At 40.8% G+C, this 114,100-nt stretch overlaps 2 protein-coding genes across 6 annotated transcripts; one reads left to right on the top strand and one right to left on the bottom strand.

The window, feature by feature from the left end:
• Positions 1-18,355: 18,355 nt before the first annotated feature.
• dhrs7cb (dehydrogenase/reductase (SDR family) member 7Cb) lies at positions 18,356-42,885 on the bottom strand. 3 transcript variants are annotated; one of them, XM_034194615.1, is made up of 7 exons: positions 42,716-42,885; positions 38,959-39,115; positions 37,043-37,155; positions 29,020-29,230; positions 28,819-28,911; positions 24,092-24,277; positions 19,001-19,209 (listed from the first exon to the last, which is right to left on the bottom strand). In XM_034194615.1, the coding sequence occupies exons 2-7, from the start codon at positions 39,110-39,112 to the stop codon at positions 19,001-19,003; spliced, it is 966 nt and encodes a 321-aa protein (XP_034050506.1). In that variant the 5' UTR covers positions 39,113-39,115; positions 42,716-42,885. The 3 variants fall into 3 exon arrangements, with proteins under 3 accessions (XP_034050507.1, XP_034050506.1, XP_034050505.1); XM_034194614.1 differs by having other exon boundaries at positions 42,747-42,885; XM_034194616.1 differs by lacking the exon at positions 42,716-42,885 and having other exon boundaries at positions 18,356-19,209; positions 38,959-39,112.
• A 1,897-nt stretch (positions 42,886-44,782) lies between these two features.
• Positions 44,783-112,755, top strand: mprip (myosin phosphatase Rho interacting protein). Of its 3 annotated transcripts, none has more exons than XM_034193250.1 (24): positions 44,783-45,673; positions 53,921-53,998; positions 61,755-61,820; positions 68,177-68,328; positions 68,404-68,488; positions 69,071-69,242; positions 69,482-69,926; positions 75,659-75,785; positions 76,427-76,522; positions 80,882-80,938; positions 81,451-81,519; positions 81,611-81,700; positions 83,089-83,198; positions 89,540-90,113; positions 96,406-96,543; positions 98,585-98,644; positions 106,688-106,835; positions 106,936-107,053; positions 108,182-108,341; positions 108,458-108,568; positions 108,660-108,746; positions 108,825-108,987; positions 109,090-109,175; positions 111,808-112,755. In XM_034193250.1, exons 1-24 carry the CDS (start codon positions 45,551-45,553, stop codon positions 111,877-111,879), a joined length of 3,387 nt encoding a protein of 1,128 aa, XP_034049141.1. In that variant the 5' UTR covers positions 44,783-45,550; the 3' UTR covers positions 111,880-112,755. The 3 variants fall into 3 exon arrangements, with proteins under 3 accessions (XP_034049141.1, XP_034049140.1, XP_034049142.1); XM_034193249.1 differs by having other exon boundaries at positions 76,424-76,522; XM_034193251.1 differs by lacking the exon at positions 98,585-98,644 and having other exon boundaries at positions 76,424-76,522.
• The last annotated feature ends 1,345 nt before the right edge of the window (positions 112,756-114,100 follow it).

Below are 114,100 nucleotides of genomic sequence, written 5' to 3'. Positions count from 1 at the left end.
GTTTGTGCAGGATCCTGCCGGTGCTGCAGGACTCTGCAGTGTTTTGTGTGAAAACTAATGGAATAATAATGAATTGTAATTTCAAAGTGCACCCTTATCCTTGCATTTATTGTCCAGTCTACAGTCAGATGAAGTATGAATACTTCAAATTTGATATTGATTTGGCTTCTGCATGGAGAAGCAGAGCTATTATTCATGTTTTTCTACAACTCCTTTTTGCTGTCATTAAAATGCATTGTTACGCACCACACGAAAGCAGCTGCGTGCACATGCAAGATTACAGAGAAAAGCAACTAATACAAAAAAAAAAAAACCTAAGCGGGTCTTAGAATTAAACCGTTGGAGAGAACAGGTTAATGTCCCAGCACTCGGAAAGAGATGGATGAGGGGGGAAAGAGATTAAGACTACCTGCTGGAAAGCCCGCCCTCATTTCCATGGAATTCCAGACACATCTGTTCAGTGCTTAACATCAGAGCTGCAAAGAGAGGTGGATTATTGCCCCCTGGCCTCCTAGAAGAGGAGGACTACATAACAACATGGACATTATCCCAGATAAATCTGTTATCCAGGGTTTGGAAATTCTTTGCAAGAGGATTAAGAGAGTATAACAATGTGGGAGTAATCCCATCCCATCCTACCTCACCTTTCATAACCCTCGAGTCACAGCAAGAATGACTGTCCTCATCAAAGCATGTGCATAACTAATGCAACAAGAATTTTACAAATAAATACAGTAGTGTTCAGAATAATAGTAGTGCTATGTGACTAAAAAGATTAATCCAGGTTTTGAGTATATTTCGTATTGTTACATGGGAAACAAGGTACCAGTAGATTCTCACAAATCCAACAAGACCAAGCATTCATGATATTCACACTCTTAAGGCTATGAAATTGGGCTATTAGTAAAGAAAGTAGAAAAGGTGGTGTTCACGATAATAGTAGTGTGGCATTCAGTCAGTGAGTTCATCAATTTTGTGGAACAAACAGGTGTGAATCAGGTGTCCCCTATTTAAGGATGAAGCCAGCACCTGTTGAACATGCTTTTCTCTTTGAAAGCCTGAGGAAAATGGGACGTTCAAGACATTGTTCAGAAGAACAGCGTAGTTTGATTAAAAAGTTGATTAGAGAGGGGAAAACTTATACGCAGGTGCAAAAAATTATAGACTGTTCATCTACAATGATCTCCAATGCTTTAAAATGGACAAAAAAACAGACGCGTGGAAGAAAATGAAAAACAACCATCAAAATGGATAGAAGAATAACCAGAATAGCAAAGGCTCACCCAATGATCAGCTCCAGGATGATCAAAGACAGTCTGGAGTTACCTGTAAGTGCTGTGACAGAAGACGCCTGTGTGAAGCTAATTTATTTGCAAGAATCCCCCGCAAAGTCCCTCTGTTAAATAAAAGACGTGCAGAAGAGGTTACAATTTGCCAGAGAACACATCAACTGGCCTAAAGAGAAATGGAGGAATATTTTGTGGACTGATGAGAGTAAAATTGTTCTTTTTGGGTCCAAGGGCCGCAGACAGTTTGTGAGACGATCCCCAAACTCTGAATTCAAGCCACAGTTCACAGTGAAGACAGTGAAGCATGGTGGTGCAAGCATCATGATATGGGCATGTTTCTCCTACTATGGTGTTGGGCCTATATATCACATACCAGGTATCATGGATCAGTTTGGATATATCAAAATACTTGAGGTCATGTTGCCTTATGCTGAAGAGGACATGCCCTTGAAATGGGTGTTTCAACAAGACAATGACCCCAAGCACACTAGTAAACCAGCAAAATCTTGGTTCCAAACCAACAAAATTAATACCCCGCAGATGTAAAGAAATCATGAAAAACTGTGGTTATACAACTAAATGCTAGTTTAGTGATTCACAGGATTGCTAAAAAAGCTGTTTGAACATAATAGTTTTGAGTGTGTAGCGTCAACAGCAGATGCTACTATTATTGTGAACACCCCCTTTTCTACTTTTTTTTACTAATAGCCCAATTTCATAGCCTTAAGAGTGTGAATATCATGAATGCTTGGTCTTGTTGGATTTGTGAGAATCTACTGGTACCTTGTTTCCCATGTAACAATAAGAAATATACTCAAAACCTGGATTAATCTTTTTAGACACATAGCACTACTATTATTCTGAACACTACTGTAAAAGATTCAATCCCTTCACTGAGCAGGTCCCGTTAACTTTCTCAGTTTTGTTTGATTTTATATATATGTTTAAAAGTTTGTATGGATTTGTTGTAATAGTTGTGGGTTCTGTCCATCTTCAAGCTTTAATCTGGTTACAGTGACATAATAAGTTTGACAAATAATGCAAAATGTATATATTAAATATAGAACACCAGGAGCATAGCCAGGAATTTTATTTATTTATGGGGGGGGGGGGGGGTCACCCCGTCCACCAGATGACACTATCCTAATATTTTGAGTATTTTGAAAAGGAGTTATTTTCTTAACCAAGTTTCATTTAGCTTTCAAACATTTAAACTGATTTTCCAGAAGAGATTTCCACTGTCCACTCATCTGTTTTTTTAAACAACTAGCTCACACAATTTCCCTTTAAAAAAAAATGTGTGGGGGAGGAGCAAGGAAGAAAAAGAAGAGATAATACAGATCATTATAAAGTCCAAAACATACAATGACGAGCTGAACATTACTGTTGTAACAATCTAAAAGAGAACTGAGGGAATCTTTGAGCATTTATACGCGGAGTCCTTGATTGGAAGATGAAACACAGATGTGGTTAATTTCAGTCCACAGAATAAGCTGAGGAGCTAAAAGGTGTGGCAGGCAGAAAATGTCCAAAGCAAACAGTGGCGCTTCAACAAACAATTGTTTTCCAGATCTTTTCATTGGGAAAATATTTGGCCGATTAATTGATTATTTGTTAGGTTGATAACATGTCAATGCCCAAGATGATGCCTTCAAATGACTTGTTCTGTTCTCAACAAAAACACAGTCAGCTTACTGCCAGAGAGGAGTTAACAAAATAAATTCTAAATAAAATAAACCAGAAAATATCTCAGCACAATTAATCGCTTTGCAAAATAGTTGTCGATTAATTTAACTGCCAAATAATAATCAATCAATCGTTGCAGATCAAGCAAACATGAGCAGCTTGAAATCATGACACAGTAATGTTCTTCTACATCTTTAAAAACTCATCACCTGAAACAGACAAATTAAACATTAAACAGCAGAAAAGGGGACGTGTGAGATGTTGCACTGCGATAACGTGTAAAATTTGTCCCATGACCTTTGTGATCGTGCACAGCCATTGGCTGAGTGCTGACTGTCGAAAAGGAATTTGAAATGTAACATCTGTATATCTGAAACACTAACATTAGTCTTTAAAACCACTCGACTATAATTATACTTTTGATGGATGTTGCAAAATGACACGTACTAGTTGAAGACAGTTTTTGGATCTCCAGGAATGAAGCAGGTCAGAACATTAATCAGCTAATTAATGTGTAATCTCAAACCGAATGTGACAACGTGTACATGTGCATTTGTGCCTACAGATCTTTTTATGAACATCTAAATATTCATAAGACACAATTTACACCAGAAACGGCCCGACTGAAGCCACAGTTTGACCTGCATTGACCTGTATAGTAGACACGCTTGATTATAAGACCCTTTATATGTTTAGATGCGTTAATAAGCGGGAGGAAACATGCTGTCTTATACTGAGGATATCTACAGCAAACAGAAAAAAAACATCTGTTGAACAGACAGGAATAATGAAAACCAAAACAAAAAAAATCTGGAAAAATGGCAAACCCTGAAATCCATTTCCAACTGTAAAAACTCAACATCCAGAAGCTGCCGTCTAAAACCTTTGAGTAGACGTGTTCAGTTTTGCAAAAGAAGAAAAAAACTTGTGCATTTTAACTCTGACAGAGTCAGATATCAGCTTCAGAGAGACTCTAAAGTCAAATCCACTCCTTAAATCTGAAAACGTACAACAGGTAAAACAGGATGCATTTTCTATTTATTTCCTTATTTTTCTTCATGTGTCAGTATGTGTAAATATAAAATGCTAAATGTTGTTTTGAAAAGTTGTGATGGGGATGACAGATTTTCTGCACCTGTGATGGGACGAGCTCGTGCACGTGTAGGCTGGTTTCCAATTAACCATGTGCTTTTATGAGTGCAGGAGTTAAATTAGAGGCACATCACTAAAAAAAAATGAGGTAGTGCACACTCCATCTGTGTTTTATTTTTATTTTTTTGCACTATAATATGAACAAAACAGAAGCCAACATTTTAGATGTATTGAAAATTCTCAATAGTGTTAAAAGGTGGAAGTGTGGCTGAAACAGACCTCATGCTGTGTGACACGCCCCACAGCAGTCTCACACATTTTTATTTTAGTTTTTTTGTGAAATCATTACAAAAATGTCATTATTTTTAACTTTAACCATACCGCCAATGTGTCCCCGCCCCATGTCACCCCAAATTTTGTGATACCGTCATAAAATAATTTTGTGATAGTGTCACAAAAATGTAATAGGAAAGATTTTTGAATGTGAACTTTAATTGCTTTTGTTTTAAGCAATGTTTTACTGAAAAGGTTTGCTACATAACCTGTTTAACACACAACATGTACAAATTCTGTTCATTTTAGTGGCATCTGCATTTGTTCAATTTAAAATAAAATAATGTCTTTTGACACGTGAACAGGACTTTAAGATTTGGGGGTTTAATGGGGATCTGGTGAGTTTGTCTCTTGGCTGCAGCAAGCAGCCTGTGAATGATGACCTGGTTCACTTAGCTGGTCCCAGGGGCCTTCAGCTCATTGGCCCTTAATAGGACACGTGCATATGGAGGCACAAAAGTGCACGCAAGACAACATATCCAGAGTCATGCATTTGAGCCCTGAAGAGCTGTTCTGTTATTTAAAAGTGCGCAGGCAATGTTTTCACATGGTTGTTTTGTGCAATGTTCTTTTTTAATCTACATTTTAGTTAAATATGGAGTTTCATATTAATCATTCTCAAAGTAACACATGACTGATTTCATACAAAACTGATGCTACTACAAGTACAAGTGAAATTCAGGCCTGAAAAACGGGTCATTGTAGACTTGTGACATATGTCACAAAAGTCCATATTTGGAGTCTTGCATGCTGTGTGACACGCCCACACAGCAGTCTCACACATTTTTATTTTAGTTTTTTTGTGAAATCATTACAAAAATGTCATTATTTTTAACTTTAACCATACCGCCAATGTGTCCCCGCCCCATGTCACCCCAAATTTTGTGATACCGTCATAAAATAATTTTGTGATAGTGTCACAAAAATGTAATAGGAAAGATTTTTGAATGTGAACTTTAATTGCTTTTGTTTTAAGCAATGTTTTACTGAAAAGGTTTGCTACATAACCTGTTTAACACACATGTACAAATTCTGTTCATTTTAGTGGCATCTGCATTTGTTCAATTTACTAAAATATTAGTCTATAAATTCTTCCTGTAACACACTATTACATTGTTGCACAAATGCATTAAACATACAAGAAACTCTTGGTTTTATTACTGCTAAAGTGAATAAAATTAAGTGTTAAATATATTTTTGAGGTTGCACTGAAATGCATGAACATGATGAGAAAACTTTTGGTCTGGCAAACACCCAGTCCCCCCCCCCCAAAAAAAACCCAAAGCTAATTATACGTCACAAATAATCCCATCTTGTAAAGAGGCTCAGCATGAAGGACGGCTCTACATGGGTTTGTGGCAGCTGAAGGCAGTGAATTCCCACCGAGACTTCAGCCATCTGACTGAGCCGTGACATATGCTGCTGTCCCCTGATGGACTCACATGTGTCACCACACAATAAACACACACACACACACACACGGCTTTACTGCTTTTCAGTGTTTTTTCTTCTCTTGCTTGCACGGAGCGCTGCGATAACTTTGTTACCTCCGTTGACTTCCTGCGTGGCTAATTTTGTCAAGAAATTCCGAGGCTTTCAAAAAGGCCCAGGCCTGCATCCTGAGAGTTCCCAACCCTCCAGGTTTTAACACATTAACTCACAAACAATAAATGCTATCTTTTCATATCTCCAAAAGTTTTTTTTTATATACGAGGCATAACAAGGAGGAACCGGAATGTTGCTGCACAGAAAGCAACTTTGTCTTACTTATATGAATCCCCCTGAACACTGCCATCTGCTGGACATGTCTTGGTTTGTTGCAGGGAATCTTATCATGCATGATGATGAGATTAGGAGCAGGTGAGGATGATGCTACATTACACGTTGCTTGAAATGAGCCTGGATGCCGGATGTCTTGTAAACATTTAGTTCTGGTGGCCACCACGGCAAATCTGGAGATGTTGGGATTGCACGGAAAATGCAAATGTTTAAAAAAGAAGAAAAAAGCAGTAGAGCAGGTTGCTGAGCGGATAAAGAAGTCGGCCTGACCCAGGTTCGAATCCCTCTCATGCTACCCATCTGTGTCTTTGGATAAGACACTTAGTCTGCATGTCTCGGTCCACCCAGCAGTGACTGGTGTCCCATCCAGGGGGAGTCGTAGAGTCTCATCCGCTTGATGCTACGGAATTCGGAGGTAAATCCAAACGCGAACGAGCCTCAGAACTGATAGAGGATTTACAGTATGAGCCCAAAGTTTTTCTTTTTTTTTCTTTTTGTGGTAAACTTCATTTCATTTGTTAAAATACATGAATCCCTGCAACACACTCTAAAAAAAAAAGGATGCTAAAGCATTACTCTGTAATCTTGCTGTTTCTCACAACACTTAAAACAATGTCTGGTTTGCAAAAAATTTATTTTGTATTTTATATCTGTATGACATTTATGCCATGTTGTAGAAATTTGCTCTCACTTTGAGATAAAATAGCATAAATAATGTTGTTTGATGTGACCACAAAGTATTTTTGCTCAAGAGCTAAGACTTACATTTAGTACAAGGAGCGATTGAGAAGTTTTGAGCCTGACCCAAAAAAGTAGGATGTGGCTCTCCATCTTTTACATTCTGACAAACCAACATTTCTCATGAATGTGTGATGTTTTGACTCACTGGGTGAAATATTGTAGAAATGTCAGTTTCTTGGAATGCAAAAGATGGAGAAATGCACCCCACTTTTTCTGGGTCAGGCTCAAAACTTCTCAGTCAGTCCTCGTATCTCAATTACAACAGAAATGGTCCTTGAAGACCTTGAAGAGATTTGTAATCCTAAAGGTTAGCATGGAAACTACCGAAAATCAGTTTTTCAATTGAAAATCATTTCTAAATATGAAATAATTCCATAGGAAAGTGTCTGTTTTCTGCTCTTTGTTCATGTGTTTTAAGCACAGAAGCTTCTCAAAGCCGTCTTTGCCATTATCTGCATACCGTAATACTCCCAGAGAGACCAAAGCGGTTTGCCGTTATTTGACTGGAGCAGATCATAGCCTGCAGGCGTTCCATCGATCCCAGAGTCCCCGGAGCCCAACATGGCTTCTAGCAGCGTCCCCGTGGTAACCGCGAGCTGGGCCTCTATCAGGACTGATAACAATCCCAAATTTATCAAACGGTAACAGGCAGATCCTGTAACATCAGCTCTCAGAGCTAAAACATCGACGGGAAACAGATACATTATTTAAGAAAAGACGTCTGAATTGTCTTTTTTTTAAGTCGATTTACTTGAGTTGATAAACGTTCCAGTTTTTGACACAAAACATAATTACATTAAGAAAAAAATGAATAAAAATCGAATTATGCAAATTAGTGTTTTTTCCTTGAATTAACTGTCAAATATCCAGTTTTGTTAAAATTCCATTATTGTCTCCTTTTCAATATTACTTTTGTATATTCATTAGTTTTATTTCCTGTTTGCTTTTTGTTTGTCTTATGTTGAATTATCTGTTTATCGTTACACATATAGTTCCATTCTGGTCTGGTCTTAGTCTTTATTTTCTTGTTTAGCTCTTTTCAGTTCTTACATTTGTTTCATGGTTTAATTCTTTGTTCCTTCATGTCGGGTTTTCTTTCTTTTCTTTGTTGCTTATTAGGACTTGGGTTTTGTTCATCTTTTGTGTTGATGTTTTATTTTGATCACTGTTAGGTTAGGTTCACCATCTTGACAGGTCCTGTTCACTTTGCATTTGTCTTACTGCACTATCTTGCACCAGCTTCTCTCACCTTCATTGTAATTCTGTCTGCTCTGTCTTCCTGCACTCTCTTGATTCCTGTCTCACCTCTGTCTCATCTCACCACACCCCTTCCAGAACCTTCCCTGACACCTGTGCCTTGTTTCCCTAATTACTGCACCCCTTATTTAAGTCCCTCAATTTCTCCACTCCCTGCCAGTTTGTTGTGATTTCTTGTCCACGTTCCAGCCTTTGTTTTTTGCTCTGTATTTGCCTTGCTATTTTTGACCGTGCTTTGTTTTTTGACCTTGCTCCTGCCTCAGCCCATGTATTGTGTCTCCTGGTATTTTGGAACTGTGCTTGTTGTTGACTACGCCTCTGCCTGACCCCTGCCTGTACCGTTGCTTCTCAGACTGCCTTCCTGTGTACTGAACCCCAGCCTGATTTCTGAGATAAAGCATTTCATGTATACCTCAGTATTTTGAGTCTGCATTTGTGTTCAACTTCCTTCTGTGCCACACCTACCCAGCCCTTGACACATATTAACAATTTCAACAAGCTAATGCAGCATCCAAAGTGTCTTAAGTAAAAAATAATCATTTGCTTTGGTGCCTGTTTCTTTAAAAGGAAATGAACTGCTGCTGGCCACACCCCCTCTCACTTTGAAGAATGGGGGTCATCACTCGGTTTGTCCCACCGAAGCACTCTCATGAAAGACAACCTGCAGAACAGCCTGTGCAGTTTACAGAACAAGGTTGAAAATGGTCCATTTCATGTGGACATGATCATTTCTTCAAACTCGGTGGGAAAATTATTTGGACAGATACGTAGAGGTGATTAGACTTTGCAGTAATTTGATCACAACCTGAAAAACATCTCATCTAAAGCATATATTGAATGAACATCAAAATATTTGTGATGGATTGATTTGGTATGAATGACTTAATAATGAAGTCAGAAACATTGTTACAGACAGATGTATTTGTCCATTTTTCTGTGTAGAGCGTTCAGGCGACTCAGCTGTCTTTCATTGTACTTTTGGGTGATCTTAAATGTTGTACCATGGAAGAAATAAACAGTCCTGTGCACCAGCAACATTTCCTGTATGTTCGTTTTATGAATTGTTCTGTAATTTGTGTCTGTATCATGGCCCAAGCAGAGGGTCACCCCATTGAGTCTGGTCTGCTTGAGGTTTCTTCCTCAGAGGGAGTTTTTCCTTACCACTATTGCTCTGGGGGTTGGTAAGGTTAGACCTTACTCTGTTGTGATTTGGCGCTATATAAATGAAAATAAATTGAAACTGAAACTAAGGAGCTTAGTAATACTGAAGCAGTCATCAATATTCAGAATTAATTTTGCTTTAAAGTCCTCTTCTTTTGTAGACTAGGCAATAGCACCCAGTCTGGGCCGACAATCACTACGAACCCTTGGGCGAGGTCCTTAATCCAGACGTTGCTCCCGGTATGTAGTGAGCGCCTTGCATGGCAACATCTTGACATCAGTGTCTGTGTGTAAGTGAGTGTGAATGGATGAATGTGAGGCATCATTGCAAAGTGCTTTGAGCTTCTGATCTAGATGGAAACGTGCTAAATAAATGCAGTCCATTTACCATAGTACTACCCAGAGGTGGGACGAACTCACTGTCAAGTCATTCTCAAGTCATCAATCAGTAAGTCTCAAGTCAGCTTGTGAACAATTGGTGGTCATTATGACTTGAGACTTGACTTGGGACTTGCTGATTGATGACTTGAAGTGACTTGGTGAGTTTGTCTCACCTCTGGTACTACCCTAGGTCGGGGTAGTACAGCGTCAGTAAGGATGCCTTCACCTGGTTCAGGAGAGAATTTGCTGCAGTCGGATGACCCCAGTGACCTGGACCTTCTTCCAAATGACTGATCTTTGGCTGGCCTTGGCAGGACAAACCTGGAATCCACCTACATGTGTATGCAAAGTCTGGTCTGCATAGGGTTGAATCAAACTTCTAGATCTTGACACTGATGACTTTGGCAGAATAAAGCCAATTCTGGGATCAACCTTCATCCACATGTACAAATCAGCTGCAGGACCTGGGGGGGGGGGGGGGGGGGGACGCCCCAAGACGATTACATCTGAACAAGATTTGACAAAAACTGTATTATCCAAGATGACCTTCACTGAAATCAGTAAGGAGGAATAGCCTGATGGTGATGTCAGAGATCAGGCTCAGCAGATTCAGCTAATGGCTGCGGCATAAATTACCTTCAGTAAGCTCCAGATCTCACATGTTGATGCGTCTGCTGATTTTTGGACGTCCCTTCACTTTACTGCCTCAAAGCCATTTCCCCGAACATCTTGACTCGGTGTACCGGTGACGTTTTCCGTACTGCCTCCGTGTTTCTCCTGGTGACATTGATTTGGTATGTTTTCTGAGGCACAGTGATTAATGACCGGCTGCTCAGAAACTCTTGTTTTCCTTTTTTTTTTCTTTTTTTTTTTGTATTTATTGTTTTTTTTTCTTTGTCCTTCCCCAAAGGTACTGCACATTGCAAGTACCCATAATAGTGTTTCATTCAGCTGAAACATTTTACACAGGCTTGGACTGCACCACAGCTGGACTCTCCTCCAGATCCGGGTCGAGCCGTAAACGCGTACCGGCCTCAGTTGGGGAAGTAGCCTGTGACGAGCTGGCGTCCTGTCCAGGGTGAACCCCGCCTCATGCCTTCTGACTGCTGGGATTGGCTCCAGAACCACCCCCACCCCCCGTCCCTGACCCTTAATTTGAAGATAAATGGGTGTGAGTAGTTTTTAATTTGAAGTTAATATTGCATTGAATACTATTATTGTGTCAGTAGATACAATTACAACCTGTTTTCTAATACAGTTCTCTCCAATAATCAAATTTTAAGAAAATTTCTGTAAAGTCAGATTTTATTTTATGATCCCTTATTTATTTTTTACATTTAATATTCTCATTTGCACCTGTACTATTGCTGAAGTCAGTCCTAATGGCCCCAATATGACCACAATGATTTTTTCTTTCAGAATAGAACGGATCTGGTGGTCAGTGTGGTGACCAAGAGGCTAATGCACTTGCTTCCAGAGTAAAAAGGTTGTGGGTTCAAAGCCACCCCTGTCCCATTCTCCATGTGGAGTTGCTTCAGGAAGGACAGCCGGTATAAAACCTGTGTCAAATCAACATACAAACCCATGTTGGATCTGCTGTGGTGATCCCGAGTGAACGGATCTGTTCTAGCCTGCAAAGTCAGATTACGTCATAAAACAAGTAACTAAAAAGGGTTCTGGTGTCATAAAGAAAGCTAATGAGGCACAAACCAGCCTTCACCACCATTTTAACACTGGTAGCCATTTGGATTTATGCAAATTAGGTACAAAAACATTAAAATACACCTCTGTATAGCAGTGAAAAATACACTAACTGGTTAATATTGCGTTTTTGTTGTTGTTGTTGTTGTTGTTGTTTTGAAGTAGTAATGATTTGTTTCTTGCAATCCAGTGGCCATTTTTGATTCATACTAACTAGGAGCTGTTCTTCTGTTTGAAATTTGTAAAGTTTTTTCCACATCTTTCTGCACATTTTGATGTATGTATGATTTCTGCTGTTGTTCATGGCAGCTTAAATCCAGTGTTGTATAGTAACGAAGTAAAAATACTTAACTACTGTACTTAAGTATGTTTTGGGAGACTTTGTATACTTTGCTTGAGTTTTTTATTCAGCTTACTTTCACTTTTACTTCACTACATTTCCGATCTTAATTGCATACTTCTACTCCGATACATTTTCTATGCGCCATGCCGTTACAAACACACACACACACACACACACACACACACACAAAAAGTCGTGTTTTCACCCAGAGACACCACTGATTACTAGTGACTGCAACGAAGTCAGGCCGATTTGTTACGGGTCTGTAATCAGCTTTTCTGCAGCGTTGCTTTGCTTTGAACCTTGAACCAATCGAAGCAGTGATTCGCAGGTCGAAGCAGTGCTTCGATCTACGATTCGTGGATTTTATTTCACTTTATCCTAATTTTTTTTCCCGCTAAAACCCTGAAGAGCATATGTCTGTGAGTAATATTTTTATGTTAAACCGACCTGTTATGGTCTTCTGAAATAGTTCATAGATGTATTTTATACATAATTTTTTACTTAAAAATGCGAGCATGTCTATGGCGTTTTCAATGTTAAAGTTAGCATTAAGCTGTTCGCATCAGCATGTTTGATTTGTTTTCTTATAATTTAATGGCTCAACGTTCATTGTTGTAAGAGTAATTTTTTTTTTTTTATTCATATATTATAGCAACAACAATAATAGTATACATAATAGACAGTAATAGTCAATAATAATAGACTAATAATGTTACAATACAATTTTAGAGAAAGAGACAAAAAGAACCTAATGAAACAAAACACAACAGAAAAGATAAAACCATGTAACAATGAAAATAAATAAATACATATAGAAATAAATAACTGTTTCCTGTGAACACCTAGTGAGTAGCCTACTCTTGTTTAGGTTTTGAAACCTTGTTTCTGAAGTGTTTTTGTGTGATGTGCACAATTTTCAGTATTTTGACTAATACTACCAGTAATTTACAAGCCTAGATAAACTTTTATTTTAAAAAAATCAGTCCGTTTTTGATTATTAACATTTAACTTGTACTTTTACTTTCAATACTTGAGTACATTTAGTTGTTCATTACTTGTCGTACTTAAGTACAATAAATACTAGATACTTTAAGACTTTTACTTGAGTAGCATTTCAATTGGTGACTTGAACTTCTACCGAAGTCATTTTTTTTAATGGGTATCTGTACTTTTACTTAAGTGTGATTTTCCGGTACTTTATACAACACTGCTTAAATCATAAAGCTACTGGAACAGAGGAGGCGACTTATGATGTTTATAGTCATTCTCTGGCACATTTTAATAGCAATATTGCAGACTTCTTATTGAATGGCAAATTTAAATGAGCAAAACTTCCTAATTCCTCCTCGTGTCTCAATGTATAAAAACAAACAAACATTATTTTGTCAGATTTTAAACTTGTGCCTAAAATGTTTGATGAAGCGCTGTGTATTTTGCACATGGTGGCGCCCCCCCGGTTTGTCTTCAGTAAGGTCATTCTTGGTCAAACCAGAGCCACCCAGATGTAGTCCTCCAGAGGCTGAAAGCTTCACCGAAGCACGGGCACCGGGTGGCACCTTTCACTGCTTTTAGGGATTTTTTCTTTCAAAGAAAAATCCAATCATATCCTCTGAAAGGCCTCGTGTCTCTGTGGGTCAGACTACAGTGGCCCAAAGAGGCCAAGAAGGTGAGGAACTGAGCTGAGGTCAAGGAATCCAGTAACGAGAGGCCTTAGAAATCCAGGCTCACCCAGTGCCCCTTCTGTTTCATTATCTGCCCCCCTCCCATTACCGGCCCCTTTAATTTAGACGTGTGTGTGTGTGTGTGTTCTGTCTCCCAGCCAGGCGGATTTTTAGTGACGCATCTCCAGCTCTTCTTTCTCCAAAATAACAGCAGACCTACCGACCTGCTCTAATTGCACACTGTCAATATTGTTGCGTGTGTATTCCCAAAGCTCTCATAGAAGCAGGGCGGCTCGTCACGGCCCGACACGCCGAAGCAGCTCGGCCCAGTTCATCAACACCAACATCACTCTTTCTGCTGTGAGCTTAACATTTGTGCACATGTGCTGTGTTGATTAAAATCTCTTTCACCTTTGCTATTTTTTTTTTTCTTTTTATTCCCACTGATGATCATAACATGCATAAAATTAATGGAATCAGTCAGTGAGTGGATCTGCAAAATTGTTCTTCTTCCTTCTTCTAGTATGGGCATGTACCAACACAGAACTGTCAGGGCAAACGGCCACGTAAGCTTGTCATAATGTTCGTCTGGATGATGATGCGTGAAGCAAAAACATATTTAGGAGGAAGCAGAGAGTAACAGAGAGGATGGAGAGATTGTGGTTTCACCACAAAGCTGGAGGGAGTGACGAACTCTCGCTGTTAATCACTAAAATTATTACTATTGATTTTATGACTCAAACCCCAATATCTATTGTGAATTACACAAAAACTATGTATATTGTAAATATACACAAAGGAAACAGTAAATCAATACACAACACAAACCATTTCAGATCAGATCCACGTGTTACTTTGTCTGCAAATTGCTGAAAGTTGTTTATGATGATGTAAGTGAAATAAGAGCGTAATCAGACTTCAGTTCTCTGGCTGACACTGAACATTGAGTTGGGAGCCGATATATAGACTGATAAGAGGCAGACGATCAATGAAGAGACTCGAACTTTATTAATGACTCCAGTTAGACCCACATGGATCAATAAGGGGCCTGACATTTGAACAAAGAGATGCTATCAATAAATATTAAAAAAAAAAAATAGTTCAAAATTAATTCCAGTCTGTTTTCAGTAGAAAGGCAACGTTTCAGGCTTCAGTTCATCTTTTTGTTTCTTCCACATAGAGCTGTTTCCTTTACCAACTGTTTCTCCCTTTTTGATTTAAACATCGTGGTAACAGAATTATATCCATGGCCCCCTTTGACTTGAGGGACATGAGAAACATGATTTTTTTTTTTTTTTTTTTTTTTTTTGTGCAAAAGCAATAAAATCGCAGAATTATGGTATCAAACATTAAAACTCTAATCTAACAGTTGTCAGTGCTGCAGACTGTTGAGGGATACGAGAAGCGGCGTGCACTGGGATTTATGAGCGATTACGGAAAATCTTTCCTTCAAATATGTGTAATCTTTATATCAAACAGGATTGAGGGATTAGGAAGACATCCATCTCAGTATGATACGTGATGTGAAGATTATACATTGAAACAGTAATTTAATCCTGTCAGCTGTTTGGATCAGTCCAAACTGTCTGGAATCAGAGTGAGTGTGCAGTGCATTATGATTCTAAAGGATTTTTTTTTTTTCTTTGTGTGCTAGATGATAGAATGTGTGGCTGGGGATGACACCAAAACTTGTTGTCGGTACTGCTAATTAGTGATGGCCCTGATCCGGAACCTTTTGAAAGCTTTGCAACACACATTTCAGAATGGAAGATATCACATCCTGTTTTTCAATATGTAGCGGGATGAAGGTCCTGGGTCCTAATTGAAAAGACGTTCCCACTAGCTTGGCTAGGTGAGGAATTCCCCTTTGGCTGACCTGGTAGAGGAATGGTCTTTAGTGCGAGCCGTCCGGGTTTGATCCCACCGCCGTCCCGGCCACAAAGGTCCTACGGTTACAATCTGGCATCACAAACAGGATGTGGGTAGTCACAGAACATGCTTAAATGCACCTGTGACTTTGGGACAAAGTCAAAAATGGTGGGGAGATATGTAGTGGGTTGAAGGTCCCAGGTCCTGATTGAAAAGACATTCCTGCTAGCTTGGCTAGGGGAGGAATTCCCCTTTGGCTGACCTGGTAGAGGAATGGTCTTTAGTGCGAGCCGTCCAGGTTCGATCCCACTGCCGTCCCGGCCACGAAGGTCCTACGGTCACAAATACTTCACAAACCATTTTAAGAAGCTCCGTAACAGCTGTATACAAAGAGGTCTTTTTTGTATGGACTTTACGGGAACCATTTCTGGAGCTCGAGCCGATATTTCAGTACCCGCCCTCCTAGTGTAGTATGTGAAAGCTCGGGAATCATTACCATGGACTCTGCATAACCTCCATAAGTCACGTTAGTGTCAATAGCCGAGGCTTTAAAAATTGATAAGGGCGATCACCTCTCTTATGGAAAGCCCATTTCTGGGCAGGAGACGTCCCTGCGAGGTGATTCTCATACATAAGTCATGCACTGCATTCAGAATATGTCACGGCAAATATGGCTTCAGGACATGGCAGTTTTGCTCACATCAACATAGACCTCTCCAGCGAGCACAGACAGATGACTGAGAGAAACTATTAGGCTGAGATCACTCAAAGATATTGCTTCACAGCTCGACAAATTTCTCTTTAATTTACCTTTAAAGCAGAGATACATCTGACAAAGTCGCAGCTGATAAAACGTCTGAGCGCTAGCTGACCCCAACCGGCTGCTGTGACACACGCGTGTGATCTGGCGGTTCTGCGCAACGTATGCTAATGTGTCAGATCAAAATGCCAATTTGGAGAGACCAGCTGAGTGCTCCAAAGAAATCCTTCTTGTTAAACACGGCGAAATGTCGCAGGACTGCGTTTATTCATGTGAACCTAAGAGGCAAATTCCTGTCCAGCCGCCCAGGAGACAAAAGATGTGGAACTCCCCAGAGGAGAATGGCCTGGAGGACACGTTCACGCATACCAGCTGGACCTGGTGACAATAGTGTTTTCTCTCTCTCACACACACACACACACACACACGTCTGTTCCTCATTTAAATGTGACAAAATGGGTTTTCTATCAAAAACCTGCATCTCCTGTGTCCTGTTTGGTTCCACAAATTTGAAAATTTAGTGTTCTCCTCAAAGTGGCATTAATTATTATACAAAATCAGCACATTCTGCTTGAAATTTTTCGCAGAAAAGCACAAAACTGGCGGTGCTCAACGCTCATCCGTCTGGTCTATGTCAACATGTGATATGAACCTTTAAATTTTAAACCTTTTTACAAGATGTTTCTTGATGAACGATGAGCCACACAGCGTTCCCTGAGTCAGCCACAATTTCCCTTTGGACAGAATTTAAATGATCTTTTTTATTTTAAAGCTGTAGTTTTTAGGATTTAGGGGCATTTATGAGTAGTAATGGAATATGGTGTTGATTGCATCTGTTCATTCTGGTACCGTTCACTGAGCTCCTACAAACGCCAATCATCTCTGTCCAGCCACATGTTCCCCTCTCCGATTGACTTGGAAAGAAAAAAAAACAAAAGCTGAATATTCAAAAGATCAAATTTAAGCTGTTGATTCAGAAAAAGATCAATTTTTTTTTATGTTTGAAACACAGGTGCCATCTAGTGGACAAAATGCTTATTTCCTTTGCATTGAATTAATAAAAACGGATGTGAAGTTCAAACATTCTCTTTGATCTGGTGTGTAATTCTGTGATTAATATTGCATATCTTGTATGATAATTATTCTATGAAGAGAGATTTTGTGCACATTGAGTAATCATATTTAAGGGTTTTGTTTTTATTCTAAAGAGAATCTGTTTGAACAGGACTAAGACCCCACTTATATAAAATTTGTATTTGCTTTGTAAACTTTTCAGCCACCGTTACATTGACTCGTGTGTCTGTGGACAAGAACTCAAAAAGGGCTGGATGGATTTCCTTCCATTGTATTTAGCGTACAGCAGCATGGTGGATTAGTGGATCGCACTGTTGTCTCACAGCAAAAAAGGTCATGGGATTGATTCCCACCTGTGGTCTTTCTGTGTGGAGTTTGCATGTCCTTCCTGTGTTTGCGTGGTGCTCCGGCTTCCTCCCACATCCAAAGATGTGGAGCTGGGTCAAAGGTAAATGGTAAATGGACTGCATTTATATAGTGCTTTTCCATCTGCATCAGGTGCTCAAAGTGCTTTACAATAATGCCTCACATTCACCCCGATGTCAGGGTGCTGCCACACAAGGCGTGCACTACACACTGGGAGCAACAGAGGATTAAAGACCTTGATTTTCCAGTCAGGCAGGGATTTGAATCCAGGATCTTCTGGCCTCAAGCCCAACACCTTAACCACGAGACCATCACCTCCCCCGTCAAGGAGCATATGGTCCATAAGCCCTGACTTTGTAACCATCTGGATCAACAGATAATGCAGCTTTTACTCAATCTTGGATTGTTAATTATGCATTGTTTGTGAATCCAAACGGTGCGATCCTGCTTCATTTGCTTGTGTTTTATGTTTCCACACCACACCAGGATGAATCAATTGCAACTTTGCAGAACAGTTAGAATGTTGGAGCATCTGGTGATCACCAGATGCTTCAACATTAGAGCAGCACAGGCGCCCTCCTTCTTATTTTGATGCTACCAAGTCTCAAATCAAAGGTTTCAGAACAGTTTCGATTTTGCCATCACAAGTAGTTAATGTGAAACAGTAGGAGAGTCCACTGTGGGTCACATCCGGCCCCCAGGCTGCCACTTTGACACCTCTAGCTGCTGATGTCCACCAGTGATGTGCGTTGATCCCACTCAGAGAATCCTTGCACTGACTGAGTGACATCATTCCACTGAACAGAAAGAAGTCACTGTTGGACTGTGACTTAACAGCATTTGCTTAGTCGGCAATGAATCATAGAAATGTTTATTTCAACATCAAATTCCAAAGAAAAGAGAAAATCTGTTCATTGTTACTGTGCAGCTTTGTAACACAAAATATCATAAAACAATCAAACTGATCAGACTGTTTTCTCAAGATCACACAAATAAATACTTTACCCCACATGAACTGACTGAAAGAGGATCTGCAGCATGAACAACTATATGTTACTGCCACCTAGAGGTCATATGTCGAACGACATTTCCTTTGCTATGATGATTTTCTCCACAGCATCTCAAATCTCTAAATATCTCCAAATTTCTGCTCTTTATATATAGATATGCAATGCTGGTGGTAATTTTAAAACTAACATTGCATTTATAAATCTGCATATTCCAGCTTTCAGAATGAATGTAAAACAGGTCGCAGCACAATGAACTTTAATTCTACTACAGAATGCACATTTTTTTATTCTTGCATTTTGCATTTACGTCTCATCATCATGTTCAATACATGTCAAACTTTTCGAGCCTTTCCTATTAATCTCCACTACTTTCTAATGGCCTCTCTTTTAAGTAGAACTTATTCTTTCTCTTCATGTAGTAGCAAATATGAAATGATTATTCTTATTATTTGGCCTTGTAATATATTTGCATTTCTTTGGTTTCATCATTTCTCCTACTGCATCTGCTCAACAAAAACTGCATCCTTGGTTCCAGCCGCCAGCACTGCAAAGAGGAAGGAGGGAAGCAGGGAGCGGAGGTAGAGGGCCACTCTGGGGATGGGGTGGACCAGCATCACCTCCTTCTTCTTCCTGTTCACTGTCTGCATGATCTCATTGGCCAGAACAGCAGGACGCACGCCATGAGTCAGCTGGCCAGCAATAACTGTGGAGAATAATAGCAAAAGATGAATGAATGAATGAATACATTAAGGAAGATTTAAAAGGTTGTGCAGCTCTGAGGGCATTCCTGTGCCACCTAGACTGTTCTGGAGTAGAGGTGGGCAGATCAATCCTAATATCGATAATATCGATACCAACGCTAGTATTGATATTGAACGAACCTCGTGTAAAAAGATCAATACTCAAGCTTTTTTCTCTCCCGCACGCACTGTCTGCTGCGCATGCAGATTCATCAAAGTCTACTCTCTGTCTGCAAGAGCAGCGCTGCGCTGTGTCACACAGTACGGAGCAGCACACCCTTGTATTGTGGTTTGTCAGCCCTCTACCTCATGAGATTTTGTTTTAAGTTGTGTTGAGTGATATTTTTTAAACAAAAATGTTGATTATGATAAAGTATTTTGTTGTCACGTACAATGTTTGGCGAAATTCTATCCTAGGTCTTTTGGATCCTTTGGATCTATGAAGCTTAAATATGAAAAAGTATCGATATCGGTATTGATATCGGCGATACTGGGCCTGTATTTACTTGGTATTGGATCAATACCAAAATTCCCGGTATCGCCCACCTCTATTCTGGAGGATGATGCTCAATTTGGAGCCGAGCTCTGCACTTTTAAATATTTTTCTCTAATTGAACTTTCCAGGATTTAGAGAACAAATTGATGGACATCTTTGGGGGATTTTTGGGGGGGCGGGGGGGTGGTACTCTACCTACCCACCAACCCACAGATTAAACCTGAACTGCTTTACTTCTGTTTTATTTATCTTACTAGATCTTATTGTACTTCTTCCTTTATTCTTATGTATTTTAATACACTGAAAAAAGTGAAACACAGTGCACTTCATTCAAAGTACTTATTTACACTGGTCTAATGGAAAATTGTGGTTTCCAGTTTAAATCTCCATGAATCACTTTACAAAATCATAAATATACATTATTGTGTCTATTATATGTTTTTAGGTATGACAATGTTTGTATTTTACTGTTGTCTTTTTTGTGCTGGTGAGCCAAAGACAATTTTCCACCTCCGTGGACAATAAAGAACTATTCTATTCTATTCTATTCTACTCTAAACTTCCAGGACCAGAGACTGAGATTCATGCATTAGTTCAAAGTTCAATCATACACTGACATTAAAACTAGAGAGGTACTCAGTAAAGTGCACAAAGAGTAACAGACCTTTGATCTGTATTTTTTTTTTTTGGGGGGGGGGGGGACATGGGTCCATGCATTATAACAAAGTCAAATCATGAGCTGACAACAAAAATAAACAGTAGAGGCACTCAGTGAAGTGTTTGAGGTGCAACAGGCACATAAACTGTCAAAATCTTGTCAAAAATTTTAAAGAAAATTGTAGCAGAGAAGCTCACTTATTTTTTTATAGACAAATGCCAGTTAGGTTTCAAAAATGCATTCAACACTGCAGCTGGACTACTTAGGGTTTGAAGTGACATCGTGATGGCAGCCGACTCTGGACAATACACAGGTGTGCTTTTATCGGCTCTCTCAACCGCTTTGACGCTGTTGCTCATAAGATTCTAATTAATAGACTTCAAGATGTCTTTGCGCACTCAGGACCAGTTTTACAATGGTTTGCCTCATACTTCTCTGACTGAAATTTTAGTATTTTTATAAATCAGTTTCTGTCTTAATTGAAATAGCTTACCTCTGGGGTACCTCAGGGTTCTTTTTTGGGCCCAGTACTCTTATACTATCCTATTAACCCTCTGAGGCTGACTCCGTCATATACAATGGCTGGGAACAAGCTTTACTAAATTATAAATAACTTTTTAATGATATGAGATATGGTATACTTTTTAATGATATGGTTCTCAACCGGAAAAAGGTGCTTTGCCCTCTTCAGGTCGGTGGAGTGTCCTTGCCTCAAGTGGAGGAGTTTAAGTATCTCGGGGTCTTGTTCACGAGTGAGGGACGGATGGAGCGTGAGACCGATAGACGGATCGGTGCAGCATCTGCAGTGATGCGGTCGCTGTATCGGACCGTCGTGGTGAAGAGAGAGCTGAGTAGGGGGGCAAAGCTCTTGATTTACCGATCGATCTACGTTCCGATCCTCACCTATGGTCATGAGATTTGGCTCATGACTGAAAGAACGAGATCGCGAGTACAAGCAGGCGAGATGAGTTTCCTCCGCAGGGTGGCTGGGCGCTCCATTAGAGATAGGGTGAGGAGCTCGGTCACTTGGGAGGAGCTCGGAGTCGAGCCGCTGCTCCTCCACATCGAAAGGAGTCAGTTGAGGTGGCTCGGGCATCTTTTCCGGATGCCCCCTGGACGCCTCGCTGGAGAGGTGTTCCGGGCACGTCCCACTGGGAGGAGGCCCCGGGGAAGACCCAGGACACGCTGGAGGGACTACATCTCTCGGCTGGCTTGGGAACGCTTTGGGGTTCCCCTGGAGGAGCTGAGGGAGGTGTGTGTGGATCGGGAGGTCTGGGCGGCTTTGCTTGAGCTGCTGCCCCCGCGACCCGACTCCGGATAAAGCGGAAGAAAATGGATGGATGGATGGATGATATGAGATAGAAACTTACTTTTTGTTTTGCTGAAACGTTAACTCAGCGGACTTTCGATCCACCGTCGGCCATCTTTGTACTTCTCATAGAAGCTGTGTGATGACGTGCACAATGTGAGTGTCCAATCGGAATTGCTTCACCGTCACATGGTTTTCCAAAATCCAATCGTAGGGGAGATTTACCTCACGTGATAAACCAAAAATCATTTTCAGGAGTGATATCTTACTAGTTGGCCCATTTGAATAGCCCCCTAACTCCTCCAATGCGCCCTGTGCCATTACACACAGCGAAAGTGAAAGCAGATGGAGAGCCTTGCATGACAATCTCATGTGCTCAAACAAAGAGTGTGTAACTATCAGGATTACTCCACTAGTTTGCATTTGAATGTTACTGGATTACTCTGTAGCTCTCTCCCTCTGGCGTAAAGCACTGTTTGCTATATCAATGAGGTGAGGGAGAGGGGCCGCTCGTCAGACTGGAGCATAAACGCATAGACCATTTTGTATATATTGTTCAAAATGTGCATTTGTGTTTATTGTTTGAACTTTTTTGTTGCACAGTCTTTCACACAACACCTCAAATTACCTTTATAAAGTGTCAAAACAGTTGTTTATTATAGTTTGCTGTGTGTTTTGAATAAATGTGTGTGGAAAATGATTTTTAGCTTTATTTTTTCCTTTGTTATTTTTGATTGTAATCCTTTATTACACTTATAAAACACAACAAAAGCATATATATTATGAAAGAACAGGTTGTCCTGAAATAAAGAGACATAAAACTTGATTGTGGGATGCAGGGAGAGCTGTTAACAGCAATAATAAAACATTTATGCCAGGCGAGTGAACTGTCCAAAAAAATGTCCTTGGACCCCCTGAGGGTTAAACAGATAATTAGCAAGTACAGTGAAGTGTCCAAGGTTGAATTGAAGATTATTCACACTTTTACATCCTCCCGTCTGGACTATTGTAAGAGTCCTTTTGCCTGTCTAAATAAGAAGGCACTTGACTGAATTCAGATCATCCAGAACTCTGCTGCAAGGCTTTTAACTGAAACACACAAACCGGCCCATATCATGCCTGTTTTAGCCTCCCTTCACTGGTTACCTGTGAAGTTTAGAATACATTTAAAATTTTTGACCCTAACTTTTAAAGCCTTTGCATGGCCGTGCTCCCCCTTACATCTCTGACCTGCTCCAGCTGCACACTCCGACCCGCACTCTGAGATCAGCAGGACAGATGTTACTTATGAGCCCAAAAAAACAAATTTTAGGTGATCCTTCTTTTGAATCAGTTGCACCTATAGGCTGTGGAACGCTTTGCCTCTTTCCCTTCACTGTCTAGATGCCGTTGATGTATTTTTAAAAAGCAGTTTTCTTTTTAAACAGCCTTGTAGTTAGACAAGAGTTTTTTTTTTTTTATTGTTTTCTTGTTTTAAATGTACCTTCTCTGCAGTTTGCTTTGTGAAGAATTTTGAGATGTCTAATCTGTGAAAGTGCTATAGAAATCAAATTTATTTACTTATACTACTTTTGGGGTGTGACTGAGGCTAATCCAATGCATTATGTGAAAGTTTAACTTAAGACCAATAACTAGAAGGGTGCTAAATAAAGTGCATACACTGTAAAAAACAAAAAAAGCAAACTCCGTTGTTTTTACAGACAAATTCTGGCAGCTGTGGTTACTAGGACAATTCTGTAAAAATTATGCTGAATATGTACAGAATTATTTACGGGAAAAATTCTGGCAGCTGTGGTGTAAAAATTATGGTAAATATGTAAATGCTTTTACATAAAATAAGTAAATTTTACAGTGTAAACCTGTTGTAATTTTATTGTCTATTTAGAAGTAAAAATCTCTGCAAAACACTCACCTTATGTTTAATTATCATCAAAATGTATAGCTGAAACAGACACATCACCTCTTTTTTTCAAACCATTAATTATCACTACTTTACTGTATTTGCGAAAATTCTCATCTGTAAATTCTAACTGTATTGTATAGTTTTTGGTATTACATTTTTTTCTGTGTTTAAACTACAGTCATTTGTAAATTCTACAATGTATGATTATTTTAATATATTTGTACTGTAAAATTCACAGTTCAGTTTCATTCCACGTTACACATTATTGCTGCAAATTACACATTATGCCATTGTTTTTCTTTTTAGAGTTTTTTTATGTCGTGATTTCACTGTTAATTTCACAGACTTTTTTTTTTACAGTGCACCTCAGCCAGGGTGCAGCAGGCCTTTTGTCCGTATGGATGGAGGAGGATGTATTAGTTTAGTTATTTTTCATTTATGGTTATTCTGTGCAGCAACATTCCAGTTCTTTTACTCACAGGCAGCCAAGCTGTTTGGTTTGGGTTTAGGTTTGAGGCCGGACTCCTCAGAGGCCGGCGGCGGTGGCGGCAGCGGGGAGGCGTTTATGAAGGTGTGACTGATGGTGCTGATGACAATCCCATACTCCTCCACCTCTGCCCTCAGGGACTCAAAGAAGGCCTGAGTTGCGTGCTTCGACGCTGCATCTAGCAGTTGTGGACACAAACAAACCTTCATTCTGTCATGTGCACAAAACCGGTGTGACCATCACGTAAATGAGCCACACTCCAAACAGTGCAGATGACGACATGTTTCTGTCTAATGGTTTTCTGCTGTCACACTGAGAGAACAGAGACACAAAACAGGCTGTTTTTACCATTTATCTGCACAGAGAAGAACAAAGAACAAAGATCAGCGGCTGCATTTCTGTATTTATTTCTCATCACATTGTGTCATGAAAGATCTTCATGGCTTCATACCTCCACCATCAAAACAAAATGTCAACATTAAACTGAAATGTAAATTTAAAATCAGTTTCAAAGTAAAACACACTATTGTGCAGTCTGTTAATGCATTTAACTTTTTTCACCAAACCTGTTTAGGATATCAAGGGTCACATAAATAAATAAATTAAATTAAACAGGTATTAAAGTGTGTAAGCAAAAATATATCACTCAGATCGATTTTTTTTTTTATCCCAAAAGTCTCAAAACACCTCATCAGATTTTGTTGTTGTTTTTGTTGCTGAGGAGTTTCTACATGCACAACTAGAGAATTGAACTGGACTTTAACATGAAACCACTAAAAATATTTAACTCTCAAACACTAAAAGGCAGATTAAAACAATTAATGTCTTTATAATAAAAAATAAAATAATAATAAAACTCTGGCTTCAAAATGAAATATTTCAATGATCAAATATATTGCTAACCCCCCCCCCCCCCCCCCCAAAAAAAAAGAATAAATAAAAAAAATTGACTCCACCACTTAATTAATTCAATATATGTGAAATTTAAGCAAACTGGCCCAAACTAAAATATTTGGGCCATGTTTATTGACAAGTAAATCAAATAAAATCAAATCAATTTTATTTATATAGCGCCAAATCACAACAAACAGTTCCCCCCAAGGCGATTTATATTGTAAGGCAAGGCCATACAATAATTATGGAAAAACCCCAACGGTCAAAACGACCCCCTGTGAGCAAGCACTTGGCGACAGTGGGAAGGAAAAACTCCCTTTTAACAGGAAGAAACCTCCAGCAGAACCAGGCTCAGGGAGGGGCAGTCTTCTGCTGGGACTGGTTGGGGCTGAGGGGAGAGAACCAGGAAAAAGACATGCTGTGGAAGAGAGCAGAGATCAATCACTAATGATTAAATGTAGAGTGGTGCATACAGAGCAAAAAGAGAAAGAAACACTCAGTGCATCATGGGAACCCCCCAGCAGTCTAAGTCTATAGCAGCATAACTAAGGGATGGTTCAGGGTCACCTGATCCAGCCCTAACTATAAGATTTAGCAAAAAGGAAAGTTTTAAGCCTAATCTTAAAAGTAGAGAGGGTGTCTGTCTCCCTGATCTGAATTGGGAGCTGGTTCCACAGGAGAGGAGCCTGAAAGCTGAAGGCTCTGCCTCCCATTCTACTCTTACAAACCCTAGGAACTACAAGTAAGCCTGCAGTCTGAGAGCGAAGCGCTCTATTGGGGTGATGTGGTACTATGAGGTCCCTAAGATAAGATGGGACCTGATTATTCAAAACCTTATAAGTAAGAAGAATTTTAAATTCTATTCTATTAACAGGAAGCCAATGAAGAGAGGCCAATATGGGTGAGATATGCTCTCCTTCTAGTCCCCGTCAGTACTCTAGCTGCAGCATTTTGAATTAACTGAAGGCTTTTCAGGGAACTTTTAGGACAACCTGATAATAATGAATTACAATAGTCCAGCCTAGAGGAAATAAATGCATGAATTAGTTTTTCAGCATCACTCTGAGACAAGACCTTTCTAATTTTAGAGATATTGCGTAAATGCAAAAAAGCAGTCCTACATATTTATTTAATATGCGCATTGAATGACATATCCTGATCAAAAATGACTCCAAGATTTCTCACAGTATTACTAGAGGTCAGGGTAATGCCATCCAGAGTAAGGATCTGGTTAGACACCATGTTTCTAAGATTTGTGGGGCCAAGTACAATAACTTCAGTTTTATCTGAGTTTAAAAGCAGGAAATTAGAGGTCATCCATGTCTTTATGTCTGTAAGACAATCCTGCAGTTTAGCTAATTGGTGCGTGTCCTCTGGCTTCATGGATAGATAAAGCTGGGTATCATCTGCATAACAATGAAAATTTAAGCAATGCTGTCTAATAATACTGCCTAAGGGAAACGTATAAAGTGAATAAAATTGGTCCTAGCACAGAACCTTGTGGAACTCCATAATTAACCTTAGTCTGTGAAGAAGATTCCCCATTTACATGAACAAATTGTAATCTATTAGATTAATATGATTCAAACCACCGCAGCGCAGTGCCTTTAATACCTATGGCATGCTCTAATCTCTGTAATTAAATTTTATGGTCAACAGTATGAAAAACAGCACTGAGGTCTAACAGAACAAGCACAGAGATGAGTCCACGGTCTGAGGCCATAAGAAGATCATTTGTAACCTTCACTAATGCTGTTTCTGTACTATGATGGATTCTAAAACCTGACTGAAACTCTTCAAATAGACCATTCCTCTGCAGATGATCAGTTAGCTGTTTTACAACTACCCTTTCAAGAATTTCTGAGACAAAAGGAAGGTTGGAGATTGGCCTATAATTACCTAAGATAGCTGGGTCAAGTGATGGCTTTTTAAGTAATGGTTTAATTACTGCCACCTTAAAAGCCTGTGGTACATAGCCAACTAATAAAGATAGATTGATCATATTTAAGATCAAAGCATTAATTAATGGTAGGGCTTCCTTGAGCAGCCTGGTAGGAATGGGGTCTAATAGACATGTTGATGGTTCGGAGGAAGTAACTAATGAAAATAACTCAGACAGAACAATCGGAGAGAAAGAGTCTAACCAAATACCGGCATCACTGAAAGCAGCCAAAGATAATGATATGTCTTTGGGATGGTTATGAGTAATTTTTTCTCTAATAGTTAGAATTTTATTAGCAAAGAAAGTCATGAAGTCATTACTAGTTAAAGGTAAAGAAATACTCGGCTCAATAGAGCTCTGACTCTTTGTCAGCCTGGCTACAGTGCTGAAAAGAAACCTGGGGTTGTTCTTATTTTCTTCAATTAGTGATGAGTAGTAAGATGTCCTAGCTTTACGGAGGGCTTTTTATAGAGCAACAGACTCTTTTTCCAGGCTAAGTGAAGATCTTCTAAATTAGTGAGACGCCATTTCCTCTCCAACTTACGGGTTATCTGCTTTAAGCTGCGTGTTTGTGAGTTATACCACAGAGTCAGGCACTTCTGATTTAAAGCTCTCTTTTTCAGAGGAGCTACAGCATCCAAAGTTGTCTTCAATGAGGATGTAAAACTATTGATGAGATTCTCTATCTCACTTACAGAGTTTAGGTAGCTACTCTGCACTGTGTTGTATATGGCATTAGAGAACATAAAGACGGAATCATATCCTTAAACCGAGTTACAGCGCTTTCTGAAAGACTTCTAGTGTAATGAAACTTATTCCCCACTGCTGGGTAGTCCATCAGAGTAAATGTAAATATTATTAAGAAATGATCAGACAGAAGGGAGTTTTCAGGGAATACTGTTAAGTCTTCAATTTCCATACCATAAGTCAGAACAAGATCTAAGATATGATTAAAGTGGTGGGTGGACTCATTTACATTTTGAGCAAAGCCAATTGAGTCTAATAATAGATTAAATGCAGTGTTGAGGCTGTCATTCTCAGCATCTGTGTGGATGTTAAAATCGCCCACTATAATTATCTTATCTGAGCTAAGCACTAAGTCAGACAAAAGGTCTGAAAAGTAGTTCAAAATAGCTCACAACTAATGCAAAAATAACTTCCTGGCTCCACTTTTTTTTTTCCAGGCCAAATACAAACTTTTCACCAGGTGTGTGTTTGTCATTTCGGCTGCTCCCGACTCAGGGTCACCACCGCGGATACAGCCAGATCTCTAAGGGTAACTGGCACAAGTTGTACGCTGGATGCCCTTCCTGACGCAACTCCAGTTTCACCCGGAGAAACACACACACACACAGCCGCTGGTGTTCCGAAGAGGTCTCCCATCCAAGTCCTAACCAGAGATGTGATGGGATCAGAATGACACAGAGCAGACTTTTCACCAGGGAATATTTTTAAAACAAAATTATTTCATTTATTGTTGCAGTTACATTTCAGATTACTTTAGTGGAAGTTTGCTGTAGTTTAATTTTTTTTTTTTTTTTTAAGAGTGCCATAAATGTACTTCACGTTGTGTTGATCTTCAGATGTTATCGTTACGTGTTAGCTCGGACAGTCTGCTCATCCACAGACCGGGTGCTTCTCAGCTCACAAGGTAAAGTGATGAAAACTGTTTTGTATGACACACATGTGCCCCCTTGTGGGCAAATAAGTAATTAACTAAGCAAAACTTGGCAAAACCTTCTCACTGTGAGGCAACAAAGCTAACCACTCATCCACCGTGCCACCCATAACAATAATAAATAAGAACATTTGAAAATATGATGAGCACATTATTTGTGTTGGAAAATCTTTTTACAGACATTTGCTTACGTATGGAGACTCACATGAGCTCCTGAAGGGGACGGCCAGTCTGCCCTGGATGCTGTTGACCAGCACAATGTGCCCCGATCTTCTTGAGATCATCATCGGAAGTACACCTGCAGTAATTGTTTGCACACAAACGTACTAGCAGTTACTTAAAGGTTAGACTCAAACTGTACCACGAGCACATCTGGAGCTGATTTTCTCAGGCACGTCCATCCTACCTTTGACCAGAGTGCTCGGTCCAAAGTAGTTGATATCCATGACGTCTCTTTCCAGTTCCAGAGAGACCGTCTGAACAGCAGCTCTGAGTTTCACGCTGCTGTTACAGATCAGCACGTCCACACAGCTGTAACAGTCCACCACCTCAGACACAACGTCCTCCATGCTGTCCATATCACTGAAGTCCAGAATCACCAGCTTTGGGGCAAATGTCTGGGAAAACATAAGTATTTGGACAGTGATGTGATGTTTGTCATTTCATACGATACAATAGTACACGTGCCCATGAAGATACTCAGATCTGTGACAGAAACTGTATGAAGGATGACCACAACATCAATAATGATGTGGTCGTCTTGATTCAGATAGGATTTCACAGTAAACAATACGATTCAATATGTGGTGGAGATCTGACCTTTGACCATAACGACCTCAGAATTCCCCTGAATGATTTCCCTTTGGGTGACCTTGAAACATCAATTTCAGTATCTAACTACACATTTGGCCCAAATCTAATTGAAAATTCAAATTCCTTCATTTTTGCACCTCACGCTTTTCCTCCTAAGTGCTTCACTTCCATCCGCATGATGCTGGTTCCCATCTTGTGTTTCTATGAGCCTGGGAGCTATACTGCACAAGGACTTTCATCACCTGAATCATGATTTCTTGCAAAAAAAATTGCATCATTTTGTGACTTCTCTGTGGTGCAACAGCTGATTCAACACTCCTAATCATTTGCTGCTGGTTGGTTTGAAACAGTTTGAAACATCATCCTGGTCTGGAACGTAGCCTCTCCTTTTTTTTTTTTTACACCAGCGAGTTCTAATAACTGAATTAAAGCATCAGGTGAACCACATTTTACAGGTGTGTTGGGGAAAATGCCCCAAATGGTTGGAATTGGTTGCCTTCACTCTTTCAAATGTGCATAACAGTGCCTCCTACTGGCACAAAATGGTATAAGCATTCACATCAGAATGAGATTAGAAATTATGAAAAGTCTTCACTGGTTCTTACCCAAATAAGTGTCGTCTGAAAAGTAATCTGTAACCACGAGCTGTGAATTAATGATTTCTAACTGAATGATGCTGGTACGTCATGGCTTTGATGTTGGATTCCTAAAAAGACATAAAATGGCTCTAGTACATCCAGTTACGCATTTAATAAATTTGTCAGTTGAGCATTCCATTGTAAATGGTAAAATGGTAAATGGACTGCATTTATATAGCGCTTTTCCATCTGCATCAGATGCTCAAAGCGCTTTACAATTATGCCTCACATTCACCCCGATGTCAGGGTGCTGCCATACAAGGCGCTCACTACACACCGGGAGCAATAGGGGATTAGTGAGCCCTTAGTGATTTTCCAGTCAGGCGGGGATTTGAACCCATGATCTTCTGGACTCAAGCCCAACACCTTAACCATTAGACCATCACCTCCCCTCCCCATTGTACCACAGATATGGAAGATGGCCACAGTTACCCCAATTTTTAAGGGGGGTGACAAAAATAATATTAATAACTACAGACCAATTAGCATACTGTCAGTCTTTTCTAAAGTCCTTGAAAAGTGGGTTGCCAAGCAACTGATTCAACATCTACAAAGTGGCCAAACTACTGTGCATCCCATGCAATTTGGTTTTCGTACCTACCATTCAACTGAGACTGCCATAACAATGTTCATGGAAAAAGTGAAAAGTCTTTTGGATAAAAACAATTGTGTAGGAGCAGTTTTCTTAGATTTGCGTAAAGCATTTGATCTAGTGAATCATAATATTTTATTATTAAAGTTGCAATCTTTTAATTTTTCTGAGCATGCCATAAAATGGATGTCATCTTATTTATCAAATAGAAAACAAGCCACCATGGTAAATGGTATTAAATCCCCCTACTGTGCACTAGGAGTCCCCCAAGGATCTATCTTGGGGCCCATTTTATTTTCATTATTCATTAATGACCTACCAAGTGTTTGTGAAGATGTGGACATACAACTTTACTCTGATGATGCGGTAATCTACACAAGTACAAGATCACCTGAGGCAGCAGCTCAAACTCTTACATCAGCCCTAAAGTATATTTCAAATTGGCTTAACGGATCATGTCTGAAATTAAACATACAGAAAACTGTCTGTATGTATTTTTCAAAAAAGGCTTCCAATATAGAGCGCTCCAACGTGTACATCGGAGATGATGAACTGCAGTTAGTTAAAGAATTCAAATATTTGGGAGTGTTGCTGGACTCGACACTCTCCTTTAAAAATCATATTAAAATGATAACTAAAATAATCAAATACAATGTGTTTAACTTCAACCAAATAAGGAGGTCAATGACAGATCAAGCGGCTATGATGTTCTTGCACTGTATGATTTTTTCTCATGTAGGTTACTGCATAACCAGCTGGTCTCTCACAGGTGTGACAATTTTAAAACCAATTGAAAGGCTTTATAAAAGCGCACTGAAAATTTTAGATAAAAGACCATTTTCATATCATCAGTGCAAAATTTTAACAAAGTACGTGTATAACTTATTTAGTTTTGAAATTTTTATAAAATTTAAAATTGCTTGTCTAATATATAAAATTTTACTTGGGTTGGCTCATCCACCTCTTACAAACTATATTAAATATACAAGTAGAACAGTTGGTTCGAGGGTCACCGGGGCTATGGGTAGAGGGGACTGTGAAGTGTCTGTGCGAAAAACAGCTTTTGCACAAAATGTTCTGTCCTACAAAGGCAGTGCCCAATGGAACGCTTTGCCAACTACAGTGAGAGGCTCCAAGCTTTAAAGCCTTTAAAAGTCACTTAAAGGAGGGGCTCAGATCAAATAAAAAATGTGAGCATTATGAACTCAATTGTAGAAACTAAGAACTGTAGGGAATGTGCAATGCACTACAGCACTTTATAAATTATTGTTTTTAAAGTTATGTTTTTTAAAATATATAAATGTATGAAATTAGACTTGCAGTTTTAATTAACTTATTCTAATTGAATTGTACATATAGTTTTGTTTTTTTTTTCAACTGTGTGTCCTCCTTTGACCGAGCATGTGTAAGATAACCTTCATGCTCAGATCATGTCAGTGTCCTTTTGTTTCCTGTTTTTTGTCTAGTCAGTGTCTTGTTGTAGTAGTTAGTGACCCCTATGTAATGTAGTCAGTTGTTGTATTGTAAGCTCCTGTGATGTTTGTGTGTTTTTTACTGTAAATTGTTTCATTCTTATAGTCTGTCAGGGACTACAGATGGAAATTAGCCCATGGCTATAATCTAACATATTTACACTTTATGTGTTCATTAATATGTGTTGTCCCTTTTAAATAAATAAATGAAATGAAATGAAAATGAAACGTGTCGAATCCCACACGGAGCACTGTGTTGCGGTTTGTATCCCACACGGAGAACAGTATTAGGGGTCGTATCCCACACAGAGCACAGTGTTGCAGTTCGTATCCCACACTGAGCACAGTGTTAGGGGTCGTATCCCACACGGAGCACAGTGTTGCGGTTCGTATCCCACACAGAGCACAGTGTTGCAGCTCGTATCCCACACGGAGGACAGTGTTAGGGGTCGTATCCCACACAGAGCACAGTGTTGCGGTTCGTATCCCACACAGAGCACAGTGTTGCAGTTCGTATCCCACACGGAGGACAGTGTTAGGGGTCGTATCACACACGGAGCACAGTGTTGCGGTTCGTATCCCACACTGAGCACAGTGTTAGGGGTCGTATCCCACACGGAGGACAGTGTTGCGGTTCATATCCCACAGGGAGCACAGTGTTGCTGGTCGTATCCCACAGGGAGCACAGTGTTAGGGGTCATATCCCACACGTAGCACAGTGTTGCGGGTCGTATCCCACAAGGAGCACAGTGTTAGGGGTCGTATCCCACAAGGAGCACAGTGTTGCGGGTCGTATCCCACACGGAGCACAGTGTTAGGGGTCGTATCCCACATGGAGCACAGTGTTGCGAGTCATATACCACATGGAGGACAGTGTTAGGGGTCATATCCACATGGAGCACAGTGTTAGGGGTTGTATCCCACACGGAGGACAGTGTTGCGGTTCGTATCCCACAGGGAGCACAGTGTTGTGGGTCATATCCCACACGGAGCACAGTGTTAGGGGTCGTATCCCGCACGGAGCACAGTGTTGCGGGTCATATCCCACACGGAGTACAGTGTTAGGGGTCGTATCCCACAAGGAGCACAGTGTTAGGAGTCGTATACCAGACAGAGGACAGTGTTGCGGGTCGTATCCCACATGGAGCCCAGTGTTAGGGGTCGTATCCCACACGGAGGACAGTGTTAGGGGTCGTATCCCACACGGAGCACAGTGTTAGGGGTTGTATCCCACACATAGGACACTGTTGCGGTTCGTATCCCACAGGGAGCACAGTGTTAGGGTTCATATCCCGCACGGAGCAAGGTGTTGTGGGTCGTATCCCACACAGAGCACAGTGGTAGGAGTCATATGCCACACGGAGGACAGTGTTGCGGGTCATATCCCACATGGAGCCCAGTGTTAGGGGTCATATCCCACACGGAGCACAGTGTTGCAAGTCGTATCCCACACGGAGGACAGTGTTAGGGGTCGTATCCCACACGGAGCACAGTGTTAGGGGTTGTATCCCACACGGAGGACAGTGTTGTGGGTTGTATCCCACATGTACGACAGTACTGCGGGTTTTATCCCACATGGAGGACAGTGTTAGGGGTCGTATCCCACACGGGGGACAGCGTTAGGGGTTGTATCCCACACGGAGTACAGTGTTATGGGTTATATCCCACACCGAGCACAGTGTTAGGGGTCGTATCCCACACGGAGGACAGCGTTAGGGTTTTTATCCCACATGGAGGACAACGTTAGGGGTCGTATCCCACACGGAGGACAGTGTTAGGGGTTGTATCCCACATGGAGCACAGTGTTGTGGTTCATATCCCACAGGGAGCACAGTGTTGCTGGTCGTATCCCACAGGGAGCACAGTGTTAGGGGTCATATCCCACACGTAGCACAGTGTTGCGGGTCGTATCCCACAAGGAGCACAGTGTTAGGGGTCGTATCCCACAAGGAGCACAGTGTTGCGGGTCGTATCCCACACGGAGCACAGTGTTAGGGGTCGTATCCCACATGGAGCACAGTGTTGCGAGTCATATACCACACGGAGGACAGTGTTAGGGGTCATATCCACATGGGGCACAGTGTTAGGGGTTGTATCCCACACGGAGAACAGTGTTGCTATTTGTATCCCACAGGGAGCACAGTGTTGTGGGTCATATCCCACATGGAGCCCAGTGTTAGGGGTCGTATCCCACACGGAGGACAGTGTTAGGGGTCGTATCCCACACGGAGCACAGTGTTAGGGGTTGTATCCCACACATAGGACAGTGTTGCGGTTCGTATCCCACAGGGAGCACAGTGTTAGGGTTCATATCCCGCACGGAGCACAGTGTTGTGGGTCGTATCCCACACGGAGCACAGTGTTAGGAGTCATATGCCACACGGAGGACAGTGTTGCAGGTCATATCCCACATGGAGCCCAGTGTTAGGGGTCATATCCCACATGGAGCACAGTGTTGCGAGTCGTATCCCACATGGAGGACAGTGTTAGGGGTCGTATCCCACACGGAGCACAGTGTTAGGGGTTGTATCCCACACGGAGGACAGTGTTGTGGGTTGTATCCCACATGGACGACAGTACTGCGGGTTTTATCCCACATGGAGGACAGTGTTAGGGGTCGTATCCCACACGGAGGACAGCGTTAGGGGTTGTATCCCACATGGAGGACAGTGTTATGGGTTATATCCCACACGGAGCACAGTGTTAGGGGTCGTATCCCACACGGAGGACAGCGTTAGGGTTTTTATCCCACATGGAGGACAACGTTAGGGGTCGTAATCCACACGGAGGACAGTGTTAGGGGTTGTATCCCACACGGAGGACAGTGTTATGGGTTATATCCCACAGGGAGCACAGTGTTAGGGGTCATATCCCACACGGAGGACAGCGTTAGGGTTTTTATCCCACATGGAGGACAGTGTTAGGGATCGTATCCCACACGGAGGACAGTGTTAGGGGTTGTATCCCACATGGAGGACAGTGTTAGGGATCGTATCCCACACGGAGGACAGTGTTAGGGGTTGTATTCCACACGGAGGACAGTGTTATGGGTTATATCCCACAGGGAGCACAGTGTTAGGGGTCATATCCCACACGGAGGACAGCGTTGCGGGTCGTATCCCACAAGGAGCACAGTGTTACGGGTCGTATCCCACAAGGAGCACAGTGTTGCGGGTCGTATCCCACACGGAGCACAGTGTTAGGGGTCGTATCCCACATGGAGCACAGTGTTGCGAGTCATATGTCACACGGAGGACAGTGTTAGGGGTCATATCCACATGGGGCACAGTGTTAGGGGTTGTATCCCACACGGAGGACAGTGTTGCGGTTTGTATCCCACAGGGAGCACAGTGTTGTGGGTCATATCCCACATGGAGCCCAGTGTTAGGGGTCGTATCCCACATGGAGCCCAGTGTTAGGGGTCGTATCCCACACGGAGGACAGTGTTAGGGGTCGTATCCCACACGGAACACAGTGTTAGGGGTTGTATCCCACACATAGGACAGTGTTGCGGTTCGTATCCCACAGGGAGCACAGTGTTAGGGTTCATATCCCGCATGGAGCACAGTGTTGTGGGTCGTATCCCACACGGAGCACAGTGTTAGGAGTCATATGCCACACGGAGGACAGTGTTGCAGGTCATATCCCACATGGAGCCCAGTGTTAGGGGTCATATCCCACACGGAGCACAGTGTTGCGAGTCGTATCCCACATGGAGGACAGTGTTAGGGGTCGTATCCCACACGGAGCACAGTGTTAGGGGTTGTATCCCACACGGAGGACAGTGTTGTGGGTTGTATCCCACATGGACGACAGTACTGCAGGTTTTATCCCACATGGAGGATAGTGTTAGGGGTCGTATCCCACACGGAGGACAGCGTTAGGGGTTGTATCCCACACGGAGGACAGTGTTATGGGTTATATCCCACACGGAACACAGTGTTAGGGGTCGTATCCCACACGGAGGACAGCGTTAGGGTTTTTATCCCACATGGAGGACAACGTTAGGGGTCGTATCCCACACGGAGGACAGTGTTAGGGGTTGTATCCCACACGGAGGACAGTGTTATGGGTTATATCCCACACGGAACACAGTGTTAGGGGTCGTATCCCACACGGAGGACAGCGTTAGGGTTTTTATCCCACATGGAGGACAACGTTAGGGGTCGTATCCCACACGGAGGACAGTGTTAGGGGTTGTATCCCACACGGAGGACAGTGTTATGGGTTATATCCCACAGGGAGCACAGTGTTAGGGGTCATATCCCACACGGAGGACAGCGTTAGGGTTTTTATCCCACATGGAGGACAGTGTTAGGGATCGTATCCCACACGGAGGACAGTGTTAGGGGTTGTATCCCACATGGAGGACAGTGTTAGGGATCGTATCCCACACGGAGGACAGTGTTAGGGGTTGTATTCCACACGGAGGACAGTGTTATGGGTTATATCCCACAGGGAGCACAGTGTTAGGGGTCATATCCCACACGGAGGACAGCGTTAGGGTTTTTATCCGACATGGAGGACAGTGTTAGGGATCGTATCCCACACGGAGGACAGTGTTAGGGGTTGTATCCCACATGGAGGACAGTGTTATGGGTTGTATCCCACACGGAGCACAGTGTTAGGGGTCGTATCCCACACGGAGGACAGCGTTAGGGGTCATATCCCACATGGAGGACAGTGTTACGGGTTGTATCCCACACAGAGCACAGTGTTAGGGGTCGTATCCCACACGGAGATGTATATCATCAGTAATGTCACTGACTGCAGTTAGCGTCTGTGATCAGACTATGGACTCCGTCGGACGCGTGTATTTCCAGCGGGATTGTTTATTGAGAAGACAACACAAAGATTTGGTGTGTGTGCGTCCAGTTTGTGGCACACTTGTGTGATGGTGAGTTGTGTCCTCACCTCCTTCGGGTCGGCATCATTAGTCAGAGAGTCGTAGAGGGACTCCAGCTTATCCCAGCTTGGCCCGCACAGGATCAGTCTGGCACCTCCCTTGTGGAAGAGACGGGCGCACTCTGAACACACCAACAGGGAGAAACTGACGTCATTCACCTCAAACACACACTTTCTGTAACAAAACCCACATTTTTTCTAATGTTTGAATAAATTCCCATGAAGTAAAGCTTATAATGAAATGATATGTTTGCAGGCAGCAGTGTGCGCTCCACTGAGTGCCGCTCTGGTTACTGTTTCTCAATCTCATATTTACAGTCTGTCAAATCACAACAGCCTTTGAATTGTGTGATGTCCATTTGTTGTATTTTGTTTTATTCTTCTTATTAACTCACATGTTCCTGTCTTTATTTTCTGTAATTTTATGATTCAACATTGATGGAAAAAATTAAGCAGCTGTGTAACAATTTAAAAATTCTAGGATTTTGATACAAAAGCAATGATTGGTGTTCATTTTTTCCTTCTTCATCATCATCATCTACATTGTCTTCTTCATCTACATCTTCATCTATATTATCTTCATCACCATTTTTATCTTTGTCATCTTCTTCTTTTCATCTTGTTCTTCTTCATAATCATCGTTATCTTCAACTTCATCATCTTCATTTACATCTTCATCATCATCTACATCTCTTTCTTCTTCATTGTCATCTTCATTTCTTCTTCATCTGCATCATCTTCTTCATCTTGTTCTTCATCATCATTGTCATCTTCAACTTCTTCCTCATCTTCTTCTACATCTCCTTCTTCTTCATCATCATCGCCATCTTCATTTCTTCTTTATCTACATTGTCTTCTTCATCTTCATTGTAATTGCCATTTTCTTCATCTACATCGTCTTATTCATCTTCTTCGTCAGTATCATTGCCTTCTAAATCTCCTTCTTCATCTACATCTCCTTCTTCATCATCTTCATCTACATCTTCATTTCTTCATCTCCATCGTCTTCTTTGTCTTCCTCTTCATCTTCATCATCATGTGCTTTATCTTTATCTTCTTCATCATCTTCATCTACATCTCCTACTTCTTTATCATCATCGTTATCTTCATTTCTTCTTCATCTTCTTCTTCAGCTTTTGTTTCTTCATCTACATCTTCATTTCTTCTTCATCTCCATCGTCTTCTTCGTCTTCTTCTTCATCTTCATCATCATGTGCTTTATCTTTATCTTCTTCTTCATCATCTTCATCTATATCTCCTACTTCTTTATCATCATCGTTATCTTCATTTCTTCTTCATCTTCTTCTTCAGCTTCTGTTTCTTCTTCTTCATCTTCTGTTTCTTCTTCATCATCTTCATCTTCTTCTCCTTCTCATTCTTCATCAGTGAGGGAAAACTAATTTGGAATGTCATAACATTCCTGTTCCAAGAAAAATAAATCTCTTAACTAATAATCACCAATTATTAAGTTACAATCCTTATTTTCAAATGCAAAACTTGATTTGGTTCATAAACACAGCTGATGAAGAGTTTGTTCAAACACACACACAATTAAAAGCAACAGTTTTTATTTACATTGAACCTAAAAGATATTGCAAGTTGAATGAACAATTTTTAAAAATGAAAAGTGAACAATGTTTTTGTTTTTAAATATTAATTATTTAGCAGCATTTTGTTATTTTCAAAATCTACATGGTTGATTTCTTTATTTGTTTAGAAAATAATGGTAATAAACACAGTGTTATCAACTGCTGTGATTATATAACTGCTCCATCTGGATCCAGATGATTATTAAAACATACGGTGGGCTCCTTGTAATGACCCATTTAAAGTTTCATAAAGCTCAGTTTGTAACTTTATGAGTAACTCAGCCTCCACAGTAGCAGCAATAAGATTTAATATGAAAATCAAACGGGAATATTTACCACTTCCCGCTCCTGACACAGCGTCCGTGATCACAACCACTTTGTTTTGCACTAAGGACTTGGACATGAACTGCATGACCTCGTTGTAGATGTAGTAAACTCCTGCAGCCACCACAATGAGCAGCGGCAGCAGCATGACAAAGGGCAGGGCCATGACCTGTGGAGCGGAGAGGTCAGCCGTCAGCACACACACAGCAGGACCTCACAACCTTATACTTTTGACCAATCCACAGGCATTCAGTCAGTGAGGGCAATGACACCCTGACATCTGACCCCAAGGACTTTGACCTTCACCCAGTTGATTGACTCTGCCAGCGTGATTCAGAGACTCCCCTGTGTGCCACATTTGAGAATCACATTCCCTGACCTTTGACAAAATGAATTATTTAAGGGAAACTTCAGGGTCAACCTTCATGGAATTATCAAGTTTGGCAGAAATTAGTAGAAGGACCTTTTAGCAGAAGACAAACAGACAGACAGAGATGACCTCAACCCTAGTGACTGAACTCTGGCAAATCTGAACTCACCTGGGAAATGTCACAACCCACCGACATCTGTGTGCCAAGTTGGGTGTGAATCAAGTTTTCTTTTTTACTTAACTTTGGACCATTGACCTTCAGTAAATTTTACCTCACATGAGCAATTCCAGAACATACCTCTATATGTGTACAAACTGTACCTGGAAGGATTATATTTTGCCCTTTGACCTCAGTTGATCCAGATCCCACTGATTGACCTCACCTGGGTGATTCCAGAACATACCTTCACAGAAACAGCATTAGTGAAGGTTACAAATGATCTTCTTATGGCCTCGGATAGTGGACTCATCTCTGTGCTTGTTCTGTTAGACCTCAGTGCTGCTTTTGATACTGTTGACCATAAAATTTTATTACAGAGATTAGAGCATGCCATAGGTATTAAAGGCACTGCGTTGCGGTGGTTTGAATCATATTTGTCTAATAGATTACAATTTGTTCATGTAAATGGGGAATCTTCTTCACAGACTAAAGTTAATTATGGAGTTCCACAAGGTTCTGTGCTAGGACCAATTTTATTCACTTTATACATGCTTCCCTTAGGCAGTATTATTAGACGGTATTGCTTAAATTTTCATTGTTACGCAGATGATACCCAGCTTTATCTATCCATGAAGCCAGAGGACACACACCAATTAGCTAAACTGCAGGATTGTCTTACAGACATAAAGACATGGATGACCTCTAATTTCCTGCTTTTAAACTCAGATAAAACTGAAGTTATTGTACTTGGCCCCACAAATCTTAGAAACATGGTGTCTAACCAGATCCTTACTCTGGATGGCATTGCCCTGACCTCTAGTAATACTGTGAGAAATCTTGGAGTTATTTTTGATCAGGATATGTCATTCAAAGCGCATATTAAACAAATATGTAGGACTGCTTTTTTGCATTTACGCAATATCTCTACAATCAGAAAGGTCTTGTCTCAGAGTGATGCTGAAAAACTAATTCATGCATTTATTTCCTCTAGGCTGGACTATTGTAATTCATTATTATCAGGTTGTCCTAAAAGTTCCCTAAAAAGCCTTCAGTTAATTCAAAATGCTGCAGCTAGAGTACTGACGGGGACTAGAAGGAGAGAGCATATCTCACCCATATTGGCCTCTCTTCATTGGCTTCCTGTTAATTCTAGAATAGAATTTAAAATTCTTCTTCTTACTTATAAGGTTTTGAATAATCAGGTCCCATCTTATCTTAGGAACCTCGTAGTACCATATCACCCCAATAGAGCGCTTCGCTCTCAGACTGCAGGCTTACTTGTAGTTCCTAGGGTTTGTAAGAGTAGAATGGGAGGCAGAGCCTTCAGCTTTCAGGCTCCTCTCCTGTGGAACCAGCTCCCAATTCAGATCAGGGAGACAGACACCCTCTCTACTTTTAAGATTAGGCTTAAAACTTTCCTTTTTGCTAAAGCTTATAGTTAGGGCTGGATCAGGTGACCCTGAACCATCCCTAAGTTATGCTGCTATAGACATAGACTGCTGGGGGGTTCCCATGATGCACTGTTTCTTTCTCTTTTTGCTCTGTATGCACCACTCTGCATTTAATCATTAGTGATCGATCTCTGCTCCCCTCCACAGCATGTCTTTTTCCTGGTTCTCTCCCTCAGCCCCAACCAGTCCCAGCAGAGGACTGCCCCTCCCTGAGCCTGGTTCTGCTGGAGGTTTCTTCCTGTTAAAGGGGAGTTTTTCCTTCCCACTGTGGCCAAGTGCTTGCTCACAGGGGGTCGTTTTGACCGTTGGGGTTTTACATAATTATTGTATGGCCTTGCCTTACAATATAAAGCGCCTTGGGGCAACTGTTTGTTGTGATTTGGCGCTATATAAAAAAATTGATTGATTGATTGATATGTGGGCACATCAGAGTGAAAAATCTAAATTATGGCCCTTGACCCCCAATGATTGACCTTTGGTCAGTTCCACCTTACCTGAGCAATTCAGGAATCCACATATGTATGTTTGTCAAGTTTGGCATAAATTGGAGTGAAAATTCCGTTTTTGTCTTTTAACTCCAGTAACTTTGATGTTACCTTCATCCACATACACTGTAAAAAGAGAAGAGTTGAACCAACTTAAAAAAGTGTTGCATTGGTAAAACCTGAATGAATTAAGTTGTTTGAACTTAACTTTGCAAGTTTGAGTTGATGTAACTTGCTAACTTAAGTTCAAAAGAACTTAGTTCATTCAGGTTTTACCAACTGTAACACTTTTTTAAATTTTAAATTTCTTTTTTCAGTGTACAGTGTTTGGAAATTGAACAAAGAACCCGGGAGGAATCAGGGGGCACACAGATGTTCATTCATCCATCTATTTTCTGTACCCATTTACTCTAATCAGGGCTCAGGGGCTGGATCCTATCCCAACAGTCATCAGGCGTGAGGCGGGATTCGCCCTGGACCTAACCCTGGATGCCAGTCTCTCGCAGGGCCACATATAGACACGTGTACACCTACGGTCAACTTAACCTGCAGGTCTTTAGATGTGGGAGGAAGCCGGAGCATCCGGAGGGAACCCACGCCAACATGGGGAGAATGTGCAAACTTCACACAGACAGGCCACAGGAGGGAATCGAACCCATGACCTTCTTGCTGTGAGACAACAGTGTTAACCACTAATCCACCGTGCCACCAAGAAACAGATGATGTGAGACACGCCCACACCTCCTGTGGAAGCGTGGCAAGCAGCATATGTATTTTCCTTTTCAAAGAAACAAGCAGCAAAGCAGGTGAATTCTAAAAGCACCTGATTTTATTTATTGATTTTTTTATTTTAGGACATTACTACAGTTTTTTTGTGTGTGTGTGTGTGTGTGGGGGGGGGGGGGGGGGGGTGACACCAGGTGGCTGAAAAACTCTATAATATGACTAAATGAGTATAAAGGGCTTCAAAGAGTTCAGTAACCTGACGTGCACTTGTTCTTGCTTCGTGCCGTGGCCCTGCTCACACACTGACCATGTAAAGGGACTTTGAGGGGAACAGCTAAATATATTCCGACCCCCACACAGCACTTTGCACCGTGTCACCGTGTGGTCACAGGACACCCGAATCCTAAAGGACAGACCGAGTGTACAAAGAAAAACTTGCCATCTGATTAAAAATAATGATCGTGAGAGCAAAGAGCAGCCTCCACGCTCAGGCCTGTATTTGGACCTGACACACGGTTCGATCCCAGCTGACCGACCCATGCACTTCTATAGTACAACCACACACACACACACACACCTGTAATCTGTGCTATTCTTGGTTCACTTACAGCACAGATGAGGAGTTAATCCTTCAGCAGGACTGGCTGGAGTTTCTTCCACTTTGCGTTGGGTACGAGGGTGTTAGGACCGTCTGCTGCGGCTCTGTCCCTCGTCCCTGCACACAGCTCTGGCTCTTCTCTCTGACCTGCTGCTTATTATAGCCTGCACTTGGGTCAGCCAGCCGTTAATACACACATGCAGTATGTGCTGCATAATATCTGAGGCATGTTCCCTTGTTGCCAGTGTGAAATAAGCGTCTCGGTTCCATTTTTGTTTTAGAGGCAAATGAGTGCAACATACTGCTGTTTTGCTGTTTTGGGGCACTGCTGCCTTAAAGGATGACATGTAAACAAAAACATCAAATATTTGACGGCAAGTAACATTTGGTAAAGCGAAATAAACAGACTAAAAAGAAATCAAATCAAACTTAAATAGAAAACAGTTGCTGTGGGCCAGGGATTCCAAAGGTGCAGGCTGCTGCCTCTTGGTGGGCCGTGAAGGTACAGTAGGTGGGCCTTCAGAGGTCATTAAGAGTTAATAATAATAATAATAATAATAATAATAATACCCTTAAAATCACAGAGGTCCTTAAAATGACAAAATTAATATCAAAGCCAAATATACTGAGAACATAAACATAAAATAGATTAAAATATTAATTATCAGAGGTGGGACAAAGTCATTCTCAAGTCATGAATCTGCAAGTTCCAAGTCAAGTCTCAAGCCAGCTTGCAAACAATTGGTGGTCATTATGACTTGAGACTTGCAGATTGATGACTTGAGATTGGCTTGATGGTGACTTCATCCCACCTCTGTTAATTATGAAAGACAGAAAAGCAGCATGTTTTTTAAAGTTGACATTTAAATGACTCAGTTTAACTGATGTGGTTGAAAATTCCAAATAGTTTTCACACTGAGTTTAGATTTGGTGAATCCTTTATTTGAGTAATAAAGAACAAAATGATCGTGTTGCAGAAGAAATGACTTAAATACTTAAAAAAAAAAAATCAAAAGGGACTATGGCTGGATGGATGGATTTATTTGGTCAAAATCATACCTGTACAAATAAAACCGAGGATAACACATTAAAGTATAAAACAATTTCCAATGTGGTCCTCTATAACATCAAATACAAGACGAAAAACAACACAGTTAAGGAAAAGTGAAATAAAAACAAACATGTACACAAGCAACAGTATAAATAGTAATATTTAGCTTAAAATTAGTGAAAAATACAGAATAATTCAATCTTATGTGGCTACTTTATGATAAAAACTAATAAGAAATATACACATCATTATATCAGTTTTTACTTTTTTATGTAACTCTCATCTGACATAATTTGGCTGATTGAGGTTGACTATTCCACAAATATATTCCTTCACAAATAAAAGGTTTTTTTTTTTTTTTTCAAAACACTTTTGTTTACTATTTTGTTATTGTGCAAAATGTCACCTTAAGTGTTTGCTCTGTTTTGTAATTATGCTTTGGGATGATAATTTGCTATCTTTACTGAGTAGATGATTATTGTAAGGGTTTGGTTTTATGGTTTTATGGTCCATTAATCATTTGATCTACGGGCGGCAGGTGTCGAAGAAAAGGGTGGAAAAGAAAAGATGAAGTCTCCATTTTTAGACTGAGAACTGGTCATACTCTGTGGAACAGTACTCTCTTCTTCCTAGGAAAGCATCAGGATGGACCGTGTTTGGAATGTCCACAGCCGGAGACAGTGCAGCATGTCCTCATGTACTGTAATAAATATTCCAGAGAAAGGTGAGAGCTTCTCTAAGAATTTAGAAGAATAGGCCTGAAAGAAGTTTCTGTAGGAAGTATTTTAGACATAAGGTCAAGTGGGAGGAGGAAGAGATTTTTGGCCTTTTTAAATACTTGAGAAACTAATCGAGAGGACTTAGTGCTGCTATAACTGACTGATTCAGAAGGTGGCAGCAATGTAACAATAAGGATGCGGGCTGCCGTTAAACGTTATACAAGAAGAAGAAGAAGAAGAAGAAGAAGAAGAAGAAGACCGCGCAGTTATCGCGGGATTTGACGGGATTCCAGCCGCCGCTGCCTGGGAGAGAAAATAAATCCGTTGCTGCTAATCAGACTCTTTATGAAATCAGACTTAAATAAATACTCTTGCCGCCAGTGAGCGGAGCAGAGCTGTTTATTGTGCATGCGGTGAGAAAAGCACGGGGAATGTGAGTTTTTTTGGGGGGGCGGGGAGTGGGGTCGGTTTTTTGTTTTTAAATAGATGAAGTTAGAGGCTCCAGCTGGGATTTCATTAGCTAGCTGCGGGCTAGCTGACTGGGCTAAAGTAGCCTAGCGGAGCAGCGCTGGATGAAGTTGGCACGGGCGGACTGGGATCGGAGCCTGCTGTCCGGGTCGCACGCTCCCTTTTCTCGCCACTTATTCGCGTGGGCTGCTGTTGTTACGTAGCGGACGCTGTCGTCTCGCAGAGAAAAGGCGATACCTGGGTGCAAATGCTGTTTGGCCGCCGTGCACCGTTACGTTATTATTGATTGTTTTTGTTGTTTTGTTTTTGCAAATCCATTGGCGAGCTAACAGGACATTAGCCACACCGCGAGGCCATGGACCGACGAGCGTCCAGCACCGCCGGGCTGAGTGGCAGATAATCACCGATGGAAGTCTTCTCAGCTCTGCTTCTCTTTCTGGAAATGCATCGACGTGCTGGAGCCTTTTCGAATTTAGGATAAAAGAGAAAACAGGCGGGATTTACATCTCCACTCTTTCAGCCAAGTCTTCCAGAGGGAAAAAAAATAAATAAATAAGCGAAACCTGCGAATATAGAATGTCTGCGGCAAAAGAAAACTCCTGCAGGAAATTTCAGGCGAACATCTTCAACAAAAGCAAATGTCAAAACTGCTTCAAACCGCGAGAACTGCATCTCTTAACGGATCAGGATTTGACCCAGGTAAGACAAATGTTAGTTTGGGATATAATGGATCTGAAAACGATTTTTGCTGGCTGACATACAGTCAGATCAGTTCCACAGCCAAGAAATGTGCTACGTGTGTAGACTTCAAGGTTTTTACAACCGTTTTACACACTGTCCACCTGTTTTATGGACAAGCTAAATATAAGTACTATCAGTTAAAAAAAGACTCTTACAGTGGGGTGGCTATCTTTCCGACATTCACTGTAGAGCAAGTACCTGAGTGGATAAGGAGCTGACCTTAAGAATGACTAGTTTAAAGTTGAGGACCTGCCAGTGTGATGTAGAGAACTGGGCAGTGCTCCCTCCTTCTCCCACAAATGGGCTTTTTACTGACAATTACATTCCCTGACCTTAAAACATCATCTCACTAACGAAACCTGAGTAAGAACAGTGTATTATGCCACTGGTGTGTATAAATAATTTATTACATGGACATATCAGAATTGAAATATTGTGTTATTAGAGTGGAGTTTGCAGTGGGGTCACTTCACTATGAACTGTCCTTTTACAAGTCTGGATATATGAACATTTCCAAGTCACTCTCATGGAAGTAACCGGTTAGTAAGAAATGCAAACAGTATGGTAAATCGGTCTGGAGTAGGCAGTTCTCAGTTGACCATGCAAGAAGGAGACTATTGAGGGAAATTGCCAAGACATTCATGAGGACTCTGAAAGAGTTATAAGTTTGTTTGGTTGCGATTGGAGAAACTGGGGAAAATACATATTTTGTATATTGCATCACCAGTTGTACAGCTTTAACACAAAACTGGTCAAATCTGACTTCCTTTCTGTATGGAGTTAGCATGTTCTCCCTACAAGTGCTCTGGCTTCCTCTGATCTGTTTGTCGGCTCCACGATAGACTGGCGGCCTGTCCGGGGTGTACCCTGCCTATCGCTCAGTGGCTGCAGGCATAGGCTAAAGCCCCCGCGTGGCCCTTAACTTGAATAAGTGGTTTGAAGAAATGTATGGTGATCAAATCGGACTTTGATTTGAGTCTTCCATGTGCCTTCTGGCAAACTACCTGGATGTCCATGCCTGCAGCAGACACAACATGTGCATTGCACTGTTTCACCCAACACAGCCACAGAAACCCGTTACTCCTCTAGAGGTGTCATGGGCATAAAAGCATATCTTGATTGTTTCACATTAACTCTGTTTTTCGGTTTGTACAGAGATGAAAAAATCGAGGTTGTATCACTATCTGGTTGTGGACCTGTGAGTCTGACAGGGTTGAGGGTAATGAGTACTTGAGTGCAGAGCAAAGATTCATCCTTCAGATCTCATTATAAGCAATGTTTTGAGTCTCCCTCACAGTTAGTCTGTGTTGTGTCCTTTAATTGCTCCTGGAGGAGGCTCTTGAGTGTCGCTTAAGAGCCGAACAGCAAAGTCAGCATCCTCTACTCTTCTGTTCATTTACGACACACTTTGCCTTCAAGATTTGTGGCATGGACTGCTCAGTTTATTTACAGTTAACCCTTCAGATGTAAGACTCCTGAAACACGACAAGCAGCTTATGTTCTTTCACTTCCACTAATCCTCTTGTGACCTGCATCACACTTTGTTGTAGGGATTGGAGTTGAACCGGTTCCAAATTTTACAGTCATAAGCCTCAGTGTTTATCAATAGGGCTGTAACCAATATGATATGTTTTTTTTATTAATCTATAATTTTTATTACTTGAGTCAGGCATGAGAATTTTCAGGATTTTTCCTGAATTCTGAATTTTCTGGATGAAGTATTCCTGACTTATTTCAAGCATCTCTGCCAAAATAAGGCTTAAAATGGGTCTAATTTTGCCTAAAACACAGGAGCTCCTACAGCGGGACCCAGACCCCCGGCAGACTTTCAGGATGTCTCATTCTCATGCCTGAATATAAGAATGTATTTACCAAAATCACATTTTTAAAAATTGTCATTTATATCACAATATTTTAATGTCTACTCTACAAAATGAAAAAAAAAAATATATGGTTCAGTTTACGCCACTTGACATTGACAATGAATGTACTGCAGTTTGCATTTAGCAATGCAACACTATCATAAATTAAAATGTAAAAGTCAAGTCACTTTCAGGAGTCGTAATAAGTGTATCCTCAAATCAAAACATCTTGCAGTAAAATATGTGGTGTTATATTTCATTTCATTTGATGTTATGCGAAGGTCCTAAGTAAAATGCATTAATATTGGATGGACACCACATTTGCTGCCATCTTACATACAGTAGCTATAATCAAGTGAGGCTGAGAGCTGCCGTCCTGCACAGGAGTGTTTTCTCTTCACTCAACTCTGTGACAGGGTGTAAATGTAATTCTTTTTTTTTTTCTGTTTGTTTGTTTTTTTCATGAACAATTCTCAGATTACTCCTGCACATCTGTTTTTTTGTAAACTTTGTATGTCATTTGTTTGGGTTTTTTTGTTTTGTTTGTTTGTTTGTTTTTTGTTAGGGATAGTGGTGACAGCCGATCAGAGTAGAGCGGCACTGTGCCATCAGTGGCTGGTCTCAGTCTCTGGTGCTTCAAAACCTTTTAGTTTATGTGCAAATATAACATGTTTCTCATATATTGTGTAGACGCTAGTGAGAAATAAACACTTCTAAAACTGAAAATGCTGTTTGTGGAACCTAATAACACCGCTGGAGTCATTTACACGACATTTTGTGGACATTAGAGTGGTAACGTTACTGGCTGGTCTGGCTAGATGCTAACTGCACTTTGTGTGTAAATGTAACACATTTGTCATATATTATGTAAAAGCTAGCAAGAAATAAACACTTCTAAAACTGAAAATGCTGTTTTTGTAGCCTTAAAAAATAATAATAACCTAAAAAATAACTGAACACTGTTAACCAACAAAAGAAGGGGACAAAAGGAAAAAGAAAACATTGTTGGCTAACATGCCAGGAGCAAAATGGATACATTTTTAGTGTGTAAATCTACTAGTGAGAAGACAGAGTTTGGGGCAACCAAAAAAACAAGAACGTAGAGGACAATCTTCGTTTGTTCCTCTCCAGAGTGCATCTCCGCATCAGCCGCTTGTGCGTGTCAAAGACCCAGGCTCATTGCATTAAACAAGAAGTGATACTAGATGAGAGACTAAATATGTATAAAAGTTTAATATTATTTATGTTAAAATGTGTTAGTTATGTCAAAGACTTTTAAAAACACAGAGATGTTTAAATGTAAAACGATGTGTAAAACAATGTTTAAAATATGACAAAAGATAAAAATAGAAGAACAGAGTTTTTTAAAAACACATTTAAAATGTTTGAAAATGGTGTAAAATGTGTAAATGCATAGACTGTCTATGCATTTACACATTTTACACCATTTTCATACATTTTAAATATACACTCAACAAAAATATAAACGCAACACTTTTGGTTTTGCTCCCATTTTGTATGAGATGAACTCAAAGATCTAAAACTTTTTCCACATACACAATATCACCATTTCCCTCAAATACTGTTCACAAACCAGTCTAAATCTGATAGTGAGCACTTCTCCTTTGCTGAGATAATCCATCCCACCTCACAGGTGTGCCATACCAAGATGCTGATTAGACACCATGATTAGTGCACAGGTGTGCCTTAGACTGCCCACAATAAAAGGCCACTCTGAAAGGTGCAGTTTTGTTTTATTGGGGGCGGATACCAGTCAGTATCTGGTGTGACCACCATTTGTCTCATGCAGTGCAACACATCTCCTTCGCATAGAGTTGATCAGGTTGTCAATTGTGGCCTGTGGAATGTTGGTCCACTCCTCTTCAATGGCTGTGTGAAGTTGCTGGATATTGGCAGGAGCTGGTACATGCTGTCGTATACGCCGGTCCAGAGCATCCCAAACATGCTCAATGGGTGACATGTCCGATGAGTATGCCGGCCATGCAAGAACTGGGACATTTTCAGCTTCCAAGAATTGTCTACAGATACTTGCAACATGGGGCCGTGCATTATCCTGCTGCAACATGAGGCGATGTTCTTGGATGTATGGCACAACAATGGACCTCAGGATCTCGTCACGGTATCTCTGTGCATTCAAAATGCCATCAATAAAATGCACCTATGTTCTTCGTCCATAACAGACGCCTGCTCATACCATAACCCCACCGCCACCATGTGCCACTCGATCCACAACAATGACATCAGAAAACCGCTCACCCATACGACGCCACACACGCTGTCTGCCATCTGCCCTGGACAGTGTGAACCGGGATTCATCTGTGAAGAGAGCACCTCTCCAACGTGCCAAACACCAGCGAATGTGAGCATTTGCCCACTCAAGTCGGTTACGACGACGAACTGGAGTCAGGTCGAGACCCCGATGAGGACGACGAGCATGCAGATGAGCTTCCCTGAGACGGTTTCTGACAGTTTGTGCAGAAATTCTTTGGTTATGCAAACCGATTGTTTCAGCAGCTGTCCGAGTGGCTGGTCTCAGATGATCTTGGAGGTGAACATGCTGGATGTGGAGGTCCTGGGCTGGTGTTGTTACACTTGGTCTGCGGTTGTGAGGCTGGTTGGATGTACTGCCAAATTCTCTGAAACGCCTTTGGAGATGGCTTATGGTAGAGAAATGAACATTCAATACACGAGCAACAGCTTTGGTTGACATTCCTGCTGTCAGCATGCCAATTGCACGCTCCCTCAAATCTTGTGACATCTGTGGCATTGTGCTGTGTGATAAAACTGCACCTTTCAGAGTGGCCTTTTATTGTGGACAGTCTAAGGCACACCTGTGCACTAATCATGGTGTCTAATCAGCATCTTGGTATGGCACACCTGTGAGGTGGGATGGATTATCTCGGTAAAGGAGAAGTGCTCACTATCACAGATTTAGACTGGTTTGTGAACAATATTTAAGGGAAATGGTGATATTGTGTATGTGGAAAAAGTTTTAGATCTTTGAGTTCATCTCATACAAAATGGGAGCAAAACCAAAAGTGTTGCGTTTATATTTTTGTTGAGTATATTTGTGTTTTTAAGGAACTGTCTCAGTTCCTTAAAAAAACACAGAAATATATTTAAAATGTGTTTAACGTGTAAAAGAATAAAAAGAAACACATGAAGATGTTGAAATTGTGTGTGTGGGGGGGGGGGGGCAGCTATTGAGTTGTTCTCTGAGGGGGGGCTCACTCTCCCACACTTTGAAAACCCCTGGCCTAAAGCTTTGTTGTGTAACACCACACAAACAGTGTTACATTTTCACAGCTTTGTTCAGCCTGATCTGAAGTGAGCTTTAGGCTTTGTAAAATGTTCCCAGTGTCCAGAAACCGATATGAGCCGATTTACAAGAATTAAACCCAATAACCTCATTCAGCGAAAGCTCCGGTAGCTTTTAAGTTATGCTGATAAAACACCATATTCAAGGAGGTTGAAGGTTTAACAAAATGCAATGAAACTGATATCCTACATGGAAAAATAATGTGGAGGGAAGGGGTGAAGTGGACTTTGGAAGGACTGTATCCAACATAAACAATCTCTTTGTTCTGCACTGTGAGCATAAAAGGTGGGCTGGGGGAGGAGCTTCCACTCCAGCCACAGTACAATCATTTATTTCAGTGTCATCCAAAAAGTTCTTGCCCTTCAAGTTCCAGCTCTGCTGCCACCACGGCTTTGACTTGATTACATGAATTTTGTCAGAGTGGTGATGTTTAAGTTTGGCAGCCCCACTGCATGTGCTGTTGGGGGTAATGTGATCACACGCTCCGGGAGAGGTGGGAGGCTGGACTGTCATGGCAGATGCAGGCAAGCAGGAGGTTTTTGCATTCATGTGGGAGTGAAAGAGAAAAGACAGCCAGGGAGTTGATGTGACACATGGAGCGGGAGTCGAAGAGAGTGATAGGGTGAAGGTTGTTCCAAATGAGAAATCGGAGCAAAGCTTCCCAGAGCTGCTGCACAGCTTTACAAACTCAAGTCTCTTCGCCTCACAGAGGTTATGGCTTTAGTGATTTACAAGGACAGTGACTGCCTGCAGGATGTTGTCAAAATTGTTGCCACAGAAGAATAGGGTATAGCTCTTATACATTAACCCATTTTAATACATTGTTCCTCAGATAGACTTTTGTGTTCCAGATCACCATGTTGGTCATGGGGTTGCTAACGTGTCCACTTTAGTATCGCTCAGCTGTTATTTGTCTTGACACATGTAAGATGAATTATAGCTGGGTTTCCATTACAGATTTGTGCAAAAGTTGAGCGATATTTTCCAAATGTTGACAAATACTGTAGTGAAATGTGTGTATGTACTGGACAAACTCTGCATAACGTCACCCATAGTTTTGCTATGGATATCTGAAGAGCCATTTTGATGCCCAAAATTTGCTACTCTGGATGTATGAAACCTGAAACCCCACTCCCCTTCCCCTGTTGGGTCTGAATCCAGGCTAAACTAACAGGCTAACCTCAAATCATTAAATTTGATTTTTTTTTAGACTGAATGGTGGCTTTTATAACTGTTAGCTTTCATGTGGACATTAAAAGTTATGACCTGCATATTTGATCAGTAATCGTGGATAAACTCAAACTTATGTCATCAAGCTAGCGATAGCTGCCTAAAAATGCTAACACCATTAGCATACAAAATGAAATGTATGATCATTTCACTTGACAGAATACTGCAGCACAGACATCTTCAGTAACCCATTAAGAGAATTAACCATGCAGCAAGCTATATTATTTCAGATATTTCTAATTAAAAGACACACAGCCCTCCACAGCGGCTAGCAGCCGCATGCCAGTGGTGTCTGAGCCATCAACGCACGAGTCTGAGCACAGCGCCACAACACAAGAGCTGTCGCTAAAAAAAGGCCACAGCCCTAATTATGCATAACCTTATGGATTAAAATTTGTTTTAATATGGAGTTTGGGGGGGGGGGGGGGCGCGAAATTAAGGCTGTAAACATGTTTTTGATTTTGGTTTTGTTTCTGCTCTAAAGTTGGATATTGAAATACGGCTTTAATCGAAGCCTGCTCCTTTCTGGGTCCAGCCTCAAGCAGCCATTCAAGGGCCTGAAACTTTATCTTTTTTGGGGCTGTGTCTCATTTTTGACAGCTGAAACTTACCACTTGGTACCACACCGCACATTTTAGAATGTCATGTGACCTATAATAGTGGAAATAATATTTCCATTGCAGTTTTGTGAAATACAGCTTTTTCGAATCGCCTAAAAAACCACCTCATGCGAGATTAAAAACTTTTTTGCAATAGTTGAGTTTTTCTAAATGCACGTGTTTCCATAAAGTGTATTTTCAGTTTGTTGTTTCAAATTGCACAGTGAAAGGTCATGGAAACCCGTCTAGTGGCAACACTGTGCATGCTCGTACATAAACTTTGTTTTGTGTGCTTAGGTGCATTAAGGGGCGCAGTTTTATTAAAGCGCAAATGTAGATGTGAGAAATTTAATTTAAAAATGACTTTGGATCCACGCCTCTCTGACCTCATAACATGATTGAAGCCACATTTGAACTTGTCAGCATAATAGAATCAAGTTTAGTTTATCTGGGTCACAACATGCTGGCATTTTCCATGCTGTCATCTTATCAAGTTTGCATTCGTAGACGCGTTTGTACATGTTCAAACGATACATGTATGGCAGGCATGCAATAACATGGAGGTACAGAAACACATCCAGTATTACAAAAGCATATTAATAACTAGGTCTTTCTACCTTTTTTTTATAGAAGAGGTGGGAGAGGGAGCATTGCTTGGTAATGGTTAATGACTAAAGCAGAGAGAGTATTGTTAATCAAGAGTGACCTTCCAAATGAAGGTAGACTCAGCTTTTACATTTCCAAATTTGGAGCTTTCCTGCCTCTGTTTGTGATACCATTTTGCAGTAGAAGGCGTCTGACTGTGAATCCATGAATCTGTATCACTGCAAATGCTGTTTGACTGATTTAACACCATGTTCTGAACTGTCAGTCTTGGTCGTACAGTCTCATCTGCGCTGGGCAAATGCAAAGGAGAGGCAGCAAACATGTCATCAAACACTGAGTTTTTTAAACCAAAAGAGACTCACCAACTGGTTTTATGTGGTTGCAAAATCTACTGCAGGACCAGATGCAACATCTGGACCCCAAAAGACATCTCATGTTTTCATGCCCTCTTTCTACCATCCCCCTTAGCCCACACTCTCTTCCCGTTTTAATGATGCTCACACTTTCGTGCAGTTTTAATGATTACCTAAATTGCTGCTTTTCCCCCTTCCCCCTCTTTCTTTTACAGGCTAAACCTATTTATGGTGGGTGGCTGTGTTTGGCCCCTGAGGGAACTGACTTTGATAATCCCATGCACAGGTCCCGGGTGAGTGCAACCTTATAGGTCTGTGTGCTTGTTGTGGAAGTGGGGAGTACATGTTTGTTGGTTCTACCCCTTAAGTGAGGAACTAGTTTAGAACATGAGTTGTGTGTTCAATACAAATCATGAGATTGATCTTCTCTCACTCACAAAGAAAGTATTAACCGTTTTTTCCCCCAAAAGGTTGAACTGTACGAGGGCTATTAGAAAAGTAGCCAACCTTATTATTTTTTTCAAAAACCATATGGATTTGAATCACGTGTGATTGCGTCAGACAAGCTTGAACCTTCGTGCGCATGCGTGAGTTTTTCCACGCCTGTCGGTTGCGTCATTCGCCTGTGAGCAGGCTTTGAGTGAGGAGTGGTCCAGCCCCCTCGTCGGATTTTCATTGTCAGGAAATGGTGGAATGATTTGGGCTTTTTTTCCATCAGAATTTTTTCAGAAACTGTTAGAGACTGGCAGCTGGAAACCATTAGAAAAATTTATCTGGCTTTTGGTGAAAATGTTACGGGCTTGGTAGAGAATAAGGAGTGTTACTGTCGCTTTAAGGATGGCCCCCAGCAGCTGTGGGGCGCGCCGCGCTCCGAAGCCACCATCGACAGGTTGAACGACCATTTCATTTCTAAACGGATGGCTGTCTGGATCCGTGACCATCGTGTGCCATTTCTCTGGTTATCACAAGAGCTGGACATCAACCATTTTCTGGCAGATTTCACTTTTAACAAGAGATTTTGTCAAGGAAAGCCGAGCGGAGGCTTCGCACGTCACGATGGATTCGCTACTGGACCGAGACAAAACCACCTCTGTTTTGGTCTCACAGGACGGCTTTGAGATGGCGTTCAGACAGCTGTCGGTGGTTTTTCCATCGAGTGATTATCCGAGAAATTGTGGATGTGCCTGGACATGCCAGAACATGTCCCGTGAGGCTTCATCACGGCGTTGCTGTGCGCCATGCGGCACCGCCGCAACGTGTGAAGCCTCCGCTCCTCTTTCCATGACAAAAACTCCTGTAACATTGGAATGTGCCGTTCATTTCCAAACTGGACGCTGTGTTTTATCCGGGATTTCGTCTGACTAGCACAGGAATTGTGAAAAGATGTGGACATCAGCACTTTTTCGGCACATTGAGACAGACGTGCGGAGGAATTCCGCGCGTCGCGGCGGTGCCGCATGGCACACAGCAACGCCGTGATGAAGCCTCACGGGACATGTTCTGGCATGTCCAGGCACATCCACAATTTCTCGGATAATCACTCGATGGAAAAACCACCGACAGCTGTCTGAACGCCATCTCAAAGCCGTCCTGTGAGACCAAAACGGAGGTGGTTTTGTCTCGGTCCAGTAGCGAATCCATTGTGACGCGCGAAGCCTCCGCTCAGCTTTCCATGACAAAATCGCTTGTTAAAAGTGAAATTTTCCGGAAAATGGTTGATGTCCAGCTCTTGTGATAACCAGAGAAATGGCACACGATGGTCACGGATCCAGACAGCCATCCGTTTAGAAATGAAATGGTTGCTCAGCCTGTCGTTGGCGGCTTCGGAGCGCGGCGCGCCCCACAGCCGCTGGGGGCCGTCCTTAAAGCAACAGTAACACTCCTTATTCTCTACCAAGCCTGTAACATTTTCACCGAAAGCCAGATAAATTTTTCTAATGGTTTCCAGCTGCCAGTCTCTAACAGTTTCTGAAAAAATTCTGATGGAAAAAAAAAAGCCCAAATCATTCCGCCATTTCCTGACAATGAAAATCCGACGAGGGGGCTGGACCACTCCTCACTCAAAGCCTGCTCACAGGTGAATGACGCAACTGACAGGCATGGAAAAACTCACGCATGCGCACAAGGGTTCAAGCTTGTCTGACGCAATCACACGTGATTCAAATCCATATGGTTTTTGAAAAAAATAATAAGGTCGGATAAGTTTCCAATAGACCTCGTATATTTAATTAGAATGTCACCAACTGTGTTCAGTATGAAAGTGGCCCCTTCTGAGTGGAGTTGAACTCTTGTCATTAATTGTTCTAATTAGGGATGTCCCAATCAGGTTTTTTTTTTTTGGTCCCGATCTGATTCCGAGTTATCTGATTTGGAGTATCTGCCGATACCGAGTCCCGATCCGATACTTTAAAAAACTGAATGAACAATGAACAAATGCTAAATATATAATATTTTCATTTTAATCACCTTATTTTATTCTTTATCACTTAAAGAGTGCACTTCTCCTTGAGGTATGTTATTTTATTTGTCTAAAAATAAATGTCCAAGGTTCCTTATGTTAAACAAGAAATGATCTAATCTGAAATAACAGGTGGTTTTAATTTACAGATGAAAGGTTTCTAAAGAACCATTTATTGATTTTAGCTAATTTAATTGCAAGTGTTCTAAACTTTTTTTTTTTACAGTAATCAGAAATTTTGAGGTAACAAACAACAACAAAAAACATTTCCAAGGATTTTTCTTCAGAAAACTGCTCTATAAATGGGCAGTCCTGTGACACGTTTCTGTTTTGTACAGATCAGTGGTTTCTGCACCGATCTGTTTTGTACAGATCAGTGGTTTCTGCACCGATCTGTTTTGTACAGATCAGTGGTTTCTGCCACTAGTCTTCCATGTTTTGGCCCAACGTGTCGTTCCTATTGGACAGCGCAAAGCTACGTTACAGCTCAGTGTTGAAAGTTGGATTGGGTTGAACTTTGGTGAATTTCTAGCTAAGTTCATTATACCAGTGCATCCAAAAGAATATGATGCCATTCCATCTGGTGTTAAATCCCTTATCTCTCCATCAATAGCTGATTGTACCATTCAGAATCCTTTCTCGGAGTTGTATATAGGAAATGCTGATCCTTTTCTGAGTACAAAGACAATAAGTGTATCCGAGAATTAATTAATAGAAATATTGTTTGTAAACCTGCTTCTGTTGACTGGGGAAAAACATGGTCTTTGCACAGAAAATTTTTCATCTCAAATAAGGTGCGGGAAGTGTCTTTGAAAATTTTACATAGATATTATCCTGCTAGCTCAATTGTTGGGAAATACAGACCCAATGTGGACCCCTTTTGTACATTTTGTCACCTTTCTGAGGAATTCAATGTTTGTCTTTTCTTTGATTGTACTTTTTGTAATACCTTTTGGAACGATATTTCTCTTTTTTTAAACAGGATGTTGGACATTCATCTTCAATTTAAAGTGGAATTTGTGTTATTCGGATACTTTAATGATGAAACCCCTGCTAAAAAAACATATCTGATCAACCTTATTATTTTAGCCAAATTTCAGATACACACCAGTCTGAAACCACGTGATCGGGCCCGATTTCCGATCAATCAATCAATCAATCAATTTTTTTATATAGCGCCAAATCACAACAAACAGTTGCCCCAAGGCGCTTTATATTGTAAGGCAAGGCCATACAATAATTATGTAAAACCCCAACGGTCAAAACGACCCCCTGTGAGCAAGCACTTGGCTACAGTGGGAAGGAAAAACTCCCTTTTAACAGGAAGAAACCTCCAGCAGAACCAGGCTCAGGGAGGGGCAGTCTTCTGCTGGGACTAGTTGGGGCTGAGGGAGAGAACCAGGAAAAAGACATGCTGTGGAGGGGAGCAGAGATCGATCACTAATGATTAAATGCAGAGTGGTGCATACAGAGCAAAAAGAGAAAGAAACAGTGCATCATGGGAACCCCCCAGCAGTCTACGTCTATAGCAGCATAACTAAGGGATGGTTCAGGGTCACCTGATCCAGCCCTAACTATAAGCTTTAGCAAAAAGGAAAGTTTTAAGCCTAATCTTAAAAGTAGAGAGGGTGTCTGTCTCCCTGATCTGAATTGGGAGCTGGTTCCACAGGAGAGGAGCCTGAAAGCTGAAGGCTCTGCCTCCCATTCTACTCTTACAAACCCTAGGAACTACAAGTAAGCCTGCAGTCTGAGAGCGAAGCGCTCTATTGGGGTGATATGGTACTACGAGGTCCCTAAGATAAGATGGGACCTGATTATTCAAACCTTATAAGTAAGAAGAAGAATTTTAAATTCTATTCTAGAATTAACAGGAAGCCAATGAAGAGAGGCCAATATGGGTGAGATATGCTCTCTCCTTCTAGTCCCCGTCAGTACTCTAGCTGCAGCATTTTGAATTAACTGAAGGCTTTTTAGGGAACTTTTAGGACAACCTGATAATAATGAATTACAATAGTCCAGCCTAGAGGAAATAAATGCATGAATTAGTTTTTCAGCATCACTCTGAGACAAGACCTTTCTGATTTTAGAGATATTGCGTAAATGCAAAAAAGCAGTCCTACATATTTGTTTAATATGCGCTTTGAATGACATATCCTGATCAAAATGACTCCAAGATTTCTCACAGTATTACTACAGGTCAGGGTAATGCCATCCAGAGTAAGGATCTGGTTAGACACCATGTTTCTAAGATTTGTGGGGCCAAGTACAATAACTTCAGTTTTATCTGAGTTTAAAAGCAGGAAATTAGAGGTCATCCATGTCTTTATGTCTGTAAGACAATCCTGCAATTTAGCTAATTGGTGTGTGTCCTCTGGCTTCATGGATAGATAAAGCTGGGTATCATCTGCGTAACAATGAAAATTTAAACAATACCGTCTAATAATACTGCCTAAGGGAAGCATGTATAAAGTGAATAAAAATTGGTCCTAGCACAGAACCTTGTGGAACTCCATAATTAACTTTAGTCTGTGAAGAAGATTCCCCATTTACATGAACAAATTGTAATCTATTAGACAAATATGATTCAAACCACCGCAGCGCAGTGCCTTTAATACCTATGGCATGCTCTAATCTCTGTAATAAAATTTTATGGTCAACAGTATCAAAAGCAGCACTGAGGTCTAACAGAACAAGCACAGAGATGAGTCCACTGTCCGAGGCCATAAGAAGATCATTTGTAACCTTCACTAATGCTGTTTCTGTACTATGATGAATTCTAAAACCTGACTGAAACTCTTCAAATAGACCATTCCTCTGCAGATGATCAGTTAGCTGTTTTACAACTACCCTTTCAAGAATTTTTGAGAGAAAAGGAAGGTTGGAGATTGGCCTATAATTAGCTAAGATAGCTGGGTCAAGTGATGGCTTTTTAAGTAATGGTTTAATTACTGCCACCTTAAAAGCCTGTGGTACATAGCCATCTAACAAAGATAGATTGATCATATTTAAGATCGAAGCATTAAATAATGGTAGGGCTTCCTTGAGCAGCCTGGTAGGAATGGGGTCTAATAAACATGTTGATGGTTTGGATGAAGTAACTAATGAAAATAACTCAGACAGAACAATCGGAGAGAAAGAGTCTAACCAAATACCGGCATCACTGAAAGCAGCCAAAGATAACGATATGTCTTTGGGATGGTTATGAGTAATTTTTTCTCTAATAGTTAAAATTTTGTTAGCAAAGAAAGTCATGAAGTCATTACTAGTTAAAGTTAATGGAATACTCAGCTCAATAGAGCTCTGACTCTTTGTCAGCCTGGCTACAGTGCTGAAAAGAAACCTGGGGTTGTTCTTATTTTCTTCAATTAGTGATGAGTAGAAAGATGTCCTAGCTTTATGGAGGGCTTTTTTATAGAGCAACAGACTCTTTTTCCAGGCTAAGTGAAGATCTTCTAAATTAGTGAGATGCCATTTCCTCTCCAACTTACGGGTTATCTGCTTTAAGCTACGAGTTTGTGAGTTATACCACGGAGTCAGACACTTCTGATTTAAAGCTCTCTTTTTCAGAGGAGCTACAGCATCCAAAGTTGTCTTCAATGAGGATGTAAAACTATTGACGAGATACTCTATCTCCCTTACAGAGTTTAGGTAGCTACTCTGCACTGTGTTGGTATATGGCATGTCCTGATCCGATCACATGATCGGATCAGGACATCCCTAGTTCTAATCCTTAGTTTAAGCCTAAACTATAATGAGGGAAAAGGCAGGATTGTACAGTCCCCCCCAAGGAGGTTGCTCTTATACCCCCCCCCCCCCCCCACACACACACACACACACACTCATATTTGGTTTGTTTTTAGGTGTGATAGCATGATTACCTTAACCCACATACCACAAAATGTAGTGAAAAGATTTGGTACGTAATAGAATCCATGAAATCTTAGATTGGATCAGGATAAACGTTTTGATAGAGGAAATTAAATTTTAACATTCAAAAGGCCTTCGAAATAGCAGAGTGGGTATCTTAACTGGAATGAGGTTGGACTGTCAAGATGGAGACCTTGGTTCAATTCCTGGCTACTACCTTGACTCTTCCCTTGGACAAGATACTTCTGAAATCAAGTCTGAAAAAAATAAGTATTTTTCAGACTTGATTTTAAACAATCTTGGCAAGCCTTGTGTTCTTTTTAAAACAGTTGATTCTGTTTTTAATCCCAGTCTGTCCACTTTACTGGAAATTACAAGTGAAATGTGTGAAAAATTTCTCCTCTTTTTTATTGATAAGGTTGATGCCATTAGGGTCAATATATCACCCTCCCTGGTGTGCCATTGTGTAGCAAATCAGTGCTCGCTTCTTTTTCGCAAGTTTCAGCCTGTGTCTCTGACAGTGCTCAGAGCAATAGTTAACAAACTAAAACCCTCTTCTTGTCCCATTGACCCAGTACTTCCTCGTTTTTTTTTTAAGGAGGTTTGGGACACCATTGGCTCTTTTGTCGGAGAAATTATTAATAGTAGTGTGTCTTGTGGAATTGTGCCTTCTTTTTGTAAAAAAGCTATTGTGTAGCCACTGATCAAAAAACTGGGTTTGGATCCCATGGCTTTTTCAAATTATCGACCTATCTCCAAGTTACCGCTTGTGTCGAAAATTTTAGAGAAATGCATCTTTGCACAATTGCAGCCTTTTTTAGATAAAAATGGCACATTGGATCCATTTCAGTCAGGGTACAAAGCATTTCACACTGAGTCTGCACTTTTAAAGGTTTTTAATCACCTCTTTTTAACAACTGATTCTGGCAGTTCAACCACTTTAGTGCTTTTAGACCTCACTGCAGCTTTTGATGCTGTCGACCATACAATTCTTTTAGACCACCTGAGAGACTGTGTGGGTGTCAGGGGGACTGTTCTGGAGTGGTTTAGGCCCTACCTGTCGGACAGGTCTTTCTCCGTCAGGCTGGGGGACTCCATTTCGTTTTCAGCCACTCTACATTGTGGAGTCCCCCGGGGTTCTATCCTGGGACCCATCCTCTTTGCTCTATATCTCCTCCAACTCAGAGAGATTTAAAAAAAAACAAACATGGCATGGCCTACCATTTTAATGCTGAACAACTTTCTTATTTTGATTTGTTTGCCTCCTTTGCTTGTTGGATTGACAACCAGTAGTAGTGTTGAAGGTTAGCAAACTCTTTCAATTCAGTTCAGTTAGGCCTTTGTTATTGTATACCGGATACAATGAAATTCCATGTGTCCCTTGGTGCAGCAAAAAAAGAATAAATATAAAGAGTAAAAAGGTTGTCTATATAAATAATTAAATAAAAGTGTAGAACCCTAACCTTGTTTTATTTGTACATTGGTTATTTGCAAAGCGTATTTAAGCGCATTGTGTAATTTGAACTTTCAGTAGTGTACGACTGCGCGCTGCTGTGCTTCTGTTGTGAATGTAGCTTCAATCTGGATGTCGACACAGAGTGCACTGCATTAGAGCAGCAACCTTGTTCTGTTCTTGGGGGGAACCCTCTTACCGTGACTTCTGAAATCACCTGCTGTGTTTGGAAAACAGTCTGGTTTGATATTCTGTATATTTCTTTTACCAGAAATGGCAAAGGAGATTCTTTGTGCTTTACGAACATGGCTGTCTACGCTTTGCCCTAGACGAATCGGTAAGTAGTGCATCTTGTCCATGAATAATGAGCTTGTCCTCTGTCCTTAGCATCAAGCTTCTGAAACTGAACCTAAAGACTGGGGAACACCACATGACCTTCAGGCTCTTATAATCATTTGATCTTTATTTGCAAAATTTGATGGTGATGGCTGTAATTTTCTATGGCCACATGGGGTGGTTGTGTCTGTGTTTTGATGATCCTGCAGCAAGTGCATGAATCATTTTACGTCTAGGTGCTTTTAATTGTAAATCAAAGTGCTTGACATCTTAACTGGAACATTTAAAATTAATGCCAGGCAACATAATTTTCAATGCAGAATTGATTAGACAAGTTCAGGCCAAGAAGAGTCTGAGATGGTCCAGTGCAGTTCAGCATTTCTGCAGCAATAATGAGGACTTCCCAGATGTTTATTTCCCTTTATTGACTGTGAAAGATGGACAAGGAAGGAGTAAAAACTTTGACACAGACACGCTGTTTTATACTGTTTTTCATCTTCCGTTTGCCGCTGCAGACGACTGCTTCTGCTGTAATAATTACTAGTGTGCCAGGTTTTTTTTATTTTATACCGCCAGCATGTAAATACAGCATTAGTGTCTAATAACCAATGAAAAATGTTTGTGACACCACAAAGGAAAGAAAGAGTTAAGATTGCTAGCATTTCTGTCGTCTAGCTGAATTTCAAATAAAAAAGAAGCAAAACTCAAGATTAAACGCTACATTCTGCTCTTCTGTTTTGATCTCTTTTTGTGCAGACTTATAATTTTTCATGCTAAAAAGCATCATTCTCACGTGGGAAACCATTTGTTCTCAAGCTGAACATTTGTTTTCCACCCAGATAGCTGTTGTGTTTGTGTGCAGAGGTGTGTGAAGTTGTTAAATGTGCATTCTAGCTTCTAGGGAGATGAACATTTCTTTTTCCAAGTTCCAGTTCAGTACTATTCCTTTGAACGCATGTTGTGTGTTTGCTCCTGTGATGCAGTATGCTTGCTTATGTGTTCATAATTTGCTTGGTTGTGTAATGTTTATCCAGATCTCCCCAGGAACCAGACTGCACTTTGTATTTAAAACAAAAATAAAGCATCATTGTCAGTGGTGTTGAAAATGAGTTAACTTACTGGAAACATTTCCCACTAGAAAGTCCTGATTCTGAATTAATTCACAGAGGAGGGAATAGAGCAAAAAATAAGTCTGTCTTTCCTAAAAGGACAGAATTTCATTTAAAATGTGTTCTTAATGCATCAAAGTGAAGGCAGCAGAAAACAGTTTGTCCAGAGAAAGTGCTGCTCCTCTGGGCGTCTGCTGTAAAGCAGAGCTCGTCATGGTTGAGAGTGTCACTAGGAGAATGTGACACGGCTCACTGAGTCCACACAGCCCAGCCGAGCTGAGTGTTACACTGCTTGTGTGTAAACACTGGGTTTCCACATGCGTGTGCACGTGCATGTCTCTGACAGAACACAGACAGAGCGGGATGGTGAAGTGAAAGACTGGATCACTGTGTTTGTAAATTAGGTATTTGTAATCCATTGAGGCTCTTTGTCTGATAATGGGAGGAAGCCCAGCTTGCTCGTTTTGCTCGTGTTTCCAGTGACACCCAGGCTGGTGTGTAGTCGTTTTCCTCTTATTGTAAGATTGATTCAAAAACTGTCTGGTGCATTGTTCTCGAGTCTTTTCATCTGCTCTACAAGTCAGGAAAAGTGCGTCGGGGGAAGTGACTGCGGTGTTTTTGAACAGGCGCTTTCTGAAGCCATCCATAGAGGTGCAGCTTAGCTAAAAAATTTTGATTAAAAATTGTTCATTTTGCGGTAAAAGCATGGAATTTGGCATACATATTCTAAATTAATAAGATATGGAGCCATCTTGGAGCTGACCTCTGAGCTACAGAGGTCATTAAAGAATTACACAGGGGTCATAATTTTGAATATGCTCCAATCATGTTGAAAACTATACCACATTATTTGTCTGACCATAACGATTCCAAAAAGGTATAGTTTGGACTATCTATGACTGAATGTTATGGGGTAAAAAACAGCAAAAATGGTGATAAAGGTCAGTTTCAGTTTGTACAGGGGTCAAAAGTTAAAGTTGCTTCAATTTTGGTTTAAAAAAAAAAGGTGCAAATTATTGGTTGAGTTAATAGCATTTTAAAAAGGAATAGTTTGCACCGTCGTGCTTAGTTATCATGTTACGGGATAACATGTCATAAGTCATAGATTCCAATGGATGTCAACCTTGTTTGAACTTTTACTTTGGAGACCAAACATTCAACACAGTCAAAACTATTCCATTTATTAATCCTTTTTTTTTTTTTTTCAACCAAAAACTTGCATCACTTTTTACCAAAATTGGAGCAACTTTAACTTTTGACCCCTGTACAAACTGAAACTCATCTGTCGCCATTTTTGCCATTTTTACCCCATAACTCCAGAACATGCAATCATAGATAGTCCAAACTATACCTTTTTGGAATTGTTATGATCAGACAAATAATGTGACATGATTGGAGCATTTTTAAATTTCGACCTCTGTGTAATTCTTTGTTGGCCCCTGTAGCTCATTAGAGGTCAGCTCCAGGATGGCTCCATATCTGAAAATAAACATTAGTTAATTTAGAATATGTGTGCCAAATTCCATGCTTCTATCACAAAATGAACAATTGTTTTGCTATGCCGCCCCACTACCAGCAGATACCAGCGTCTTAATGATCTTGAGTGCGCTGTTTTATCAACAGTTCAGCCATTAGTGGCTGAAATGGAATTTAACATATTTTACATGATTTAGATTTGGAGAAGCCACGCTTCCCCCCGCCCCCTACTTTAAATGTCAGTCTAATGCTTGATCACATCATGTCCTCTTACCATCCACAGGCCAGCCCTGATAATCCTGTCACACCAACAAAGTTCCTGTTGAACGCTTCACCTATAATCACATTTCAGTTCAATTAAGAGGTGGGACCATGGTGATACTGATTAAAGAAAATAAAAATGATGCAAGTTCATTGAGCCCAAAACAACATCTTCTGATGTTTTGTCTGATTATCAGTCTTAAATTCAAATATGTTTAATTTACAATGATGTAAAGCAAAGACGAACATCAAATTATCACATCTGAGGCTCTGGACACAGAATATCTGCTGTATTTTGACTTGATAAATGCATTAACATAGAACACTAACAATTAATCAGATCAGAGGTATAACTGTTGATTACTTTTCTGCCATTCAACTAATTTAGTAGGACATGCTCACATGGTGATGGTCAGTTTCCAGATGAAGAGAAAGTTTGGAGGAAAATTAAACAGAGGATTTCTGATCGTGTTAATGTTAGCCTAACTTTGTGTAGTGATGTTGAACCAAAACTATGAAGAATGTTGTCTTGACATGCCTTTTAATGTGACTTCCTAAATTGCTTGGCCTTCTTGTATTCTTGCTTAAACAAGCTGACATGTTGGTGTCCATATTATTTAATATTGATGTAACTGTCAGTGTCATTACACCCCAGTTAGATTACTCTGACAGCCAAAGGACAGGGTCCAGGGAGTGATGTCAGGGTGCTTATGTGACGCGGTACCTCTTACAGCTGAGCTATTTTCACCATGAGCACAGGGAAAGATGCTCTCCCATGTAAAGCAACTTTCCTCTCCAATGTCCTTATTTGGAGAACTGCAGAAAGCGCTCAGTCCTGGGACCACAGAGCAAGCAAACGGGAGCTGTAGCCCCTGAAAACCACAGAGGAAACGTCAGATATGTCCCAGACATTCCACACATGGTCCGCCACAGCGAGCACCCAGCTCTGCTGATGCCTTGGACAGGAAGTGGTTTAATAAGGTTACATCGCTATTAGACACACAACTAAACAATTTGAAATGGATCAGTAGAAAATCAGCAACACAGCAGGCGCCGGTGAGACCACCCTGAAATATTTAATGGAAACAGCCATAAAGCATATTGAAGGAGTGGGCATTAAACCCACTTACGTTTAGAAAAACGCTGCACTAGCAGTTCCTGTCTGTTAGGAGTTTTGTCTCACTGCGTCTTGAAGCACCATATAAAACAGCACTCGCCACTCCAGAGCCTGCTGTGGCGTCTGTGATAGGACTTCCTATTAGTAAAAAGCGTCCTGGAGAACTTATCCTTTATAGAGTGGGGTTTCTCCACTTAATTCTGAATCTAGCTCCATTGCTTTTTTGTGTGTGTAGTTTTTTTTTTTTTTTCCCCTTGGTTTATTTGTCATTTATTCATCGCAGTGGTTTGCAGATTGAGAGGAGAATTTTTTTCCTTTCAGATTTTCCACTTTGGCATGAAAACATAATGCTCTTTGACTCTGATTGTGTCCTTTGCAACTTCATGTTTCATGTTCCCAGAGAGGTCAAAAATGCCACTGTCTGTGCAAACATGATTGGTTTTAATAATATCACAATGCAAAGTTAAAAATAGTAAATCCTGTGAAAAACGCACACAATTGGAGGATATGGAATTAGACCAGTAGTGTAGAAATCAAGCCCGGCATGATTAATTTGCATTCGAATGGGAGCCTTGGCAGATGCGTCTGCTTTGTTTTGGAGCCAGAAGCAGAAGGCAGTTTCTAAGCAACAAGATACAATACTTTTATATGCTCAGGACCAGGATCAGCTGCACCTTCATCATATTTACTCCAGCTCCAACACAATTTGTCAATTCCAGGGCATGGCTGACATCTTCCCAAGTTTTGTCAATATAAGGGCGCCTGTTTTTAAATGGGTAACTCCATGAGATTGTTGCATTGGTTGCTACTTTCAGCGGTTCTGTTGTCGTCTAACGATCCCAGAGACTTCTTATTAATAGGATGTAGAAATAAAGGACAAACCATAATTCTCTGTGGTGACTATATCACAGCAGATTCATTGAAGGTGCTAACGGATAGAACAGGCTCACGTAATTGCCCAAATGCTTGTTGTTGTTTTTTAAGTAACCTGACAATGTAATCCTGAAAAAGAAATGTGCAGGTGAAAACAAAACCTTGGCAAAGACAAGAACGTTAATGTGGTTACTCGGAGGGCAGTTGCCCGTGCTAACCGCGCACCACGTGTGTGGTTGCTAACCGCCACTGAGCAAGTAGGCGTCAGAGTCTCAAACTTTGATTCTTTGCTCCCACAGCCTCTGAGCTCTAAAATGCAAGCCAGTGTAATTTCCATATTTGGCAGCCCCCGGGGGTTTACAGGCAGATCTTAATAAAGCTGGATCTGTGTTCAGTGGCCTTAAAAGGAGCTGCGCAGAGAAACGGCACCTGTTTTACATCTGTAGCAGGCTGATATCAGAGCTGCAGAACTCAGACCAGACGCAGATAAAACACAAGATTTCAGAGGATGTTTAGGGGGTTTCATTGCACTGATGTTAATGAGGCAGTGCTAAGTTTATTATTCAGTCACAAGCATTAATGTGATTTGGATACTGACCTTTTTAAAAACTGTTTTTGTTTTTTCCCTTATTGCTCAGAGCTTATGGCCTTTAACCTCAAGAATTGTTGTGAATATAAGTGTTTATTGCAACAGGAGATGGGTTTTTACTTTCATGTGGACCATTACAGACTGTTTCAGAGTAAATGCAATGTGCTTCAGGTTCCTCAGAACACACATACACTTGCTTTAGTCTACCACTAGCTCTCCTACTAACTATTGAATGATAGTTTTTAATCTAAAGCATCATCATGTAGAATTTAGTGTCCTCTTATGGTAAGGTTGCAGATTGCAGTATTATTTCACCAGCCATGGTTTTGTGTGTGTGTGTATGGAACAGATAGAGATGGGGATTCATGATCCCTTGCAATCTCTTGCGATAAGCAGTATGTGTGGTGCTTAATTTCAGAAAAGTGAGGATTCTCACACTTGTTCGCCTGCACAAGCAGCTCTTTTGTTTTCTTCAGTCTTACTATATTTTAATTGATGATCATGGGATATGTTGCATCGGAACAATTTGTTCATTTTATTAGTGTTTATTTTGTTAGTATGTTGTTATTTTATTAGTGCAGGGGTGCGCAAGTTCAGTCCTCGAGATCTACCTTCCTGACACTTAGTTGTCTCCCTGTTCCAACACACCTGAATCCAATGAAAGACTAGTTAAAAGCCTGCTAACAAGTCACCCTGACATCAGGGTGAATGTGAGACATTATTGTAGAGTGCTTTGAGTGTCTAATACAGATAGAAAAGCGCTATATAAATGCAGTCCATTTGCCATTTGTTTTTAATGGAGACTGAACCTGGCCTCTGTAGATGAATATGCAATATTAAAGACTTTTAATCGGATTTAATATTTGTAGGCAAAGCTGCACAATAATCACATTTCATTTCGTGTATATTTTATTGTCTTTTTACTTCTGTAGCCAAGCACACTGCCTCAGGGCACAGTGAACATGAACCTCTGTACGGACATCATTGATGCTGAGCCAAAGACTGGCCAGAAGAACTCTCTGTGCATCATCACGCCAGACCAGGAGTACTTCATCCGAGGAGAGAACAAAGAAATTATCAATGGGTGAGTGAGTCGTTTTGACATTTCAAGCAGGGCAAAGCTGTACACGCATTAGTGTAAAACGTTTTCTGTCTTCAGGTGGAGTGAACAGCTGGTGGTGTATCCTAGAACCAACAAACAAAACCAGAAGAAGAAGAGAAAAGTCGAGCCTGCAACTTCCCAGGTAATGATTTTTATATCTTATATAGACGTTCTGACCCAAGAAATGAATTGTCAAATACATGATGCACGTATACACATCTGTATACATACCGTATTTTCTGAAGCATATGGGGGGTGATTGAAAAGTTTTGAGCCTGACCCAGAAACACTATGATGTGGTACTCCATCTTTTGCATTCTGGGAAACCAACAATTCTTGACTGTGTGAGATTGTGACGCACTGGGTGCAATGGTGAGAAATGTATTTTTGGAATTTAAGATTCATTATGTTGAGTAGCACATGTGCACACACTGTGATGTGCACATGTGCTACTGACGTCCTCTCCGCAACACCATGGGAACTCCCCCAGCAAACAAAATAAAGTGCGTCTTATTCTCCCGTGAGACTTGTACTCCGGAAAAAGTGGGATCACATTGAAACATGACAAAATCCACACACATTGCAAAACCAAATCTGGAAATTGGTGACTGTATCAGACAAATGTAGTTGTCTGTTAAAACAATTGCTTTTCCTGTTAAACAATTGCAGATGTTCATGTCATGATGTAATCACATTTTGATTTGGTTCTTGTGTTTACCTGCAGGAGCCGGGTCCAGCAAAGGTAGCAGTGACTGGCTCTGGTATTCCTGAAGCAGAGAAGGTTCCAGATGCCAGCTCTATCATCTGGCAGGAGGAGCTGAACCAGAGGGAGACTGAGGGGGTTTCTGTCTGGTCCACTGCTGACCTACCTCCAAGCTCTCCATTGCCCCCTGCAGGTAAGGAGGAATGACTGGATGTTAGTTTTTAGTAGCTGGAGGAAATTCTGTTGTGTCAGAGAATGGGTCTGCACTCCGTTCTCTGGGAAGACCGGTCTTAAGACTGACCCACAAGGACCAAGTTTATGAAGCAGTGCTGCCACCCACAAAGAGTGTTTGACTTCGGTTTATATAAAATGTGTCCTTTACAGTATTTGGACATGCTCGTTCATGCTTTTGGCTGTCTTTGTCTCGTTTAGATGACTGTGCGACTGTGAGCCAGGCTTCTGACGCGGGCTCTGTGAATGGTGATGAGGTGGACCGGGCCGGTCTGGCACTGCATGGCCCCACCCCGCAGCCACCCAGTGACCTGCTCTCTCCAACAGGCTCCTGTTCCAGCCTGGGCGGTGTCCCGCGATGCCTCTCCCCAGCGCCAAGCGACCCCTTCCCGTCAGGCAGCTCCCTGCTCTCCAACGGCTCCCACATTAGTGGCTCGGTCAGCTCACTGGACTCTGATGCCAGCGGCAGCACCGTGACCAGTACCGACAGCCACCCGTCTGCTCAGAGAGGCAGCTACCCGTACAGCCACCACGATGCACAGCGATCTCGACGGCTGGAGGCGGAGGCCAGGAAGGCTGAGAAAAGGAGCCGCTTTCAGAGCCCAGACAGGCAAGAGAAGGAGGCTGTTATGAGCCCCGAGAGGAGGTCAGTGATTGTCTTCTGTCTACCGGTTGTCCTCCCATGTCCCTCCATAAATCTGTTTTTATTGTTCTGTTGTTGGCATCGCTTGGTTTCTGAGTAGCATAAACATGCATTTTCTTTTCTACTGATTTAATCATCTCATGACTCTGGACAAGCAGAACTTTACAGTTACTCATAATTAACTTCAGTAAATACTTCTAGCTATTAATGCAAATCATCTGGTGCCATCAGTTCAGCACTGAGACTGGTCTGCTTGAGGTTTCTTCCTACAGTCCAAAAGAATAAAATGAAATGCCCAGGGGAGTTATTCCTGTCCACTCTCGCTGATGTACTTGCTCTGTTGGGTAGATGAGGTTGAAGCACCTTGTTGTTCTCATTTGGTGCTATATTAATAAATAGAATTGAATTTAGGCTAACATGGTCAAAATGCAAAAATCATAATTTGAAAAAAATGGAGTTGGCGGCTTTGATTGTGGGTACCAGAGACCTTTTTAGTAGCTGAGAAACCACAGAGCTGCTTGGATTTCTGTGAAGAGTCTGTAGAGTTTAAAGAGAATAGAATGGAAAAGTAACAACAACAAACAAAAAAACAGTGACACATGACTCTGTAGCTAATGAGGCGATATTCACGGCACAGGCCAGAGTGGTTTGGCCAGACTGGGACCCGTGTGTACAAGCACACGTCTGTGGCCATAAAAAAAACAATAAATACTTCAGGTTCATACTTTTTTACTGTCTGAAATGAAATATAAGTTAAAAATAAATGTCAAGAATCACTGTGGGGGTTGTTTTTGCATTTTCTATGTTGTGCCAACTTTTCTGATTTGGGATTGTAGAATTCATGTTTCTAACGTTTCAAATGTTGGATGTTTTGATACAGAATGATGTGGTAAGATACACTAAAGTCTTTTTGTTCCACACTTGACTCTCTAACTGAAGTAAATAACTGCAGATATAAAAAAAATATGAACACACATACACACACTTTACTGCTGGAGTCGTATATTTAGCCTGGTAACACCCTGCTCTTCCTGCTGACAGGCGAAGCATTAATCACCCTCTTCGTTAGCCTGGTGAACCAGGTTAGTCAATCAGGTTAGAAGATCAGCTCTGAGCTAACACACACTTTGATCTGGAAATGCTTAAATCTGTGGCTTATTCTTTTAAAGGCATGTAAACACACACAGGCCTGTGACGCAAATACTTACAAAAGTTTTGATGAACACACATTTGTGCTCTCACAACATGTATCCTTTTAACAGAGGGAAAAAAATACTATTTGGGGAAATGACTGGTGTTCATGACACACAGGTTTGGAAAATCCTCTGTGCAGAAATCTCAGCTTTATCAACAGCCATGATGTAAGCATACACCCTATAAACACCCAGCTTCTGTACTTTCTTTCAGTAATCTGCCTGTCAGGCCTTCATGTTGTTCACAAAGAGGTCAGAGGTCTGGTGCACCCGCACACCAGATAGAACAACATTTCAATCAAACGGGTGGGGGTCATCTTTATCCTTTCACAGTCAGCTTCCTGCTCTATTCAATCCCTTCATCCATGCCCGGCCTGAAAGGAAAAGGAGGAGCAGGAAAGGAGGAGTGCCCACAGCCTGCCCCGTAAACACATTACTGCTGCACTCCAACACGTTTGACGTTTAGGTGGACGAGGCGTCTCCGTCTTCCACACACATTGTGGAGACCTGCCTTTGCAGCAGCCATCGGCATTTTTAATGCCTCTGCACCCAAACTCCTCTTATAAGCTGCTCGATCTAATTACAAGGTATGACACGCATGAATTGTCAAAGGAATCAGTGCAGTCATTGGCGCTATAAACTCTGCCGAGGGCCAGAGTTTTAGGATTATAGTTGTTGCAGTTTTGTTCATTTGTTTTGGCTTCTTCTCTTTTGCTCAGGTCGCCACAGTAGATCCGATATGTGACCGCATGTTGATTTAGCACAGAGTTTACATTAGATGCTGTGCCTGACACAGGTCCAGATCTCCGAGGAGTAAGGGGGTGAGGAGGGGGTCATTTGCCTCAAACTGGAAACCTTCATGTTGGGAGACTGGTTGGTCTCCACCTCCTCCGCCTCAAATGGAAAAGGAGGCAGGCGCACACCAGCAAAGTCCCAAGACTTTGCCCGGAAGTGACTTGACACAGGCAGTTGGGACTGTTTTTTTTTTTTGTCGTTCTGCTTAGGCGGGAACCAGCCTGTCTTATGTCTATGTGAGCCAGTCAGAAGCACTCAGTGCAAAGCGTTCTCCAGCCAGTGAACAAAAAATGTTGATGCAGAGAGACAAGCTAGACATCAGGCTCTGAAAGAGACGAAGGAGGAGAATATGTCAATTAGATTAGACAGAACTTTATTGATCCCTTGTGAAGACTCCCTCAGGGAAATTGAGGTGCCACCAGCATTGTATAGCAGCACACAGGGTAAGAAGCACACAGTATCGAAAGTGGGGAAAAAACAAAAACAGAAAAATAGGGGAGGTGATGGTCTAGTGGTTCAGCGTTGGGCTTCAGACCAGAGGATCCTCTGTTCAAATCCCAATATTCCCAAGTTCCCAATATATAAGAGACTCGAGACAAACTTTTCTATGTAAACCTCTTTAGATAGAAAGGTATGTCTCACATTTTAATAAAAAACAAAAGTTACTGCAGCAGAAAAGAAGCAAATCATGTTCAGCCAATTAAAAGCAAAGGTTAGAAATGACATTTGTGTTTACTTGTAGATTTAAAATATTTAAAGCACATTTTCTGTAAAGGTGGATAGACAGTAGAGGCCGACACGCTGACAACATATGGTGATGAGATAATTGACAGTTTCATTTTGGAGACGGGCCTTTCATAAAAACATTGCACAGCAAGGATTTGACCTTACACCCTCTTTGTCCTCATCCCCTGACTTCATTAACTTTGAGGCTTGTTGCATGAGAACACGTACAGATTCTGGCCACCATAGGGTAGAAAATGAAGTACCTTGAAATATGTAATATACCATCTTAAAGGGTACTGTCTGGAGTATTAACCTGTGACGTTTCAGAGCTTAATACCTGCTCAGTGTGGAGACACAGCTGAATCAATATTCAGATCACCCAGCGATGGGCAAAAAAATAATAAAAAAAAAAAAGCATTTTTGAAGGTTCTTGGACCATACTTTGACAAGTCTACTTCCTTAGAACTAATACTCAAATGGCAGGTCTGTATTTCCGGTCCAATACAAGGGGCACAAAAATGTGACCTACAGCAACTGAGGGAGATTTGTTGGAACAGTTAGCCAAGTGTTCAAACCAAGATGTATTATGAGAACTAAACAACAGTGCGCGCCAATGCATGGCATAGTTCCAAGCTGGTTTTGTTACAACTGGAATGTTATAGAGCGTGACATACACAAATCACCATGTACCATGTCTGTGTATCATTAATGGACCTGATATCAAATACATTCAAAGAAATAGCTCATTAAATAGTAACTACATCTTAACTAGGAACATTCCATAAACGGCTGCCCTGCATCATTGATACAGTAGTGTTCAGAATAATAGTAGTGCTATGTGACTAAAAAGATTAATCCAGGTTTTGAGTATATTTCTTATTGTTACATGGGAAACAAGGTACCGTAGATTCAGTAGATTCTCACAAATCCAACAAGACCAAGCATTCATGATATTCACACTCTTAAGGCTATGAAATTGGGCTATTAGTAGACAAGGGGGTGTTCACAGTAATAGTAGCATCTGCTGTTGACGCTACACACTCAAAACTATTATGTTCAAACTGCTTTTTTAGCAATCCTGTGAATCACTAAACTAGTATTTCTTTGTATAACCAGTTTTTCATGATTTCTTCACATCTGCGAGGCATTAATTTTGTTGGTTTGGAACCAAGATTTTGCTGGTTTACTAGTGTTCTTGGGGTCATTGTCTTGTTGAAACACCCATTTCAAGGGCATGTCCTCTTCAGCATAAGGCAACATGACCTCTTCAAGTATTTTGACATATCCAAACTGATCCATGATACCTGGTATGTGATATATAGGCCCAACACCATAGTAGGAGAAACATGCCCATATCATGATGCTTGCACCACCATGCTTCACTGTCTTCACTGTGAACTGTGGCTTGAGTTCAGAGTTTGGGGGTTGTCTCACAAACTGTCTGCGGCCCTTGGACCCAAAAAGAACAATTTTACTCTAATCAGTCCACAAAATATTCCTCCGTTTCTCTTTAGGCCAGTTGATGTGTTCTTTGGCAAATTGTAACCTCTTCTGCACGTCTTTTATTTAACAGAGGGACTTTGCGGGGGATTCTTGCAAATAAATTAGCTTCACACAGGCGTCTTCTAACTGTCACAGCACTTACAGGTAACTCCAGACTGTCTTTGATCATCCTGGAGCTGATCAATGGGTGAGCCTTTGCCATTCTGGTTATTCTTCTATCCATTTTGATGGTTGTTTTCCGTTTTCTTCCACACGTCTGTTTTTTGTCCATTTTAAAGCATTGGAGATCATTGTAGATGAACAGCCTATAATTTTTTGCACCTGCGTATAGGTTTTCCCCTCTCCAATCAACTTTTTAATCAAACTACGCTGTTCTTCTGTACAATGTCTTGAACGTCCCATTTTCCTCAGGCTGTCAAAGATAAAAGCATGTTCAACAGGTGCTGGCTTCATCCTTAAATAGGGGACACCTGATTCACACCTGTTTGTTCCACAAAATTGACGAACTCAGACTGAATGCCACACTACTATTATTGTGAACACCCCCTTTTCTACTTTTTTTTTTTTTACTAATAGCCCAATTTCATAACCTTAAGAGTGTGCATATCATGAATGCTTGGTCTTGTTGGATTTGTGAGAATCTACTGAATCTACTGGTACCTTGTTTCCCATGTAACAATAAGAAATATACTCAAAACCTGGATTAATCTTTTTAGTCACACAGCACTACTATTATTCTGAACACTACTGTATGTCATCTCTGGAGTCCCCAATTATGGGCTGCATGTAAACACCAAACTACTCCATTTTGTCTTATTTCAAGTCCACTATGCATGAAAGTAGATGCTCTGTTACAAGTTATCAGGGGTGCATTAATTACATCAGAAGGCCTCTGTGTTGTTTACCCACAATTCATTTGCATCACTTAAAAGTGCTGCAAACATGCAGTGAAAATCAGCCATCAATGAAGTCCATGAATTGACCATGTCTTTTTTGTGTGTAATTACTTTTGTTTGCACAGCGTTTGTTGACATTGTGATACAATCATTTACATTCAGTTGGCAATTAGCACTGCTAATTTGGTTCAGACTACACTAAAACAGCAACAACAACAAAAAAAAACAACCTCTATGTGATCTTTCATGAAGCCTGTCACCATTCAAGACAAACTGTAACCTGATTAGAGGTAAAACGTCACCATTTAATCAACAAGACATTGACAGTTTTGGTAACCCGTTAATCACTTAAGCCATTTGTTAGACAAAGACAAATTATTGTGGATCCGCTGTGGCAGCCCAGAGTGAAACGAAATGGGAGAAACTGAGACGTGACTTTGTTAGCACTGGTAGAGGGGAAAAAAAAATCAGCTCCCGTAAACAGTTGGAATGTGACCGTTACAAGTTATAATCTGTTGTCTGTGTCTTGATAAGCAGACAGTGTCTGACTTTCTTAAAAGGTAGTTGTGTGTTTTTGTTTTGTTTTTGTTTTTTTTTCCCCTGTGTCTGTGTTGGTTTGCAGTCGCTCCGGTGTTATTGAGAAGCTGGAGGCACTGGAGCTGGAGAATCCAGAGAAAATGCAGACAGAAGAGTCTGGAGGGAGCGGAGCCAGACAGGGTCGCAGTGAGCACAGGCGTGTCCGTAGAGAGGTAACGCCGCTGACATTTTGAAGCAGTTTACAGTCAGGCCTGTAAACGCCATTGCGTCAGCGCGGCATTGGACCTGCCACTATGGGTTTTGTCTTTATCTCTTTCCTGCACCTCCCCCAACATCTCTGTTCTCTTCACCCTCGCCCTCTTCCGTCCATCTTTTCCTCCCTCTGCCCTGTCTTTGTTTTGGTTGCAGGTCAAAGGTCAGCGGCATGTGTTGTGTTCATTTCCAGTTTCCATTCTGTGGTGGGATTCCCCCTGTAATTATGCTTCCCTTTCCCAGTCTGGTCCTTATTCACAAACTTGTCTAAAACAACATAAAGACCAAAAGCAGCGATGCAGTGTGTCATGGATCAAAGACTTTTTAGCCTCTAATTTTTTTGTTTTTGTTTGTTTGTTTTTTTGTTTTTTTTTGTTGTTGTTGTTGTTTGTTTTTTGCGGGGGTGGGTGGGGTGTTCTTCCTACCCCGATCTGTCATCATTTGTATTACAGCCTTGTGAAAACGCTTCCTTCACATTTATTTCCTTGACAGTGACTCACATATAACAAGCAGTTCTTAGTAAATAATTATAAAAGAGACCTCATTTATCTTAAACGAGTGTAAAAGCTATCCAGAAATAACTTTGTGTGTGGTGTAGGAGCGTGACGTGGGTCATGGGCTGGACTTCCCCTCCACCCTGCCCCCGCTGAGGAGAGCCAAATCCCTGGACCGTAGGACTACTGAGTCTGTCATGACAGTAAGTGTTTACACTTTACTAAGAAGGATGTACAAAAGTTCATCTTACTAAAAACAATAACAAAATACGTTTTTATATATATATAATAGGGCTGCAACAACGAATCGATAAAAATCGATTACAACAGGCATTGGCAACACATTGCGTCATCGATGCGTTGTGTCGAGCGATTATAGCGACCAGTGCAAGGAGCAGATCAGACGATGTTTCGTAGAACTACACAGTTAGAATATGGCAGATGCAAGTAGACGAAAAAAAGTTAAGACTTTAAAAGTGTGGGAGCACTTTACGTTAAACAACGCAAAGACGTTTGTTAACTGCAACATTTGCAAGTTGGACCTCGCATGGCACGGGAGGCTCAGGCTGTCTGCGCGTCTCCCAGAGCAGCAAGGTGAGGGGCAGAGAGGGAGAGAAAAAGAAAAAGAACAGTAACAGTACCGACAGTTTTTTATTAATGTTGTCAAAGTCCTACCATCGACATTAACACTTGTCCGATTGTCCGGGACAAGTGTAAAATGTGATCGGACAAGTAATAGCTCTAAATCGTTGTCCAACTGGATAAGTGGCTCTTTTTTTTTACCTCGCGAGAAAGCGTCTTCGGTTTTTCCTGCCACACTCTACGTAGCGGACAATCGGAAAACATGATAACACAGAGTTCTCCCTAGACAGTGGAACGACGACGCCGCGCCATCAGTGTTCTGACAGCGCCGTCACACTCTGCCGTGCTCTCAGGTCGTTTTTAAAAATTCAGCCAGGCTGTTTGTGCAGAAGTGGCCGCCCCCCCACCCCCCAGCAGATAGAGAGCCGAGCAGCGCTGCAGCAGAAAAAAACTTCGTCAGTCTTCACATAAAACGAGCTCCTTCTGGATGTATCGCTCCAGAAATTCATTTATAGGCTTTATTTTACTGTCTTCATGTTTCCAAAGTGTGCTCAAATACGGTGTGTGTGTGTGCGTGTGTGTGTGCGTGTGTGTGTGCGTGTGTGTGTGTGTGTGTGTGTGTGTGTGAGAGAGAGAGAGAGAAATACATATATGTGGGATGAGTCACATGTGTCATTGTGAAATGACCACAGTTTAGAAGTTATACAGGGAATGTTGCACATATAATGAGTCAGGCTACAGTTTTTGATTTAGGTTTTATGGTTAACTGGTTATGCTAACCAGTAGCATGCTAACTCATTTGCAGCAATAAAATACCTCTTTTTTTCACCATATATGTATTTTATAACATTTATATGTTTCAGTGTTGTTTTATGGCAACTCAGCACTTTGATAAAGCAATGCCATTTGAAATAATTATTTTTGTTCTTTATTATAAACTGTTTTATTCTTTATTATTTTATATTTCAACAGCCAAGGGACATTTGACAATTTGTTGATTTTCAAGTATTTTAAATTTTCAAATAATCTTCTGTTGTTAAATAAAGTGATGAAGGGGGTGGTGGCCAAGTGGTTAATGCGCTTGGTTTCAGTGCAGAAACCACATTTCTCCATGTTTTGTTAATTGCGTCAGGAAGGGCATCCAGTGTAAAACCTGTGCTAAATCAACATGCAGATCCACCTTGGATTTGCTGTGGCGACCCCGAGTGCAAACAAGGGAGCATATTAAGCAGGGAGCATGTTAAATAGTGATGGAAGGAGAGAAAAATTGTTTCTCTGGCACATTTTTTTTAAATTCCCCACTAATCTGATTAATCGATTAATCGTGTTGAAACCCCATTAGATTAATCGATTACCCAAATAATCGTTTGTTGCAGCCCTAATATATAATCTGCACTTCATTTTGTTGAAAGTGGAGATTAGAACGTCAGCTGCACCATCTTGTTTCAAAGAAGTGCACTCAACCTGGAGACCAAACTCAACTTCCTGATCTTTGGGTTTGTCATGGTCAAGATGGGGAAGCACTGGTAGAGATGGATCAACCGCCTAATATGAAAGTACATTGGACAAAGAGGACAAAATGCCATAAGAGTCGCTTCTATGCCTATAAATGCGCTGGCTAATAGTGATGGTCAATCTTTTCCTAAAACTGTCCCTCAGTGAAGGTCCATGTACTTGTAAGTGTTCTTTGCCTTCACATTAGTCACTGGAACTAGAAACCGTAATCCTACCCTATTGCAGCTGATGCTAGTTATGGTTGTGTTTATGCTTTTCTTTTCTGCCCGCTCCAGTTGATACTGTAACGCATATCATGGCATCATGCCTGTGGGACAAAGTGGGACATTATCAGTAAGGCGGCACTTTTCAGATTTGTGCTCGTAGTGTAGCTTCAATAATCACTAATATTCTTTTTTTTATGTATTCAAGTTCCTGGTGTGCGTGTGTTTATGCCCAGGAAGACCATTGGCAGGGAAATGGTCTTCCTGGACATAGCGAGATACTCCCTTCACTCTAATGCCTTCCAGATCACACGGTGTGTCACGGTTTCATGACATTACAACCAGGGTTGGGTAGGATTACTTTGAAATGTAATCCAAAAGTAATCAGATTACAACTAATCCAAATGTATGTACATACATACATGTAATCCACATGTATTCTTTCAAAGTAATCCTACCCAACCTTGATTACAGCGTAGGCTTGTGCTGCACATCACTGTGAAACCAGCACAGTCTTATGTAAAGTGGAATTGGCTCCACTCACAACAAGGAAATACAAAATACTACAACGGTAACCAGCGCTCTTTAGCATCCATACAGTGCTGCCAAATGGGATTTCAGCCAATCACTTGCAGCCTGTCAGTGATTTGTTGCTGCTGCTGGATTTGTTCTCGTCTGGTTAGTACTACATATCAAACAGGGCCCTTAAACTGGAACCACATCTCGTCTGTTTTGGATTCACCAAAAATGTACAGTACTGTGGCACTATAAGCACAATAACACTCTGCCCTTATTGGTTTATACCAGAGGTATTCACCTCGTTCCAGAAAGGGCCAAAAGGGTGCAGGGTTTGTTTGCAGCCACCCACTCCACCAGGTGATTTAACTGATTAACTGATTCCATCTGCTCAAAGTGATGTTAATCACTTAATGTTAATCATTTGATTCCTTCTTAAGTAATACATTGTGGACTTAAAAATGGAAGGTTGTGCTGTGAGGGTTGAAATGTCAAACATTTGTGAGTGTTTATGGAGACACATTATTGTCAGTTTACACATCCAGAAGGCCATAGCAACATTGGCAGGTTGTTGAACGTGTTTCTATGGTGACCTGATGAACGTAATCGAATGTAAAGAGTAATGAAGGTAAAACGTTATTCAGTGACACCCCCCCGCCACAAACAGCAACATGTTGCATGTTGTGCTGTTGACTCTAATCTTTAAATCAGATGAAACATGAACGTGTTGTAAATTCCAATCATGTTGCAGAATATTCCATCTAAGCAGAGCCAAGAGCTTACTTCTTAAATGTCAACAAAAATCCTACAAGCTGTTTGTCAGGGTTTTTTGTTTTTTTGTTTTGTTTTTTTTTTTCCTGATGTGTGTGTTTTCTGCATGTGAATGTGCTTTTGATTTCTATAATCAGAGATTGCAGATTGGGGGTGGTGGCTGTTACCAGGTCTCGACTAATGTTATTTCTCTGAACTTGGCGTGACTGGGAAGGTCCTGGATGTTGTAGGTCACACTCCAAGCTGCAGGGGGCACTGCCGTCCCTCTTTCTCCCTCTCCCATCCAGGTTATACTCTTTGTTCTGCCTGTTTGTGTGCAGACTTTGTTTTCATTGCACCTGTTGTATGTTTTTGTTGTTGTTGTTGTTGTTTCTTTTATAAGAAACATAAACATTAAAAAAAGCGATAGATGTGAATGTTTGAGAGCTTGTGCAGCACAACTTCCCACCGCTTCCTGAGGTCAATGTTCACTTTTACCTTATCGCTTTTCCTGCCACAACAACATGGAGCACTGGATCCTGCTTTATCAGCTGGAATCACGTAAACCACTCGCACACCAGGCAGGAGTCGCCCTTGCCAGTGGTCCACGTTTAGATTAAACAACCGTACAACCTCTGGTTAATTAGTTTAAACCACTGGTTGGGCCAACTTCTACTTGCAGCTGATTGACTGAGCATGTGTTTGCTGCTCTGAATTTTTGATGTAGTTTATGAAATTAAATGTAAGTGCAGAACAAAGCTGTGCTGTTAAGAAATGGTTCATGGTTTTTGTTTTTGTTTTTTTTTCTTTCGGGGAGGGGGGCTGCTAACTAGACTTGTATTTGTTTGGTTTTATTATAGATAGCTTGGTGTAAATACACAATGTACACAGTGGAGCCAAACTGATTTTTGTGGTCATTATTTGTGTTTTATGTGCTTATGATATTTGTATTATTTAAGATAATCTCAATAATTCTGTGTCTCTTTTGATTACTAGCCTGATTTACTGAACTTCAAGAAAGGCTGGATGGTGAAACTGGATGAGCATGGCCAGGTAACTGACGGAGTGATAACCTGCTTATGTATGTAACAAAAAAACAAAACAAAACATGAGGTCGTCGTTGATGCAGAATCCAACAAAAACGCTTCATGCTGTGTTTGATGATGGTTAAGATGGATTAGCCCCAGCAACTCCTAACAGGATAAACGGATAAGAAAAATGGAACAGTGTTAAAATGTGAAATCTGACTTTACAGAAACCATAGTAGTATTTTTTATTACATCTTTGTTGAAAAAGGTGTAATGACTGAAAACGTGGAAAACCGCTAATACAGTTAGCATCTGGCGTTTCCCCAAAAGCATCCTTGAAGGTCAAACTTGGGTCCAGCTTCAACGGAAAAGATTTAAGACGATCAGCGTTATAATATGGTGAATATGTTGAGGGGGAAACCCGCAGGATTCTTCTTTCCATTTTAACATGTTGTACAGACGTGTGGTTACAGAGCGTTGTTGTTTGTTGTCAGCGTCTTGTCTAACTTGGCGGTTTTTCCATGTACCATTTTGTAGTGGAAGAAATACTGGTTTGTGTTGACGGATCACAGTCTGAGATACTACAAGGATTCAATAGCAGAGGAGGTGACCTCATACTTTCTGTTCATACTGAGCTCATTCTTCTTTTGTTGTGTGATTCATCTTTGCCACATGGCTCCTGTTTGTGTTACCACAGGCCTCGGACCTGGATGGTGAGATTGACTTGTCTACTTGCTACAATGTAACTGAATACCAGGCACAACGCAATTATGGCTTCCAAATACATGTAAGGCTTTGCAGCTGCATTACAGTTCCTTTTCTGCTGTCTAGACTCCGTGTTATTGACACTTCTTCTAATGTTACTTTTTCTGTTTGTTTTCAAACCCTTTTCTCTTATTTGGATTTGTGGCTAATGGTAGCCCTGTTTCTTTCTTAGCAGACAAAATAAACTGAAATGGTTGTCATGTACTTAGGTCATATAATCACACTCTGGTTCCTAGTCATCCATCAGGTGACCACTCAGTTATGAAAATAGGCAGCTAGAAATGTTCAGGGTTGCAGTTCAGGTCGCCAGTCACCCAAGATGAGTACTTGAAGTCTTTAGTATGATGTCTCTTTGGAGAATCCTTGGGATGGACTAGAATGACTTTGTGTCAGATAAGTGGTCACATGGGGAGACTCCAATGAGGCGTATAGTTTGTCTTGTGAGGGAATTCCAGCTACAACACTACAACCATGTGGCTGCTTCCCTGTTCATGATCCAGCATGTAGATGCCGTAGTAACTGGAACACAATCATATCACCGGGCTGTAGTGGATACATGGCTACTTTTGCAAGGTGGGCATGGACTGATGGTCTGCCTGAGTGTCAGTCAGGACCCAGAGCTGTTTTGTAGTGTGGTAGATGCAACCGTGCACAACACCAACATGTGCTCATGGACTTGACTTGTGTTTGTGTGTGTGAGTATTTGCTGTTCATTCAAACACTCAAGCTCTTGCACACATAGTTAGAGGAGTACACACTATTGCAATATGCACTCTTAATGTGTTCTGTAGGAATGTTTGATAATACTTTCAGACAAGGTATGGAATATTGCACATAGGTATTTCACAGAAATGGTAATTGCACAGTCTAAGTATCGACAGAGGGGGAGATGTGGAGCAGACTACAGAGCTTTGGGATAGAAACTGGTCATTAATTTCATGATGTGCACTTTGGATGTGCAGAAGTTCCCTGAAAGAAAAAATGTTCACGAGTGACAGTCAGGAGGATACTAGTCTTTTTGAGATGGAGATACATAAATCATCTAATAACACAAAAAGTTGAAATAGTTGTTTTGCAATTGTCTGTAACTCATTGGCGTTGAAAGTCAAATGTCCGATCACTTCCATACAGTGAACACTTTCACTTAACAGCGCCTTGCAAATATGCTTTATTTCTACAATACTGTTATTCTCCCGGGCATGATCTCCAGACTCCTTTCCTCACAGGAATGTAGCACTTTCAGGAATACAGCAGTTTTACAAATTAAAAAAAAAAAAAAGAAAACTGTGTGTGTACATGTGTTAGCGTTACATGTGGCATGTGGTTGTTTTAATTTCAGTGCATTATGTTAAATGGGTGTTTCTATTTTTCTGCTCACTGGTGTATTTCATGGTGCTTTTAAATGTGTAGACCCAGGAAGGAGTGCATACTCTGTCGGCCATGACAGCTGGTATACGCAGGAACTGGATTCAAGCTGTCATGAAGAACGTCAGACCATCTAATGCCCCCGATGTAGCAAGGTCAGTACCATCACATAAACACTGCTGCATATACAACCCCTGGCAAAAATTATGGAATCACCGGCCTCGGAGGATGTTCATTCAGTTGTTTAATTTTGTAGAAAAAAGCAGATCACAGACATGACACAAAACTAAAGTCATTTCAAATGGCAACTTTCTGGCTTTAAGAAACACTATAAGAAATCAGGGGAAAAAAATTGTGGCAGTCAGTCACGGTTACTTTTTTAGACCAAGCAGAGGGAAAAAAAATATGGATTCACACAATTCTGAGAAAAAAATTATGTAATCAATCAATCAATCAACTTTTTTCTTATATAGCGGCAAATCACAACAAACAGTTGCCCCAAGGCGCTCCATATTGCAAGGCAAGGCCATACAATAATTATGAAAAACCCCAACGACCCCCTATGAGCAAGCACTTGGCAACAGTGGGAAGGAAAAACTCCCTTTTAACAGGAAGAAACCTCCAGCAGAACCAGGCTCAGGGAGGGGCAGTCTTCTGCTGAGACTGGTTGGGGCTGAGGGGAAAAAAACCAGGAAAAAGACATGCCGTGAAGGGGGGCAGAGATCGATCACTAATGATTAAATGCAGAGTGATGCATACGGAGCAAAAAGAGAAAGAAACAGTGCATCATGGGAACCCCCCCACAATCTACGTCTAAAGCAGCATAACCAAGGGATGGTCCAGGGTCACCCGATCCAGCCCTAACTATAAGCCTTAGCGAAAAGGAAAGTTTTAAGCCTAATCTTAAAAGTAGAGAGGGTATCTGTCTCCCTGATCTGAATTGGGAGCTGGTTCCACAGGAGAGGAGCCTGAAAGCTGAAGGCTCTGCCTCCCATTCTACTCTTACAAACCCTAGGAACTACAAGTAAGCCCGCAGTCAGAGAACGAAGCGCTCTAATGGGGTAATATGGTACTACGAGGTCCCTAAGATAAGATGGGACCTGATTATTCAAAACCTTATAAGTAAGAAGAAGAATTTTAAATTCTATTCTAGAATTAACAGGAAGCCAATGAAGAGAGGCCAACACGGGTGAGATATGCTCTCTCCTGCTAGTCCCCGTCAGTACTCTAGCTGCAGCATTCTGAACCAACTGAAGGCTTTTTAGGGAACTTTTAGGACAACCTGATAATAATGAATTACAATAGTCCAGCCTAGAGGAAATAAATGCATGAATTAGTTTTTCAGCATCACTCTGAGACAAGACCTTTCTGATTTTAGAGATATTGCGTAAATGCAAAAAGGCAGTCCTACATATTTGTTTAATATGCGCTTTGAATGACATAACCTGATCAAAAATGACTCCAAGATTTCTCACAGTATTACTACAGATCAGGGAAATGCCATCCAGAGTAACGATCTGGTTAGACACCATGCTTCTAAGATTTGTGGGGCCAAGTACAATAACTTCAGTTTTATCTGAGTTTAAAAGCAGGAAATTAGAGGTCATCCATGTCTTTATGTCTGTAAGACAATCCTGCAGTTTAGCTAATTGGTGTGTATCCTCTGGCTTCATGGATAGATAAAGCTGGGTATTATCTGCGTAACAATGAAAATTTAAGCAATACCGTCTAATAATACTGCCTAAGGGAAGCATGTATAAAGTGAATAAAATTGGTCCTAGCACAGAACCTTGTGGAACTCCATAATTAACTTTAGTCTGTGAAGAAGATTCCCCATTTACATGAACAAACTGTAATCTATTAGACAAATATGATTCAAACCACCGCAGCGCAGTGCCTTTAATACCTATGGCATGCTCTAACCTCTGTAATAAAATTTTATGGTCAACAGTATCAAAAGCAGCACTGAGGTCCAACAGAACAAGCACAGAGATAATTCCACTGTCCGAAGCCATAAGAAGATCATTTGTAACCTTCACTAATGCTGTTTCTGTACTATGATGAATTCTAAAACCTGACTGAAACTCTACAAATAGACCATTCCTCTGCAGGTGATCAGTTAGCTGTTTTACAACTACCCTCTCAAGAATCTTTGAGAGAAAAGGAAGGTTGGAAATTGGCCTATAATTAGCTAAGATAGCTGGGTCAAGTGATGGCTTTTTAAGTAATGGTTTAATTACTGCCACCTTAAAGGCCTGTGGTACATAACCAACTAACAAAGATAGATTGATCATATTTAAGATTGAAGCATTAAATAATGGTAGGACTTCCTTGAGCAGCCTGGCAGGAATGGGGTCCAATAAACATGCCGATGGTTTGGACGAAGCAACCAATGAAAATAACTCAGACAGAACAACCGGAGAGAGAGTCTAACCAAATACCGGCATCACTGAAAGCAGCCAAAGATAACGATACATCTTTGGGATGGTTATGAGTAATTTTTTCTCTAATAGTCAAAATTTTGTTAGCAAAGAAAGTCATGAAGTCATTACTAGTTAAAGTTAATGGAATACTCAGCTCAATAGAGCTCTGACTCTTTGTCAGCCTAGCTACAGTGCTGAAAAGAAACCTGAGGTTATACTTATTTTCTTCAATTAGTGATGAGTAGAAAGATGTCCTAGCTTTACGGAGGGCTTTTTTTATAGAGCAACAAACTCTTTTTCCAGGCTAAGTGAAGATCTTCTAAATTAGTGAGACGCCATTTCCTCTCCAACTTACGGGTTATCTGCTTTAAGCTACGAGTTTGTGAGTTATACCACGGAGTCAGACACTTCTGATTTAAAGCTCTCTTTTTCAGAGGAGCTACAGCATCCAAAGTTGTCTTCAATGAGGATGTAAAACTATTGACGAGATACTCTATCTCACTTACAGAGTTTAGGTAGCTACTCTGCACTGTGTTGGTATATGACATTAGAGAACATAACGAAGGAATCATATCCTTAAACCTAGTTACAGCGCTTTCTGAAAGACTTCTAGTGTAATGAAACTTATTCCCCACTGCAGGGTAGTCCATCAGGGTAAATGTAAATGTTATTAAAAAATGATCAGACAGAAGGGAGTTTTCAGGGAATACTGTTAAGTCTTCTATTTCCATACCATAAGTCAGAACAAGATCTAAGATATGATTAAAGTGGTGGGTGGACTCATTTACTTTTTGAGCAAAGCTGATAGAGTCTAATAATAGATTAAATGCAGTGTTGAGGCTGTCATTCTCAGCATCTGTGTGGATATTAAAATCGCCCACTATAATTATCTTATCTGAGCTAAGCACTAAGTCAGACAAAAGGTCTGAAAATTCACAGAGAAACTCACAGTAACGACCAGGTGGACGATAGATAATAACAAATAAAACTGGTTTTTGGGACTTCCAATTTGGATGGACAAGACTAAGAGTCAAGCTTTCAAATGAATTAAAGCTCTGTCTAGGTTTTTGATTAATTAATAAGCTGGAATGGAAGATTGCTGCTAATCCTCCGCCACGGCCCGTGCTACGAGCATTCTGACAGTTAGTGTGACTCGGGGGTGTTGACTCATTTAAACTAACATATTCATCCTGCTGTAACCAGGTTTCTGTTAGGCAGAATAAATCAATACGTTGATCAATTATTATATCATTTACCAACAGGGACTTAGAAGAGAGAGACCTAATGTTTAATAGACCACATTTAACTGTTTTAGTCTGTGGTGCAATTGAAGGTGCTATATTATTTTTTCTTTTTGAATTTTTATGCTTAAATAGATTTTTGCTGGTTATTGGTGGTCTGGGAGCAGGCACCGTCTCTACGGGGATAGGGTAATAAGGGGATGGCAGGGGGAGAGAAGCTGCAGAGAGGTGTATAAGACCACAGCTCTGCCTCCTGGTCCCAACGCTGGACAGTCACAGTTTGGAGGATCCAAGAAAATTGGCCAGATTTCTAGAAATGAGAGCTGCTCCATCTAAAGTGGGATGGATGCCGTCTCTCCTAACAAGACCAGGTTTTCCCCAGAAGCTTTGCCAATTATCAATGAAGCCCACCTCATTTTTTGGACACCACTCAGACAGCCAGCAATTCAAGGAGAACATGCGGCTAAACATGTCACTCCCGGTCTGATTGGGGAGGGGCCCAGAGAAAACAACAGAGTCCGACATTGTTTTTGCAAAGTTACACACCGATTTAATGTTAATTTTAGTGACCTCCGATTGGCGTAACCGAGTGTCATTACTGCCGACGTGAATTACAATCTTACCAAATTTACGCTTAGCCTTAGCCAGCAATTTCAAATGTCCTTCGATGTCGCCTGCTCTGGCCCCCAGAAGACAATTGACAATGGTTGCTGGTGTCGCTAACTTCACATTTCTCAAAACAGAGTCGCCAATAACCAGAGTTTGATCCTCGGCGAGTGTATCGTCGAGTGGGGAAAAACGGTTAGAGATGTGAACGGGTTGACGGTGTACACGGGGCTTCTGTTTAGGGCTACGCTTCCTCCTCACAGTCACCCAGTCAGCCTGCTTTCCCGACTGCCCGGGATCTGCCAGGGGGGAACTAGCGGCAGCTAAGCTACCTTGGTCCGCACCGACTACAGGGGCCTGGCTAGCTGTAGAATTTTCCACGGTGCGGAGCCGAGTCTCCAATTCGCCCAGCCTGGCCTCCAAAGCTACGAATAAGCTGCACTTATTACAAGTACCGTTACTGCTAAAGGAGGCCGAGGAATAACTAAACATTTCACACCCAGAGCAGAAAAGTGCGGGAGAGACAGGAGAAGCCGCCATGCTAAGTCGGCTAAGAGCTAGTAGCTACGCTAACCTAGCGGATTCCTAAAAACACACAAAGTGAATAATGTGTAAATAATTTAAAGGTGATTCAGCAGAAGGAGTGCCCCAATCAAGGCACCAAACAGGCCATGAAGCAGCACAGGCAACGCACGACAACAGCGAACGCACGACAACGGTGCTAAAATAAAATAAAAATCAACTAAACACGCTGTGGAGCAGCACAGATAACGCACGACAACAGTGCTAAAAGAGAAAAAAAATAAAAAAATTTAAAAAAAATAAATAAAAACGAAAGCGTTAGCAAGCTAGTTAGCTTGCCAACGCTGATGAAAGTTAGCTGATAAAAGTGCTCCGTCGCGATGTTTTGACCGTTAGAGGTCTTCCTTAGGCGTTGGAGCACAGTAAAAAAGTAAAAAAAAAAGTAAAAAGGTAAAGAAGTAAAAAAGTCTTGAAAAAGACTGTTAAGTCCAAAGCAGCAGGTAGCAGTCTCTGTGTAAACAGTCCCAACAGAGAGCCAAAATTCTGATGCCAACACGTAAACCAACACGTATCTCTGTGTGCACAGGTGTGCCTTAGACTCTATCCTGTTAACCAACAGGATAGAGTCTAACCACCTGTTAGTTAACCACCTGTAATCATGAAAAACAAAAGAACCCTCCCCATCTCATTGGAATGGCACCAAACAAAAGTTCCAGCATCATCACCTTGACCAATGCAGATTCGAGATTCATCACTGAATATGACTTTCATCCACAGTCCACAATTGCTTTTCCTTAGCCCATTGTAACCTTGTTTTTTTCTGTTTAGGTGTTAATGATGGCTTTCGTTTAGCTTTTCTGTATGTAAATCCCATTTCCTTTAGGCGGTTTCTTACAGTTCGGTCACAGACGTTGACTCCAGTTTCCTCCCATTCGTTCCTTATTTGTTTTGTTGTGCATTTTCGATTTTTGAGACATATTGCTTTAAGTTTTCTGTCTTGACGCTTTGATGTCTTCCTTGGTCTACCAGTATGTTTGCCTTTAACAACCTTCCCATGTTGTTTGTATTTGGTCCAGAGTGTAGACACAGCTGACTGTGAACAACCAACATCTTTTGCAACATTGCGTGATGATTTACCCTCTTTTAAGCATTTGATAATCCTCTCCTTTGTTTCAATTGACATCTCTCGTGTTGGAGCCATGATTCATGTCAGTCCACTTGGTGCAACAGCTCTCCAAGGTGTGATCACTCCTTTTAGATGCAGACTAACGAGCAGATCTGATTTGATGCAGGTGTTAGTTTTGGGGATGAAAATTTACAGGGTGATTCCATAATTTATTCCTCAGAATTGAGTGAGTCCATATTTTTTCCCATCTGCTTGGTCTAAAAAGTAACCGTTACTGACTGCCACAATTATTTTTCCTGATTTCTTATAGTGTTTCTTAAAGCCAGAAAGTTGCCATTTGAAATGACTTTAGTTTTGTGTCATGTCTGTGATCTGCTTTTTTTTTCTACAAAATTAAACAACTGAATGAACATCCTCCGAGGCCGGTGATTCCATAATTATTGCCAGAGGTTGTATTAAATGTCCATGTAGTGTTGTCTAATTTAGCATTGAGGGAACATCATTTTGAAGATTCATCATGGGAGCTTGAAAAAAGCTACAACTTTCTTTTTTTTTTTTTTTTTTTAACTGCCTTTCAGCTCGACTGAGGATCACAGCTCCTTCTCATCTTTGGAGGGCCTCGTTAGGCCAGATGTCACCCAGGACTCCCCTTCATCCGAAACTTCCTCTGTGGAGAGAGATTCCATTCATGGAATCCCAAAGAGCCGAGCACGTGAACGTAGAAGAGAAGGCCGCTCTAAGACATTTGACTGGGCAGAGTTCAGGCCAATTGCTCAGGCCTTGGCTCAACAGCGAGCACAGGAGGCAGAGAGTCTTCAGGTTGATTTGGGGGAGCTGGAGCGCAGTCGGAGAAGAGAGGAGAGGCGGAAGAGGTACGAGACTGTGACTAGCTCATCTGTAGAAAATGCACCCATTTCTGAAGCTGGAAGGATATGCGCTGAGAGCGAAGCTGGAGTCGGACACGTTGGACCAGATTCAGTAGGACCCTCGTCTTTGGAGAAGCAACAGAGGGTGGAGGAAGCAATTGAACAGCACTGGCGACAGGTGGAGAAGACGCCTATAAGGGAGGAGAGGAGGGTGCCTCTGCCAACAACACTGCACTCCAGAGACACGGCAGAGCTGGAAAAACTGCTGGAAAATTACAAGCAAGGGGTATGTTGAGCCGTTCACTGACCGTCTCAAACAAGCTGTTTGAGGCATCCTTAAAATGCGACGACTCATAGATGTTATCGATAAATTTGTTGGCATTATTGTTGGTCCCAACCCTTTCTACTAGGGCAGCTACGACCACTACCTTTGCACCCCCCCCCCAGGACTAAACCAAACCAGCTGTTTTAGGTTCCTTAGATGACTGCAAAACACAATCAGGATGTTCCCAAAAAATAAATTTGCCCTCAAGTCAGTTATCCAAGATGGCTGCCAAATAGGGTTTTCTTCACTAAAACACCTTTACACAACATATAAACAACTTAAAAATAACAGATTCAATGGGAAGACCATTGCAGGTCACAGCAAACTCATTTGTGTCTAAACTAAATTCATTCATGGGTTTAAGATTCAAAATGGCGTCCAGAATCGCCGCCAGTAGACTCTTACCATTAAAATGGTAAAAACTGCCTGAGTGGCTGGTCCGGAGAGAGCTGTCCAGCGGGGAAACGTTGTGGTTGACCGGTGAGGCAACTAAAAGTAGTCGGCTATAAGCAGGTGGCGTGCTAGCAGCTTAGCATAAGTAACAGGACCGAGCTTATTAACCATTATGGGGCCAAAAAAGAGTGGCACAGAGACATCAGAGTCAAACATAAGATCAGTCCCTTTAAGCATAAGTCCAACCATTGAAAAGGAGCTAGAGGACATTAAGAAGTCTCTGAACTTTATAACACTGGACATGCAAAACATATCGAACCAACAAAAAACAATTATAGACTTAATGGCCCACGTGAATGAACTGAAACAGCAAAATATGGAGAAAGACGTGAAGATTAAAACTCTTGAAAATAGAGTATCAGAGCTTGAACAATATTCCAGGATAAACGATCTTATGGTTACAGGCCTTGACATCAAACCAAGAACTTATGCAAGAGCAGTAACCAACGAAGAGGAGCCTACTGACAAAGACCTGGAATCAATGGAGCAGCAGGTGGTCACCTTCTTTGCTACCAAAGGAATTACAATGAACACGCAGGATATAGAGGCATGTCATCTGTTGCCCCGAAAAGACAAGCAACAAAAATCAGCAATAATAGTAAGGTTTGTTAATAGGAAACATAAGTTAACCATATTAAAGCAGGGAAAGAAACTTAAAGGCACCAAGGTATACATAAACGATCATCTGACCAAAAAAAATGCAGATATAGCTAGAAAAGCCCGTCTACTAAAGAAACAAAACAAAATCCAAGGAACATGGACCTCTAACTGCAGAGTTTACATAAAACTATTAGGTACACCAGAAGAAGCTAAGGTACTATGCATCAAAGAAGAACATGAACTGAACAAATACAATTGAAAAATGAAATATAAATAAAAAATCTAGATAGTTTTACCTTCAATTCAAAATGACAAATTAAACATTAACAATTCCCTGCCTATAGAGGACAATGAAAGTACAAAACCAAGAAATGCAATTTAAAACTTTTGAATGTAGTGAATCTAAAATGCAACATGTTATAGATGAAGTTGACCCGGATATAAACTTTTATAATGACATAAATGATGACTGCATGTATTATCAAGACCAGCAAATACCAACTCAGAATAAACCTAATGAGATGTTGTCAATTGTCCACTTCAATAGTCGCAGCCTTCATGCAAATTTTGAAAAGATAAAAGATTACTTGAACCAATTGGGTACTTTGTTTAATGTATTAGCAATTTCAGAAACTTGGATAAAAAATGATGAAACAAACAACTTTATGTTAGAAGATTATGAGATGTTTGCACAGAGCAGAAACAAAAAAAATGGAGGTGGTGTGGCATTATATGTGGATAAAAACTTACATGCAAAACAGATTGACAACATGACATTGGCTATTGATGATATTATGGAGTGTATAACAATTGAATTGATAATGGAAAACAGAAAAAATATATTGATTACGTGTGTTTACAGATCTCCTGGATCAAGTATTGAAATGTTTACGGAACTAATGCATAACTTGTATACGAAAATGGAACATACAGATGTTTTTATATGTGGGGATTTTAACATAGATTTATTAAAAGTGAGTACACATAAGCCTACGGAAAATTTTATAGACACTATGTATAGCTTGTCATTCCATCCAAAAATAACTAAACCAACCAGAATCACTGCACAGAGTTCATCACTAATTGATAATATTTTCACTAACATAATAAACAATGACATTTCCAGTGGCATATTAATAAACGATATAAGTGACCACTTACCAGTATTTTTAACTATGAAAATAAGTTATAACTATAGGAAAGCCAAGAAAAATATTAAGATTACTAATTTCATAAGAGTAAAAACAAATGAATCAATAATGATATTCAAACAAAGTCTATTAAAACAAGACTGGAACTGAGATGAAACTGAGGTTAACTCGGCTTATAACACTTTTTTTAATAAATTTTTGACTCTCTATGATCAATGTTGCCCTGTGAAATCAATCCAAATCAAACAACAAGCTAAAACCAACCCATGGATGACAAGCAGTTTAATTAATGCCTGTAAAAAGAAAAACTGGCTATACAGGGTATTTATTAAAGAAAGAACAATCGAAACAGAAAATAAATATAAAATATATAAAAATAAGTTGACGTGTATTAAGAAATTGTAAAAAGATGTATTATAAAACACAACTAGAACAAAACAAGGGAAATATTAAAGGTCTCTGGAATGTAATAAATAGTGTCATCAGGAAAAAGGAGAACTGTAGTACCTTGCTGGACTATTTCATTGACAGTGATAAAAAGATCTATAACAACGAAGAGCTAGTAAATGCATTTAATCATTATTTTGTCAATATAGGGCCAGAATTGGCAGCTGAAATAAAAATGCCATATTCAGCCTCAGAAATAGGTACTGAACAAGTAAACTCAAATTCATTCTTTCTATCAGCAACAGACGAAATGGAAATAATAAACACTGTTAATGAATTGAAGGCAAAAAAAATCAGTAGATTGCAATAAGTTGGACACTACAATAATTAAACAAGTCATTAATGAAATTGCAAACCTCTAAGTCATATCTATAACTTATCTTTTATTAATGGAGAGTTTCCAAGTCAAATGAAGATTGCCAAAATTACACCTATATATAAAAGTGGAGATAAGTATCTATTCTCAAATTATAGACCTATATCTGTGTTATCTCAATTCTCAAAAATTTTAGAAAAAGTATATACAGTTCGGTTAGATCAATACTTTGAAAAGTTCAAGATATTAAATGATAGCCAGTATGGTTTCAGAAAAAATAGATCAACAACTTTAGCTTTAATTGATTTAGTGGAAGAAATAACAAATAATATTGATAAAAAGAAACATACAATGGCGATCTTCATTGACTTAAAAAAGGCGTTTGATACTATTAACCACAACATATTATTACGTAAATTGGAAAAAATTGGCATAAGGGGTATTGCACTAAATTGGCTCCAATCTTATTTAAACAACAGGCAACAATATGTACAAATAGGAGAATATAAATCTTTGTTTAAACAGATACATTGTGGAGTTCCACATGGGTCCGTTTTAGGACCTAAAGTTTTTTTAATTTATATTAATGACTTGCAATTCATCTCTGAAAAACTGAAATTTATCCTCTTTGCTGATGACACAACGATAGTATGTTCTGGGGAAAACCCGGAACAACTTGTGATCGAAATGCAAATAGAAATTATTAAATTAAAAAATTGGTTTGATAGTAATAAATTGTCACTTAATATTTCAAAGACAAAATTAATGCTCTTTGGAAACCGAGAAATGAAAACAAAAGTAAATCTTAAAATTGACATGGTTCCTATTGAAAGGGTTAACCAACATAGATTTTTAGGAATAATAATTGATCACAGGATGTGCTGGAAACCCCACATTGCTAGCATACAATCCAAAATGGCCAGAAGTATTTCCATAATGGGGAAAGCCAAACATTTCTTAGATCAGGAGTCCTTATATATTATTTATTGCACATTAATATTACCATATATTAGCTATGGCATTGAGGTATGGGGTAATACATAAAGTAATGTAGACACACTTTTTAAGTTACAGAAAAGGGCAATAAGAATCATCCATAATGTAGGCTTCAGAGATCATACGAGTACACTGTTTTTACAATCCAAAATACTAAAATTTAGAGATCTTGCAGAATTTAAAACTTTACAAATTATTTTTAAAGTGAAACAAAACCTACTATCAGATAACCTCCAAAAATTGTTTAGTGAAAGAGAGGGAGATTACAATCTAAGAAGGAAATATAATTTAAAAAAACAGTATGCTCGTACAACAATGAAACAAATGTGCCTTACGAGACATGGGGTGGATTTATGGAATAATCTAACTGAGGACATCAAAGTATGTACTACAGTACATCAATTCAAAAGAAATTTAAAACTCAAAATATTAAAAAAAATATGAAATTAAATAACATAATTCTTAGTATACATACAGGTGTGCATGTTTGTGGATCTAAACTGTTATATTATTTGGCCATGACGAACGTATGGGAAATATGAATGCACACGAGTTGCCCATGATACATGTGTGTGGGGAAAAAAAATAAATTAATATATCATCAAGTTTAATCGAATATAGGTAAATGTGCGTGCATGCATGCATGGGCTGGGTGCCCGTGCGTGCATGCATGCATGGGCTGGGTGCCCGTGCGTGCATGCATGTGGGTTAAAAGTATTATACTGTCAAATCTCATTGAATCTAGTGTGTGTATTGGTGTATGCAAGGGTATTTGTGTATAGAGGTAGTGTATTTTTGTAAATACATGTTGATATGTATAATGCAAGGTGTGTGTTTATATAGGTATATATGATCTCAAAATTTTTTATTTATTCTTGTCCGCATAGTCGAAAATAAAACATGTGAAAGGGGGTAGAAAATATAAGTTTTACTTCATTCTACTCCCTTTGAGTAATGTACGGATTTTCAAAGATGAATGTGCGCAATGTATAAATGTTTTTAACTTGCTCAATAAAGTATTCATCATCAAAATACATAGTAGGAACAAACAAAAGACTAAATAATGACAGAAATCATTGGTGTTTTAGTGAGAAAAAAGCATGGTGGCCATCTTGGATAACTGGCTTGAGGCCAGTTTTTTGCGAACATCCTGATTGTGTTTTGGGGTCATGTAAGGAACCTAAAAAAGTTGATTTGTTTTAGTGATAGTGATAGTAGCTCCCCTAGTATTCGTTTCACATAACATGCCTACAAACCACATCTACTGTCCATCTGTCTTTTCTCTGTCTTATGTGAAGCAAGGTACTTACAAAAGTGCTGCATCAGCCAGCTCGTCCTCAGCAAGCCCAAAGCATTCCTCAACAAGCGGGGGAGTGTTGGAAAACCTTTTTAGTTTTCTGGGGCTACCTCCCAGTTGGACCTGCCCAGAAGACTGTTGGTAGACATCCTAATCACATGCCAGAAACACCTTTATGGACTCGTTGACAAAGCAAATTTAGTTTTAAGCTAGATGTATTTGTTGCACACCCCACAAATGTATTCAAAGGTTATAGGAATCACTCTCACCCTGTCTAGATGTCTTGTAAGTGCAGCTAAACTGGTTGGTGGATTCCAGTCAAACATCTGTGTTAGTCCATCATATGAAGAGGTGCATGAAATCTTAAAAAAAAAAAAAAAAGCCGTCTTTGTTTTAAACACATTTGTTGATTACACGTATAAACCTGTTAGGCTCTTCAGTACAGACGTTGACCAGTTATGCAAGCAGCTCATGTGACTGAACGAGGTTATTGTTTCACTCACATTTCTATGGTTTTTCAGGTTTTGTCGTACTGTGTGGTTGGCCATAATATATATTTTAGAATTGATTGTTGGATTTTCCCACTGTTTAGTGAAGTTGTAGTGATGAATGTGTTATTACTCGACAACCATTTTGACAATCGGTTAATCATAGTACGTCTTAACATCCAAATTGTCTGATTTCAACATCTTAAATGTGAACACATTCTGGTTTCTTTACTTCTACCTGGCAGTAAACGATCTGTAGATTATGAATGAAATGAGACATTTGAATGCATCATTTTGGGCAATGGAAAACACTGACATTTGTCGCCAATTTTGTACAGCCCTGACAACTAATCAGTGAAATGATCCTGAAAATAATCATTAGTTGAAGCCCTCCTGTTGAGTCAGGAAGCAGGCAGCATGGCCGTCGCCTTTGGTGTAACGGTGAACATGTTTTCGTACCGTCGTTGCCACCACCTCAAACCGTGCTTTGTTGTTGCTCCTCCAGATAGAGGACCTGAAGTCGCAGTTGGAGAGCTGTCACCAGCAGCTCATCAACTCCAACAAGCACAAGCAGGAGCTGGAGCTCCAGCTGAGAACAACTCTGGAGAGAGAGCTGGACATCTGCACAGGTTACATCTCTCCGGTGAGTTGCTGCGTCACACTCGACGTTTACTTAGATAATATGGTGTTCTGTCTCGTGGGAGCTTTCATGTTTATCGGGCCATATTTTCTGCTCTGTTTTATAACATCCTTTGCATGTTGTCTTCTTATGTAAGAAGCCATCAGACAGACACTGAAGAGACGTTAACGGGTGCATGACGTTCGTTGCATGAGGAAAAACAATTAGACCTTATTAATACTCTGGCTTCTACTAGTTAATCTCTTCTTTCTGACTCATACGTCTGTACTTTAACATGAACTCAAGCCGTTATTTCTGTTGACATAATTATGGGATAAGCAACTCCAGTTGTGTGTCTATTAAAGTTAATTAGACTATTATTTAGCTCTAATTGCTGGGGAGGGGGGCAGTGAAATGTTGTTTGGGTCATAATTAAAGGTTTCATTTTAGTTATATGAATACGTTGTTATTAAAATCACAGAAATATCATGAAATGATCAGTAATTGTAAATGTGACCGGCGTCGCTAACGGTAAGTGCAGCTCAGATTACTTTTTTTTTTTTTTTTTTTTTTTAAATGGCAGCCGAAGATTTTAGAGTAGAATATTAATGCGTTTTTCTTAAGGCTGCGCCGTTCCCTATTTAGAATGTTCTTACATGAAGGGTGATTGAGACGTTTTGAGCCTGACCCATAAAAGATAGGGTGTGGTTCTCCATCTTTTGCATTTTGGAAAACCAACATTTCTCGAGAATGTGTGAAGTTTTGGCTCACGGGGTGCAGTGTTGAGAAATGTTGGTTTCCCAGAATGCAAAAGATGGAGAACCACACCCTTCTTTTTCTGGGTCAGGCTCAAAACTTCTCAGTCGCTCCTTTTCTGAATTTTGTTCATACATCATTATTTTAGTCAGGTTTCATTTTCTATAATATGTCTTCAGCTGGTTTTCAGCTTCCTTGTGTATTATTGTACATATATAGCACTCAGGATAAATGGGGTAAAATTATTTTTTTAAATCAGCTTCAGATATGCAGTTAGGTCCATAAGTATTTGGACAGTGACATTTTTGGAACGTTGCCTCTGTGCACAACTACATTGGAGTGGAAGTGAAACAAGATGGATTTGTAGAGCAGAATATTAACAAAATATTACATTAACCGTTCAGTAATTAGTCATTTTTTGTAGAGTTTCTCCATTTTCATAGTATTATTAATCACCTGTTTCTAGTGGTTGAGGGGGAAAAGTTCTGTCTCTTTAAATATCATTTTTTTATCTTTGGCATTCTTTTAGTGTCCTTCATATTTACTGACACAGCTTGTTGAAATGTTTGACTTGTGGTATATGAATAATAACTCCTTGGCTTGTTTTCTAGTTGTTTGCATGGAAGTTGGATTCTCATCTATTAACTGCTATTTAAACCATCCATTTAATTATTTTAACAGTTATTGTAGCGGAACAATTTCTGTTGGATGACCTCCTGCAGTTATGTGTTGGCGTGTGGATGGCTTTGCCAGAGAAGATCATTTTATTTATTTGGTTACATTGTGATTGTTTGATTATAAGTGCAGTGCAATGTAGGTTTCAGTGATTTACATTAAACATTGATAATATTTTGCAGATTAGACTTTAATTGGAATTATACAATTCCATATCTCTGCTCGGAAAAGATTTACTTTGGTGCAAGACATGAGCTTGGACCAGATACCTTCAAAACTGTGTCTTAGGACCTGGTATGCCTTCCATCCTTTAGTGAACCATCCAGCTGGAACTAATATTGCATTACTTACTAATTAAAATAACTTTTAAGCAGTTAATATGCATGCTCTGTTCTGATTAACTAACCATGGCTGTTGGACAGCTCCCCCGTTTTGACACCATGAGGGCTTTGGGGATTTTGTTGTTTTGAATCACAGCTTTTATTGACATCATGTTTATCGTGTGAAGTTATTAACTGTATTGTCACATAAAGAGAAATTGGGATGTAGATGATGATGATGATGAAGAAAATTATTAGCAAGCTTGTTTCTCCCCTGTTGTGTGTTAACCAACTCTCTGGTCCCCTTTTCCAAGCTGGAGCACCCTTCGGTTCTGGAGGCTGATCGGACGCCCCAGATGAAGAGGCCAGAACTGGTTAGTTCTCAAGCACAGAGCTTAACAAAGAAGTACCAGGAGACCAAAGAGCTCCTGAAGCTGCAAGAGCTAAAAAAGCGCAGTATGCAGGCACAGCTTGGCCTCTCTCTTTCTCACCTGTCCATCAAGGAACCTTGCTTTTCAGAACCTGTAAACACAGCTCTTCTGGAAGGCCCTTCCCCAGAAACTGTCCAAAAATCATTTAGCGTCTTCCTCCAGGATAGCACAGAAGCAATTCAGGAGCTGGAGATCTTGATTCCTGATAAGCCTCTTTGTCTTAAGGAGTTGGTGACTCTGTTGCGATCACACAGTTGTAACCAAGACACAGCTGAACATCAGTTTCAGAAGCTTTTGGAGACCTGGAAATGTCAACAGGAGACAGAACATGAAACTATGAAAAAGACTTTGGCCAGGGCAGGAGAAAGCATCCGTGAATATGAAACCCGTCTTCTGACCATGGAGGATATGTTTGAGAAGGTTCGGAAGCAAAATTTTGGAAACCTGAAAAGTAGTTGTGGTGCCCACTCAAAAACTGATAACTATTCCGAGGCAAATGAGGCGACTGTTGGACTGCTTTCTCAGAGACTTGAACTTTTCACGAGTGAAAATGAGGCATTGAAACAGCGCTGTCAGGAGATGATGAACCAGCTGACCGAGGCCGACAGAGAAATTGACAGGCTGAAAGCTGAACTGACTGAGCAGCAGGATGACAAACATCATCTCATCATGGAGGAGATGGAAAGATTGAAAGCTGAGCTGTCTGAGACCCAAGCTCATGCTATAGACAGGGAGTATTATGAGAGAGAGCTGAATGACAAATCTTTGAGGCTTCATGAAGCTTTAGTTGCGTTGGAAGAGCTTGGAAAGACCCTTAAAGAAACCGAGAAGAAGCTGCAGTTGAAAGAAGCTACCCTGAAAGGTCTGGGATTCCAGGAACCTTGTTTGGGTGATCAGTTAGTACTGGAGAAGGAACAACTTAAAGGACTACTTAAAGACTCACAGACTAAGTTAACTGAGAAAGAGGTAAACCTCCAGGCTGCAGAGCAGCGCTGCATCAAACTTGAATCCAGCAACAGTAAATTAATCGATCACATCCACAAATCTGAACAAGCCAGTCGTCAAAAACTAACCGAGTTAGAAAATGAAGTTCGGATGCTGAGAGAGAAGTTGGAGTTGAAGGCAGGTAGCGCTGAAAAGACGGTGGATGTTAGTGAGTGCAGTCAGTCGGGCGAGGAGCAGGAGGCCAGTGAGCGACTCATGAAGCACGTAGCTGAAGAGGTTGAAAAGATGGCTGATGCAATTAATCTGGTGTTAGAAATGTTGGCCAGGGTAGGTGATAGCGTAGAGAAAATGCCTAGTGATTTAAAAAGCACTTTATTTGTCTCCGATTATGATTGTTCAGGGAAAGAGGAGCTGATCAGTGTAGCTCAGAAAGACATGGGTTTGGTATTGGAGGCAGAGTTCTGGAGTCGATTGTTGGGTGCCACTGAAGTAAACCCGGACGAAAAGGGGGAAAGTTGCGAAAGGGGTGTCACTCAGTGTATGATGGCGCAGATTAAGCTTTTGATTGGGAGGATTTCTCCTCAAGCGAGTTCTGATGTCAAGAGGGAGACAGAGACAGATTTTGTATCCATGTACAGCTGGCTTGATAACAAAACAAATGCCCTCATTCTGAAGGAATTAAAGGGAACATTGGAAGCAAAGGCAGAGATTTTCAAGCAGATTGTCTCTAATGTGGCTTTGGCCAAAGATGATAAGCTTCTGTCTTTACTTCTAGCAGGTTTTGGTGTCGGCAGTGATGGTAAACGGTCCTCTGAATACCTGCTCGATGCCCTCAAAGAGGCTTGTATGTATTATGTGATCATTAGGTTGCGGTTTCAACATGCGGAGGAGATGATGAAAAAGCAGGCAGAAATTCAGACGTACGGCTTGGAGTGTGCGAACTGTTGTAAATTGAAAGAGGTTAACAGAGATCTTCAGTTTGAGATAGCAGGACTTCAGAGTCGGCTGTCTGAGGAGTCTTTGCAAACTACCGCAGGGCCTCAGGCTTTGATTCAGACTGAAGTAGAGCTCATAGATTCACTGAACAAAACCACTGAGCTTCAAGACACGATAGCTCAACATAAGAAGGAACCTCTGGAGGTCAAAGATGTCTACGAGCAAGAAGTAGACAAGCTGAGGCAGCAGATTGCTCAGGCCAGCGAGGCATTGCGTCTTTGTTCAGAAGAAAATGTAAAAGAGATCAGTTCACTCACGAACTGCATGGAGAGTCTGAAGAAGCAGCATGAGATGGAAAGGACTAAACTCATGGAAAGATTCGACCGGGAAATGGAGGAGCTGAGAAGCATGATGATGAGTCCATCAGACGAGACCAAGGGCAAGCTTTCACATCAAGGCCTGGTCCCAACATATAACCTCAAGGAGCGCATTCAGGAGCTGGTGACCCAGGTTTCGGTTATGACGGAAGAGATGAGACGCCGAGAAGAGCAGGGCGACGTAGACAGTCTGCGGCTGAAATACGACAAAGACCTGGAACATTTGAAGGTGGAAGCCTCCCTTGTCCTTGCCGTCCTCCATGTCTTATGTTCCTTTGTGGCATTCCCAAATCCCCTTCCTTCCTCAATTCCTACTTTTACCTTTGTAACCTTGCTCCCCCAACTTTTGCTCTCTGTTTTGCAAGCAAGTTTTCATCTGTGTTGCATGAATACTAACTTCCTGTAGGTTGCAGTTTTACTGAGGAACCCATTTGTTTTCCTGAAGTTTTTTGGGGAAAAAAATCACCTGTTTAAATCTTTTAGTAACGGAACCGTTAAATGAGACAAATTAAATTTTGAAAGAAAGGTTCCTAAATTTGTTTTTCTCATTGTGAAATGTGTTCCTCTGTTGTTCTTTCAGTCTGCTCATTGACCTAACCCTTTGACTTAGTAGCCCATTTTGTTGACAGTTAACAGAAAAGAGTTGACTCTTAAAAAAAAAAAAAAAAAGTTTTCTCAACTTTGTGAATTTTTTAGAATCCAATTTAATTTTCTTGATTTTAATTTACTCATTGTTTGGGTTCAAACTCTTTTCCTTTGACTGTTTCTATTAACAATTTAAGTCAAGTCTTTTAACATGTTGCTATATAACTTGCAGTTTCTTCAGGTAAGCGTTCACTTCATCAAAATGCCACTCGCACACCAAACATGCTTGAATAAAAAGTGGTAATGGCATAATGGCCAAGACTTGATAGTCACCTGGGGGACTAAACTAAGAACTGAAGGCCAGCTGCTGTTGAAGTCCAACTTTAAAAAAAAAAAAGTGTATATGAGAGATATACAGTTGGTTGTACTTTGTTGTTGGAAGAGTGTTAAGATTCCATCAAACAAATAAAACTTCCTTTTAATGTTCTTGAGCCCCCTTTCATACAGAGGAGTCATGGCCACATTGAGCCACAGCAGGTGGTTCCCGTGTGTGTATACACACTACTTGCCATCACTTTGTTTGGAACCTGGTAACATTCTTCCTGCACCTAACCATGAACACTACCAAGGTTTGGATGAAGGGAAATGCCGTTCTAGATTTCCCTGGACTGCACTTGATGCTTTCTGCTGTCCTGGTCAAGTGCAGCACCGTTCCTGACTCAGCAGTCATTCATAGTCCGAGAAGCTGCACCGTCTGACAATAATTATCCTGGTGTAGAGACGAACGGCAGCTAAGGAACTAAATCAATCAAATGCAAATCATAGAAAAATGCTACCTGTTATACAAACAACCTTGAGAAAAGGTAATGATTATACCCTTCGAGCTGTATTTATTATCAAACACTGGAATTGTGGCCTGTCATTGACGTCACCTTGACTGTGCACACATTCTTCAGTTAGGGGAGACTGGAATTCATGGAACCAAACGGCGTTTTTCTTTATTTTCTTTTTTACATTTAGACTCAGATTGGTAAGTATGATATAAATTCACAAGAAGTGATTACTTGCCTGAAAACATTAAAATAAGTAAAATTTCAGTTTTTATTGTAAAGCAGTTTGTCTGGTTTTTAAAGGGCTGTGTCATTAAACCATTGTCAAATAGGGTTTAGTTAAGCCTCAACAGAATTGACTCTTTCCCAAACAAAGCATCAAATATGATTTAGGGGTGGGGCCTCAGTCCTGGAGCGACCATCCAGGGCAACAACAAAGCGCTGTCAGAGAACGGTTTCATGCAAATTTTAACAATTGTATAAATCATTTTATAAATACAACACTTTTGTTTTTTCTTTTTGCAATGTGGTAAAATCTAATATTTCTTCTTTCTTCTCTTGAATTTGTCAAATTTGTTAAAATCCATATTAAAAAGCTCTTTGCCCAGATAATCCATCTACCTGGGTGCTGTGTCATATCAAGATGCCCATAAAACAACATGATTATTGCACTGGTGCACCTCTGGCTGATCACAATAAACTATCATTCTATAATGTGTGGTTTTTAATCACACATGCCACAGATGTCCCAGGTTTTTGAGGAAGCGTGCAGTTGGCATGCTGACCACAGGAATGTCCACCAGAGCTGTGGCTTTTGAACAGAATAAGTTCACTGCCATCAACAGTCTCCAATGCTGTTTACAGTCAGCCCCAGAACTACAGACCACCACATCTGGCTTCTTGACCTTTAGCATCTCGTGGAATTTTTAAAAGGTGGGCTCATGTCTGAAGTACAAGTATTAAGATTTCTGTTATTCTATCTAAATACTCTGGATACATCTGCTGCTGATGTTGGACCTTACTGCAGCGTCTGGCATTTTATTGTTGGACAGAATTGGGAATATTTTGGCATCCCTGCCCAGGTGCTCTTATGGTTGAAATTATATTTATCTGATCATTCAGTGTGTCTCTTTTTGAAGTATTATATCTAAAAATTTCTTTAGTGAAATGTGGCATACCCCAGGGTTTTATTGTGGGCCCACTGCTGTTTTCACTTTACCTTACCTTTTCACTCTTATGCTGATGATACACAACATTACATGGCCACCAATGTTGCTTGTGATTTTTTTTTTTTTTTTTTTTTTTGGGGGGGGGGGGGGGGGTGGACTCCTGAGACTTCTCAGGAGACCACCATCTCACTCTTCAAGAGTGAGATGGTGGTCAGTGGCTCTCCTCAATATCAACATCACTGTCACCAGATGCTTGGGGTACTATCTCACTGGGCCATGGCCCGTGACTGTTGGAGATGTGAATTTGTGACAAAGCATGCAAATTAGTGACAGATTCTCAGTTGGTATGTTACTAAATTTGTACTAACTACATGTTATCGCATGTCTCCCGAGTTTCATCTGAATGTCGCACGGACTCTTAGCAAAAATGTCCACATGCATGTCGCATGAGCACTGCTCAGATGCCCTGTGGCACTCTCAGGGATGTTGAATGCCACTCGCAGCTGAAATTACACATTTGTTCACAAAGTGCTCAGGGTGGCTGTGGGCTAGTATTATCCTGTTATGTGAAAAGAGGCTGTGGAAATTCCCCGGACTGTAACCAGTAAGGTACAGCCCAAAAATAGTAATAATAATAATAAAACAACGGGAAGAAAAGCCTGGACAGCGCACTCAAACGTGCAGAATGATGTCCAGGAGCTGCGTCTCATCAGTATTATTGTCCCTGCTGGATCCACTATCCTGTCCTCCTGAAAATGACCAGTATATGATCCTCTGCTGTCCAGGCTCTGGGATCCTGTCGAAGCATTCCTCAATGCGCTTCAATGGCCACCTCTCTGTTAATTAATTAATTGCAGAGGATAACAGTAAAGCATTATACTAATTCCTCTAAGGTTCTCCTCAAAAAAAAAAAAATGGCAGGGGAGAAATCACAATAAATCTTATTTCATATGCTTCCTTCACTGCCAGACAGGACTCGTCCAGCCTGCTGATGTGTGCACAGAGGGTCGGAGGCAGCTGACTGGCTGGAGACTGCCGGACTCGCATGGCCACTTCCAGAAGCGCTGTTCCTCTCCAGTCATATAAAATGAAAATCATGCCATCAGCCACTCACAAAGTTCAATCACGATTCTTGCACATTATGACTTGGAGAGACTACATTCAGAGGGTTTTGCGATGCCCGCAATGGCTCTGAGTATTTAGCGAGGATCTTTGTCACCTCACTGACTTTGAACTGTTCCAAATTGATGTGCAACGTCAGCGAGGCACTGCGACTCAAATGAGGGGATAGCGTCACCCAGCAAGCGTCTCGTGAATTCCCTTGCAAATACTGTTCACAAGCTGTTGCAGCCCAGTGAGATAGGACCTGTATGTGGCTCCTCGGTGTGCAGGGGGGGGGGAGTCTGAAACCTCACTGTGCTCTTGGACTCCACCTTTGAGCATTATAACAAAAATGCTCTGTTCTGTTCCGTCTCCATAATATTGCATAGATTTCTTCTCTAAGGATGCAGTGCTGGTTCAAGCATTTCTCACTTTAAGAACTGATTACTGTAATATTTGTAATATTTTATTTTCTGATTTTCCCAGTTGGAGCACGAAACGCTTGTGGATGGTCCAGATAGAATTGCTGAGTTTCTGACAGACATTACTTTCACGGCCACACCACACTGGCTTTCAGTGCACACGAGAGCAGATTTCCAAATTTATTTTTATCTTGCAGAACTTCTGAAGCTTTATTTACTTCCCCGTGCTCAGGGTTCTGCTGCAGGCTTACATTGTGTTCCATAGTTGAGAAAAAAGTCAAGAGGGCTCTTTTTTTCTTCTTCTTCTTATGTTCCTGTTTTTATGTAAAAATCTGCCTGCTGACATAAGAGACTTGACTCCTTTCATTTTAGATGTCTTTTTTCTGTTACCTGCAGTTACCAATAATTAGCCATGTTTTATCTGCTTCTTCATTTTTATTTGTTTATTTTTGATCATGTAGGTGATAAATCATTCATGGTCATGTTTTTAATCTATGAAATATAATTCACAAAGTATCTTTTATTGCTGCGATTTTAAACTGTTTTTCTTGTCCTGTGGTTTGTCTTTTGTTTCATGGGCTTTACGAAGCACTTTGTAAAAGCAGTTTTGAAATTGCTGCACAAATAAAGTTATTATTAATGTCTTAGTAGCGGTTGCGAGCCCCCCCCCCCCCCCCCCCCCCCCCAACATAGGATATAAATATTTACACAACGTGACGTGCTTCCAGGCCGACGTGCCTGTTCTGAGGTCAGTCTTTGGGCGACTCTGGCCTCTGTGGAAACAGTCTGTGCTCACATTTCCACTATTTGGATTGAGTGAGATTAATGCAGGACGCGGAGAAACAACAGGGAGAATAATCTGAACAAGCTGGATATAGTCTGCTACAGCCAAGATACACTCTGGTGTTTTATACGCCATGTATATTTGGGGCTCGGCCACACATACACCCGTTTAGTTTGTAGTTGGTTTGGTTGTATTGATCCTCCATGATCCTGATGGCTGTCTGAACGTTGACCCTTTACCTAAGGAAACTCTGAAGTTCTTGTATTTGATGGCAGAGACTCCACAAGCTTTGGTCCTGTAGTAATTAAAACATCCTTTAGGGCAGAGGTCTCAAACCGGTTCCAGAAAGGGCTGAGAGGGTGCAGGTTTTCTGTGCAACCACCCACTCCAGCAGGTGATTTCACTGATTAACATCACTTTGAGCAGGTGAAATCAGTGAATCAGTGAAATCACCTGCTGGAGTGGGTGGTTGCACAGAAAACCTGCACCCTCTCAGCCCTTTCTGGAACCGGTTTGAGACCTCTGCTTTAGGGGAATCGTGCAGTAGTGCATTTTCTCAGGTATTTGTTCCATGGACAGATTTGGAGTTACAGGTTAATTATAGACGACAACCATCAAGTTTTGTTTTTTGTCCTTTCTCATCTGGGTATTTTGTGTGCCGTCATCAATCTTAATCCTTTATTTGCACTCACGTAGGCTCAACCTGCTTTTTTTTCTAACAGGCTGCAGCTTGCAACTTATTCACTGGAAGTAAATGGATGCCTGCTGGCTTATTGGGATGTGGTCAGAAGAACCTTTTGGTCCGTGAAGTCACTGCTGTCTCGTGTTGTCTTTTAGGCCACCTGTGAGAGAGGTTTTGCTGCTATGGAGGAGTCACATCAGAAGGTGATAGATGAGCTTCAGCGTAAACACCAGCGGGAGCTGGAGAACCTGCAGGAGGAAAAGGAGCGGCTGCTGGCCGAGGAGACGGCAGCCACCATTGCTGGTAAATGGTAGAATTTGGCCCGTTTGTTTGTTTGGTGATGATGCAGCTTTAAAGCGTAAACTGCAGTTGTCTCTTTCATATCGTGTCTCTCTTCTCTCAGCAATTGAAGCTATGAAAAACGCCCACCGGACCGAGTTGGAAAAGGAGCTGGACAAGGCACGCAAGGCCAACAGCAATACGGAGAACGCAGATATCGAGGAAATTCGCAGACAGCACGAGTGAGCTTTCTTCACCATCACTGTCGTGGAGTTTAGGCGCAGCTGCTGTAGTGCAGCAGATAAGAGAATATTTAGAGCGGAATCCTGCAAATGGTGATAAAAGCATCAAATTCGGCAGAAATAGTAATCAGACGATCCTCTTTTGAAAAAACTGATTGGCCACTTTTCAGTTGGCGCTCATGTAGAGGTCAGTTGAAGAATTACACAAGAGTCAAAATTAAAAGATGCTCCAATCATATTGAAACCTATGCTACATTATTTGCCTGATCATAAAGATTCCAAAAAGGTATGGTTTGGATGGTCTGTAACTGAATTCTATGGAGTTATGGGATAAAAACAGCAAGAATGGTGACAGAGGTCATTGTCAGTTTGTACAGGGGTAAAAAGTTAAAGTTGCTCCAATTTTGGTAAAAAGTGATGCAAATTACTAGTTGAATTAACACGGTTTTAATAAGGAATAGGAATAGTTTGGACCGTGTATCATCCTTACTTATCATGTTACGGGGTAACATTTGTCACATGTCATAGAATCCAATAGACGTAGACCTTGTTTGACCTTTACTTTGGAGACCAAGCATTCAACACTGTCAAAACTATTCTATTTATTAATCCTATTAGCTCAACCAATAATTTGCATCACTTTTTACCAAAATTGGAGCAACTTTAACTTTTGACCCCTGTACAAAATGAAACTGACCTTTGTCACCATTCTTGCTGTTTTTATCCCTTAACTCCATAGAATTCAGTCACAGATAGTCCAAACTATACCTTTTTGGAATTTTTATGATCAAGCAAATAATGTGGAATATTTTTCAATATAATTGGAGCATCTTTTAATTTTGACCTCTGTGTAATTATTCAATTGACCCCTACCTGATCACTGATTGAAAAGTCAAGTGGCCTATCGGTTTTTTCCAAAGAGGAGTGTCTAAGGACTATGTATGCCGAATTTGATGCTTTTATCACCATTTGCATGATTGTTTCACTTATCTGCTGCACTACTGGTGCTGTTTCTGTTAATGTGTAGTTTTTATTCTCTGCTGTGCTGTCTGTCTCACCTTGGCAGTATTCTGCAACCAGCTGGTTTGCAGCAGTAGCCTCAGTCTTTTCCCTCGCCGTTGTTCACAGGGAGGAGTTGTGCTCATTCCAGCGAGAGATCGAGGTTTTGTCGGAGCAGTATTCCCAAAAGTGTCTGGAAAACGCTCACCTGGCCCAGGCGCTGGAGGCGGAGAGGCAGGCCCTCAGGCAGTGTCAGCGAGAAAACCAGGAGCTCAACGCGCACAACCAAGTGAGTTCCAACACAGTCGCTCAGCTGCAGCTTCTCACGGCTGGAGAGACGGCAGTGTGCGTTGGTTGTGGTTTTTTGGCGTCGTTCCTCCGTCCATCCTGTGCTGTTTCTGTTAGGAGCTGAACAACCGTCTCGCAGCAGAGATCACAAAGATGCGCTCCATGAGCACAGAGGATGGAGTCGACACGGGCACCACCATCCAGGGAAAAGAACTCTACGAGTTAGAGGTACGGATCCGCAAACGTCAGTCACACACAGACTGTATATTAAACAGAAACATACACTATTCTTGCTTCTTTTTTGTTCTTAATTTACCAGGTGATGCTGAGGGTGAAGGAGTCTGAGGTCCAGTACCTGAAGCAGGAAATTAACTCACTGAAAGATGAGCTTCAAGCTGCCCAGAGAGTAAATTTCCCCCGTCGTTAGACACCGCCGACGTTCAGAGCCGGCAGTTAAATCTAAACTGAAACTGTGTGTTTGCAGGACAAGAAATACGCAACAGATAAGTACAAGGACATCTACACCGAGCTGAGTATCGTCAAGGCCAAAGCGGAGCAGGATCTGAGCCGGCTCAGAGACCAGCTGCAGCTGGCGCACGAGGCGCTTGGGGAACCCTCGCCGGAGGATGTGGAGCGAGGAGGATACGGTGAGAAAATGTCACCCAACACACCTGACATGGAAGTGCAGCCAAATGATGTATAACTTGTTCTTTTTTTCCCTCCCCTCCCACTGTAACTTTTCTCTCTAGATATCATGAAGTCCAAAAGCAACCCCGACATTCTCAAGATGGCAGCCGCTGCTGCCAAACGCTCAGAGCGCACCATGAGGTCAAAGGTCAGCTTTGTGGCTCAGTGGTTAATAATTGAACCCATCTGGCATGGCACTGTTTTTTCTTTGTGCACTGAAGAAGCTTCACTTTTCACTTTGCTTTTGGAAATCTTCCATTGAGCATTAAAAAAATAAAAATCTGATTTGCTGCCATCTGCAGGTCATGTGTGCAGTTGCATGCAGCATGCACTGTTCAGCAGTGACCCCGCTGAGCTGCACGAGCGTGTCTCTGTTTACAGCGTGCGCTCTGCCTGATGATTGGACTGTGATGCATGAGTCAACCTCTTATCCGTCTAACACACTGTTGCTGGTGCGTTTCCCCCCTTTCTGTCCTCAGTCTGCGAGTCGTGACATGCCCTGGGACAGTTAGGGCCACTGAGGACGTGTAGGCTTCCCCCCCCCTCCTTTAGGTAAAGCAGACACACCCACGGGTGTCAAGCATTTCGCCTTTTCCTCTAAATGCCACTGAGTCTTCATATTCGTGTTCGTGGTTCTCTCCTGTGCAGACGCGCGGTGGCGCTCTGAGCTGATTTTATCACCTTCTCTCCGTCTCCTCTCATACTCTCTGTCTCTGGTTGACGTTGTGTCCCAGCAGGGTGTGTCCGCCTAACAAAATGGTAACTTTGGTTCCAGCTTATGAGGATTTTGTTCTTTTTTTCTTTGGGTTTGTTGTTTGGATGTTAGGAATTTATATTTTGGCATTTTAGAAACCAAATTGATCACTTTCAAACATTTCCACTTGATACACTTCCATCCCATGTAGATTTTTTTTTTTTTTTTTTTTTAACAGGTGTGAGAATTCTCCACAAATATGCGAGTTTGCACAAGACTGGTGACGTGCCGATTAATACAGAGCCGTGTTACTTTTTCCACTGCTGAAAAGATGTGCATTCTTTTTAAATTGGACATCTTTAGTTTCTGCCCAGTTAGCATAGCTGTAACAACCGTGCTTAGACGACCTCACAGTACGTTGTTATGGTTATGCTGATTGGCTGCAATCCAACTTCACCAGCACTGGAAAATGCTCCATGGGTCCACAAGTCAATTCTCCGTATCACTTCTAGTTACATATGAACCAGCGTGGGGGGGCACTAATGTTATTTTGCCAAGATTCTTGAACCTTTCACTATCATCCACCATGAATGGTGTTTGGAGATGCGTGAGAATAACAGGATCACGACTGAAAGGTAACGTGTAACAATACAGTGCAGTTGGCAGGTCCTGGGAAGTCAAACTGTTCACTGGAGTGAAAGTAACAGAAAGTTCGACTACTACAAAATCCACTATGTTAACAAGGCAATGCATTCTGGGTTGATATGGTCAGTTGCTAGGGTTACGGCACCGTTCTCCCACAAAACCTGATATCTGGATCTATAGACCTTGTTTTGTTCTCAATGTAAAATTATATAATTAGAACAAAAATCTAATTTCTCAGATTCCAGCATTACGATAAACTAGAGTGTTTCCTGTGGGGATCCACGGGCTCTAGATTGGGTAGTGTTTATAGGTAGCTGACATTTTTGTGGTAATAAATTAAGCAAAGCTTGTATAATGAGTTAGAATGGCATGTGAGTGCAAAATGTTTTTAAAACCTTAGACCTCAACAATTTTTAGAAGGAAAAACTCTGTCCTTGCATTTCCTGTTAATTACATAATTAAATGTTAATTTACTGTCTTAATGTATTGATAAATTGTTTAGGTTCTTGTTATCATATACACTATTATTATTATTTTATTTCTACTTCTATTTTGTCATTTGATTTTTAAATGGACCACAATGGAAATAAGTGTTTTCACTTTCTTGTGTCATCTATGTATTTTTAATGTATTTACAATTATATTATGTACTTACATTGAACTTAAAATCACTCACCACACTCACGTTTTTAAATATAAAGATGACTTGCCACCCTGTACTAGAATGGCGTGAGTCCAGAAAGTAGTTAGCAACATGCACACACAGCTGCTGTAAACAGGTGGTTTTAATTTGTCAGACAGACAGTGGCTGAAGACATTAAAACCACTAAACATTTCACTCATGGTACCAGCATGAAACTTAAGTCACTCATGGTAAGAGCAGCATGAGACCTATCTAAACTGACTAAACAAATTGAGCTACAAACACACAATAAATAACACCAACACTGTTAAACTAACAAAAAACACTGACATTTAAACCCTCAAAACCAGAACTCCCATGGTGCATTGCAGCACAACAGCCATTGTTTATTGGTTAGCTAAAATTGCTCATTTCTCCAAAATATTTGTCCTATCAACTTTCCATTTTAGCAGCATTCATCCTTGACCCAAAATACATAAGCATGGCAAATCTCACCTCTCCCCTGTTTCTTTGTGATCGAAGCCACACACACACACACAGGCCACTTGGCTATTATAATATAAAATTTGACATTTTCAACAAAAAAAACACTATACACACTATAATTAGTGACTTTACTTAAATGTAGCAGTTTGGTCTCCAAAGCTAAAGTTGTCAAACTGCAAGCGAACACAACACGAATGCTTTATTCAGTGTTACCCAAAGTGTGTTTCTGTCTCTGTTGGGGAACAGTGGGCGTGTTCACCAAACATTTGTCGCCTTTGATACCAACGTCTGTTTCTCTCTCTCTCTGTCCAGAGTCTGAAGGAGGGGCTGACGGCCGAGCAGAGACTCCACCTGTTTGAAAATAAAGACACTAAAGAGTTCTGACAGCAGCACCAACTCGATTCAACTCGCTGCATGTTTAGAAGCAAACTATTATTTTAGCTTTGTAATTATTTAGCAACACTACACACTGGTCATAAAAAGTGTTATATTGAAAAAAAAACATGGTATGAAGTTTGAAGTTAATGTCTAGAGTTTTCATTCCATGCACTCCAGTTAACTGTGACTTTTTTTTTGCTGCCATCTTACTGTAAATACTGTTTTTAATTGCGCGCCTGTCATGCGTACACTAAACCCACAACTGTGTAAGCTACTGTTTTAACTCTATAGACTGTGTCCACGGCCAAAAGCACAAATGTGATTATCGGCTAAAACGCAAACTACGTATTGACGATTTAGTAATAACCAGCTATAGGAACTAGTCCTGCATCCAGATATGCACGTTGCAGTTGCTATGGTCATTATGCACATATTCACTATGTCATCGCTTCAGCTTGGGTGGACGTGTGAAATCTGTCAAAGAGGAAAAAAAAAGTGCAAGCACCTGCTACATACGTTTGCTTTGTCGCCCGACTTGTCTGCTTAGGAATGCTGAATGACAGCATCGCTGCAGCTCCCACATAAGTGTAGAAAACTGACAGCTGAATGCACATGGAGGGGATCACAGACTATTGTTTAAATATATATGAAAGAAAGTTTATATTGGTTTTTCCCCCCTCGCTCACTGCAGTCATCGGTCCAGCTGTACAGTCATTGGAGGTGGTCATGTTTGTAGTCTCAGTGGCAGTCCCTTTGTATTTATTTAAATGGTTGGGATTTTTCTTTCACATTCCCACTCCTCTGTACTCTGACTGTAAATACAAAGCAAATATACACCAACTGACGACAGGTTAATTAGCAATAAATATTTTTGCACCCTTTCTACTGTGTTTGGAACACTTTGTGGTGTGTGCGTGTGCATGCTAGACCTCCTGGCAAAACTATTGTATCTGCATTAATAGTAAATGTCCACCAGGTGGAGACATTGCTCCATTTCAAGAACCTTGAGTATTTGCTGCTGTGGGACACTGCCAACGACCACCAATCTCTTGCTTATATTAGGTGTGTGGGGGTTTATCGGATAAAAGGTTGGACACACTTTTCTGTTCAGTCGATGTGTAAAAACCTTGAAATTTAATTTGACCACACTACACATATTCCCTATGTGAGCAAGGACAAAGCCATTATTATAAAATTGACATTAAAAAGTTTGATAGCCAGTAGGTTTGTAACGCACTAGCCCGGCGATGATGATGTATCTTTAACAATAAAATATATACCGTATATGTAAAGCATATGTGTATGCATGAATGACGGCTACTTAATTATTTTTCAGCCGTGTTAATTTTTGCAATCATTCTTCTCGGTTAATTGGTGATCATGTGTTTCCTGAACATTTGTAATAGGTTCTGCATTATTTCTTAAATGTAACTAAAAATTCAGTTTGAAAGCAGAAAAGATAATAGAAAATAAGGCATTTTAAAAAGATGAAATAATTTACAAAGCATGCTTGTATGTTCACGATATGTCGTCAGAATGTTGTTTAATTTTGTAAAGGAAAATTACTGATGGCAGAACGTGATTGTAAGTAATTATTTAGTGGTGAGGGAAGCCACTGAATCACATATTTTACCACTGGCGGCTAGCCCATAGGGGCGCTCGGCGCTGCCCTCCTAGATGTGGAGGGGAAAAGTCATAATATATATATATATTTAAAAAGTATTATCAATGTCAGTTTTACTTAATAATATGTGCCTACATGTAATATGAATGATTAAAACAACACTTCCTCCAACTGACTGTCATTCAACAGTGCATTACCACCGACAGAAGCAGAGAACGTATCATTCCTCGTCTTGGGCGGTCATTCAAAGCGCCCTTGAAGTGCAGCGAAATAACCAATTGTATGTAGTTGCTAGGGAAAATTAATAAATATTTGGCAAATCAACATTGCCAAAATTAATGGCTTTGGGGCGCCGGAATTTTAGCCCTTGCTACAAAAATGCGGGAACGTTAGATTGCTACAGTCAGTGATACACGTGACGCTACAGCTGCTGCTGTCAGTCAGTCAGGAAGAGATGATGGTGACGACGACGTTTGGGTTATATTTATTTATTTTTATTTTGTCTCCGTGTGTTTTGCTGGAGTAAGTTGAAGAACTCTTCGGAGGTTTAAAACGGGACAAAACTAATCAAATCAATGACACCAAAGTTTGGCGGGGATCCTT

The sequence above is a fragment of the Thalassophryne amazonica genome, chromosome 18 (genome assembly GCF_902500255.1).
Source record: "Thalassophryne amazonica chromosome 18, fThaAma1.1, whole genome shotgun sequence".
Classification (NCBI taxonomy): domain Eukaryota; kingdom Metazoa; phylum Chordata; class Actinopteri; order Batrachoidiformes; family Batrachoididae; genus Thalassophryne; species Thalassophryne amazonica.
This window is presented reverse-complemented; position numbering and strand designations above follow the sequence as displayed.

What these genes read in the sequence shown, in the direction of transcription:
- dhrs7cb (XM_034194615.1), bottom strand. Translation starts at nt 39,112, where the DNA reads ATGGCCCTGCCCTTTGTCATGCTGCTGCCGCTGCTCATTGTGGTGGCT. An exon ending in ATGATGCCGACCCGAAGGAG is followed by an intron (nt 29,231 to 37,042) that starts GTGAGGACACAA and finishes ATGTTTTCCCAG; the next exon opens with ACATTTGCCCCAAAGCTGGT. An exon ending in ACCAAACAGCTTGGCTGCCT is followed by an intron (nt 19,210 to 24,091) that starts GTGAGTAAAAGA and finishes TATTCTCCACAG; the next exon opens with TTATTGCTGGCCAGCTGACT.
- mprip (XM_034193249.1), top strand. Translation starts at nt 45,551, where the DNA reads ATGTCTGCGGCAAAAGAAAACTCCTGCAGGAAATTTCAGGCGAACATC. An exon ending in TGGAAAATTACAAGCAAGGG is followed by an intron (nt 90,114 to 96,405) that starts GTATGTTGAGCC and finishes TTGCTCCTCCAG; the next exon opens with ATAGAGGACCTGAAGTCGCA. An exon ending in AGCTCAACGCGCACAACCAA is followed by an intron (nt 108,342 to 108,457) that starts GTGAGTTCCAAC and finishes TGTTTCTGTTAG; the next exon opens with GAGCTGAACAACCGTCTCGC.